The sequence below is a fragment of the Gossypium hirsutum genome, chromosome D12 (genome assembly GCF_007990345.1).
Source record: "Gossypium hirsutum isolate 1008001.06 chromosome D12, Gossypium_hirsutum_v2.1, whole genome shotgun sequence".
NCBI lineage: Eukaryota > Viridiplantae > Streptophyta > Magnoliopsida > Malvales > Malvaceae > Gossypium > Gossypium hirsutum.
In genome coordinates this window covers 47,220,979-47,365,157 of record NC_053448.1, presented here as the reverse complement: position 1 = coordinate 47,365,157, position 144,179 = coordinate 47,220,979, and the positions used below count along the sequence as shown (strand labels likewise).

The window sequence follows — 144,179 nt, the reverse complement described above, 5'->3', positions numbered from 1 at the left end:
TTTAATAAGCTCCTTTAACTCATAATTAGTTCTATCGTAAATTCAATTATTACTGAATTGAGTTAATGATCTATATCAATTAAATAATATGATACATTGATTTGAAATTTTTAGTAGTTGCTTCGGCAACGAATGTGACATCCTAATGTCTTGACTCAGTGACCGGGTCGGGTATGAGGGTGTTACATGCCCTTTTTTCAATAGAGGGGTAAATGCAATCCGACTCCTAGTATAAGGGTTTTCATGGTGTTTTTACCTAATTCTACTCATCTTTTAATTCCAGGTTACTTACATTTAAAAATTTTGAAAAAGCCAAATCACTTAACAACACAAGTGGATAGAACTTTTAATAAATAAATTTCTTGTCAAAAAAGAAAAAAATGAGCATTCATTTATTTATAATTTGTATGTATTTTTTATTGAAAAATAAACTTTAAATAATTTTTAAAAAATTTTAAGAAGTAAAACTAAATTGATAAAATGTGTACAGTTAAGGGCTAAATTTGTTGATTTTATAAGAATTAGGATTAAATTGATAGAATTTTAAACATTGAAGCACTAAATTTATTATTATACCAATAACAAGGCTACTATTAGTGATTTTACGGAGGAGAGTGACCAAAATATTAAATTTCGATAATATTAGTGACTAAAATAGAAATTTTTAAACCCATGTGACCAAAACAAAAACATGCTAATAGTTTAGTAACTATTTTTATAGTTTGCCTAAAAAATATTGCAATCATAACCCTAAATCTAATGTTTAAAATCTTAATTTGTTGTTTCCTTAATTACAGGTCTAGAGAAATATAATTTTGAGGTTTAATATTTATTCGTGAAAAGTTAATAAATTTATATGATTTTTTAGTTTAAAATTCAAAAAGTTATTATAATATTTTTTTTATCATTTTTATAGTTTATGTTCGGGATTCATAATTGACTCTTGTAATAATGTTGTTTCTATAGTTCAAATTTGTCTCTCTTTGAGAATATAATGTTCTTTACCATTCTACCAATAATTTATATATTTAATTTATTATTTATTATTTATTATTATTTTTAATTTTTTTAGAAGGATGTTATTTTTTTATGATTAATTTTTTTATACAATTTCTATGATTTTCTAATGATTTTTATTTTAAAAAATAAAAGATAGATATGTAGTTTCAATGGACACCATACGAGGATCCGGCAATCTGGGCAGTAATCCCGGAAGAGTTTCTGCAAAATCCGAACGCTTGGCACGTGAAAGTGGTGTTGATCAACTATGCAACCGTGGAGCCCCGCTAGACAGACAGAGTCCTACGACAGTTTGGATGTAGACAACCGATCCCTGCGGACCCTGAGGTGTTTGACGAGCACCACAAAATCGACCTTCGGCTATTAGGTACGGATTGGCCTAGATACTGGTCAGAGTACACGGAAATGTGGGAAAATCGACATGAATATCTACCTACTCGGGAACAAATCATCGTTCCCGAGTTAGTGTGCGTTCCAGAATACATGCCATGGTTTAGGATCCATAGGAAGCCGTATTTACTTACGCCAGAGGAGAGGCAGCGGCAAATACGTGTCGAAAGGGAACGGTGCGGGCCTCTAAATCCAAGGGGACAAGACTACGAGGGCAGCCCCTCAACGAGGCCCAGACATTCACCCGACTTATCATCACCGGCCATGCAATCCCACCTCTGCACCATTCGGCCCGGGCTCTCGAGGTGGATCCACATCGGAGTCATCTTCTAACCGACAATCATCTGCAGCGTACGACGTCCCCTCACCAGTTGATGTCGTAGGTAGTACGTCATCCCTTCTTCTGGGCATTTGATAACGTCCCCAATTGGATATAGATTGCCATCCACTAGAACTTGATGCAGTTCCCCAGCTCGTATTTCCAGCGTCAAACGTCGAGCCACCGACGTACATGTCCCATCCACCGACAGAGTGTCTTGGGGGGATGTGCATTCGACACCGCTACCGAACATGGGCTGTTTCGTATTTTGTAACACGCTAACTGAGTGTCGGCCAGGGGTCGTGTATACATCTTGAACACCGGACGGAAGTACATCAGTTGGCGACGTAAATTGTACATATAACTCAATATAAGTTGCTCCACTAGCAAGATGAGTCTACACCATTGCCTCCAAGCTACGAGCACCTTTTATGTCGAACGAGTCATATGTCACCGGATCAACAAAAGAACAAAATCGATACGTCATTGACAGAACTTTCATTGGCGTCGTTCCGAAGATTTTACGCCTAATTCTTTTACGGAGTTCTGTCAAATCTATGTTTTGGCTAAATGACAGTCGCACCGTATTCTCCGACAAAAAAACAACACCATTCTCGGTGTGGCAAACCTCACCATCGTAGTAAATAACAGCACTAATACGTTCACTCATTTTGAAACTCTAACTTTCTTAACCTCTCTAAAATGTTTCTGCTGTGAATTATGCATTCTAAGAACATTTTCTGCCTAATTTATAGCCTCAGCCCAAACTTGCTACTGTAGCAAAATCGCGTCCACGAGAGCGCGATTTGACACTATTTGCTCAGAAACGTCAAAAAATAATTATTTCCTACATGACCAACTGTAGCGAAATCGCGTCCACGAGGGTGCGATTTCACAATTTCTTCTCATATAGCATCTTGGTATCAGCGATTTTATACTATTTGCTCAGAAAACGTCAAAAAATAATTATTTCCTACATGACCAACTATAGCGAAATCGCGTCCACGAGGGCACGATTTCACAATTTCTTCTCAAATAGCATCCTGCTAGAGGTGATTTCCCACTATTTGACTAGAAACGTCAACTCGAAAAAAAAATTTCGGGACCCTTAACCCCTAAAAAGCCAAAAAAACCCAAACGTAAAATCAGGTCAAAATCGAGTCCACGGGATCGCGCTACGTGTCAGGACATCGCGGCCACGTCAGCGCGATCTACTGACGTGGCCGCGATGTCCTGACACGTACCCTGACATCGCGCTTACGTGGCCGCATTTCGCGGAAAATGGCCCATTCCGGTAAATAATTAAAAAGTCGGTCCATTTCGGTAAATTTGGAAAAAAAATCGGCTTTTTTTGGTAAAATAGCCGTTATTGATACATCAAACTTATTTTAATAGTTAATAGGGTTTAAAACGAAAATTATTAAAAGAAGGACTTCATTGAAATTTTTAAATAATGACAAGTGTTTAATTGTTTTTATTTTTAAAAAAACATTTTATACTTTAAGCCACAAATGAAATATAAGTCAATTAATTCCATTCGTCAAATCGTAGCGCGGAAGAAATTGTACAGTTGCTAGATTGCTGTCCTTCAAGGACAAGTGGTTGGATTTTATATTTGCAATTGTTAAGTATGACTTCTATTTCAGTCAAATTTGAGAAATAATCTTCTAGTTAAATTCCGTTTATTTGTTTCAATCAAATATTGATTAGTTTAGATTATTTTATTATTATTTGACATATGAACTTAGCCTATAAATAGGTTATTTTACAACCTTAGAAAATATATCCATTAGAGATTAGAACTCATAACACATTTGGAGAATTTTGTGTTTACGTTTTTTAGGGTTATTTGTTTTCGGATTTTCAAGGTTTAGTTTTTATCTCCATCTTTTATACTCTTCGTTTTTCGCCATTATAATAAAATTATTTTTGCCCGTGGTTTTTTATCCTCTTTGGAGAAGTTTTTCCAAGTTAAATTTGTGTGTTTAATTTCTCAATTTCTTCTGCTATATTTACTTGTTCCTTGCTTAATCGGGTCAATCTCTAACAACAATAAAAGAGGCTCTCGTTTTTATTTCTCCTTCTCGTGATGTTGCTCGCGTTTTTAGTTGGTAGGAGTGCCTATGAAGAAGGTTACTAATCGCATTAAGAAAATTATGAGGGGGATGACAAAGAGAGCACATTTATAAGCCTTTTATTGCTCAGAAATGCCATCTGTGTTTGCCTGAGGTCTCATGTTAATTTCTCAGCAAACAAATTACAGATGGTTCCGTACTATGAACTAAACATTACTTTATGGAGTTTGAAGCACAATTTCAATGGAAATCTAATGAACATGTCCCACTGGGAACAAAAAGAAAAAGGTAAAACAAACTGAGAGATTGTATTGAAGAACCCACAACTTATGCAGCTGCAGTGATGTACTGGATGGCCTCCTGGCATATACCCGTCATTGTAGCTTCAGGACCATAAACCTGTGAGACAAGCATCCAAACAAAAATAAATATATATCAGCATTTTTTTTTTTAAAATTCTGAATAGTTTTTACCTTTTCTTTTTCCTGCTTTTATTGACAGTAGTAAGATTTAAAGTAATTATCATTTACATATCGAGGTTTATAAGTAGCTGTATGCGGTATGGATACCTCAATTGGGATGCCAATTTCCTCTCCAAGTGCCCGCATTTTTGCAAGCCCCTTCTGGTAATTGGGACCTCCTCTCCTCACATATATGTGCATGTTGGCTGCTTTGAGTTTTGATTCCTGTATAATTTATACAGCATATCCGGTTACTCTTAAATATATCGAGGACGGTGAGTAAAAGCAAACACAAAGATAGTTGAGCTTACCTTCTCCTTCAAGGCTCGAATTATGCCATTAAACGTGGCACCCACATCAGTAAAGTTGGCTATTCCTCCACCAATTACAAGGGCTCTTTCACGACCATCAGGTTCAGCAGTGGCACACTGTAGAGGAACATTGAGATTATTTACAGAACCATTTATAACACTTTCACTGAGCACTGAAAATGAACCATAAGCGAGCTGATACACCTACCAGCTCATAATTCTGATTAGTTTACAGCAATTTTTGCATCCAAAATTATTCAGACTCGGGTTTGAGTGTTACATGGGCGTGATTAGAATTGTTTTCAAAGTTTTTTCATGTATTCAAAAGACCCTTTGGAGTTCATATCATAATCTCATATTCAAGTGTTGGACACAAGTACTTCAAAAAAATAAAGAGTAAAAGCATCATAGAACCGATTAATGTTTCATAGCATCTCCAACAAAAGTTAGTGACAGCATTAGCTAGTAAAGTACAATAATAGAAATATGAATGAAGTGCCAAGATACTTACATCAATTACGACTCTGGCATACTGCAACACTTCCCCCTCGTTGGGTGCTCCACTGTATTCAGCGTAGTTTCCAAGCTCAGAAGCGAATCCGAGATCTCCAACCTGATGAGGCATAAATTATATGAGTAAATTACAAGCATTGCCAGTAATTCAAAATCACCAGGCTTTAGTCCTATCCTGAAAACTCTGAATACAGAAAGAAGAGAACCAACCGTATCGGCATAGATGACACTTGCACCTCCTCCAGCAACCATTGTCCAAATACGTCCCTTAGGGTTCAACACTGTAAATTTCAAAGATGCACTTGTCTGCAATATTTAAATTTAAAAGTTAATACCATACTTGCGGATGAAGCTAATAAATGAACAACAATGTACATTTCACTACTTCATCAGAGAAGAATTCCTCGATTGTAAATAGTATATAGTAAAACAATCAGATATAGGTGTCATATCTTCCATATATGGCAAGCTGACTTATAAAAACGTTGTCGTATCTGCCATATCAGATACAGGTCAAGTTTCTTCTGCAGCTAGGTTATTAGCAAGTAAAAGATTTTGCCATCTATTGCATTTAGTATACCTTCTCATCTAGCCCATGAATATAGCTTTCAGTTGCACTCATTACTCTTCCAAATGGCATTGGAAATTCAATATTACCCCACCTACAGAGAAATGAAATTGCATTAGTAGGATGTTTTCTCTGATCCATGTTACATTGAATCGAAAAAAAGAAGATTATTGATAAAAGGGAACATGTACTTCTTGAAGTTCTTGAAAGAAGCAGTGTCATCAAGCTCGCCTCTCATATCCAAAGGATAAGGCTTTCCGTTAACCAATGTGAAAGGGTTCATCTCAAGGAAAGTGAAGTCAAGATCTAACATTTTGGCATTTTGAAACGTGAAAGAGTTAATGGTAAGATCCAAATGTTGATATGAATACCACTAGATTCAAAACCGATATATGGCATACCTTGAAATAGAGTAAAGATCACTTTGATGAACTGCTCAATTTCCCCTTTTACCTATAATTAAAGAACATACAATTTTTCAAAGATTCAGAGCGGATTTTACAGCATGCATATATATATATATATAAATTTTCTGATGTATTTGGTAAATCCATCTAGAGTTGTCTGTTGGACAAGGAAGGAATGTGCTCAAGTTATGAAATGGAAAATCTTACACTGGAAATTAATGACCTAAAATACTTGTGAAACTACGATCAAGATGCAGGAAGAGCACACAAAAGCAATTAAGTAATAGGAAAAATTACCTCCAAGGGAAGGGTTGCAACAAGTGGAGCCATAGTTTCTGAGGTGAAAGATGATTCAGTTGGGATAAAAATGGTTTTTACCTGTATTAAGGTAACTCTGTAAGAATACAAGAAATAAAGATCAAGTGATGAAGAATTCTAGTTTAGGTTACAGTACCTTGTCCCAGTTCTCTTCAATTTCAATTCCTCCACACTCTGAAAAGCTAATGCTACAACCAAGACGCTCGGAGACGATGTTAAGGTAGTACTCTTCATTGTGAGGGATGAAAGGTTCAACAATGAATGTTGTAACAGGTCCTCTACATCCACTCATTTCCACCTGCAAGTCATGGAGAGGTGAACACAAAGTCGAACCTTAAACCTTACGATGTCAAATGAAAGGGTAGGTGAAAACAAATTTAGTGAACCTCTTTGCCGAGGCGCTCTTTAACAAATGCAGTAACTTGAGCGAAATCAAGATTCAAGCCAACCAAACCACTCTTCCCACGCTTTCCAAACAACATATCAGGCTTGACAACCAGTTTCTGCGACAAAAGCCATGGCTCCTTCTCTACTAGCTCATTGAAATCAGTTGACTCCGTCACCTAAACTCAGCAGCACAACCAAACAAACAATTTGAATTTCAACACTCGCAGTAATCATCAATTAATGGATCGAGGAAAGATAAACATCCTCCGAAAGTTATATTCAAAACTTCCTGATCTAGACAGACTGTTATTCTTCCCTCAAAAGAGAGGCAGACAGTTTGTTCATTTATTTTTAACTTTAGTTTTGAAATCAGTTGAAATTCGCTGAGCAAACAAAATAGTAGCAAAATAAAGCTGAAAATGGGAAATATTGAATGAGAAAAAGAGATGCAGAAGGAGAAAATGAACTGACTTGTGCAGATTTGATGGGCAAATCATAGGCGGAAAACCTTTTGAAGTGCTGCTTCAACAATCTCTTGGAATCGTACTCTCTGATCTTCTTGCGTGCCATTTCTTAGTTTCTTGTCTTGTTCTCTTCTCTGGAACCAATTGAGAGCTGAAACCTTTGTAACTCAGATCTAAACAAAGAGAATATATGGAATGAAAATGAGAGGAAAGAAGTACCGTTGAAAGACAGGCGGAGGTAGTTAGAGCTACTGCGTTGGAAACTCTGTTGTGTCACCTTAGTTCCGTTTGGTGAATTTATAGCTGATGAATAATTTTTTTTTTTTCCTTGTAGTTATTTATTTCTGTTAATTGCTGAAATCAAACATATGCCGCACCTAACCGCTCCATACCAAAATTTCGACAAATCTTAATTATTAATACCAAATTTTGTCATCATAAAACAAATGTTGTTTTTTTATTTTTGGTTGATGAGATTAATTCAGAGGATTATATCACAAATTAATTTATTACGTGTTTTTTCCTCTTTTCATATTTTAACTATTCAACTATTTTGAACATGCTTTGTGTTTTTTTCCTTCTTTATACTTGCATTTTATATCTCTTTTCTTATAACATCATCAAACGCATTGTACCATTTTTATTTTTATTTTTTTGCAATATTACTTTCTTTTAACAATAACTCTAAATCACATTTTATGAATATTAAGGTGATTAATTTTTAAACCGTGGTAGTGGCGGAGTTGAAAAATATTTTTGGGAGGCCAAAATTAAATTGTATATATATTTTTTACCATAGTAAAAATATAATTTCACTATTTTAATAGTCTATATCTTTATAACTTTTAAAGAATTAAATCAAATTTTTATCATTTTTAGAGACCAAAATATAATTTTATCATTACTAATTTAAAATTTTATAAATTATAAAATATCTAAATGAAAATTTTTTCGTTTTAGGAGGGGTCGGGCCCTTGCCAACACCCCGGCTCCACCTGGTTGTAAAATAATAAAATAATAAATTGAATTTAAGATTTCAATAAGAGTGGAAATAATATAATTTTAGTTTTTCATATTTATATAAATTATAAAAATTTGGGTCAAAATTAGCGGATGAACCACAAGAAAAAGAGAAATGAAAAAAACCTGGAATTTAATAATAAAGGAATTGCTTCATTTAAAAAACAGGGTTTTTGGTTGAATGCGTGAGTCATAAAACTAGTCTTTTCCATTTCAGTCCAAATGTTGGAACTTTAAGATGGAGCCATAAGAATTAAGTTTCAGCCTTTTCTGAGGGTGATGGCTAAAGGCTACCTATTGCAGTCCATGTTTTGGAATTTTGAAGATGAAAATTCAGTTTCCAATACTGCAATGCCTTTTTATTTCACTATCAATTTTTCATTACTAATATGATATTATTTTTTATATAATAATTTGAATTTCTTTTTAAATAAATATTTTTAAAATGGAAACAGTCTCTTCAAATTTTAAAATAATACTAAACTTTTTTCATATTTTCACCCAGAAAAAAAAAGACATTAAAAGTTATATCAAAAATTACTTTCTCTTTCAAATGCTTTTCATAATTTTTGGAAATTTCACATGCTTTTTCATTTTTTAAATTATTATAACTTTTTTAAAAAAATTTAGAATTTTTATTGAAAAATTGAAATAAAATTACAACTTTCATGTATTCTTTATATTTTTAAAAATATCTTTATTAAAAATCGGGAAAAATTAGAATTTTTTAAATTTTATTTATTTTTTATAAAAAAAACTAAAGAGTTTTTTCTTAATATATATATATTTGAATTTTTTTTATATTTGTTAAATTATTTATTGACATGATATATAAAAAACAAAGTAATATTGTAATTGTCCAATTTATTTCAAAGTATCTAAATGTGAAATTGAGTAAAATGTAAAAGTTGAAAATTAAATTTATTATTATACCTTATATATAAAATAAGGAAAGGATTGTTTTGTTTTAGAGAAATTAAAATGATTTTCACCTTTTGTTTTTAACAAACAAATAAAAGAATATAAGTGTTGACGTTTTCTTATACATACTTATCTACGTACGCATATAGCTGTTGACATTTGTTCTAAAAAAATTTCTATGCTCAACTGCTTGTCATTTTGTTTCACCACATTTTTTCTTTTGGCAGCACCAACACATGTACAAAAATAAATAAAAAACAATTAGTTTAGTTGTAACTTGGGAATCATGCAATTGAAGTTTGATACCTTAGAATGGTTGGTCAGTTGTCATGATTTGGACACCCCATTGCTTTGGTGAATCTACATTTGCTTGTAGGTAACGTGGGATCATCTCGAAAATATTTTAATATGAAAGGGATTCTTTTTATTTGTTTTTACCACTTTGGACCATCTAAGATTAATTTCTTTATTGTATTAAGTGTTTGCAATCATTCCAAATATATTGTGCTAATGTGTCATGATTTTTTTATTGATATTGAGGTTAAAATCTTTGTCATGTTAATGGAACTTATTCTTTATTGTCTTTCTTAAAATTCATTATCGACCTGAAATAAATTCATCATATACTTCAACTAAATTGTCATAAATTTAAAAATTATGCAGTAGAGACAAAACACACGTGACCAAAAATAAAGCAGGCAATTTAATTAATACAAGTAACGTTAAACTACTTCAATCAGTCAAATAAATTTAAAATTCTGATATTTTCTTTATCTCCGAATTATGATATTTTTATTAGAGAAATACAACTAAATAAATTCATAAAATTTACTAGTCATCTTATAAATTTATATGAAAGAAATTGTTTTGACAAAGACATCATGTTTTATTCCTTTACCCTTTGCATTTATTGCATTCCTTTTGTAGCATATACACACACCTTTCATTATTTAAAATATATATCCATTCATATTATTTTTTTTAAATTTTAACAGATTTATAAATAGTATAAATAAAAGGGTTAATGTTATAAGTGAAAAACATATATCATTAATAAATTAATGGGCATATTTGACATATACGTTGCAAACATACTAAATTTAGAGTTAATTTTTGGATATGTATTGCTTTATAGGATTTAACCCTACCTTTTTATTTGTAATTTTAAGATTAAGCGTACATTTACTTACGAGTAGTGTAAAAATTGTAATAACAGTAAAATTAAACATTTTAACGTAGACAATTGCCCATTTAAATTTGGTGAATTTGAGAGGACAACTAAGAGGGGTTTTGGAAAATTAAAATTAATAAACCCGTGAGAGAAGTCAACACTGACGGCACAAAAAATAAATTCCCCGACTTCACCGGAGCCAGCCATAAAATCAATATTAATAATAATTATGACTTAGAACTGAAATTTAGGCTTTCAGCTTAGGTACCACTACACTGCAGTGGTTAGGTACAAGTGCTTGTGTATCTCTGACACAAGTGTTTATTCCAAACAATTTAATTTTAATTAAAATTATGTATGAAATTGATTTACTAAAACATTTTTTTTTTTGGTAAAGGAATTAGTAATAGTAAGTAAATGTATAATCCTCAAACACAGAATTTTTTTTTTGATGAATTTAAAGTGTTGGTTTATACTAAATTGGATTATTTATTAGAGAAAATGTAGTCAAATTTGGGTCATGTAATGGATATGGTAGGCTGGTAGTGATTTATTTATTTTGGGGGAGTTCATGGGCAGACAGTATTGACCATTATATTTTCACCATCAAAAGTGGTGCCCCATTTTATTTGTACCATTCAACGGAGTATATAAATAATATAAATATATGCCCAAGTCGTTTTCTCTTCTTGTTCTACATAAGAGTATGTAGTTTTCAATTTTCTTAGTTGGTATTATGAACCTCTAAATGGCAGAGTCAATGTGCTACCATATTCATATTTGTACTACAAAAATTAATCATATATTATATATTGAAATAGGATGTTAGCTACTTTTAATTGACTGACTGCATATCAACTACATTTTCTTTTCTTTTTTTCAAAAGAAGTCCTACTTTGTATGTAAAAAAATAGATATAACCTCTAATTTAACTCAATTAAAGATGTCTATGGGTTAGGTCGAGGCCTGTTTTTAAAAAAAAAATTCAAGTTCAAGTCTGTTTTCAGATTTACTCGCCCAAAAGCCCACTCCTTATTAAAAAAATAATAAAATATTTTGTCTTTTAAAATTAAATTTTAATTTAAAAAATATTTTTTATTTAAATTGAATTCAAGCCAAGACGATCTGAGGTGCAAAAATTCTTATCCAAGCCTAGCCCTAGTTGAGTTAGGCCTACCGGGATAGGCAGGTTAGCCGACCCTTGGACAAGTCTAAACCGAACAAACCATCTAGTTTTATCTTGGCATAATATCAAATTTAGCCCTCAATGTTTATATATTTTGTCAATTTGACACTTAATTCATTTTTTGAACTAAGTTTGATCCTCAACCTTTTAAAAGAAGTTAAATTTGGCCATCAACCTTTCAAATTGAGTCGAATAGTTGTTTTTAATAGAAATACTAACTAAAATCTTAAATTTTTAAACATTGCAACTCACATGGCAATCCATATGTACTCCATGCTTTTTTTTAAAAAAAAAGTTATGAACTTCTTATAATTTCTTTTGAATTTGAATTTTTTTATAATCTTTAAATTATTTGTTGATGTAGCATATAAGACAAATAGCGTCATGTCAGCATGAAGTATACATGCACTGCCACATCGTTAAAAAATTAATGTTTTAGTCAACATTTCTGTTAAAAAAACAATTGGACTCTTTTGAAAGGATAATGACCAAATTTAGCTAAAAAAAGTAATCAAGGCTAAATTGATAAAAAAAAATGTAAACGTTGAGGACTAAGTTTGGCATAATGTGTTTTATCTTTTGTAATTAATTAGTCGTAAATAATTGTTAAGTAATATTCGACAGAGTTGGGAGGGAAGAAATAGATTAAACCTCCTCTTCACCATATTTATTGAAACGAAATCTTTAGGCTTTGAATGGTGTTGATATTGTGGACGTATGCAAGCCCGACTTTAAAGGCCGATTCTTATAAAGTAACTTATCTTGTGGATTGGATCAGATCAGATCAAGTAATCAGATCCTTTGGATTGTGAAGAACGGACCGAGATGCCATCGAAGAATAAATCTCCAATAATTAACTTTACATTTGTCTTTATTAGCATATTGTATTTTGTTATTTTATAATTGTTTAATAAGGATTGGATTGTAATTAAATTTTAGTATGTTAGCAAGTCTCAAAAACTCTTATATATTAGACTTGTAGGTTTATATGCTAAGTATTAAGAGCACTTAATTGTTCATTAATGAACATATTTTGTGAGTGCATTTGAGAGTCAGCAAGTTGTGTTTATAACCTAAGTTCTTGGGAAAAACTTAGTCGGTAAGTGATCTAGGTCTTTAGATACAAAAATGAGGTTGCTATGTTAAAAGTGTGATAAAACTTAAATCACTTGTTGTAATGGAGATTGCATATAGTGAATTTAATCACTAAGCTATACTCCCAAATATAGGGAAATCAAACTACGTAAATAATCTTGTGTGATTTCTTTACCCTGTATTTAGGTTTGTTCATCGCAATAGAAATTGAAGTGGCCAATGTAGCTAACCACTTTCATTCAACACTATTTTCTTAGCAATTAGCAGTTGTTTGATTCAACAAATGGTATCAAAACTTCCCACTCAATGGTACAATATTTCACAATATATATTTATATAAAAAACATGAAAAAGGAAAATATACTCATCAACAAGAATATGATTTCCAATCCTATAAACAACTTACAGAATTGTGGAAGTATAAGTTTACTAAAAGTTCTGATAAAAATGAAAGAGTTTAATATTTAAAGTTAAGAACAACTTTATGAAAAACATAAAGATTTATTTACTTTATTTAACTATCATTATATGTTAAACTATGACACTACAGGCAATAGTAGTTCTAGTAATTCTGATAATTCTATAGACCTAAAAGACCTAAAGGTTACAAGTTATAAATCTGATGAAGAAAATACTTCAACAGATGAAGACGAAAATATAAAAATACCAGAACCTATGAATACTGATCAAACAGATCCTTATGGAAAAAGAAAAATAGAGTCCGATCTTCAAAATGATGATTATTTGAAATCTTTTAATAAAAATTTTAAAAAATTTGAAAATCATATTCTCGTTAATGAGTATATTTTCTTTTTTCATGTTTTTTTTTAATGTTTTTTTATGATAATCAGCAAAATATCTTTCAACAAATGGTATCAAAACTTTCCATATCTGATTATCGTATTTACAACAAATGGTGTTCCCTAATGTTGTTAATTGCCAAATATGGGAAAAGATTCGACTACTCGTCCCCCTGTGTCAGAGAGCGGCAACTATGCTTATAGGAAGGCAAGGATGAAATTTTACATCAAAGCTACTAACGAAAAGGCATGGTGCTCTATTCTCACTAGATGAAAAGCACCTATGATTGAAACTGAAGCTGGAAGAACTTCCAAATCTAAGTTGAAATGTACCGTGATGAAAAATGTTCTCCTAATTCCAACTTTAAAGCATTTTATATTATTTTCTGTAGTGTTGATTAGCAAGATTTTAGGAGAATCTTGAAATGTACTACTAAGGAAGCATGAGACATACTACGAACAACCCATGAGGGAACTAACATAGTCAACTAGCTCATGATGGACCCTGGTTGATATATAAAATCGGGAAAGAAAATCCGAAAAGACAATGAACAGGGAAAGATAGAAATTGGTTTAAATTAGCAGATGAGAAAGAAATAGGGAAAAAAAAGTGACCAAGTTCTAAGGTTTGTTTTTTTAAGCACAGGGTAAAATTGTTATTTAATATTAAAATACATATTATAAATAAATAATCCCAATTAAGCTCACAAGCCACTCAAATCAGGTACTAAAATGCTCAAATGCGGTACTAAAGTAATCAAATTTGAAATTTTCTTTTTAAAGCTTGCGAATAAAATTCCACATTATTTTTCAAAGGCTTAGCTGGTAACCAGCCGACACAAGCAGAAGGAAAGGATATAATTAAATGGTGTCTTTTTCTTCATTCCCACTTCCCTCACTTAGCTTGTAAGCTACCAGAAGGTCATGTCATTATTATTGATTTTAAAATGCTCGATTAAGGTTTCCATTCATCCTACACTTACTAACACATCTGTAGCAATGCAACTAACAAAAGTTAGTCTTTGATCATACAATTATCCCAGCAAACAGCAAAGCATTCCAATCACTTTCAGCATTTCAAATCCCACTATTTTCGTACATACAGGGATCCATCATAGAGCTAAAGAAAACAAACTAGACTAGTACTATTTAAGTCCTTTCCTTCCCTTTTTCTGGATTCAAACCACGGCCCCACTTAAACAAAACTGAGAATTATTGACAGGCACTCACACAAACTGCAACAAACCCTTAGATTCTACATGTTTCCTCAACTGGTCTCCGACTTCTCCAATGCTACCACCAAAAAAAAAAAAACAAAGGCAGTAAGTAGAGAAGGCAATTCTAAACAAAGCCAGCACTAAGATGAACAGAATCATGAGATACAGAGGAAGTCCAAACAGAATGAAGGCAAGAAAGAAAGACAGCTTACTGTTGTAGTTCAGAAGCTTCTCAATGAGGTCAACATGAGTCATAAGCATTCTCCTACAGCAGTACCGAACCAATCCCAAAGCATCAAGAGCATCTCTGCATGTCAAACAATTTACATTTATAGCAATGATACATAAATTTAATTATGATTCGCATCAACTTGCAATTCAATATTATCAAATACGTTCTTGGTCTCTTAGATACATTTCCTTCAGCCTATAACACTAACAAAAATTGATAATTTTGCATTTGGAGGGGCCAGTTAAAGCATGCAAAACATGTTTTTAAAGCAGGAAACTCCATCAGCAGTCCCCTCTCTTAACTTTGGGAGGATAAAACTTACACTAACTCTTGATGTTTCAATGTTTACCTCTATACCTCAAATTTTCATGCGAGCATACCTTTTACTGATGTTCAATTCAGCAAATGGTACTTGTACAAAAAAAGTTTATGGGCATGATAAGTTCACCATATGATTGCAGAATAAATGACGTCAGATTTCAAATTGTTAAAAGCAATTAGGATCAATTTTTCATTTAGCTAAACTATCTCTTTCTTGACCAACATATCTCTCCAGTTCCAGAACTTTCAGCTTCTCTTAATGATCAAGTAATCTCATTTCCCGAGTATTTCCTGCTTAATTCATCTGGTTCTCCATTTCCCTATCATATCCTTGTTAGGGTTTTCCCTCAGAGTTGATTTTCCAAGATTATTAGCACCGCTTTTTTAAACCAAACTCTTGCTCCACAAAGTTCCTGATTTGGGTATTTAGGGATCACACAGGTCACTAGGACATCCAAATCAGCCAAAGAGAGAAAAGAAAACCTAGAGAGAGGCTCTCGGTTTAGCTCAAAGAAAACTCCCAGTGTATGAATCATGTGGGTAAGATAAGTAGCATTGAACTTGCGAATATGTGATGAGGGTTACTATTGGTTTGCTATTTTTTATAGACTAATTTGAAAAGACAAACAAGCAAGAGATTTTTGGACTACCTCACCAAAAAGGTTATAACGCAATGGACATATGGCTGGTTTCCATTCAACAGAATAAACATATTAATTGACAACATGCATCAAATTGTACAATGCTGAATGTTGGAGAGAAAAAGAAGAGATGTTTGACTATTTGTTTAGGCTTAAGCAGATGCATAGTAATCTTAAACACTTCAAGCACCCGAATTAAGCTTCCTAAAGATATCGATCAAGCGAGCATAATAACAAATTTAGACCCACGTAACAACAACATACAAAAGCCAAAGAGATCATGCCAAGAACTAATCAGGTCGCCCCTCTCCCCAAAGAAAATCACTAGAAACCAAGTTTCGTGCTATTTGCACAAGAGATTATTCATCAAATAAGTCGCTTAAAAAACTATTAAGATAAAGGCGGTGAGGTAGTGAGAAACCCTTCGGTATAATCGGCCTGGAGAAGATCAAGATAAGTGTCCCATTTGTTACCAATGACCTATAAAATACCCAAACCAAAATCGGAAGTTAAGAAGAAGGCCTAAATTTCAATTGAAAGGGAGAAAACCATAATAACAAAGAAAATTACCTTTCCGCAGGTGAAGCAGCGAACTGGGATTATCATGCTACTTCTTGGTCTCGCCTCGACTTCGAATTTTGCCTTACCTCTTTTTCTCTCTCACCAACCTTCCTTCTTATTCTCGCGCCCTAGAAACTTCTAACGGGGATTTTAACTTTGCCTTTAAGGTGGTGCCGTTTCACCAAATATCCCTGCCTCGAGCCGCCGTCGTTTTGTCCTGAAACTAGACCAGTTTCCTGGACTACGCTATCGATTTGGTCTGGTGAGCCCTATTTGCATGGCTTGGGTTTTATGAGTGATTGGAAATCCTATTAATAATTTAATTTAAATATGATTGTTTGTAATTTAATTTAATATTATTTATGTATAAATTATAAAAATTATATTCTAAGCATGATTAGGTATGAATATTTGGGAAGATTATAGTTAAAATTTTCTTATATTATAAAGTCTAAAAAACTATATTACAAAAATAATTTATGTATTTTAAAAAATTATGAAAATATATATTATTTAAATCATAAAATAATTCTAAAGTTATGGTCAAAAAGTTTATTATAAAAATTAATTTACATGTTATAAAAGTTTAATAATATATTTATTTATAAAAAAAAGTTATGGCCAAGTATGGAGATAACTTATTAATATGTCATAATATATATTCTAAAAATAATATATTTATTCATAAAATAATGCCATAGTCTTTTTTATCATAATTTATTTATAAAAAATAACTTTCTAAAATTATGAAAAAAAATTATATTATTTATAAGAAGTGTTACGAAAATTTTAGACAATTTATAAAACATTTTTACAAAGGTTATATATTATAAATTTTATATTATTTTTTACTTATTTTACGTATTATAAAAGGGATATAACTTAATATAAGCCTTTTTTGAAATTAGGTTTATTGAGGGGTGAGCTTTTGATCAAATGGAGTGAAAAAAATTTTAAGTTAGTCGAGTTGAAGAATCTTATTTTATTATCCTAACTCAATTTAAAATTTTTTCAAATATAGAGTGAAATGAAATTCGAGTCAAGTCGAACGAGTGAAATTGTTTGAGTTAAATTAAAAAATTAAACATGTCAAATTAAAATTTTGTTACAATATAACTATTTCTATGTTAGAGCACATAAATTTGAAAGCTTATATATTTAAAAAAAAATTCAAAGTAGAATAATAATAAAATAAGATACTTCAGTATGATAAACTTGAATCATTAATTAACTTATTTAGGTTCCAAAATTATTATTTTAGAATATTTTTACAATTTTAACTTTCTTTTATATATTCTTTAGAATTTTTTTAAAATTTTTATATATTTTATAACAATATAAATTTTGGAATTTTTGTAAATATTTTGAATTTTAATAATTTTTTTGAATTTCTTTTTGTAATTTTTGTTGAGAGAGAGACAAATTTGCTCATTTTTAAAACTAATAGGGACCAAAGGGTATTTACACCAATCTATTATTCGAATTGGAAACTTCAACTCGACTCAAACTTGAAACTCAAATTACTTATTCGAGTTGACTCGAATAAATCGATTCAATTAACTCAAAATTTGAAAAAAAATTCGATTTTTTCGAATTGAATTGAGTTTTACTCACCCTTAAGTTTATCTAGGTTTTTATAATTAAAGTTATAGACTATTTGGACTGGGAATTCAAATATTATAAGGTCGATGCTAATTATGCAAATAGAAAAATATATTCTTGTACCATATTGTGGGGTATGATACCATTTGAGAGAATGGTGTCAAGCACATGCACCATATGCAGCTCATGAACTCTTTAATTTGAGATATTTAAGGCTTCTAAATATGATTGAGAAGGCATTTACTGTTCTAAAAAATATTTTCCATATTAACAACATCATCTTAATATAGCATAAAAAGCAAAGGTTTTATTGTACTAGCATGTTGCATTTTCATAACATCAATCATAAGTGTAATTGAGATCATTCATACTTCGTAGAGCACATGGAAGAAGGAAATATTGATAATCTTAATTATGCATATTCAAATTCAAATGATGATAAACTCTATAAAGGACCAACAGATGATGATAAGAAGCATATGTTGAAATATTAAAGAGAGAATAATCCAATAAATATGCACTAGAATAACTAGATAAAATTGTACATGATGTTTATTTTTCTTGCTCTTTTTATTTGTAATTGTATATCAACTACTTTTTTTGACTAACATTGTAATACCCAATTTTAGCCCGGGCTCACATATGGAAACATAATCTTCGAGGATCTGTAATCTTAGATATGATATATGCAATCTTAGATATGATATGTAATCTTAGAAGATATGATTTTGTAATCTTAGAGATTTAATTTGTAGATACTCTTTAATCTCAGCCGTTGATGTAATTGATTTGTACCGTTGGATTTGGGGAGGCTCTACTATAAATAGAGGCCTCTCCCTTCATTGTAAAGGGAGAGGAAAAAGAGGGGGGAGGAATAAAAAAGAGAACGATTGGCATTTTTTTAAAAGTGGCTTACTATTTTTTTCTTTCGATTATTTTTTTACTTATTTACGATTTTAAAAAAGGGGAGAAGGTGATACCACTGCGAATTTTATTTAGCCCCTCCACCTTTTAATGTTTTTGTAATTAAGTTTTTATTATTATTTTAATTTACCCTTTTATTTATTTTAAATTCCAATTTAATCCTTTTGAACGGCGCCATTTTAGAGGAGAAGGGAAAATTGTCCTTCCAGCCCCTCTATGTAATTCTCGCGTTCAATTTAATCCTCCAGATTTTATTTATTTGCAAATTTACCCTATATTTTTACTTGCAATTCAATTTAGTCCCTTTTTCATATTTTCTTTAAAAATCAATATTTTTTTGGATAATGCAATTGTTTTTATCTTATCTTATAATTTTCATATGTAATTATTATTATTTTGTATATATATGTTTTTAAAAAAAGAGCATGTATTATGTTTTATTTTGAAATTATTATTTTTCGCATACTTGTATAAATAAATATATATACTTGTTTTATTTATTTAATTATTTTTGGTATTATTTATTTCAAACCTATATATACTTTTATGTATACTTGTATGCACTTTTTGTTATTTATTTTAATTATTTGCTTATCAATTTATGTTTGCATATTGTTTATTATTATCTTGCCCATTTATTTGATATTTTGTATGTCATAATTATTTATTTATTCATTTATTCATTTATTCATATTATTTCTATGCTATTGTAATATTTATTATTACCTTGTATATTTAATGTAACATCACATCACTTTTTTACTTGATTTCAAACTTTCCAAAATTAAGATAAATGCTTGTATTTAGGATTTTCAAGGAAATTGAGCCCTAACGTATTGGGTTCCGATTTTCTTCGTTAAATCTAACAATCGAGCAATTTCTCTTTAATCAAAAAAATAAGAATTCATTATTGGGAATTCAACACGTTGTGTCCTAACGTATTGGATGTGACGCATTGATTTCTCGAAATAAATTTTTTTCTAAAAAATAATAAAGGGAATATTCCGAGTTTGGGATTTTAAAGGAATTGTGCCCTAACGTATTGGGCCACGATTCCTTAAATCTTGGATAAATGGATATTCTTTTAATTTTTTTCATTATACGAGTATTCTGACCTAATTCATTTTGGAGGAAATTAAAATGTTGTGCCCTAACGCATTGGGTGGGGCATTTTTCTTCTCTGAAATGAGAAGTGTCTTAATACGTAAAGTTTTAAGTTTTTAAGGATTATATTTTTCAAATTTTCGACATTAAGACATTAATTAATTAAGGTACCAATTTTTGGGCGTTACGAGGGTGCTAATCATTCATCGTACGTATCCGAACCCGTTTTCTAAACTCATAGACCAAAGCTGTTTTTTAGGTGATCCAATCACACCCTAATAAAAGATTGGTGGCGACTCCCAATTTTCATTTTTTTTAAGTCGACAACCTAAAACTTTTATTTTTCAAAAAAATGGTTTCGACAAACATAATACATATGATTATTTGATTTTAATTTTTCTTACTTGCTTAGAAATTATTTTTATCATACTAATATTTTTTTATAGTAACTAATATTTTTAAAATATAAATTATATAACTGTGTAATAACAAATTATACTACCAAACATGATATAGGGAATTACAATGTAGTTACACTTTGTTAGCCAAATACATTTAGGAATTACAATACTTTGTAATCGCAAGAGAGTGTAATACTACCCTAATAATTACATTTTTATTTAATTACTTTGTGTTATCCAAAAAAACCTCTAGGCATAAATTTTATTTTGTTTTTTTGAAGAAATAAAATTTTGTTTATTTAATTTCATTTAAAATTTATATGGCGTCAAGTTAATTATAGTCAACTAAGGGGTTAAAATATTCTTTTAACCCTTTCACTTTTCGTACATTTGAAATTTAATTTCTCTACTTTTATTTATAGGAATTTAGTCTGTGAATTTAAATTTTTGAAATTTTGAAATTTAAAAAAATACTCATTTAATAGTCATGTAACCAAAAAATGACATTATAATGAAGTTTAATTTAATAGAAGAATTTAAATGGCGTTAACAATTGGACTTGTTTTATTAAATTCAAAAAGTAAAGAGACTAAATTCCTTAAAATAAAAGTAAAAGAACTAAATTCTAAATGTGCGGAAGATGTAGGGACTTAGAACATGTTTTAACTTAACTAAAAAGGTAAACTACACCTAATGTCACTAAACTATTTGTAAGTTTACATTTTGGTCACTCAACTTCAAAAAGTTACAAAATGTTCACTAAACTATTTGAAAGTCATTAGACTATTAAAAAGTAGAATTAATAAAAAAGTTGACTTAGAGGGAGAGGGACGAGGTGGATAAAGAGTTGAGTTGTTAAAGGATAGAGCTGGGGACGGGGGTGAAAGATGGGCTGAATGGGGTTTTTTTATTTTATTTTATTTAATATTAATATTAATATAAATTTTAAATTAATTATTATGTATTTTTGAAATTATTGATTTATTTATTATATGTTTCCTTGAATAATTTAGAATTAGGTTCAAATTGAGAATATTTATAAATTGAGAGTTAATTTTTTAAAATTATGACTAAACCGATATAATAGGTAAAAGTTGAGGGCTTACCAGTTGTGTTTTTAACAAGAGTAACCAAAATTACTGAACTATATAACGTGGGTGCTTCAATGGCTAACTTTTTATTTTGGGTGTTTTTTTTACCAGTTGTGTAACTTTTTATTTTTGGTGTTTTTTTTACATATTATATCGGTTCAATCATAGCATTGAGGATGAAAATAAAAATACTAAGTTTATTAAGGTTTGTACTCTTACAAAAAAATCGTTTTGTTTCAAATATATATGTAAATATACATAGAGATCTTTGTAGACATTATGTTTGCTATATTGTATGATAGTATTATATATAAAATATAATCAAGAAAGCGAATAAATAAATCTACCCAATGTTAAGGAGGACTGAATCATCCTTTTTGCTAATATTGAATACACATGGATTCAAGTAAGGTTTAAGCATCTGCGCTGGCGGAGATTATATGTTCTTGGGTCGCCACTCTCTCCTATTCCTTCTTCAATTACAAAGTCAGGGTCTTCTAGTTGCCCTACATCTTCTGGTAACTCTACATCAACCCATGAACGCCAATCCACATCACTATCCTCCATTTCCCATGACAATGCTTCCTTCCTTTGCATCGTATCAACTTTATCGATCAGTGTTAATAACATCTGATGGTTCAAATATTCATAATCCCTGCATGTTATTATGTTTTTAGTTTAACTCAGTCCTGCAAGCAAGCTTTCCTCAAATTTCAGTGTTATTAGGCATATACCTGTATGTGCATACGGCATATAGAAGCTGAATGCAAGCAATAAGCACATAGAGTGACCTGACCAGATTTACCATCCATGTTTTCTGTTCAATATCGTTTGCCGTGAAGCGAAGAACGGCGACTTCTATTGAGAATGTAGCACACAGTCCTGCAACCAAAAGGGAGTGAGTGTTACAACAAAATACTTGACATATTTAAGCCTTTTCATAGTTAAGTAAGCAAGGCAAAGTCCCTAGACATACCGATATATAACCTTATTCTTACAGGATATGTTTGCTTTGTGCTAGTGAACATGTAGATGACAAAGGTTGACATAGAGTAGACAATGAAAGCTTTAATTAGTCTTGATTCAAGCAGCATGGCATTGTGCAATGCGAATAGCTTGTCTACTGCAATGAACATCCTAGCTTGCTTTTATTCAAAAGCCTCCTATGGAAAAAAAAAACCGAACAGAATATTGTAAGTCCATGCAAGACCAATGCTTAGTTAAGGTTAAGGATATCAATAACAATGCCTAAACCTGAGCTGCCAATATTGACTTGGAATTTTCGACCAAATGATTATGGACTTGTTGAAGTTGTTCTTGTCTTTTGAGAAGCTCTTCTTGTTGTTTTCGGCCATATTCCGCTAACTGCTGCAGGGTATTCCTATGGCTCAGAAAAGAAAAAGAAAATTTATTGACTTTGATATAATGTTTTGATAATTGTGTTGGTTTTAATTTTACCTGCTCTCTTCCAGTGCTTCGGATTGAAATCTAGTAAGAAACCGAAGACCCTCGAGCGCGGTCGACTGTCCCTCTAGAAGTTGGTGCTGCTTATCTAGAGAGGCCCCTACCTTATTGCTAATGTCATCTGCTGTTATTTTCAGACTGTTCATGCTTGAAGACATTGTATTCCCAACTTTGGTAATCTCATTCTCTATTTCAATGGCTTCGTTTCTCAGGTTATCCACTTGATGTCCCAAATTCTTATAAGCACCATCAAGCATCGTTATCCCTTCTTTGAGTTGATCATTCATCATTGCCTGGCCATTCCGCAGCTCTCTTTGTGAATCCGCAATATCCGAAGCTTGCTTGTAAACCGTCTGCGAATGCTGAATTAAACTCTCCATATAACCTTCTAAACTGTGAGTTGTTTGATCCACATTATGAATTCGGATATCGATTGCATTCAAGGAATCACTGATCTGATTTGAATTCTGCAACACAACATTTGTTCTTTCTTCTATACAATCTAGTTTGTCTTGTGCATATTGGGCTGAATTTCTGAGTTCATTCACTAGTCTCTCTGTTTCATGCTTGAATGCCTGGTTCCTGAACATAAAGTCAGCATTTAAAAACATCAAAACAACAAATTGGGTTTTTTTTTGGGGGGGGGTCAATGAGGAGAATTAATTACTTAACTGTAACTGATAGCAGATGGAATTGGTCTCAAGCAAGAATTCAAGATAAACCTTGTGTTCCAAGTCGTTCAACTGTTTGAGACAATGAAGCATGGCGGATTTGGTGTCGCAAAAAGGGAAAGGGGACCTTCCAGAATCCTTTTGAAAGCAATCACTTAAATGCCAGGCAAACCTTGAACGTTTCTCATCTGTAGCAATGATGTCTTTGCACCCTGAAAGGAGATGTCCGTAGGCATTTCTCCAGCAAGAATTTGACCCAACCAGCCTGGTTTTAGCAATTTGGAGCAGCCTCATTCCCTTCTCGTCGTTTAAGCCATCCACCGAGAACTCAGCCAGTGAGGCACCATGGGGGCTTGCGTTGGGACTCTGAACTGCTTTGGAAGAAGACGAGAAAAAACCCCATGCTTGGCAACTTGTTGAAACTGATAGCAATACCAACAGGGACTGAACTATTTGATGATAACCCATTGAAGCCTTGATTGTTTCAAAACTGAAAACCTGCAAATTCTAAATTCAAACAAAGCAAAAACCCTGACTCACTCGTTTGTGTTTATATGCACTCACGACTGGTTCTGGACAAACCAGTCTTGGAGGCCAAGAAATCTAAATCCGAGTTGGCTTTATTATTATTAGTAGTATTATTAGTATTAGTATCATTAACCGGAGTTTATCAGGTAAAAGTAAACATCAAACTCAAAGATTTGTTTAATGGATTAAGGGAAAAGAAAAGAAGGATGTTGATGTTGATTGCCATTAATTACAACATCAAGCAATATTTTATAATATCCATAGAATGAAATAGAAAAGAAAAGAAAAGGAAAGGAAAACTCAGCCCAGAAAATCAGTTAGAAAAATACTTATATCTTTGAGAAAACGAATGGAAACAAAAGAGAAAACCAACCAACTGAATGTGAAACGATAGGTTCCCCCGCAAAAAGGGCTATTTTTTTTCTTTCTTTTCTTGTAAAGAGCTAATGTTTGATTAAATAATTGATAATTATGTGTAGTATTAGAGAAGCAGGAGCTTTTTGGAAGGTTATAACCAAATGGAGGTCTCCATTCAACAAAATCAACATATTACTTGGCAACATCAATACATTGTATTTTGATTAATGCATCAATAATATATACGACATCTATCTTAAACATTTTACACATAAAGTCATTAACTTCACCAAAGTTAATAAAAGTTTAATTGAAATTAAAAAAGATTTCATATTTGACTTTAAGAAAACATGTAGTTAAAAAAGTTAACTTAGCCGATTGAGTTTTATTTCGATTAGTATGGGTTTTGTTCTCAATACAAGAGAGGATGTAAGTTCGAGTGCGTTAAAACGCATTATCCTCCAATTTACAGGTTGGGGAAGGGCTATAGGTAGTTTAAAGTATTCTGCTAAAAAGAACATATATTATAAAAACATATAATGAGATTATTCAAAAAAAAACTTAAAAACATGGTTTTTAGAGTTTGTAAAAGAGAATAAATTTTAAGGTAAACTATCAAAATAGTCACTTTTGTTTGCCTCATGTTACATTTTTGTTACTTATGTTTGAAATGTTATGTTTTAGCCACTTATGTTATCATTTTGTTACGAAATGGTCATTCTACCGTTAAAATCTGTTACATTCCAAATGACAGTACGACATGACAATTAAAATGAGTTTTAAATGCCAACATGGATATCCGACTAGGATGAGAAAAGTGTTATATATATATTTATGAAAACATAATACAAAATTCTACCCTAAAACTCAAATTTCTCCAATTTAAAAAGAAAAAACAATTGGGTATTTTTTTGTTACCATCAGAGAAGAGAAGAGCAGAACGAATTAGAATAAGAAAAAGAAATGGACACACCAACCTCTATACCTACTTGCTATTATGGTTGCCTACAATACATAAATAAACAAAGATGAAATATACTCTTTTTGTCGGTCACATATACAAAAAAAACATAAAAAGATGAATCACCTTTTTGCAAAAAAAAACCCATAATATTTGAACCCAAAACCTAGATAAAGAACAAAAAAAACTAATTATTTATTGTAATCCATGCTTAGACCCTCCATTGAATTGATCTTTTGTTTTTCCATTTTGAATAAAAAAATCCAACTGATTGATGGAGTACTCAATTTGATTTCTACTGCTTCAATTTAACAAAGATGACTATGAAAATAGATGGTTTTTTAGTCAAAATGGAAACGAAAACTAAAAGAAAAAGGAGACCAAGTGTTCTTTTTTCCAGTTCAAGGATTAATCTGATGCATTGATTTTGATTATTTCGAGAAATCAAATTAACATTTCCCTTTAATTAATTTAGGAAAATCAATTAATTAAATTTATTTAATTAAAAATCAATTAATTTACTTGACTGGACATCCACATTGGCCTTTAAAATCCATTGTAACTATCACGTTAGACTGTCGTTTAGGAGGTAACAGATCTTAACGGCAACGTGACCATTTTGTAACAAAACGTTAACGTGGCTAAAATATAACATTTCAAACATAAATAACTAAAATATAACCTAAAGCAAACAAAATTGACTATTTGATAATTTACCCTAAATCTTAAGCCTTCAGAGTTTGTGAACTCTTATTAGTTGTCAAATGCAAAAATAATAATAATTAATTAGTTAAAATAAAATTATACATGAAAAAAATATGATATAAAAAACATATTCACTAAAGTTTATATATAAACCAAATGAAATTTTAGTTAAAGTAAGAAAGTTTAATGTTTAAAATTATAATATTTTAGGTTAAATCTCACTGGTATGAAAATAAATTTTTAAAAGATTAAAAAAATATAATTTTATAATTATTTTCAAGTGAATTGATGTTGTATTCAATCAAAAATTTTAAATAATAGTAGAGACAATATTTTTGAGGAATAGATATTTAATATTTTATTCAATTAAAACAAATAAAAACTAAGTATAGGTATATGTTATGATAATGCTTGCTTAACCTCTTTAGATATTTTAATTTACCATATTATTTTATGAAACTATTGTATAATATAAGAATTTAAATTAAATTGTTAGTTAATAAATTAAAATTTCAAAATATAAACTAAATAAAAATGTTAAATTTAGCCAATATTATAAAGGCTCATTGTTGGTATTTTAAATACCATGGTTTAAATTATATGGTTGTCATTTCATCCTCATTTGTAACATATAAAAAAAATACAATTCTATTTAATTACATACAGCCATAGTAATATTTTCAATTTGTGTTGTTGGCAAGTAATTCTACTATTAAATTTTAAAATTTATAAAAAAATTTCTGTCAAACTTATTTTAACCCACATAAAAAAAATTCTTTTTAAAAAGTGAAAGTATAATTATAATTTTCTTCAAAAAAAAAAGATAGATTAAAAAAATTGTATATCATGTCTTATCTTAATTTGAATGGAACAGTAATTAAAACTTTTAGTAGACATTTGTTTGACACAGGTTCAAATCATATTACTCCCATCTCCTATAGCAAATGTTGTATAAAAAATTGTATATCGTGATTGAAAATATTGATTACAAATATTTTTTAGGGTAAAGCAACTTTCATTAGAACTTAGAAAAAGATTACAAACTAAAGTGAGAAGGGACAAATCGTTTACCTCATACACTCGATCCTATGATCCTTTCTTCAAAGGTGTCCAAAGTAACATTAGTGTCAAAATGTTCAAAAGACTAAGGATTTTTTCCAAAACTACCTAATTGAATCGTGATCCATTCCTTATAAATCCTTGATTTTCAATGTTCTTTCCAAAACCAGATTCTTTCCTAATTGGCTTCCTTGTCTTCCTCTGCATCACCATCTATGAACCATAGTCCTCCATCGTTGCCCTGTATTCCACCGATGGTTTTTTAGGCAAGACTGCTATATTATCCTCCATTCCATATTTTCCTTTTTGATTTCGGGACAACCATCTTTCAAGTCACCATAATGTTCACACTTAAAACATATGGTAGGGAGAGATTCATACTCCATCCTCTAGATCTTATCCTCAATTCTAATTTTTGACTCTAGCGATTTACTCGGATGTTATAATTGACCTTGATAACATTACCAATCATCTTTCCAATTTCATTTAAAAGACTCTTCTTCAGATGGGTCATCTTCTCTCAATCTCACCTTGTTAGTCACACGACCACCAACGCCCCTTAGGCCCGAAAAACCGTTCTCCTTAGCAGGACCACCACCTCCGGTCGAAGCCATTTCTCCAAATAATTGAAATATTAATAGGGATAGAGGGAAGATCAATTTAATATACGAATACAGATATGGGCTAAGGCCCTCGGTTATCAATCCTGTACTACTTGTTTCGGCTTAGTTTAGAAAATAGAGTTGTTGATGATTGGGAATTGGGATTACGACCAAATCAATATGGGGGTGAATCAACTTAATAATTAATGTAGGGTTTGATGGAAATGGATAAGCCAATTAACTTTTGATTAATAAAATCCATAAATGAACTAATCAAACTTTAATATATATTAACTTTTCCTTGTTTTAAAATATATTTTAAATATAATTAATATGAAAAAGAAACGGATTTCAAAGGCGATATAGAAAAGGATATGAACCCTACTATCCATATCTAAAAATAAAATGAAAAAGAAAAAGGAGGAAAATGGCCAACCACCAAAAAGAATGGTAGGAAACTATTAAAATGGAAGACAGGGACAAACCCCAACCACCATCATCAGCTATCTGCTATCATCTTTGAACCTCTCAAACTCTTCACCTACCTTTGGCTTATTATACTTTTAGCTTAATAATCTAAACCATGGATTTTAAAGACATCGGCAACACACCACGAAAACCACAACCAAAAAGATAAAATGTAAGATTGGTGGGGTGGGGGAGACTTGGGAGACTGAACAAAGGATGCTTTTGCATACTCCATTTCATGAAAATGGTTTACTTTTCATACATTGTCTCTATTAGGAGAGGGGGGGGGGGATGCTGGATGTCTCTCACACACACACGTAAGGGTATAAATTTTTCATCTTTTTTCAAGAATTTGCTTCACAGTTTTAGGATAAGTACACTTGGACACCAGCAGTTTTCGTTTCCTGGCATACAGGGCAAACATTGATTGATAAATCACAGTCTTTACATAAGCAGAGGTGCCTACACGGCATCAACAAAATGGACACCTCCTTTGCGTTGCATGCTCTGCAAATAATGTGTTCCTTCATGCCCTTGGAAACACATTTTGCAGCCCCAAGATGAATACTGAGAAAGTTGTTCGGATCAATATAGGAGGTCGCATCATCAACTTCACTATCTCCAAAACCTTCTTTCCCGTGTTGAGCACCTTGTGAGATTACTTGCTGAAGGTTGCTCTTCAACACATTAACAACTGACTCGTTGTATTTTGCTCTATAATGCCAATTATGTGCTTCTGCAGTCACCTGCTTTATTCTCTCAACCAGTTCTCTATTCTTGTTATTCATAGTCTCTAGTTCCATATCTTTCTCCCTAAGCTTCTTGCTGATGCCTTTCTCAATAGCAGCAAGAAAAGAAGCCATGTGTCTCTGCTTCATGTCTCTTATTCCCTTTGTCAGATGCTCTTCCTATTTACAGAAAAAGATGAACAAAAATCATACCATCACATTTAAACCAATATCCAATTAGATACTTCGATTACTAAACCTTTTTTTATTAGAATAAGGTGAACAGAGTAATCTTACTAGGCATCTCAATGCTAAGCATAACAAACAACCATGAATGTATGAAATGTATTGACCATGAAATACTATGCCATTATCATGGCCTAGCTCCAAACAGAAGCTACATCTGAATGATTACAAATAGAAGAAAAATATATCAAACACCTTTGGGCCAGCCAATAGCAAATGCATCAACATAACTATGAGTTATTAGGTAATACTACGCTATGTATCACGAAACCTACTTAGAAGAAGAGCAGCCAATAGTAGGAGCTTTCTAAAAAAGAGAACATCTGCTTGTAGTCGAGCTATTTCTAATATTTAATTAAGAAACCCCTGATATTGAGAGAAAAGATTGAAAGGAGACATTTTATTTTTATTGGTGTACCACAATAATACCTGAATTTTGATGTACTGATCAAACTCTTCTTTCTGAAGATCAAGTTCACTTCTAATGTTGTCACCGAGTGACAAGATCATTGATGGTCCCTGTGTCATGCTTCCACTACCAGAAGTCACAGTTGAATTTCGCTCATCATCATCATATGATAGCCGTAAGCCAGTTGACACGGCATTAGGATTTGGAATGCCAGCTGAACAGTCAGCTTCCTCTTTACAGATGTTGTAATTCAAGGAAATTTGTAGCTTTTGCTGCCTTTGAATGTCTTCTGTTTCTCTGCCTCTTTTATTGGGTCGAATCATGGGAGCAAGATGTTCATTTCCAAAATAATTCACAGGATCAACATTGCACCCAGCTGGCACTGAAGTGTTAAACAATAACTATTAGTTACCACTGAAAATTTCAGGAAAAAGGGGATGGATTTGTGGGTTTGCCTGTCAAAAGAGGGCATTGAGAGAAATTTAAAAAAAAAAGATTAATTGCAAAATAAATGAAAAATAAAAAAAACTTACAGCTTCCAAATAACTGCAGTTGGTTTGATCCATTAGTCTGATTCTGATATTGAAGATGATTCTCATCCAGGAAAATGGGAAGCACAGAATTACTGTTGTTGCCTCCTAACATTTCCTATATAAAATCTAAATATTACTGTGATTTATATAGCTCTCTGAGGAGTACCCACAAATCAGAATTTGCCTGCCCAAGAAAAGGAAATTACAGTTTTAAGTTCCGAATTATCAAGAATGAATTATGGAAGTAGTAAATAGAGCACAACGAGTAGAGGATGCCATAATGCAATGTCCAATTAAACTCCGCATTTATGAAAGAAATATGATCCGATATGAATCATTAAATCTTTTATAATCAATCCTTCACTACTAATGCCTATTGAATCTACATTCAGGAAAGAAAAGAAAGTCATCACGCATTTGTCTTCCTTATATTAGGTTCTAAATAAATGCAATTCTAATTCCTATATTCTATCAAACGCTACAACGATCCTCACATGGTTAATGTCTTAATGACTCAAAAGTTCAAAAGTGCATGATTGATCCCAAACCCCATTCCTATCAAACACGGGGGCGGGGGGGAACCACTTTTGTAAACTTCTACTTCACCCTCATATTCTATTTAATCTTTAAACTAAGTACCAAAAGTAAATTCTACAGTGGAAAGGGTAAACAAAAAATCACGCAAACGCCCTGGTGAGGGTCTCAAAGATGAAGCTTCAAAAAGAATAGGACTGAGGTTATGGATATAGTTTCCAAGAAAAAAGCCGATAGCTTCACACACAAACAGAAAAGAGGGTTTCTTTGTTTACAAAGAAATTCCATGATATTCAAAATATTGATAGTCAAAGGGGTGAAACCTGGAGAAGGAAGCCTCTGAAAGGATTTAGGGGACGGAAAATAGCAAGGTAAAAAAAAACAAAACAAAACACCAGAGATGCGAATCCAGTTTTGAACTTGTTTAAACAATAATAATCTTAACAAAAACTGCGAGATTTAGATCTCTATGACCGATTCCGATGAATCTCCCTACATAACAAAATAAAAGAGAAAGGTATGGAAAATATTTTTTTAGGCAAAAAGGAAAACATCATCGAAGGCATGGAAAAACCCAAACAATCAAAAACAAGTTACCTGAAAGCAATATGGAATGAATTCCAACAAAAGAAACAGCCCAGATCCTGCAAATTTAAAAGCAAAACATAAAATAAATACCCAGAAAATAAAGGGGGGGGAACACAAAATATAGAAGGAAAAGAGGGAGTCGAAAAGAAAAAGATTGAAAGAAAACGTACCTGAAAATGTAACGTTTATGGGGAAGAAATCAAAGAGGGGAAGCGATCATTTAGGATCTGACGGAATTGGCCTCAAAGTTTGAAAGATTGATTATTACAAAAAAAAACAAAAGAAAGAAACGAACGGCTAGAGAAAGGGCAGAAGAAATAAATAAAACAGAGAAAGGGAAAGGGAAAGGGGAATTTGGAACGGAGAGTGGGAGTTGGAGAGCATAGAATTATTGAAAATGAATAAATAATAAGTAAATAATGGGTAGAAACGATGGAAAAGTGAACTGCTTTTGGTTTTGCTTCTGTTTTTCTAAGCAATAAATTCTGGAGTTACCCAGGAAAATAGTGGCAGTTTTTTAACCCTTTTTTATCTATTATTTGGTAAAATAAATGGGGATGAGATTTTTGAAAAATTGTCAAAATCATTTCACCATATTTGCGATGGTGAAGGGATGTCATTATGTGGTGGGTAACGTGGTTGAAGGGGAAATAGTTGGATCAGGAGTGAGGCTTTGTCCACATGATCCGTGTTGTTATACACAATATACTCCCACGTAATTCAATTTGGTCGGTTCCACCCTAATACAAAAACTCATCTCCAATCGCTTATTTAATAATTCAAATTATAAAATTGGTAACCATAATAACATTAATTTATAATCAAACTATAAAATTAAATTATTATAACACAATAAAATTACGAACTAATTTTAATTAAACTAAATCCCACATATGTGGACAATGTCTCTGGACATATATAGTTATATGCAACTCCCAGATGAAATTTTTCAAAATTTATATGATGATTGCTCTGGAACAATTTAATCTCACCTAGTCTAATTATGGTTTCATCCTTTTTAATGTACTAATAAAAAGGTTGAAGGGAAATTCCATTCATTAACTACAATGGAATGAATTTAGACTAGATACTCCATGTTAGACTTGTTCATGGGTCAAGGTGAAGGTCCGTCTGAAAAGTGGAAGGATTTCGGTAAAAATATAGACTCGAAAAATAAGCTTGAGCAAAAAATAATGCCCATTTAGAAAACAAGTCAAGCCTCGAGTAAGGTTTTTTTTTACCCTGAGCCCGACCCAGCTCAAATTTGTAAAAAAAAAATCGTTTTCTTGCTCTTTTATTTTTTTTACCATTTTGTTGTTATTTTCTTGTTGTTTTCTCACTATTTTGCTATCATTTCACTATTATGTTGCTACTATTTTATTGTTATTGTTTGGATATTGTATAACTCTTATTTTATTATTAATTTTGTTACTATTTTAAAGGCATTTGCTTTTTAACCTACACCTATCTTGGTGTTATTTAAGTATACATATTTTTTAAATTTTATTTTAATGTTTTTAGTATGTTTGATGTATTATATCTTTAAAAAAAATTCATATAAAAAGTAATATAAAAAATTTTAATATGGATGGACCGGACCTAAATTTTAGCATTTTTATTCGGACTGTTAGATAAAATTTTATACTCATTTTTCGAGTCAAACCTAACCAATAAATCTAAAATTTTAGTTGAGTCTAACCCAACCCATATACACAAGCTGAAGGTGAGCCATGCTCACTGTCTAAGCCTAAACAACTAATAAATCTATCTTCTACCTTATTGCCCAAACGAGCTGCATAGCTATCAAATGGCTCATGCCTCGTTCAACAAATAGCCCCAAAAAAACAAGTCGAAAGAAGAATTAAGTTTAGAAAAATACCTACATTTTCGAAATCATATATAATATTATAATATGCTTGCCTAAGTTGATTTTACCCATCAATTGAGTCTCAACTTAGTTATAAAATTATCAAAAGTTCATTTCCTTTTACAAAGCAATAAATATTATTTTTAGGATATTTATCTTTTACACAAACTTAACATATCATGGTTTTAAAAATCTCAACATTACCAACCAAAGCCACATTTTGTTTTGTATCAATTTTTATAAATTTGTTATAATAGATGTACCATAATCCAGTGCCTATATGTTAAGCGACTAAACTTGTGTTATCCATCAACTCATTTAGGAAATTATCAAATACCTAATTATTTTACAACAATAACAAATATATTGTTAGATGTGAAGTTAGAAATTTTATTTAAGAAAGCCAAAATAAAATTATAAAATTTTGGAGGTGTCAAGGTTAAATTTTTTTCATGAAAATGCTTAGATTTCATTGCTTATATTTTTAGAGGGGCGGAAATGAAAATTTTTCATTTATTTAAAAGTTAAAAAACTTAATTTGAGTAATTTACGTTTTAAGAGTGGCTAAAGGGAAAATTTTCCATTTAACTAAGGGGGTCGAGGCCCCTCCCTCTTCACCACTGAATATCGTGAGAATTTTTTTGTCTTTTCATATTTTAATATAAAATCTAAAAAAATAACACATTATGAAATTTAAATTTTGATATTTTAATTTTTACCATTTCAACTAAAATCTCATTTATTTTTTTATATAAACCTTTTATAAATATATTTGTTACACAAAAAAATTTACCCATCATGATTTAGTATTGAATCTAGTTTCATGAATCAAAGGCATCAACTCAATTAAATAGATTAAAAAAATTCAAATATTTAAGAAATTTAAGTTTTAATAAAAAAAAATCTAAAATAACCACCGCTTATTAAAAAGACATCCAATAAAAAAATTATTTATTTTGTTTGATTTTAATTTATCTTTAACTACGCGTGATTAGCTCCCTCTCAAATCTATTTCAATTAAAAGGAAAAAAGCCTAAGTTTCAATTAAGGACCCAAACGCACAAATATAATCTACTGCTTCTAATAATAAATTATATTGCACTTTTGAGCAAGAATGCAAGTTAAAATTTTGGAGACAACATTATTTGGAGGGGTAATTATAGATCCCCGTAAAGATTAGTTTTTATAGATCGTAAAACGGACATGGAGGATACCTTAATAGTACCGAAAAATATAATCTATTTTACCAACATAACGGTTAAACAATTAATGTAATAACATTGAATTTAAAAAAATATATTAAAATAAAACTTTGGTTTAAGCGGTAAGAAAAAGATTTTATAAATGCTAGTGTTATGGGTTAAAATCTCAACATTTGTAACTCTTTCAATTTGTTTCTATAAAAAGATAAAATTACCCTCGTAATAATATAATTTAATAAAAATATGCAATGTTATCTTCGTAAATTTTTTGATTAAGTTGGTGTCGAGTTGAGTTGTAACACTAACTCAATCACCCACTTAAATAATAGTATATATAAAACTAGATTGTATGCCCCACTATGCTATGGATTTAAATAATTAATTAATTTTTTTTATTTATACTAAATAGTTGTCAATTAAAATATTGTTTTATATTATTAATATTTTATGAAAATAAATGTAGAATTAAATTGAGATAAATTAGTAAAATATGAGATAAATTGAGATTAAAAATATGATGTGATATAATTAAAATATTATACACTATTCAGTGTGTGGATGAATTCCTTCATAATATAATTTAAAATTAAAATAATAAATTAAGTAATAAAATAGATTTATTTGTATAGAATTATTGTGATAGATCATATAAAATAGATTATTATGTCAAAAATTAGATATAGAGATAAAATCTCAAATTTGAACTTAGCATAGGGGTTAAAACTAAAATTTGACCATTTTTGTATAATTTTTCAAAAAAGTAATGTGATTAGAATTGAAATTGGATCACCTATATTATTTGTCGAAACCTTTGTTTTTTGAAATTGGCTTATTTTTTGAAATAAAAATGAGAGTCGCCACCAGTCCTTTTTATATAGGTGTGATTGGATCACCTCGTAATTTAATCATTTTAATAAAAGTTTAAATTTACTAAAACGATGATTTTTGGTCTACAAAATCCAGAAAATGGGTTTGGGAGTTAGTTACGCACGAGGAAAGATTAACACCCTTGTAACGCCCAAAAATGGTACCTAGTCGATTAATTGATGTCTTAGTGTCGAGAATTGAAAATTTGAAAAGAGTTTAAAACACGATCCCTTTTTGTATTAAGGCATTACCTAACTAAAGTAATTTTCGCAAAAAGGGCTTATTTCAAGTTAATCGAGAATAAAAGGGTCATGTCTAGTAAGTTAGGACACAATGCCTTAAATCTCTAAAAACGAGAACAACTGCCAAAACTTTGTTTTTTTTATTTTAAAGTAGATATTAGACTATCTCGGTTTTAGAAAGAAGCCATATTCCGTAAGTTAAGAACATGACTTTTTTAATTCCAAAATAATAAACATTACCTCGGTTTTGAACATTTTATACGTTATATAAAACGAAGATAACTCATTTTTTGTTATTATTATTTTTTTACAAAAAAAACGAATGAATATGTTGTGATATAATATATGAAATGATGATAGTAATGCAACTACAATAATAATTAGAATACCAATTTTATAATAATAATATCAATTTTATAATAATGGTACTAATCAGAGTAGTTATTATTGTATTAATAATATAAGTAAGTAAAATGATAATAACAAGGATAAAATAGAACAACATGTATAAATAATATAGTAGTTTGGTAAAATAAAATAAAATGGCTATATGGGTAGGATATTAGAATGATAAAATATAAATAAATTAAATAATGTAATCATAATAATAAAATAGATAAGATTATTTAAAATAAAAATAAACGGAAGCTGCATGATTAAAAAGACAAGGCATGAATGTGCTAAAAATAAAAGAAATACAAAAATGAAGTAATAATGACAATATGATAAAATTGTACAAAAATGAACTATACGAATTTTAAAATAAAGAGCAAGGCAACAATAAATAAATAAATAAGCAAATAAAAAATCATGAAAAGGCTGAAATTGCCATAATAAATAAGTAAATAAAAAAAGGAAAAAATAATGAAAAGTTGAAATTAAATAAATAAGTAAATAATAATGAAATAAAAAAATTTAATGAAGAGCTGAAATTAAATAAATAAGAAATTAAATTGAAATTTAAATAAAAATCAAATTATAAATCACAAACTAATAAAGGAAAAGGGAAAATAAGGACTAAATCGAATGTCCATTGAAATCTAAGGTCTGAATTAAAAGAACATAAATGACTAAGTTAAAACGCAATGCAAAGTTTTGAGGGCTTCGAAGAAATTAATCCAAAAATACACGCGTCCTTCCCCTAAGGGTCAACGGTCAAGGAATTTAAAATTAAGTGGTGCGGTCGAAAAAAAAGAAAAAGGAACTACAACCAAATTAAAAAAGAGGCCCAAAATTGAAAGGACCAGGGTCGCAAATAGACCCTTTCTGAAAAAACACGCGGATCCGGAGGCGAGTTGGGTCGGTAATCAGGTCATGCCATAAAACGGCGTCGTTTTGGGGTTTATGAATCCAGGCCAAAACGGTGCCGTTTTGATCTCTTATTTAAGTTAGAAAAAAGCCACAAAAATTCATTTCACCAATGTTTAAAGAAAAAAAGACACCCCTCTTTTCTTTGTTTTCTCTTTAGGCACTGCCCAGAATCCGGCCAAGGGGACCGTCGTGGCTCCGTCGCGGCCACTGGCTATCGACGACTTCGACCGCCGTCCCCGATGACCAGAAAAATAAAAAAAACTCCCTTTTTTTCTCGCCTTTTCGTGTAGAACTCCAATTTGGAGTTAAACTAAAAATCTAAAGCCAAAACCCCCCAAAGAAAAAAAAAAACCCTACGACTTCCGACGGCCGAATACCGAACACTAAATGAGTTTCTTTTCTTTTCTTTTCTTTTTATTTTTTATATATATAATAACATATTCAAAGACAAAAAAAATAAAAAATCACCTTTGAAGTTTTTTTGATTTTTTTGTATTTTGATTGCTTTTGCTTTTTTTCGATTTCTATTCTAGAAATAACCAACCCCTTACAATCTCTTTTTTGGCTTTTTATAGCCATTTTACAATTTTTTTTATCTTTCTGCTGTTTCAACTACTCCTTTGTGTGTTTGTTATTGTTTTTGCAATCTCGTCATTCATAGCTTCCTGCCATTTCAACTCTTTACAAGCATCATCGAAATTCACAGGATCACAATCTGCAAATAAAGCAAAAAGTGTTTGAGGATCTTCATCATCTTTAGATTGATTCTCACTGTCCACATAATCTTTCATCCACACCGGTTTTCTTCTGTTTCTTTTACCATGCCCATTCTATTGATCTGCTTCAACTATAGGTTGTTCTATTGTTGGTTCTGTGATCTCATCACTAAAATCAGCTGGAATTTGCCTCAACTACTGGTTGTCATTATTTTCTTTCCACGGCCAGAACACCTGCTCATTAAAAACTACATCACGACTGATAATAATTTTTTTGGTGGTGGGGTTATATAATTTGTAGGCTTTAGACGTATTGCTAATGCCAAGAAAAACACACTTCTCAGCCTTGCCATCAAGCTTTGTCCTCTTCTGATCTGACACATGAGAATAAGTAATACATCTGAACACCCTGAAATGATGCACATCCGGTTGTCGACCTGACCAAGCTTCTTCCTGCGTCATGTTTCAAACAGCATGTGTAGGGCTTCTATTTAAAACATGAACACTCCAACTCACCGCCTTCGGCAAAAAGGCTTTGGGAACATTAATTCTTCGTAAGAGACTTCGAACAATATTTAAGATTGTTCGATTCTTCCTTTCACTCACTTCATTTTGTTAAGGAGTATAAGCTGCAGTGAGTTGTCTATGGATCCCATTAGAGTCACAAAAGCTTACAAATTCTTGAGAAAGATATTCTCCTCCACAATCACTGCGAAAAGCTTTAATTAACATTCCAACTTTCTTTTCAACCAACGCTTTAAAGCTCTTAAAAGCTACAAAGGCTTCAGATTTTTCATGTAGAAAGTAAACCCAGCTCTTTTGACTGAAATCATTTGTGAATGTTATAAAATAACGCTTACCTCTATTTGAAGTTGGATTCAGTGGTCTGCAGATGTCAGAGTGAACCAGTTCAAGCTGTTTTGAGGCTCTTCAGGCTTTTTCTTTTGGAAAACTATCTCGAGGCATTTTTCCCACAACACAATCTTTACATACTCTTGAAGGAATATCAAATGTAGGGAGATCAGCAACCATATTTTTTTTGTTGTAGTGTTTGTAGTCCTCCAAAGTTCAAGTGCCCGAACCTGTAATGCCAAAGCCACGCCAAACTTGTTTCTTGTGTTAAAAAACAAGAATGGTCATGTTTAATATGTTGAATATGCAATGGAAAAAGCTTATTGGCCGTCATGGTGAATTTAGCAATTAACCCAAGATTAACATCTTGGATCTTGCACAATCCATCCTTGATAATCACCTCATAGCCCTTCTCTTGGAGTTGACCACGCTAAGTAAATTTGTTTTTAGATTTGGAACATAGAAAACATCAGAAATACTTTGGACAGATGATAACTTTGTTTGGATCTTTACCTTTCCTCGTCCTTGGACAGAAACGAGAGAGTTGTCACCAAACTTTACTGTTGTTCGAAATGTCTCATTGAGCTCAGAGAACTCTGATCGGTCTCCATACATATGATTGCTAAACCTGTATCAAGATACCATAAATTCTTTCGAGTCTCCTCATTCGAATCACACACCATTAATAGAGCAACTTCTTCGTCTTCCTCTTCATTAGTTGCTGCTGTAAAATTTACCTTTTCTCTGTCACGGTCTCTACCATTCCCTCTCCAATGGCCTCGACCTCGACCTCCGTTATTGTTTCCATTCAGGTTGGTATAGCATTCACTACGGTAATGACCATACCTATGGCATCGAAAACATTCAATCTGGGATTTGTCTATAGCTTTTGGCTTCCCATCAGGCATGCGACGATCTTAAACATTTCTCCTCTCATCGGCGCTTCTTCCCCTCCATTTGTTGTTACCATGCCCAGAATCTTTGAGTCGATAGTGCCTGCAGCGCTTGCTCCTTACTCTCCTGTAAAATAAATTTTGACTCATGAATCATTAATGAGTTATCTAACTCATCAATTGAAAGAGAATCGAGGTATTTTGATTCCTCAATTGAGCGGACAATAAAATTATATTTTGACAATAAGGATCGTAAATTTTTTTTAATAACAGCAACATCTCCAAGTTTTTCTCCATGAGTACGCTTCCTATTGATGATTGTCATTGTTTTGGAAAAATAATCTGAAATAGTCTCTCCTGGCTTCATGCGCAAATTCTCAAATTCCCCTCATAACGTTTGAAGCAGTGCACACTTTGCCCTTACATTGCCTTGATACTTCTTTTTCATTGAGTCCCAAATATGTTTTGCCCTTTCCTTATAAAGAATCGTTTCAAGGATTGAACGATCAATTGCTTGGAACAAATAATTTTTTGCCTTCAAATCTTTTAGCTTTTGTGCATCAATTTCCATCTTTTGTGGATCTGTCAAACTAGTTCCAGCTTCTAGCTCTTGAATTCCATCCTCAACGACAGACCAATATTCTTTTTATCTTAAGAAATTTTCTATCAACATGTTCCAATGAACATAATGACCATAAAAACGAGAAATAACAGGTTGAACAAATCTATCGGAATCACTCGGATGTTGCGACATCGTATCTGGAACACAACACAAAACATTCTAAATCTGACTCTGATACCATTGATGACAAACTTTAAAGGAATACTTAACACAAGAGAGGAAAATAATCAAAATCAATTCACCATTTACATCAACATTTACATGTTCACTAAATTAAATTTTGATAAAATTTATCAAGCTATATCATTATTGCATTGTGCTTTGTGTATTTTTTTGAGAATTCTTACTGTATTTTTGTTTGACATTTCAGATTAATTATAAAGTAACATCTTACACAAATAAATGATTAATATTGGGATGATATTATGATTTTTTATGGTAAGATAGAATAATAAGTGAAGCTGTAAACTTTCGAAAATACTATTGAATTTATGACAGAAGAAGTTGGAAATGATACTTTTATCAAAGTTCAAATTATTATCCATCAGTATATAATGGATATTTTGTTACTATCGATATGGAGGTACCTATACTGACAGATTAAAATTATCCATCAGTATAGATCTTGTGTATACCAACAATAGAAATAAAAAGGCTAGCCCAAAATTGACTCAATCCTAAAAGGCTAAAACCCATTTCCCATTTTTATCTTTTAACATCAGGTGAGTACATTTCAACCTTGAGAAAATGATTTTGCCATTTTACTATTGGATTATGTGTTGGAGTGAAATTTTACTCTTTCAAAGGGTCCTGCCTTACTGGTGTATTTATATATGCAATTATCCAACAAAGATGCATAGAAAATCTCAATTCTCTTTCCATGTTAAAATTAGATTCATTATAGCTTTTGGTACAATTTCAAATATTGTAATAACCCGTTTTTGAGTCTGATCGAAACAGTGGTTTTGGGACCACTTAACCGAGTAAAAATATTTATTATATTATTTTAATAAGTTTTACAGCATGATGGAATTATAGTATAAAAATTTCATTAAGAAATTTTACCGTTTAAATATTTAATTTGATAAAAAAAACTTAATCGCGTAAATTGTAAAAGTAGCATGCTATAAGTTAAGAGTAATTATTTGCTGATAAGTTGAATGAGAGGTCCTTATTATGTTATTGGACCAATGATAGTGGTGCCGGTCGTAAATGACCTTAAAACATGTGAATTATGCTTTTATTTCATTAAGGTTAATTTGGTAAAATGGTTATTAACATTGATTTAAAGTAAAAACAAAACAGAAAGTGGCAATCATTTTTCCTTCTACACGATTTTAAAGTTTAGAAAGCCAAAGTCATGGCTTTTACATTCGGCCAAGCTTAGATTTTCAATTAGGGTATAGTTTTTATTCCGTTTTTAATAATTTTTACGTTTTTGAGACCGTTGTTTTGTATTCTAGCTAGCCCGTACCTCAATTTCTGAAAATTTTGATGATTTTGAAATATGCCATTGTTGAATACTAGTATATTTTGAAGTATTATGCTAGATTATTGATGGGTATTGAAATATATACAAGTTTTATAAAGTAAATTTTGACAAAATGAGCTTTAGGGATTTAAAAAAAATAGAAATATTATGTTAGAAATGTGAAATAAATGAAAATATGGGCTGATTAGAAGATATATATTATTCGGCTAAGAATACGTATAAAGAAATTTCGTATATTTTGTGTTTTTGTGAATTAGGAACTAAAGTGTCAAAATGTGAAAATATGAAGGCTATTTTGTAAAAATGCCAAAATATATTTATATGGATTGAATTGATTGATTTGGTGAATAAATGAGTTAAGTTTGAATTTATATAGATCAAGATAAACAAATATCGGAACTTGATCGGGGGAAACAAAAGTTAGACGGGTAGACGAAAGTATTCGAGCAAATACGAGGTAAGTTCGTGTAGCTAGAATTGAATTATTAAATATTTTTAATTGTCCAAAAATGAATGTATGTAAGTTGAATGAATGATATACTTGAATTTTAAATTACCGGTATACTATTATATTACTGTTTACATGAATGCAAATGAAATGTTACAAATACTATATACGTTATATAGATTTGGCATGATAATAGGCATTGAATATGAAATTTTGAGTATTTAAATGTATGTTCTTAATAATATTAGATATATATATATACACATATGAATTGAGAAATTGAGTTATTGATTTTTCATTGCTTAATTGATGAAATTGGATAATACTGAGCCCGTTTGAACTTTAGAAAATTGTCGGATACGAGTGACTTGCACTAGGGTTACCGTTTGGTCGAGCTCCTGCATTTGTTGCGGACTCACCACAGCTCGTATGAGCTTACCGTTTCAGCTCTACAAAGCTTACCGTTTCAGCTCAATAGAGCTTACCGTTTATCAGCTCGGAATGAGCTTACCGATCATGGCTCGAAAGAGCGAAAATGACAATGAATTGACGAATTTCTGATAAATACACTTATAGTGTATCACCCGTGTATCTCTCGATGTTCTAATAGGTTCAACGGGCATAATTACTGTTACTGATTATATGAATAAGCTATGTAATTATATGGATGAATTACTGTTGATATGTATAAGTTACGGATAAATTTCTGTTATTACCGATGAATTGCAAGTTATACGAATAGGAAAGAATTGATATAAATGTTATATGATTTACATGATTTAAAAGTTACATGAAATACATGATTTACATGGATTGTTGTTTTATGAATATATGAATTATAGGGACGACATGATATATTTGGCTATATGACTAACTCTTGGATGGTGATGTGAATAGACTTTGTGGACAAATGAATTGATTTTAATTGTTTTAATGCTTAGATATTAAATTGGAAAATTTTAATTCTATATTATACAGCTTACTAAGCTTAGTGCTTACTTCATTCATTTTCTTATGTTCTATAGATTCGGAAGCTAGCTCAATTTTGGACAAGGTCGGAGATTGGCTATTACACTATCAAAACGATTTTTGGTACTTTTGGACCTCATGCAATTAATGTAAATATGGCATGTATAGTTAATTTTTGGTATGAATTTTTGGGTTTGATCAAGCTATGTGATATGGCTTGAGTTGAAAATGTTTAGTTTAGAATGGAAACATTATGTGTTATGTTCATTTTGGGTGCACTTTGATAAAGGGTATTTTGGTATAATTGAGTATATAAATGCATTGGTTGAAATTTGAAATTTGCAGGGAAGGTTCAATAGTTATAAATGGGTTATATTCAAATTAAAAAAAAAAAAGAAGAATGAAGTCAATTAGTAAGAATTTATATGAATTTATGATTATATATATTTGTTATTTATTTAAGAATTTTTTTTATAAATTATCCAAAATATACGATAATGCCTTGTAACCCGATTTCGGCGACGGTTTGAGGTTATAGGGTGTTACAAATATGCTTACTGGTGTAATCGAGTTTGAGCTCCCTGTTTCAATTGCTATCTGTCTTGCTTGATGTTGCTTATATCCCCTTGGCATCGTTTACATTATAGTCTGATGTTTTGTGAAGGGTTGCTTACTCCAAAGTTTGTCCTAAGGTTGAGGGGCGTGAAGGGATTAACACTGTATAATTCGAAGAACCATCTACAGGTAAATAGCCAAGGCCAATGTCATTAATGCTTTTAAGCTTCATGTTTACTTTTTGCTTTTCAACTATTTTTTAACATTTAGCTATGGTAATTTGACTAGGGCAGTAGCCATCGAAGCAAAATGCAGTAGATCTAAACAAATTAAATAGTGGTAAGTTTGTACTTCAACATCAAATTCTATTAATTTGCAATTATCATTTACTCTGCCAGTACAATTTTAATTACTTTTAAAAATGGGGATAAGTTGATTCTTGTGGTGATTGGTTGTAATTCCTTACCTAGGGAATTCATATATACAATTTAGCACTCATTCTTCAAGGACTATTATCACCAATTCTTTATCCAACGTGCTTTGGTGAAACCATTAAGTTTCTCAAGCCAGGGCCTAACTTCATGAAAAATCAAAGAGCTTCTTAGGCATCAAATTAAAGGTTTATATATATATAAGTAATATAGTAGAAAATACTAGAGTTATCATCTTCACAATGATTGATTTTAAAACATAAATTGCAAAATTAACAAATAACAATTTGGAAAGTAAATAAAAATCTGATTGGATTCAAATAAATATGCAAAGCAATTTAAAAGCAATACAATTATTGGCAGCGATGTTGCGACATTATGGCAATTTATTAATTTGGAATCGACAGTTTATAGGCTTCTCTTGAAGTCATTGTGTTCAATCCTTTATCTAATTTAACATATGTCTATATTAATTTAATGTCAAGAATACAATTGTCAGCACCACCCCTACAAGATTATGCATGGTAATAATGTATGTCTACATCATTACAAATTTAAAATCAAAGAAATTAAACATGCACCGTTCAAGTTTTATGTCCATTAATCACAACATTTTCAGAATTAACAACTAACTCAATAACTCATTAATGTTGATTAGGCAATAACAAGCATAAAACATAAATAACACTTGAATGAATAAACCTCATATTGCAACAAGCATACTTAGCAAAGTACTAATAATCTCATATTAGGGTTCCATAATTATTCTAGTTAACAAAAGTTGAGCCCATAATCATCAAATTAAAAACAATCAATCAAAACTCAACCATAGTTCAAAATAGCAAAAGAAAAGAAACAAAAGGCAAAGAGAAATGTGAAGAGATGATGAGCCGAATAAGGTGGTTCTCCTCCAGTCATCCTTCTCTCTTTCTTCGTCTTTGGATCTTCGTTTTCTCCGACTTGCTTTTTTCTGAAAATTGATGTTCTATTCTTTTTGCACCAGGCGGCTCCTCCCTTTTTTATTATTATTAAAGTGTGATATTTATATCCCCAAAAGATTGTGGCGCTATTCTATTTTTGTCCTCTTGAGAGTGTTTGAGCTTTTACATTTTTGCAGAGCCTATTCATTGTGATTTTTGGTCATTATCAGCACTTGATTACGAGATGGGTTAAACCCAAAAGTTGATGTGACATTATTTAAGTGTAAGCTTCCCAATCTGTTCTCGTCAAGCTCGATGTTTTGGTATTGCTACAGCATTGGGGCTTCAGATGTTGAAATTCAATATATTCTTTTCCCGAACAACAAACGTGACTACCACGACTCGAACCCAAGCCACACTTAAGGCGATAAACATCCTTAACCATCAGGTCATCACATGAAGTTTTTTTGTACATTAATTTAAATCCTTTGTATCAAACACTTGAGCGCTTGTAAATTGCAACCTTCGTAGATAAATAGATAACTAGATTTATCATCTTTGCAATCTTCGGTGTTGTATAATTGTTAGTTTTTTAGGGAAAATAACTTTGCAAATTTATTTTTCATGAGTAAACTTATTGTGTTTTATACAGGGAAACTAATTAATAGTTGCTTGATATACAAGGGGAATGGAGTATGGAGATGTCGTCAAGTTTAGTTGGCTTGAATTTGTGGTTGGATCTTAATTTTGTGAAATTTATTATATTTGAGACTTTATGATGCATAAGTTAATAAATTATGATACATTTTTTCCCCTCAGTGATTTTAATTATATATTTTCATTAGTATAAAAAGCATTTGTCTATGGATGCAATTCTCTACCGATGGCAAAATAAATAAATAAAAATGTCACAAATCTCTTTATCGACCAAAATTGTACAGAAATCTATCACTATGTAACAATGTACTAACTATTTATTCAACACTCGAAACCTATACCAATGATAAAACTAGACAATTACTATTTTAGTGGCGTTCACATCTCGATGTAAACCTTTAAATCTATTTTGGCAATCATATTTTTCGACGATAGATGAGTATATTGATGTTACATGTGGCAACGGTTATTTTTCGTCAAAATAACCTTTTGACCGTCGATATAGACCTTTCGAATTATAGGGACAAATCTTACATTTTTAGCCATCACTGAATGTTAGTTTATCTGTAGCGGCAATGAAGAAAAATCAAGAAAGAGGAGTGAAGTGATACAAGGTTGTTTAACAGATAACATGCTTTACTCGAAATAGTTAAAAGGTTGTTGAAATCTTTATTTGATGATGATGCGTTTTATTTGCTATGGCAGTTATATGGATTTAGTTGGTTGGTTGTTTGGATTATTGCATTATCAGGTTAGGTGTGTGGATTCATGTTATAGTGTTCACATGTATTTGCTTTGTTTTTTGGGTTCATCTCAATAATAAGAATAATGAAAACTTTGTATCATCTTTTATAGATTTTAGAGAAGAAAATCCGCAAGTCAAATAATTTTTATAATTAGTTACTAAGGATGAAACCCAAATAATGTTTTTCTTATTTTTTAGAATATTTTATATTAATTATTATCATTAATTTTATTTTTTTAAAGTGATTTGAATTCAAATCTTTTAAGTTAAAATTGAGTTTTAATTTGATATATATTATCATTGTTATATTATTTTCCACTTATAATATATAAATAATTTATTTAAAAAATATTTTTAAAGCTTAAAACTAATTGAAATTCAAATCTAAAATTAAACAATGATTTTATATGAGTTGTAAATCATGAATTTAAAATTTTTAAATTCAAATTCAAATTTAAGTTTCCAAACACTATATTAAATAATTTTCAAAATCAATGTTAATTGTAGTTCACCTTATATGAATCTTGAATTGGTCTGACGAGGACAAACGAATCTCGTATATTTAACATGGTCGATGCGTTGAAAAGTCGCTTTAAAAAATAGTGTACGTTACACAATGAAAGGTCAATCTTTTTCTTAAAATCGAGCCTTAAGATATTCATAGTAATAAACTTTTCCGAATTATTACGTGTGTTTTGTGCGAGAAAGTTAAGTTGTTTATTGGCTTTCTACCAAATGATTTTCTTTATTATCCTCGAACCACGATTTGTTTTGAGTGTGTGCTCAAACAATATAAATCGAATGCACAAAATGAAAAAGTTTAATTAACTTTTAGTGAGAAAGTTAATTTATTTCTACGAGAACCGAAAAATTTTGAGCTTTTTAGAAAATCAAATTTATTCTTATAAATAAAATATAATTAATTCTAACAAAGTACCGACACTCAATTTGTATATCAAAAGCTCATCCCATAGTTCCTATTTATAAGAAAAAAGGTACGACAATTTTACTTTAACAAAAGGTCACTAAATAATAATATTTTAATAAAAATACAGGTTCCCTACTTGGGAAATCCTAGGGGCGGCGACAACCTTTATTGGGATTAGGGTTTATCGCCCCTCATCATATGGGATAAGTTTTCGGGTCTGTCTTGTGTATTAGTACAATTTTATGTTTTATTCGTACTTTTAACCAATACTTATAATTTATCCAACCTGAAAATTATTTTTTATTTTCCAAAATATTAATTAATTAATTAAAATAATTAATTTATCCAATTAAATTATTTTCTCAACTCAATTCTAATTCGTTTAAAGTTATGACAACTTTACCATATTAGAATCTATAAGAAATATATTTAATTGTCCCCTTCAATAAAACTATGATGACTAATTAATTTAATTCTCACTTTGACCTTTAATTATTTAATTATAATCAATTAAATAATAATCCAAAAAATTAATTTAATTTCAAAGCCATCTTTTGTAAACCTGATCATGGACTGGGCTACCGACCAAGCCCGAAAGCTTGCTAGAAAATTCAGAAGATTTGAACAAAAATATAGATTCGAAAAATAGACTTAGACAAAAAATGAGACCCATTTTCTAAATAGATTGAGCTTTGAGTAAGTTTTTTTTAACTCGGCTTAGATATCATGCTACCCTTTCTTTTCTTTTCCTCCCTACTCCCCCAAGTTTTAAATTATAATCCCCAATAGTAACAACAATTAATTTCTTTTCTTTTCTTTCGTAAATCCCTAGCCATTGTCATTTCCCTGCCCTTTTAACCCCCTCCCACAACCGACCCCAACACCATCTGCCACTAACCCACCACTATCTTCATTCACCAGTCGGCAGTCACGATGTACAAACGTCAAAAGTAAGAATACTATAACTAAAGATCGAATTAAGGTGGTGTCCACAAGTATATAGATCAGATTGTAATATAGTTTTTGTACAATGTGTCATGCATATTTTAATTTTTAAAAACATAAAAAATAATTAAAAATAATTTTAAAAAAAATAATTCTTCAATAAAGTTATTTCAAAACTTAACCCACTCATATCAGCCTTACACTTGTCGGACTGACTAGATTGCCAAATTTTTTATAATGTTGTACATCGTTGAATGTAACTGACAATAGTTTTTTTCCTATTTCAGTGACTGCCGACAAATTGTAACATATTTTTATAATGTTGTACATTGTTGAAGTTTACTTAAATAATATGGAATCAATTATACCAGTTAAGTGTGATAAACCAATAAATTAACCTGTAAAATTTCAAACTTATAATGGATCTAATGATTTTAAATGTCACACTAAAACATAAAGTATATGAATAAAATTTATATATAATCCATAATGGTATGAATGATGAAAATACTTTTTATTGTTAATTATATTATTAAATTGACATTGTAATAATAATTTATTAATATTATTACGTGATAATAATAAAAATAATATTGATTAATTTGATCATATTTTTTAAAAGTTGCACTTTACAATTACCATAATATGTTATTCGGTATACCATCAATGGAAGTTTAAACTCTACAAGGTTAAGGGATTGACAAGTGTCCTATAAGGGTATAATAAAATATTAGATAAATAAATAATTTAAAAGAGAGAGACAAAAACAGTTTTTTTAAGACTATTCTATTTTTGTCAAATCGTATCATTTAAATATCAAATAAGAGAATTAATCTTAATATTAAATATGTAATATTGTAAATATAATTATATCATAAATGTGTAAAAATATATTGTTTTTGGGAGCATAAAACACATTGTTAAATCTTAAAAGAAATTGTGGGTCAACATGGAAAATTGGAAGAAAAAGAACATTATGGTGTCAACAAACATTGACATTAAAATCTCTCTGAATTAAGTTTGATGTCATTAATTAACTAATTAAATAAATGTCATAATCTTTTTTAAAGGTTATAATAAAAATTATATATGAAACTCATTCAGTGAATAGTTGTCTGATATACCACTTAATGAAGACAGGGAAGGGCGATGGATGAAAAATTGAAGGGAGTCAAAGATAAAGCTGTTTGACTGGCAGATTTAACCCATTTTTTGGCCCAAGAAAAAGAAAATTCAACTTGATGATTCAATTCAACGCCACCAGTGATGGCATAATAATCACGTTTGATTTTCACGAATGGAACGTATAATAATATTACGGATTTCATTATTCCACCAAATCCCTTGTTGCTTTTCTTTATATTCTCTTTCCAATGAGGTGCAGATGGGTTAGACGCAGGCCAGAAGAGATCCAAACCTCTTCCTTCTGTTTTTTCTCTTCCTCTTTTTCTGGGTTTTAAGCTCTAAATTACTAAAGGGAAAGAATGGATCATCTCGCCCATGTTTCTAACCAACCAAATTCTCAGCCCCAATCTCAAATTTCTCATTTGGCTCTCGACATTGGAGGTTCGTTTTCTATCCTTTGATCTTCCAATTTCCTTCTCCCCCCCCTGTTTTGAGCTAATTTGTCACACAATTTAGATTTTTTCGCATGTACTGTGTTGACTCCCGCTGTTATTATTGTTATTGTTATTATTTGGTTGTTGAATTGGGCTACTTTTTGTGCCTTCAAACCTACTTTGCTTCCTGTTTTATCTATTTTCTAGTTAGTGTGTTTTTTTTCCTCCTAATTCTTTGTTAGGATTTGTAGTTTTTTTTTTAGTTAACTGTCTGAAAGATGGCCTAACGGTTATTAAGAGAGTTTGAGCTTTGGGGTCCAATTTTTTTTATGTACTGAAAAGAAAGGACCGAAGCATTTATATTCATGTCTTTACTTCACACTCCATTTAGAGTATCCAGCAATTTACATTTCAGAGATAGTAGAACTTATTACAATCTTCTATGTTGGTTGACAGGTTCTTTGATCAAATTGGTGTATTTCTGTAGATATGATGATAGTTGTAGAGATGATGATGAGCTAAGGTCCCAAAATGAAAGCCTTGGTTCCAAAAGTGATAACAGCCGACCTGTTCTTGGAGGAAAGCTTCATTTCGCAAAGTTTGAAACTAGCAAGATAAATGATTGCTTGGAGTTCATTCACTCCATGAAACTTCACCTTGGTGGTACGTTTACTTTTGCTTCTCTTAACAATCATTCTTCCTTTAATATCATTAAAATTTGGCTGTTTTTGGGTTGCATTCTAGAAGTGTGTTTCCTAAATTCTAAGAGTTAGTATGATTGCCAGCGGCAGTAGTGCGTAATTAGCCACCTGGCAGTCCTGACCTGAATAACAGGGATTGTGAGATCTTATTTGAGTTTAGACGAGGACTCAGTTGCTTAGTTTAACTTTATATGCAAGCTCATTTAGCACAATGAAAGTCATTTCCAGTTTCACATATATTTGGTTGAGATTTGGCTTGTTCATGAGCGTACCCTAGCTATATTTCAGCCTGATGCACTGTTTAGATTAGTGATTGGATGTTCTTAGTTGGCTACTACTTGTAGTTTAACTACAATTTGGAGAAGATGGTTGTTGTTATCTTCATTCTTTAGATGCAGTTGTCCTTGAATATCATTAATTTTTGGCAGTCGTAAATTGATATTTGAGAAGTGTGTTTTTAACTTCTAAAACATAGTATGAATAACAGGGATTGCTAGACATTATTTGAGTTTAAATGAGGATTGATTGCTTAAATAAGTTATTAGTTAAGCTCATTTAGCGCTAAGGTTATTTTCACCTATATTTGTTAAACTTTGACTTGTCCATGAGCCTACCCTAGCTATATTTCAGCATCATTCACTGTTTAGAAAGTGCTAGGATGCCCTTACTCATCTACTACCTGTATTTACTACAGAATGGAAAAGATGTTGAATTGAATTCTCAACATCTACCCATATCTATGGTGTGCAATTTGATTTTTGCTTAAGGGCTCTGAAGCATAATGGCATGACTGACAATATATTACTCCAAAAATTTTTAAGGTGCTCCTGTTTGTTTTTTCTTGTATTCTGGCATTGAATATCGGAATCATATCTTCTTTTCTTATCCAGGGATATTCCTACTTGTACTAGGATGATGTTATTTGGGGTTAATACTCCCCTTATCTTTTTGTTTTTTGCCCTAATAAAATACTATCATGTCACTGGACATTGTTTTTTCTTCTGTGGTTAGTACTTAGGAAAAACATCTGGCCAGGTTAACCGCAGTTGCAGTTTTGTTGCAATTTCTTGAATATTCTTTTGAAGCTTATTTTATTCTGACGTTGCTTAAGCCTATTTTCTTATCAATGAATGTTAATTCAGGTTTCCATGACTGCACTGCCCCTTCCAGTGACAAGATCTTTATAAAGGTAAACTTTCTTGGTATTTCTCTGGTTTTGTGAGGAGTTCAACATTCCTAGATATTCTGCTTTATAATCTGATAGGAGCTACTCATTCTTAATAATTGATAAATTTTATTACTAATCATGTAACCTATGTTCTTTTCTTTTCTTTTTTCTCTTATTTTTGACTTTTTTCGAATGCTATAATTATTACTGCTTTGAGCACTTATTTCTCTCAACCTGCTTGTATCAGTCATATTTGGTAGGATGTTTTGCAGTAGAAAGATACCTTAAATGGCTAATATCTGTCTGCAGGCAACAGGCGGTGGTGCCTACAAATTTGCTGACCTTTTCAAAGAAAAGCTCAGTGTCAGTCTTGACAAGGAAGATGAAATGGAGTGCCTTGTGACTGGTGCAAATTTTTTGCTTAAGGTGGGTTTCTAATACTGCATAAATGTTGTGAGTCTGCACCAATTGGAGTCTTAAATCTTATAAAATCCTCTTATAATCTAAGTAGTCTTTTAATGTCTGACTATCATGAAGCCAATCCTTTCTGTTTTCCTGCCAAATATGTGTGCTAATGTTTTTCCCCATTTCGCTTTTTGGAAATTTATGCATGCTTGTTAAATATATTTTATTCATTTTGGCTGTCTGACATGATTATGATATTTTCAACAACACAGCATATCATATGATTTAAATGGAAAACTTAACGTTATGTCTCTTGCCTTTAGGTAGTCTACCATTATTCAGCAGTGTGTCTAACTGGTTAAATATTTACAATCTGATGCTATGGGCAGCTTAAGTGTGAGTGAGAGAATAGAAATTTATCAGCATTGCTATTTGATGGCAGGGTTATTTTATCGATGAGACTATTCTAGTTGGTTTTCTTATGATATTTGACTTGTTGTGGAGTCTTGGCTAGTTATAATGGAAGTGATTTTGAAGTTTTCTTCTTCTCAGGTTTAAATTTAGAGAACACACTCATCTTTGTTTTTGGAAATGCAAGAGTTTTGTTTGTATCTGGAAGTTTTTGCCTATTCTTTTACTCACAGTCATGTTATTCTCTGAAAGTTAGTGTGAACCTTCCTTCTTTTCCTTAAGGGTTGTGGAATATTTTTATCAAAAAAATGTCTGGCAGTAAAATACAGTTTTAATTTACATATTCATTGACATTGTTCTATAGCGGTTAGCACATAGCTTCTGGCTATTTATTTATTTATTATTGACATGCTCAATATCTATTTGCATATTGTTCTTTGATAGGCAGTCCACCAAGAAGCTTTTACATACTTGGATGGTCAGAAGGAATTTGCTCAGATAGACCCTAATGATTTATATCCTTATCTTCTTGTTAACATCGGGTCTGGTGTTAGCATGATAAAGGTATTCTAGTCATCTTCATTACTTTGGTAATATTTAAAGCTTTTAATATATATATTTATATAGTTGATTTTCAATCTTTTGGGTATATAGGTGGATGGAGATGGGAAGTTTGAGCGAGTTAGTGGAACTAGCCTTGGAGGTGGCACCTTTTGGGGTTTGGGAAGGCTTTTGACAAAGTGCAAGAAGTAATTATGTCCTCATTGACTGTAATCTTTAGTTTCCTTCCATACTGTGTTCTATTGTATGTAACCAATTAATTTACTGTCACAGTTTTGATGAGTTACTGGAGCTAAGTCATCAGGGAAATAATAGAGTTATAGATATGCTTGTTGGTGATATCTATGGTGGAACCGACTATGCAAAGGTATGGAGATGTCTTTGTTCTAACTTAGACTAGGAGAATTTCCATTCTCCATATCAATGCATGTTTATTGGAGTTTTCATATCAAATAGCCTCAGTTTCATTCAATACAATAAGAGTTCGTAAATTTTCATCTTTGACCTTTTGACATGTAATCATAAACTGCTTTACAATTGTTTTATAATGACAGATCGGTCTCTCAGCAACAACAATTGCTTCCAGCTTTGGCAAGGCCATTTCTGATAATAAAGAGCTGGTAGATTACAAACCTGAAGACATTTCCCGCTCCCTTCTTCGAATGATTTCAAATAATATTGGTCAGGTTAGTTTCTGTCATGGTTTTCTTGCATATGGTAAATCAAATGTTTATCCTAAACAGTGCTAACCTTGACGCTTGCCTACTAAAATAGAAAATTTGTATCATTACAAGGATTTTGGCCTTAATGTTGATAGATATTGCTTCTCATGCCTGGTTTAACCTTTCACAATCTTTCCAAGTTCATTTGGTGGATGAGAATTCCAGATTTCTGTTTTGCCTAATTGATTTTGTTGCAGAATTAATATTTCAGCTATTCTCAGTTAGTTAAGTAAGTTGATATTTCTCTTTTGGGTCTGGGTGAAGGTAGTCCTAATGGGTTTAGTCCATGAGATGGACCCACGAGAGTCTAGTTACTATTCCATTACCCTGAGAATTACTGTTTCCTTTTCAATTCTGCTTGACTTTTCGGGATGCTGAACCTCCAAATGCATCCGAGAAAGTTCCTGCTGGATCTGAGTGATCTCCTTCTGCATCCTAGTGGTTACTCCTTTGGCTATCTTGCCAGAATGTAGTTCTAATACCAATGATGCAGCTCACTTATAAATCTTTGGATTTTTAGGAAAAAGAGCCTTTGGAGAACAGAGAGGAGGAGAAGAAACAGAGAAGATCTAAGAGAGAGAGAGTTTGTCTAATGCTCTATGGCCTTTATTCATTACTGCTCTCCATATATACTCGAGATTCCCAGATCATGCAATCCTCAATACCTGATAGCTACTAACAGTAACCGTAACAGTACCAGTAATTCTCACTGTAATTGAGTGGTAACTAGACTAGACTCTCATGGGTCCATCACTTGGATTAAACCCATTAACACTACCTTCATCCAGGCCAAAGGAGAAATATAACTAAACTTCAAAATAACTAAAATAGTAATGCTGCTACAGATTATACGGTTACTCTGCTACTCCTTGGGTACCATTGTTTTGTTTAGGATTCAGTTATGTGTATAATTTTTTTTTTGCAAGGACTACCTTTTAGGTCGTCAGTACTTTGATTATACTTTTTCTTGGGTCAAAGAAAAAGAAACTTCGCTTTCGTGATTTCTCTCATGTTAGTATCTATAAGCATCATGCTTGTGGCTTTATAATTAATACTGATTGTTGTTCTGTTGGCTTCATTTTTATCTTTTTTTTGTCCAGATATCTTACTTGAATGCACTTCGGTTTGGCCTTAAGCGGATATTTTTTGCCGGTTTTTTCATTCGGGGTCATGCCTATACTATGGACACTATTTCCGTCGCTGTTAATTTCTGGTAACTATTGAAGTGTTAATTTTTCAGTTGCACTCCTCGTCATAAACCATTTATATATTTCCCTTTCATGAAACTCAAATGATAATTCTCAACACTTGAGGCTGATTGTCGAAAATGATTTCATTCTCTCAAGTTCAATTCCTCCTCACGGAATCTTCAATGAAAATTAAAATGTGAAAGCTTACCTTGTAGAGGTAATTATTACAATGATCAAATTGCAAACCTCTATTAACCAAAGGAGGAACAAAATTGCTTCCCCTGAAATCCTAACAATTATCCTGTGTCTGCAAGAAAAAAAATATTATCTTTAGTAATTTGTGATACAAAAGTGAAATAAGTTGACTACATCTTCTTTTTCAGTTGATACATAGTTCCATCTGTAGACATCAGGTCCTGTTACCTAGAAGCTGTGCATTCTAATAATTTTCCCTTTTACTAACATCGATCTTCCTTGATTTTTAATTAATATTCTTCCTTTCTTCTCTGAAATTTATGCTACAGGTCCAAAGGTGAGGCTGAAGCAATGTTTCTACGGCATGAAGGTTTTCTTGGGGCACTAGGTGCATTCATGAGCTATGAGAAGCAGTGTCTTGACGGCTTGACTGTCAATAAAATACCGCAAAGGTTCCCCATCAGTGTATCCTCTGCCGGCAATAAGATTTATTGCTCAATGAACGGTAAATCAAATGGCAACGAAAGTATTGAGTGTACTGTATACGGAACATAGAGATACAGCATACAAGACAGTGATTCTTGTGGAATATCTAGGTAACTGTACAAGAGAGAAACTCTCCATTCGGAGAACATGTATTACATTATAGATATATTGTAGGACCGGTCATTTCAACAGAAACCAATGTGAAGATACAATAAAAGAGTTGCAACTCACAATTAGACAAGATTGTCTTACATCTCCCTTCATTGTAGATTACATGTACCATATATGTATTGCTTTTTTACTTTCTTCTAATGAAATTATTCTCTTTAAACTGTTTTTTCTTCTGAATGTCTGATTTTTTTGGTTGAATTCAAGCATTCAATTTCAATTCTTGTTTGGTGAGACTCACATTTTGGTACATGATCTTTCAGGGGTCTGCTTTGCACTTTATTTGCTTGTGATCGAGTTCAGATGCTTTTTTTTTTAAACAAAGAAGTATCAAATGTCCTGACATTCGTGTCTGACGTATATTCAAACATCGATATAGTAGTATGACTTTTTAAATATATATAAAAGAATAAGAATAGATTTTTCATATCGGACAAATATCCTTATCCAAGTCATGCAAGATGATGATTCAAATGCTTTTGGAAGATTTCAAAAGTTCAAACTGAAACATCATAATAATGGACATTTTTCATATAAAATACTCACATGCTACAGTCAACCAACTATATATGAACTTAGAACTCATCAAATCGTAGACGATTCAGCAGTCAATAGCCTCTTACCACGCAGCTTCACATTTCTCCTATGAAGGTTCCATCTTTCTTTAATGTCATTAATCTGCTCAACTTGGTGCTGTTCATTGATTTCGTTGACGGAATTTTCAGCGTCAAAGCTGCCCTTTAGTCTAGCAGCTTCGGCGAGCAGATCATTGATCAGCATCTCAGTGGTCTTGCTGGTTATTCCCCTTAGATACCAAGAAATGGGTGGGGGAGGGACGATGGCTGGCTGAATCAGTTGGTCCAAGCTCACCTTCGACCCAATCCTTCCTTTACCCCCAGTACATGAACAATACTCTGCCCATGTTTTAGGTTTGAAAGGAAAGCAAGTTTCTTCATCAACGAAAAGAGGTTCTACTCTCCAGTGACCTTCAAATTTTTTCATGAATCCTGCATCTACTTGCTTGAACTTCATCTGTTAACAGTCATTTTTAGAATTACTGAGAGTAACTCGCTAGTAACCCATGCATGATCTTTTTGCACACAACATAAAGATTAAGCAAAATAAATTAAATGCTTCACTAAGTGGAGTGTCAAATCCTTCAAAGATTGAAATTGTTGAGTGTAACTCAGAACCACAAAAATAAAAGTCCCAACTCCTCACAGAGAAGGCTCACTCATGGATTTTAAAATCAAATAATCCTTACTGAGTTATCTTCTCCGTTTTGATCCACTAGAACATGAACTGAGATGGTCCCTGACCACCAAAGGAATCTCCACAAAGCTTTCTGCTCCACATCAACCACCTGTCTTTTACCTTCATCAACTAAAACCTTTCTAGATATCACTTCCTGAAGCATAAGATCAGTTTATTAAATAAAAGTCAGAAATTTCTGAAAAGGCTTGAAATGTTGAAGCTACAAATGACATTGAAGATGGAAAACATCAAATCTACTATCGCCTGTGAAAATGTACCACTCACCTTAATGTTTTTGAATACTCTCTTGTTATCAGGATCTGTTACAATATTATACACTGCATCAGGAGGCAATCCAACATCAACTTTTGCCTTAAGGTTGCAAAGAGAACCTTTTGGTACACTGACCTGCCAAGAATAACATTAGGTTCCTAGGACTTTGCAAAATGATAGATGCTTAGGGTAAAGTATCCATCAAAGCAATTAGGAATGTAAGATGACAGCAATCTTGTGCAAACATTGGATATATAATCAACCTTCAAAATTAGAATCCAGGAGTTTTCTTCAGTGTTGGCTATATGAAAGAAATCGTACTAACAAAGTGTACTCTAAAGTTACAAAACTAGAATCTATGATAGCTATGATACTCATACTCAGGTGTGAGTGTCGGATATGAGCATGTGTTAGGCACGGGAATGTTCAATTTTCTTTGTTTTTGGATGGTTGTATCCTCATATCCATGTCAAGAATTATGTCAAACACAAGTGCCAAACATGGGTTCTTTGACAAAAATGAAGAGTTGAAGCAACATAGCATGATATACATGATGTTTAAAAGAAAGGGGGAAACTAGAATAACTACTGAGAATGAAACCACAAATTTCCCCAAGGATTCTTTACCTTTATTTCTGAAGGTTGATTGACCCATATAGGATTTTCTCTCCAAGCTTGCAATTGTTTCTCCAGATCGATCCCCAATCCAGTAGATAAACTCTTCTCCTTCCCAAGAAAAGGGTTAACTGATTTTATTCCAACATTATCCTTAGCTAGTCTCTTGATTTGTGACTTTGACAAAAGAAAATGGAACTTTCCCTTCAAAATCCAACATAGAAAAACCTATCTATCAAACACGGTTTTTCAATTTCCATTGAATGAATTTTCCTCTACATAGGAGCCATGACAAACCTTGAGGCAATCTTGAAGTTGGTTTGGAAGCTGAACCAAAAAGGCAGAAAATGCTGGATCAAGAACCTTCGGTTTTCCATTTCTGTCACTCCTAGGAACATCAATGCTTACTTTTCTCCCTTCCATCTAACCTGTTAAAATCTGAAATTTAATACAAATGTTAATCCACAATAAACTAAAAGATGTGCTAATGCAATTGCTTTGTATAAGAATACTATATCAGCAAGTTTACAGATAGCAGAGAATGGAAAAGCTTATTAACCACCAAAACCTGTATAACTTTGAACAGATACAGGATGAATGATATAACATTAGAACTTAAGCTTATTCACCGAGGTTAAATGTAAATTTGTTATCCTACATACCAAAGATGAGATAAAAGACACCCTTAGTTAAACAAACTACCCACACTGAGCCACTCTCCAGAATTATCTATTGTATTTGTAACCCTCTGACTGTACAAAGAAACCGAAGGAAGACATCATATTCTTGTTATGTTTGGGATAAGTCAAGAACATTAAGCCACATCTCTAAAATTTCTACAGCAGCCCCGGATTTTATGGGATAGTACTCTTTTCAGTAAACCAAAATTTGTTAACATTTTTTTTGTATTTTCATCAGTTGATTAACTTAAAGCAAAAGTCTCTCGTAATCAGATTAAAGTAACGATCATTCCCACAAACCCTTGATATAATTAATCAAATTAACTCAGCACTAAAGTAACGGCAGAGGGGAATTATGCATAAATGAAGCAATTTGAGGCAATTTCTTAGCCGACTCTATCATGGTCTTGGGCAAAATTCAAGATTTGCATTCAACATGGGTGAAGTGGAATCAGTAGCCATCAAAATTGACAACGAAAAATAAATAAAGGACGAAAGCAGATTTCGCAATGAAAATAAAGACAAAGAATGGGAGTAACTTACAAGGTGGATGGGGTGACAAGAATGTTCATTCCAGTAGAGATTCTTCGTGGGAAAAGAGAGGAGATTGTGAATGGATTACTTTTATTTTCTTTTCCCAGTTTTTGGTTTAGAGTTGTAGAAGTTAGGTACAACACGTGAAGCACACATGGAGCACAAATCAGGAGGAAGCAATATGAGCTTCAGAGCTTCCCTTCTTCCTATAGCAGTTCTCAACTTGTACCTTCTATACTTGACTTCACCAAATTATAAAATAATCCTTTAATTTTTTTTATAACACATTTTACAATTAAGATACCATTTCATATTTGATTCTAAATATAAAATATTTAATAAATTTGACCTTTTATAAATTTAGTTCTCAAAATTTATCAAATTAGTTCTATTTCAATAATTTGATAAATTTTGTAAATTTGAGGGTTAAATTTATTGATTTTTTTAGAAGTTAAACTAAGATGACAAATTTTGTAAACATTGAGAGTTGAATTTGTTAAATATTTTTGGATTGAATGTGTAAATATTGGAGGATTAAATTTATTATTAGTCCAATAAAAAAGGCCCACATCATCTAACAATAAGTAACAGCTAAAAAAGTGATCATTTTGAAAAGTTCAGTGACTAAATCAGAAAAATTAATAATTCAGTGACACCCAAAAAGAATGAAGATTTTTTAACTAGTTTTTATGTTCTCTTCTGTAAGAGCAATTTTTAGACGTTTTAAATTTTTAGGAAATTTTATTAACTATCATTAATGTATATATTTTTATTGTTTAAAATGATTAAAAATTGAAAATTAGAAATCTACCCAGATTGATCTCCGGTTCAATATTTTCAATTGCACTCAGTGAAGTCCAAATCAAAAAAGAAAGTATAAGAGGTTGTCAAGAAGATGAATCCTATTTATTGGTTACATCCAACTTAATTTTCTGAATTAAATCTAAGATCATAGGCCTTGACGCCATCAAGTCCAAATATCCCAAAATGCTTCTCACACTCATCTCCACCTTTCCCATTCTCATCAAACAGATCAAACAAATAAACCTCAATTCCCACCCCAGGCCTCCTTGGTGTCCCTACATTTCCCACTACTCTCCTCACCACATTCTCGTTGTAAGCCAGTGCATTCTCCACGCTGGCTGCCTCCCCTCCGCCCTTTGGCCACCCTGTCTCCGACACGACCACCTCGACTTCTGCAAACCCTTCTTTCTCCATTGCATGAACCACTGCATCTAAGCTCGCTTCAAACAGATTGCCATACATCAACTGGCCGTCTTGAACCATGTCATTGCTTCTAAACAATGCGTAGTCCAACGTTACTTGATTCGACCTACTGCTTGTGTAGCTGAAGTATGGATACACGTTGACCATGAATGGTGATTTCGTCTCATGCAAGAAACTCAGTAAAGGGCGCAAGACAGCACGAAGGGAAGGATCAAAGGCTCCGAGCGAGGGAGGGTAGGATACAGAGAGCACGGATGCTGCTTGAGGGGAGGATAACTTGATTGTACCATCAAGGTTTAGCATTTTAAGTGCTTGGTAAAGGTTAACAATAGCGGGTACAATATAGGGAGAATAGAATGAGTCTTTAAGGAGTACCTCATTTCCAACCGCAATATATCGGATTTGGCTCGGAACAATATGCGCGAATATGTTGGTTTGGAGCCATTGGAGTGCAGAGGCTGGTGTGCCTGAGGCAAGTGAAGGGAGGGCTTCATTAGGGACACCGGTCATGAGATTGATCCCGGTGCCTGAAAATGACTGTAAAGTAAACGGATCAGGATCGAAGATTCGGACATTCGAAATGCCATTGGTTTTGAGAATGTTGATCACTTCCAAGGTTGGTGGGAGGTTGTTGGCAACACGGCCATAGCAGATTCCAAGTGTTGCAGCAACTGCAAGCAAATCCAAATTAAAAAAGAAAAGAAAACCCTTCAAGCACTGATTATAAAAATCTCCCATTCCTATATATTGACAATATCTAACAGCGCAAGGGATAAGAGATGTTGGCACCTGCTTCACATGGAAGAAGCAAGAGAAATGAAACTGGAAATAGAAGTTCCCGAATTGTGATTGTTATCACCATTGTTTTTCCAGGCTCAACGAATCCAATTTTTTCCAGGCAATGTTTGGTTAGTAGAATGAAGAAAAGAGATGAATCTTTGCTGAATATATAGTGTTACCGGTTAGAATGATTGCACACTTGGTGTAAATTAGGTTGAATTTTGGTTTGAAAGGCTTCATGTACTTGGCAATTTTCTATTATTAGGGTTTTTATTTCCCCTAAAATATCTGTATTCAACAAATAGTGATGTGATGGAACAGGATTTGACATACACAATACCACCAAGAACATAGCAGTGAAGGCCATGAGTGATGAAATTAGTTTGTTTATTGAAAAATGGTACTCATTTAGATTCCATGACTTACTATCCAGCTTTTCATTTATAGTTAGAATAACTACACCAATAAATTTTGCCATTTAAAATATTGGTTAGTTCAATTGAGAATGTAGGATCTTTCCCATTAGACAAGTCTTAGTCAAACTAGTTTAAATGGTATTTGTATTTCCTTTTTCCGAAGGGTTATTTTTAGTTAATGAAATTTAAGCTTCTAATCATCTAATTTTAGGGGAAAGATATTTGTCCTCTAGGAAATTAGATTTAAGCTTACTAATTTTTTTTAAACATTATCTCATACCTAAAACTACTTATAACCCCACCCCAATCCTTCAATAGGAGAATAATGTCTTTCAGCGTACTTGAACCCACGTTCTCCTACACTGACAACAATGTCGATACCAACCGAGCTAAAACTCAATCGACTAGCTTACTAAATTCTTTAATTTGCTTTTTTAGTGGCTTAAAATTTAAATTTGAAAATAATTTTCTCTCGTCTAAAAATACATTTTGTGACTCTATTTATGAAAAGAAAATAAATAAATTATCTCGGTCATAAAAAGATAAATTCTCCCCGCTTATTGGTCAATGTTTTTCTCCTCTCTATAAATCCAACTAAATGAAACGATTTATATTTCGAATGAAATGATGTTTATTGACCTAGCATCAAATCTAGTAGTAATTTCGGTCTATTTGCACACTTATAGAGCTTGTTTTCTAGCCGTTTTAATACTTATTATTACATTTTCGGTATTTAGTACTTAGTATTAAAAATAATTAAAAATAATTTTTTTAACTCATTTTGTAAGTGTGGTGACCTATTAGACCGACACGGGTCTTAGATAGTGCTAATGTGTTGACTTGAGTGTGCAGGTTGATTAATTATAGGCCCAATGGACGTAGGAGCAAGAGACGAGTGATGTATAAGCTTCTTGAGCCGTCAAAGCATGATACTGTAACAACCCGGTTTTGACTCTAATCGGACATAGTGGTTTCGGGACCACAAGTCCGAGTCAAAAAAATATTTTAATATTATTTTCTGTGTTTATTATGTGTGAATTTACTAGTGTAAAAATTTCGTGCTTTAATTTCGCCGTTTGAGTGTCCGATTAAATAAAAAGGATTAAATCGCGTAAAATAAAAATTTAATGGTTATTTTTAAAAAGGGGCTGAATAGTGGTTGTTCTTTTAATATGGAGGTTTAGTTTTGCAATTTAACCATTAAAAAGAATAGTGGGCGGCATTATGTGTATAATATATATAGTTTTTATATTAATTATAAATGTTATAATATATAGTATATTATAATATTATAATTAAACAAATAAAGACCACCATCATCTTTTATTTCCTTATCATCTATTCGAAACTAAGAAAAGAAAATAAAAGAAGAACAACCTAGCTATTCGGCCATCTTTGATGCTTGATTTAAGGTATGTTTGGTTTCGGTTTTTGATGATTTTTACGTTTTTGTGATCGTTGCTTCGTGTTATATCTAGCCCATGCTTTAATTTTAGAATTTGATAGTGATTTTGAGACATGCCATTTATGAATACTTGAGCTTGGTAATAGTTGATGATGAAATATGAAAGATATGTGATAGATTATAATGTGTGTTCTTGAATTTTTGATGAATTTAATTATTTTGGATTAATTTGTAAAAAATATTTAATTGAGGGACTAAAAGGTGAAATAAATGACATGCAAGGATCTATATGGGTCTATGAAATATTCGGCCCTAACATAATGTGGGCAAAATTTATGTATTTTGTGTTTTGTGCAAAAATGGACTAAATTGTAAAAAGTGTAAAATGTCAGGGGCAAAATAGTAATTTGTCCATTTATGTATTTTTGGAGTTAATTGAATATTTTGATGAATAAAAAGGTTAAATTTAAATGTGTTTAGATCAAGAAACGAGGAAAACGGAATTGGATCGGGGGAAAACGAAAGTAGTCGAGTAGTCGATCGTGTCCGTTGATATCCGAGGTAAGTCTAATAGCTATTTAATGTTATTAAATCGATATATAGGTATGTAAATGTATTGTATTTTGTTGAACTTAAATTTAAAGGCATATTGATTGAAATAAAATAAAGTATGAATGATATACATGTATTATTAATGTTTGAATATATATATAGGTTTATACTTATATAAACCTTTAAATTTAGTTGAAGTATAAACGATGTATAAGTATATACATGTATAAATTATTAGATTAATCAAAGATATGTACAAGGCATATGTATATATATATGTATAAGGTTTGAATGATTATATAAGTACATTTATATATAAACTCTTGGATTTGATTTGTGGTATATGTATGTTATAATTGTATATATATATAGATTCGAATGAGTATGCAGATATATGTGTTGTGTATTGAATTTAGATATGTCATATATATATGTATAAGTTTATGTTTTGAAATTGAGTATGAATTTATATATTTATATGGTAGATTCGAATATGTATAAATGTACATGTATAATTTCTTGAATTGAAATTAGGTTTGGAATTATATATGTATACATGAAGTCAAATGTGAACGTATATGCAAATGTACAAGTTTTGTATTGAATAAATGGTATGAAATTATTAGCTTAGATTATTTTAATATGTTTGAATGTTAAAGACACATAGTGTATTATAAGTTAAATCTTATGATATTAGTAGTAGAATCAAAAGTATGAGGTTATATATACAAATATGTTTTGGTTGAATTATTGAATTATCAAGTTAGATTTGGTGATGGAGATTTATATATCCATGTGTTTTAAAAATATAAGTAATGAATTTTGAGCTGAATCTCTATACATGGATTTTATATACTATATATATAGTTTGAAAATAAGATGTTTCAGACTTTACGTCTAGCATGCTTGATGCCGGTGAATTACTTCAGACTTTATGTCTAGCAGGCTTAGTGCCGGTGAAATGTATCAGACTTTATGTCTAGCAGGCTTTGTGCCGGTGAAATGTAACAGACTTTATATCTAGCAGGCTTTGTGCCGGTGGAATGTATCGGGCTTTGTGCCTAGCAGGCTTTATGCCGGTGTTTTATACAAGTCTATGTTATAAAAATCTTATGTGAGTAATAGTAAAAGCTAAATTATTCAGGTATGTGTTAGCCATTTGCTTAATTAGTGTTAAGGTAAGTTGATTGTTATAATTTGATAATAGTTTCAAATGAAATATATAGTATGAGTTTACCATTTGAATATAAGCATGTTTTGACATAATGATTTATTGAATATTTGGCTTTGCTAAAGATTTATGTGTATTTGGCCATATGGTTTGTTTATATGAAAATACAATGTGATTTTTTTTTATTTAAAGTGTTAGATGGTACGAAAATTAGGATATTTGGTTTATTTTATCTTAATGATGGAATAAGTATTATTATGCATTTATATATAAATGAATTTTAATTTTTTTTGCGTATAACTTACTAAGCTTTAATAGCTTAATGTGTGTTTGTATTTGTTTACTCTGTTTTATAGATTTTGGAGTCGCGTTACGAGCTCGGGGATCATCAGCATAGTCTATCACACTATCGACTGTCTTTGGTATTTTATAAATTTTGAAGTCGAACCTATGGCATGTATAGTCTAGTTTATATGTTTAATTTTGGGATGTGTGAATTTGAGCCATGCGAAAATGGCTTATTCATTTTGGTTAAGTTTGGTTTTATGGTTGTGATCTATTTGATATATATATGATGTTTAAGCTTATGCAAAAATTTCGGTTATTTATATGGTAGTGTGATGTGTTTAGCATATTTGTAAATAGTTTTATAAATTAGTATAGTTAAGCCTAATTTGAAAATAATATTTGTATTATATGTAGTATAGTTAGTAAATTGAAATGACATAAATGTTTGGATAATTGCTTGATTTATGATATTAAATTTTGATCGGTAATGCCTCGTAACTCTAATCCGTCGATGGACATGGGTCGGGGTGTTACAGATACGAACCAAGGAAGCCATAAATTGCTTGTCGTGTCGTGCCATAGACCTTGCATGGCGCGACATAGCCCCGACGTGGTGCCCAAGTACTTTAAGGCTATTTTCGTCTGCACAATCAACTTTATACGAAGGCCTAGGACGTGCTGAAGACCTAATTCAGGCGGCCATGTAATGACCCGATAATCAGGGATTTTGGAAAGTATATTCTTGGGACTCCGTTTTCGTAAATCAGACTCGTAAATATTTTTAATAAATATTTACGAAGTTATTTGTGTAGTTAATTAGGTTTCGGTTAAGTGAATTTACTTGAATTAAAAGTAATTAGGTATAAAGACTAAATCGCATTTGAGTTAAAAGTTGAATTATAGATTAAAAATTAATTAAAGGGCCAATGTAGTAATTATACCTATATATATGTATAGTGAACGGCATATGTTATAAATATATGTTATATATATTATGAATTATAAAATGAAATTTATAAGTATAATGGTTATAATAATTAAAAGTAAAAGTAAGTATATGTATTATAATAAATAATATGATAAATAAATATTAAGTATAATAAAAAAGTATAATAAAATGAAATAGAAAAGAAAGAAAGACATGCAAAAGAAAGAAAGAAAAAGGAGAAACTCACGCACGGCCTAGGTACTTTTAGGGTTCAAACTTCAATTGGTTAGTCAATTTGGTTCTTTTGCTTGTAACTTTTATATTTTTGAAATCCCGGTACATAGGGCTACTCGAATCATGTAGTAATTTTAAAATTTATTAAGATTTTAAATGTTATAAATGTTAAATAGTTTTAGTATTAGGGATTAAATTGATAGATTTTTAAACTAGAAATGGAAAAGGATTAAATTGTATAACAAATTGTAAATTTTGAGTAATATAGACTAAATTGTGAAAAATTCAAAATTTAGGGGTTTAATTGAAAATAGGGAGTTAAATTTAGTTTAAAGTGAAATTTGTATAAAAATATAGAATTAATTGTAAAGAATAAAAATTAGTCTCAATTTAAGGACTAAATTGGAATTTAAGAAAATATTGAGAAAAATTTGAAATGATCAATGTGAAATTGAATTGAGTTGTGTTGATGAATTTTAATTATTTTAATTTCGTAGCTAACGTCGTACCTGAATCCTCAACTAAAAGGGGGAAGGATAAAATTGACGTCGAATAGCTCAGAATTCACGGTTTGTATTTCTATAAATCTGAACCTAGTTGTCAATTGTTGTAATTCGATTTAATACATTTGTTAAGTGTGTGAGGTGAGTATTAGGCATTTAGATAGTTGATTGAAATGGATTGAATTTGTAACACCCCTTACCCGTATCCAACACCAGAATAGGGTACGAGGCATTACCAAAACACATACACTTGTAAATGTATTTAACCGAGTTATAAAATTTCATCTAAATTAAAACTTTCAAAATAATTAACATGCTTCTATAACTTTTCACAATATATCCTCAAAATATTATAATCATAATAATTAGGGCCTACGAGACCCGATACATACTCATGCAATTCAATGTTTCATTTCCATTTCATTCAATTCGCAACTTCTCATGCTCACAATTTAAATCAATTCACTAGCAATTTCCATTTAATTCACGTACAATTCAATGACATTAAGTTCAAAACTAATACGTATTTACCATTTAACTCAACGTTTATCGATTATACTATTCAATAACACATTTATGAAATTCTCAATTTTGCAATGAAAATATCACTTTAGCTTAAATAACAACATCATCCTGGTATAAATACACTACCACTTATCCATTTACTTTAATTCATTTGGGCCAATTTGTCACTTACCTTCCTTAATCAAATTAGGGAACGGTTACGGAAAATTGAGTACTTCACTTTGACTTTGCCATAGTATAACTATGGTCTTACGTATGATCACTTATCACTTGTCCCTGATCAGATAAGTGTAGCTAAGGCTACCATTTATCACTTTGTCACTTGATCAGATAAGTGTAGCACTTATCACTTTGTCACTTGATCAGATAAGTGTAGCTAAAGCTACCACTTATCACTTTATCTCTTGATCAGAAGTACTCAAATCCGGCATTCCGCTTAATTTGATCATTGGTTCGATTTTCGCATTTTTATTTTACTCTCATTTCAACACTAAATACATTTCATCATACATCATATAATTCATGAAATTAACATTTAACCATTAAATTTCAGCCATATGAACTTACTATTTCATTCTCTTTCCACACTTGTTTCTATGCACATCACACAAGATATAAGCATATCATTCAACCATAGTTGCAAGCTAGTGTATTTAAACATAACTCTTTTTGGAACTAACCACAAAATAAACCATTTCAATGCATAACTTATAAATTTAACGTGGCATAATCTAGCCACTACTTGGCCAAAGCCTAAGCATATACACCAAATATGTTAGCCAAATACACATATAGCATAAGCATTATAAGCATGAATGAGCACAACATTTATTCATGTATCAGGCTTACCAACATGTGTTAATTCATAAACCATTCATGACATTATTTCATGCCAAATCATATACCGAATATACCATACACACATACTATGAAACTTTATTTTCACACATGAGCTTAAACCATGACCAATAATGCACAAATATAAGCATCATTTCTATTTCATCGTTTATCAATTATAATCAAGCATATGACCAATTATACACAAATAATTCATATATTTCCCAATTTTCCTCCTCCTCCTCCTCTCTATTCCACATCCTTAATGTGTATAACACACTTAAACAACATTAGCTATAATTTCACTATTCACTCACATGTATATTCAAAGCTGTTTATCCGAGTCAGAGTCACTAAATTATTTTTATCCAGAGCTACAGAGCTCCAAATTAAGATCCGTTAATTTTTCCTGAAACTAGACTCACATACCTTCTTACCATAAAATTTTCAGAATTTTTAGTTTAGCCAAATAGTACAATTTATTCTTTAAAGTTTCCCCTGTTCCGCTGTCTGACAGTTCCAACCACTCTTCACTAAAAATGAATTATCTAATTTTAAAGAATTTGGATTATGTTTTAGTTTATTTCATTTGAAAATAGACTCATTAAGGATTCTAAGCATATGAATTATAACTCATAATTATTTTTATTCAATTTTTAATGATTTTCAAAAGTCAGAACAGGGGAACCCCAAATCATTCTGACATTGTCTCACAAAATTTATTATATCTCATGATTTACAATTCCATTGCTTACACCGTTTCTTCTATGAGAAACCAGGCTCAATAAGATTTAATTTCATATTTTATTCACCCTCTAATTCAATTCCCACAATTTTTGGTGATTTTTCAAAGTTATACTACTGTTGCTGTCCAAAACTGCTTTAGTGCAAAATGTTGATTTCCATTTTGCCCCAAATTTCATAGTTTATACAATTCGGTCCTTTCTCAATTAACCCCTAAATTAATCTAATTTTCTCAATTAATACTTTACCTAGACATTATAAGTTTTTTCACAACTATTGAAATTCAGAATTTTCACATATAACTCTATCTTCAAACTCTTTTACTATTAGGTCCCAAACATTCACTTTCTATTCAATTCTTTCAATAAAACCAGCATATGAACAATTTAAAGCTCTAATTCAATGCTAAATCATCATATACTTCCAGCACATGTTCATAGCAACTTTCAACTTCTTTCATAGAATCAAAAACTAATGAATTCAACAAGTGGGCCTAGTTGTAAAAGTCACAAAAACACCAAAATTTCAAGAAATAATCAAGAATTGAACTTACCTGCAGTAAAAATAGGAAGAACCAGCTTAAGGAAACTCTTCTATGGTGTTTTTGCTGATGAGAATGCAGAAAAATAAAGAGAAATCTAGATAATTCTACTTTGGTCCTAACTTTATTAAGTAAATTTTGCAACATTCCAATTTTGCCCTTAATTCTCCTTACTTTGTTGCTGATTTCATGCCTTTGCCGTCCAGCCCAAATAGACCTTGAGCCTATTTTCCTTTTAATCCCTCTTCCTTTTATCATTTAAGCTATTTAATCATTTCCCATAATTTTGCATTTGTTACAATTTAGTCCTTTTTGTTCAATTAATTATCGGAACTTTAAAATTTCTTAACGAAACTTTAATACTAACTTTTTAACACTCCATAAATATTTATAAAAATATTTATGGCTCGATTTAAAATCTCTGAGGTCTCGATACCCTGCTTTTTATTCTAATTATTTTAATATTTTTTTTCTAGTGCACTATTCACTATTTCAAAAATTTTCCTAACTTCACATTTAACTTATACTCACTAAATTAATAATATTTTCTACTCATTTGTCAAATTTAGTGGTCTCGAATCACCGTTCTGACACCTCTGAAAATTTTGGCCATTACATTTTTTTTCCTCGTCGGATTTATCGTCCAAAAACCACTGTTCCATCTAGACCCAAAATCGGACTGTTACAGAATTGATACATACATTATGAATGTATTGATTATTTGAATTCAAATGAATATATGTACAAATATGAGAATTGGGTATTGGTTGTATTTGAAATGTGAAATTAAACCCTATTAACTGTATCGGGCTGAGTCGGATATAGATAGCATGCCGTAGGATAGGAAGAGTTCAGGAATTTCTTCGACTTCGAGTCAATGAGGCACTGGGTGCCAATTTACTTTAGTTTAACCGATGAGACACTGGGTGTCAATTTATATAGCACTAGGCGCAGTTATTACTTCAGATTTACCCGATGAGGCACTGGGTGCCAAACTGGTGTGTTGGTTGGATCTATGTATCCGTTCGAGTTCAAGTTGTGTTAATAGGGGTAATTAAATAACAAATTCTGTAATCGATATTGAAATGACAAAATATGTGAATTGGAAATGGAAAAGTGAATTGATATATGAAAGGTGAAAAAGTTGTGATTATAAATGAGATATATGAGTAATGTACTCATTGATTGAATATAGTTGAATTATGAAATTGTTAAAATGAAATGTGGTTTGATAGGTGAAAAGCTATTTATATAGCAAGTATGAGAATTGGAACATTTGTTAAACAAATGAAATATAATAGCATGTGTAAGTGGAATATAGTATGAAATGATATGCTACTATGTATGAATTCAAAAGGTTGGCATATGATAGTTGTGATCTTAGTCATTAATATGTGTTTATATTTCAATTATGCATTTTGTACTCTTTTGTCTTTAAATATTCAGGTTATAGAATTATCACAGAGTTTTACTCAGCGTATGGTTTTAGTTTTCCTTGCGCAGGTTAGGTACTTCTCTTTTGATCGTCGATTCAGCATCCAGCAACGATCCCGAACTCAAATGTTGTGACGTTTATCTTTTGCATTGGCATGTACCTAGGATATCTAGATGATAGTTATTTTGTGGATGGATTGTAATTAAAGTTATAAGTGTAATGTTGGTTGGTATATATATATAAACATGTGTTTGTGTTTGAAGCCATAATATGGTATGTTGAATTGAACTAAGATAAGTTAGGTGTTTGTGAATCTTAGTTGATGTTTAGGTGGTTATGAACTAGGCTAAATGGAGTGATTTTGGTATATTTATAATTTGGATTTGAATGATGCATTGATGATATGTTTTGATGGTGTAAATGTGGTACCAATGAGGGTACATTGGTTAGACACCTAGGATGATTGTTTTGGCATGTTTTAAGTGTGTGTGATTGTGTTTTGAATAGGTTAAACGAATGAATTTTGAGTTACTTAATGTCCAAACAAGTAGGAAATGGTAAACTTGTTATTAAAGGCACATTTTTGGTCCATGCGGCTAGACACACGGGAGTGTGACTTGGCCGTGTGAGACACACGGCTAGCACACGGGCATGCGAGGCCATTTTGAAGGGTACACGACCTGGCACAAGGACGTGTGGCTTGGCCGTGTGACCCAAGTCAGTGAGTTACACGAGCACAGACACGGGCTGGGACATGGCCGTGTGTCCCTACTTTGAATGCCCACACGGCCAAACACACGGGCGTGTGACTTGGCCATGTAAACCCTGCAGTTAAATTTTTTTTAACTTTTTCCTAAAATTTTCAAATATTTTGATGATTTTAAACCCTCAAAGGCTTTAGTAAGGGACTCTGTGCATGTTAATGATAAGTTATATTATGATTTTTAAAATGTTTAGAAATGAATGATTTAGATTATGATTACTCGGTAATGCTCCGAAACCCTATTCTGACAACTGATACGGGTTAGGGGGTGTTACATGCCAACATTCATATGAATAAAACCTTAGGGGTTTGATGTAACGAAGTTGTCTTAGACGCATTCAAAACCCTAGTAATTTAGGAGTAGAATTAATATAATTTTCTCTCGCTTTTCATAAACAACTTTGTTTTTCCTTTTGGAATCGGTTTCGATCCAAGAGTTATTTTATAATATTGAAGTATTTCAGTTATTTCTTATTCGCAAGCATTGATATTTGATTATTCCAATTGAGAGATTCGTTACTCAGTGCTCCATTCAACATCAAAATCAGGATTATTCTAATATCTTTTCTGTTTCGATTCAATCGTGTTCTTTATATGTTTTATTCAATTGAGATTAAGATTATGAATAAAATGAGTGATTAAATCCCTTAGGGGAGATTAATGAGTGGGGATGTGGTTAATGGAGGATTTAGGGTTTCTCAAAGGGATTAGTTGGTATAGATTACGCGTTTCTTAACCCTAGGCTTAACAACTTAAGAAGTTATCATAGGTTAAACAAAACCGGGAGATAAGTTTCACTGAGTAAATCATAGTTTATCATGGTTGAGAAAGTGAGATCAAGAGATAAGCGAGTATCAACTAATCAATTACTCAGTTAGAGGTCAGAAGGTAATAATTGGTTTATTGATTGCTAATCCTCCTTAAACCCTAATCCGAAGTTAATTACAACCCTTGAAACGAGTTAATCTTCTTGATTTGTTTAATTTATCTAATTGTTTGTCTAGTTTACTGTTTCTTTATTTTTATTTATTTAATTTATCATATTCATCTATTTTATGATTTATCGTAATATAGGATTTAATTATTACTATTTAGACTTATTATTATAAAAAGGTTTTCATTAGATTTATTTCATCCTCTCTTAGGTACGATCCTCAAAATACTTGTATTCCATTCTACACACATGTTATATTACAATTTGACTCGTATACTCGTAAACATTGCTAATTTAATTTCTTATATTTTTTTAAGTGATATTCTTACTATAAACGATTATACGTTTATAGACAGCTACTTATAACAATTAAGCTACCGTTCTATGAAAAATATTAACCTACAATTAAACATGATCAAAGTAAAAAATCAAAATGCTCCCGTATGGAAAAAAATTAAATCAAAATCAAAACCTCTATACGAATAAATGAAAATGAAAATGAAATTGAAAATTAACATGTAAATAAATAAAATCAAAATTAATATACAATAAATTAACATTACTATAAAGTCAAAATCAAAATTGTGGTTGAATTAAAATTCAACCCAAAAAATCAAAATCAAGTTTAAGAATCATATTAAATATCAAAATCATTTAATCAATTTTAGTTTATCTATATTTTGAATTGGTCAATTTTAATATTTATATTTTCTGAATTTTGAAATTTTAATCCTAACCCAAATGGTAGTAGTTAAATCTATTTTTTTTTTAAATTTTGCTATGAATTTGTACTATATATAAAATTGTATATTTAGTCTAAGATCTCCAATAAAATCATTTAATCTCTCTTGAGGCAATTACGAGAGTAATGCCACTGGTAGTTACAACTACAACGGGCACTACACAAGCTACGCAACTTGCCTTATTTAGAATTGACAATATTTTGAGACAAAACATTTGGGCTATGATATTTGTTGATACTTTGGATATCTGTTGGCCCATCTTTGAAGATCAATAACTTGGATTGATAAATCTTTGCAGATTTAGTTGGATCAAGCAATCAGATCCCCTGTTTTAAGGAGATTAGATCGAATGACTTGAAAATCTTATCTTAGAGATCTGTGACTTATCTTAGACTTTATTAGGATATTCTTGATGCTGATCTTATTGCTACTTTGATAGTGTTTGAAATGTAATTGATCAAGTATATTAGTAAGTCGAAATCTCATATATTTCAGAAGATTTGTATATGTTTTGTACAAAGAGTCTAGCACTTATTTTGTTATTTAGGAACTTATTATTGTGAGTACATTTTGCAAGTAAACAAATGGGTCACTTGATTTATAAACTAAGTTTCCATGGGGAAAACTTAGTGGAAAGAGATCTAGATGTTAAATGCAAAAGTGAGGATTTGGAAATAAAATAACTTAATGAATTTAACAACTATTATTTGGTAAGGACCAAAATTTCAGAATTCTTTAAGTACATGATGAAAAGAATCTAGACGTATCTCAAATTGCACTACTTCAAAAAAAAAGCTTATAATTTGTTAGGTAATATAAAATTGAACTGTGGGAACACCCATGACTGGTTTAGCGCTTATAATTTGTTAGGTAATATATATATATTTCATTTTTGACAATTGAAGCATTGGAATCGAATCAAATAATTATTTCCTTTTTTTCTTTCAATTTATTTTCTTCACTATTATCCAGTACCAAGAGAATTGGAATTACTATCGTAAAAGTTAATAGATACACTTATTTAAATTTTATTTATGAAAAGTAAATTTTATTTATAAGGTTACACAAGATTTGTTTTCTTTGTGTTAATTATGTTAATAAAATCTGGTTGTTAATACAATCAGATTGTTTTCCTTATTTCTAGGCAAATACTTGATGCACATCAAAGATTTAATGGTTGAAAATTATGGATTTATTTTTTTTAGATTTTTTCTCTATTTTTTAGTGCTTATTTTTAGTTTTTTTGTTATGTAAAAGCCTTTATAAATAGGCTTTTGGATTATGAATCAGTGTACTCATCATCTTAGTTTTCCCTTTTCCTTATTATCTTCATCTTGTTGTTATCTTCATCTTAGTATTTTTAGTGAGAGGAAAAAGTTCCTATGGCTTCTGAAAATTTTGCCTCAGGGCAACTAGTTCTATTGTATTTCTCAAATTCAGGCATCTTAAACATGTGAGGGAGTACTAAGTCTGGAACCAAGCTCAGATCTTTCGCATCGATTCCATGGTGACTATCGGCGCTTTCCAGGGCTTTGAATTTTTCCTCCAACCATTTACACCTATCTTCCCACTGTTTTGGCAATTCTGCATTCGCCTTTCCTTCCTCAGCTGCTTCATCAAAATCCGGTACGGCAAGATTAACTGGATTATCACCAGGGTTAGGACCTGATCCGGCCAAAAAGTTCATCGGTAATGAAACATCGGTTTGAAACCTCTATGGCCCAATGGAAATAGAGGATCTGCGCGAAGGTACCTCGGTCTGAGTCTGCGCATGTAGAGGTGTAAAGCCTAGAGGATAGATAGGTCTATCTTTGTCTTCTTCTTCATCATTTATCATAGGGCATTTCCCCTTATTTATTCCTTTTAGTAATTGTGTCAGCTCAGTCATCATGTCCTTTTGAGACTCCCGCATCCTTTCTGTCATGTCCTGTTGATTTTTTTCCAATTGCTCCATTTGTTTCTGTAGCTGATCTGGCATTTCTTTTTGCATTTGCTCCAATTTCTCTAATCTTTGATCCATTTCTTTGGCTTTGCGATGAGTACCGTAAGGATGTTTGGTTGATTGGTTTTCCAGATTAGTTGAAACAAATTTACTCGATTAGACCCTTTCAATGGACTTTAATGCATGTAATGCGAATGCATGAAATGAATGCGTAAAGAGACGTTGATTCTAATTTAATTACATTTAGAAAACTTTTCTAGAAGATAAATTTCTTTACGTAAAACGGATACGTGCACAGCCCCACCCTCATATTCCAAGAAACAACATCGATCTTCTTCTTCATGCGCATGTTTGAGATAATCTCGCCAATTTCTAATAGATGCCACTACTAGCTCCCTTTCTTGGTCTTGGTCGCGATCCATCACCTGCCCATCTTCATGAAGCTCGTCAGCTTCTTTAAGGGAGTTGGAATGTCCAAAGGCTCTTAGACAATCACCTGGAATCCTTAGGCTACGAAGCAAGGTCACGAACTCTTCCATGTGTTTTTCAGAATATATTAAGGTAGCCGTATTGTTTTCCACTTTATCAAGGAATCCGTATTCCATGACAAGCTTTCTAATTTAGTAATTGGACTTGAATCAATATCTCTTTCCTTAGATGCAAATGCAATGCAATCACAATCAAAACACAACAAAGGGGATTAGTACAAAACAGAAGTAAACAAGGAAAGCAGAAGTACCTACTCGGATGACTACTAGGGGTTTGGAGTGGCTCTACCTAGGTTAAGTTCCTAAGTCCACTATATGAGGTTTGGTTCTAAAGTCGAGGTACCCAAACCAGCAGATTCCTTGAACTTCACCCATTATAGGCTCATACAGACCGAGTTCGGTTCAGGGGAATACATTTCCCTATAGCTGCACGGAGATGAAAATCTCACGAAGACATAGGTACGAATGTATTCTGAAAGTGATCCACTATACTGCACGGAGGTGAAAACCTCACGAAGGAGTAGCTTCTCACTCCCACTTAAAAGGGGAAGACTAATAGTCTTCATGCAATATGATGACAAAATATAAAATTCAATTTACAATAATCATGTAAACAAATACAAAGAGAAGATCGTAGTTTTTTCAAATCAAAATTTTAATTTTCGACAACAAGACAAAAACAATCAATTTTACGGCCTGACTCTCTTGGTGTCCCCAGTGGAGTCGCCAAGCTGTTGAAACCATTTTTTATTTGAAAAAACGGGGATCGACTTTGAAAATAAAATGGGAGTCACCACCGATCCTTTATTGAGGTGTGATCGGTACACCTTAAAATGATTTTGGCCTACGAGATTTGAGAAAATAGGTTCGGGAGTCGGTTACGCACGAGGAAGGGTTAGCACCCTCGTAATGCCCAAAATTGGTACCGAATCGATTGTTTAATGTCTCAATGTCGAAATTTTGAAAAGATTTTAAAATATGATCCATTGAAAAAAAATTTTGAGTAAAATGAATTGGACGATGAGACTCACTTATTTCGAAGACATAAATTGTCACACTCAATAAGTTAGAGTGTAACATTTTAAATCCGCGAAATTAAGCTTATTTTTTGACTTTTAAAACCTATGTATTTGAGAAGGATATCTGATCATTTGGGTCGAATGAAGAAATCAAAACCCAATAAGTTAGGGTTCGAATTCACCAAATTCCTAAATGTCGAATATTGCCTTTATTTTAAAATCGGGATAACAGAATGTCACGTCCAATAATTTAGGACCCGACATTTTGAAATCCTAAATGCTTAATTTTAAAAATTGATTGTTTTTTTTTAGATTGAACACTTGATCATCTGAATTCATTTAGAAGAATCGAAGCCTAGTAAGTTAAGGCACCATTCTTTCGAGAATTTATGAAAATTATGAAATAGAATGATTTGTTGTGCTTTAAAAATGATACAATTCTTACAAATGAAACATGATTGAATAACAATGTATGACGTAAAAGATAATATATAATCCAAACACAAACCAAAAAAAAATGAACAAATAATAAATTAATACTAACAAACATAGCAACAATAATTTTAATTATACGTTATGTTAATATCAATATCAACATTCGAAAGTTATTAATCTAAAAGAAGATAAAATGTAACTAATTTGAAAAGAGAAAAGAAATGAGAGAAAAGAAATTTGAAATAATATTTAATGAACATAAAGTATTTTTAAAATAAAAATTTGAAAGAATTTTTTTGGGTTATTTTCTAAAAAATTTGTACTAATAAAAGAGTTTAAAAACAATACTAGGCCGAATATCAAGATAGTGTTAAAAATAATAGATCAAGATAAGAATTTATTTGTTTTAAAAAACATTTTTTAAGACGAATTTAAATATGATAAAACAATTTTAAAATGATACAATAATTAGAATAAAACATAAAAAATAGAGTTAAAAATAAAATTCCAAAAAAAACGAAATTAAATAAATATGTAGAGCAAGTTCCAACTAATAGTGTATAATAACTTTGAGAGTATTAATAATAAATTAAAATGATAATCAAATAAGTTTTAAAACTATAGAACCAATGGATTTAAAACATTATTAAAAGTTAAATATCAAAAAAATATGTTAAATTTTATAATAAATGAAAGTGAAACTGATTCTAAAATTTTTTAAAAGAAACTTGTCGAATTTGGAAAAGAATATTAGATTTGTATTAAGTTGAAATCTATTTTAGAATTGAGGGACCAATCAGACAATTAAACGTAAACATTAAAGTAATCACAATCCAAGACAAAAACGGTACCGTTCGGGTTTGGATCTAAATGAATACAGAGTTAAATGTGCGATACAAATTACAAATAAATAAAAGAAATCAAATTGCGATTCTATTAAACATGAAGGGACCTGCCGAATAAATAAACCAACGACCCATGAAGCGTGGATCCTTCCCGGACCGGGTCACCGTTGGAACGGGTATTCAGAACGGTGCCGTTTCGGAGTCATTGGATTGACTCTAAACGACGGCGTTTTAATGACCCTTCTTTTAAACTAAAATAAACCCTAAATAAGCTAGCACCCACATTAAAAGCAAGCCTAAACTAAAAAACTCTGCACCGCTCCAGGTAACGTGGGTATTTGAGCAGTCGTCAACCTCAGCCCATACTCCGATGGCGACGGAGAGAGTCGGGGTCGCGCCACCAGGTACGTTTCCCTCTCTTTTTCTTTTATTTGCTTCGCGTATGTATGTGCGGTAAATAGTAAGACAGAAGTAGAAAGATGAACAATCGGAAAAGAAAAAGAACCCAATCGAAAAAGGAAAAAAGAAAACCTTTTCCTCTTTGTATTGATTTCGTGTTTGATACAATATTCCTCTCCTCTTTTTTTTTGTTTACAATGCATATTTGGCTTTTATATAGCCAGAAAAATGAAAAATACAAAAGAAATCCCTCTCTTTTTGTTGTTACCATCTGTTTTTTGTTATTGGCCCATTTCTTTGCTGTTGTTTGTGTGACTGTTGCAGGTACGGCCGTACGGAGGAGCGTGGTGTGGAGACGCGCGTGTGGGAGGCTACTGTTGCGGCGCTGGAAGCTCTCCATTACCGCTAGAGTTTCTGGTTGTGTCGGGCCGTATGAATGTTGGGCTAGGTGTAGTTGGGCTAGGCTAGTGTTTGGGTAGTTTAGGTTAAAACGGGTTGGGCCATACGAGTTTGTTGTTGGTATTTGGGATTTGTAATACCGGACATTTAAAAATGGACTGCTATTTGTTTTTCTTTTCTTTTTTATTTGGTTTTACAAAATGGGCCGGGCAAATTGGCCTATTACACATTTAATGCATTTATTAGCTTCAAAGCACTTGTTGAGAATGAAATTGAGAAAACCATTGAAGCTCTTCACACTGACCGTGGTGGAGAATATTGCTCCAAGGAATTTGAAGCATTTTGTAAAAGTCATGGCATTTGAAAAAAGCTTACCATTGCATATACCCCCAACAAAATGGCGTATTAGAGAGGAAAAATAGAACCATACTGAATATGGTTAGGAGCATGCTTGCTAGTAGAAGGGTCCCAAAATAGTTTTAGTTAGAGGCAGTAAATTAGAGAATCCACGTTTTGGATAGAAGCCCTTTTGTTCAAAACATGACACCTGAAGAAGCTTGTGGAAGGAGACTAGGGGTAGATCACTTCTGAATTTTTAGTTGCATAACTTTTGAACATGTTCCAGGTGCTAAGAGAAAGAAGCTTGATGACAAGTGAGAGAAGTGTGTCTTTCTAGGTGTAAGTGAAAACATTTAAAACATGTAAATTGTTTAATCCTTTAACGGAGAAAATTGTGATTAACATGGATGTAATTTTTGATGAGGAGAACACTTGGAATTGGAATGACCAGCAACCTTCTCAAACCTTTGTTGACACTGAAATTGAATTTGAAAGGTAGCAGCCTTTAGATCAGTAGACTCAAACAACATTTTAGCTTGAGAGTTCACCAAACGATGCTTCAACAACCACTGAGATCTAATTGTATTCGACAAAGACCAGCTTGGATGAGAGATTTTGAGGTAACTGTCATTGGTCAAACTGAAGATCTAATCATCCACTTTACCTTATTTGCAGATTGTGATCCAACAACATTTGAAAATTCTGTAAAGGAGTCGAAATGGCGAAAAGCAATGGATGAGAAGATGAAACTATAGAAAGGAATGATATAAGGGAGTTGACTGAGCTTCTAGAAGGGCACAAAACAATTGGTGTCAAATGAGTATATAAGACAAAGTTGAAGGAGAATGGAGAAGTTGACAAGTATAAGGCGCACTTAGTGGCCAAAGGTTATAAGCAAGAGTTTAGGGTGGATTAAAAAGAAGTTTTTGGTCTTGTTGTAAGGCATGATACAATCAAATTGGTGATTTCACTTGCAGCCCAATACTCTTAGCCTATCTTTCAGTTAGATGTAAAGTCGGCATTTTTACAAGGTGAGCTTCAAGAGTAAGTATTTATTGAACAACCTACTGGTTTTGTTAAACATGAAAGTGAAAATAAGGTTTATAAACTAAAAAAGGCTTTATATGGATTGAAACAAGCCCACGTGACTGGCATAGTCGAATTGAGGCTTATTTCTTTAAAGTTGGTTTTACCAAGTGTCCTTATGAGTCTACTCTTTTTATTAAAACTGGCGATGAAAAGAAAATGCTTATTGTGAGTTTATATGTCGATGATCTTATTTTCACTGGAAACTGTAGTTCCATGTTTAATGAATTCAAGAAGTCTATGATGATTGAGTTTGAAATGTCAAATCTTGGTATGATGCATTATTTTCTTGGCATAGAAGTAGTGCAATCAGCTGATGGAATATTTATTTCTCAAAGGGAATATGTTCAAGATATTTTGAACAGGTTTGATATAAAGGATTGCAATCCAACAAGCACCCTCATTGAGTTTGGTTTGAAATTGAGAAAAGAGGGAAAGAAAGTGAACAACGCTCTTTATAAGCAGATCGTTGGCAGCTTAATGTACTTGACTGGTACAAGACCTAACATAATGTATTCTGTGAGTTTAATTAGTAGGTTTATGGAGAATCCTACAGAGATACATTTATTGGATATCAAGATAATCCTTTGTTACTTGCAAGGAACCAAGGATTTTGGGTTGTTTTATAGAAAAGGTGAAATTTCGGATTTATTTGGGTTCACTGACAGTGACTTTGTAGGAGATTTGGATGATAGAAAAAACACTTCAAGTTATGTTTTCATGATGGGAACCGGAGCTGTTTCATGGTCATCCAAGAAACAATCTATTGTTACTTTGTCAATGACTGAAGCTAAATTTGTTGCTGCAACAACCTGTGCTTGTCAAGCTATTTGGCTGAGGAAAATCTTGAAGAAGCTAAAATTCAAGAGAATGGGAGCTACAACAATTTTCTGTGACAACAATTTAGCTATCAAACTCTCAAAAAATCCAGTATTACACGGTAGAAGCAAGCATATTGATGTAAAGTACTATTTTTTGAGAGATCTTAACAATGATTGGGTAATTGATCTCAAGTAGTGCAAGAGCGAAGATAAACTAGCTGACATATTTACCAAACCTCTCAAATTGTTTTCCTTCCAAAATTTGAGGAGGTTAATGAGAGTTTGCACTTTGGAAGATCCTATTTGAAGAATGGCACCAGTAAACTGAAGTTTAAGGAGTTTTTCAGTTTAAAGGAGGGATTGTTAATAAAATCTAGTTGTTAATAAAATCGGATTGTTTTCCTTATTTCTAGGCAAATAGTTTATGCATATCAAGGATTTAGTGGTTGAAAATTATGGATTTATTTTCTTTAGATTTTTTCTCTAGTTGTTAGTGCCTATTTTTAGTTTTCTTATTATGTAAAAGTCTATATAAATAGGCTCTTGGATTATGAATCAGTGTACTCATCATCTTAGTTTTTCCCTTTCCTTATTATCTTCATCTTGCTGTTATCTCTTTCAGTAAGTTAACAAATTACAGAAGAGTGACTAGGAGGGGAGAACATTTTTTTTATTTTTCATTAAAAATAAATGTTTTTTATTTTTAAAAATATTTTTATATATTTGAATTTTAAAACTTTTTTATTATTTGTATCTTTATAAAAAAAATTCAATCTTATGTATATTTTTTATATATATTTATATATTTTAAATTTTTATACAAATTTTAAAATCTTTAAATTTAAAAAAAATTATTTTTTATAATTTTATATAAAATTAAAGCTAAATTTACTATTATATCAATTAGAGAGGTGCCGATGTTAGTTATTTTATAATTAGGTTACTCATCAATGCAATTCTAGCTACACTTTACCATACCCAAAATTGATCATAGATTTATATATTTTAAATATTTTTAAAAAAATTAACTTTTAAAAAGAATTTTGATTTTTTATAACTTTTTATAGAGAATTAGAGCTAAATTTACTGTTATATCAATTAGAAAAGTGTCACTGTTAATTACTTTATAATTACGTTACCCATCAATGCAATTCTAGCTACGCTTTGCGATGTTCAAAATTGATCACACATTTAAGATTTATTTATTTATATATTTTAAATTTCTATGCAAAATTTTTTTAAATAAAATGACTGGGTATTTTATTAAAGATAGAATAAAACAAACTAAAGGCCTAAATCAATAGGCCCAAAATTAAATACATCAAAAATCGAAACAGCAAAACCCAGCCTCACTAAATAGAAGTGAAAACCTCCTAACTAGCTAGTTGCTTACTAACTTAATGGACAACAGAAAACATTGAATGAAAATAAAAGAAATCAATTATACCTACCCTAGTCAATTCAAAAACGGTTGGATACTATAAAATCTGTCGAATAGTCATTTCCAAAGACCTATCCGTTCTGTCGATAGCTGTTCCCAAGAGATAAAACTTTATTTTGCTATCTGCTTTGAGTGCTTTTCTTTCATCCGCTCCTTCAATCTGGATTCTTTGACCAGTTTTCTTCCGAGGCAAAGGCATAACAATTCAGTTCTTCTCCCATCAGATAAGTTGTTTCTTCTCTATCAAGAGCATTCTTTGCTAGTCTATGTGTATGCGAGTTCTCTGATTTACAAATGTGCTGAAAAATAAGTTCTTGAAAACAAGATTTCTTATTCTGAATGTCTCTGATTAAAGCTCCGATCACTGATTTGTCTGTTGAGGTCGTCTAACATTTTTTTATTATTGTTTTAGAGTCCCCCATGAGTTTAACTGATTGAGTTCTTGGTGAAATCCCTAACTTTGTACCCTCTAAACATGCGTATGCTTCTGCTGCGAAAGGTCAGGGGACATTGCTATGAATAATCGTCTTTAACACCAGTAAATTTCCCCTCAGGTCCCATCCCACCAGGCCTGTAACTGATTTGAAGGTTCTTCTGTCGAACACTGCATCAAAATGGATCATTGTTCTCGATATGTCCTCCTGTATTCTCTAACTTCTGTTCATTTTTCCATTTTTCTTCAAAACTTTTGTTCCTTCATATTCTACCATATGCCTCTGAACGTTTTGTGCTAAAACCCTTCCTGTTGTATTTTTCCCCTCATGTATGAGTTGATTTTTGGAGAACTATATCTGCCATAAAGCATAACAGAAGAGTCGACATTGGTCGTTGCTGTTTCTATTAAAAACCAAGGTTAGCCACTCCTATATATTTTGATTTATGTTGTTCATAACCCATTATAAGTTTAACGATTTCCAAACTTCTGTTGTTATAGGGCATTCTCGGAAGACATGAAGGCTTTCTTCTGCCCAGAAGCAGCAACGAGGGCATCTATCATTTGAAGTGACTTTCCTGTACCTGAGATTAGCAAGATTAGGGATATAATCCCAGAAAATCTGCCAAATAGTAATTGCAATTTTTGAGGGCAGCTGTAGGCTCCATAATTTCTTGTAAAATTCTTTTATTTTGGTCTGTAATAAGTAATTAATAGGATTCAAATTAGCATCTTGTAATAGTTTATAGGCACTGCGTACTGAAAACTCGCCAGATAATTCTTCTTTCCAAACTTGAGTATCCTCGTGCTCAGTCTCTGCAAAAGGGATCTGTAGAAGTTTTTGAGCAGTTTTCTCTTCGAAGGTACTATTTATCAAATTCGGCCTCCATTTCTTGTTTGTATTAACGATAAGATCCGAAACTAACTGTAATTCCCCACTATTTATTCTGTTTTTTCGTCAATTTTATCAATTCCCTGTATCCAGCTGTCTTCCTAGATAGAAATGTTGTCTCCTCTGCCCACTCTCTAACACATTCCTTTTTGAAGAAGTCTCTTTGCTGCCCAGATACTCTTCCAGGTAAGTGAAGGTAAATTTCCCAACTCTGCCTTTAGGAAGCTTGAATGTGGAAAATATTTTGCTTTTAAAACTCTTGCTAATAAAGAATTTGGATAATTTATGAGACGCCAACCTTGTTTAGCTAATAACGCAATATTAAATTGACCAAGATTTCGAAAACCTAAGCCGTCATTTTCTTTTAAAGAACAAAGGTTTTTCCAAGTGCATCAATGAATTCCCCTTTTACCTTTTCCCTTCTGCCACCAGAATCTTGCTACAATGCTTTCCATTTCATCACATAGAACTCTAGGTAATAAAAAAACAAGCCATCGTATAAGTTGGTATAGCCTGAAGAATGGCCTTTATAAATATTTATTTTTCCTCCACGCGATAAATACCTGTTACTCCAATTGTCAATACATTTTTTAAATCAGTCCTTTAAATTTTGGAAAGATTCATTTTTCCTCCGACCTACCATATTAGGCAACCCTACGTATCGCTCTAGTTCATTCGAATTACGTACCCCCAACAGATTGACAACTTGTCTCTTATCCTCTTTCACTGTGTTCTTGCTAAAAAATACTATTGATTTGTGAAAGTTAACACATCGACCCGAGCAAGATTTGCATTCACGTAGGATGTCCTTGAAAAGATTAGCATCAATACTTGTTGCCTCCCCAAACAATATGCAATCGTTAGCAAATAAAATATGGGATATCTGTGGACCATTTCTATTAACCCTAACTCCTTTTAAAAGGCCTCCTTTCATTGCTAGCCTTAATAGACTTGATAAGCCCTCACCACATAAAAGGAATAAGAACGGACTTAGTGGATCACCTTGTCTAAGTCCTCTAACTGGTAAAAATTTAACCTCGCAATGCCCATTAATGATTATCGAATAAGAAACAGTGGTAACACATTTCATAATGTCATTTACCTAGCTTTGATCAAACCCCATCCTTGTCATTATCTCCTTTATAAAACTCCATTCAACCCTATCGTATGCTTTTTTCATATCAAGTTTAATGGCCATATACTCTTTTTTCCCCAATCTCTTTTGCTTTAACTTATGGAGTACTTCATATGCTAGTAGCACATTATCTGATATTAATCAACCATGCACAAAGGCACTTTATGCCTCATCAATACATTTACCAATAACTTTTCGAAATCTATTTGCTATTGCCTTTGCTATAATTTTATAAAGTATATTGCATACACTAATCGACTGAAACTGCATCGTATTAGAAAGGCTATTAACTTTTAGGATAAGTACTATATTTGTAGAGTTTATTGGACTAACCTATATATCTCCGTTTAGAATTCATAAGCAAAATGAGGTGACTTCTTCTCCAAAAATCTGTCAGCATTCCTAATAAAATAATGCTGGAAATCCATCTTTCCCTATGCCTTCGTTGGTCCCATGTCAAAGACTGCTTCTGTGTTTTCATCTTTAGTGTATGTTGCTGTAAGTTTTTGGTTGTCTTTCTCATTGACACACCGCTAGATCCCTGATAGTATGTCTCCATAGTTCCCCTTCCCTCATGCCAAAAAAAGATTCTGAAAATAAGACGTCGCAACACCTTCTATTTCCTGCAAGGTCACCATCTCTATTGTTTCTTCATTTTCTAGCTTGTGAATGAGATTCTTCCTCAGCCTTTGTGATGCTTGACTGTGAAAAAGTGCTGTATTTTTATCCCCAAACTTCAGCCAATTTGTTTTGGCCCTTTGTTCTTAGTAACATTCATCTTTTTCGATCTCAAAATTCAAATTAATTTTTGTATCAATCAACTCAGCTAAATTCTTATCTTCTCTTTCAGCTTTAGCCAACTCCACAAGTTTTTCCATAAGGATCCGTTTAGTCTTTTTCCTATTTATTTGAATTTGCCCAGCCCACTTCTTCAATCCTTTTTTTCCAATTTTCCAGCTTCTGTAATAGCTCCCTTGAAGGTTGCTCCCACAAACTCTTGACTTCATTAATGAAAGACTCTTCCAATGACCACCAAGCTTCAAATTTAAAATTATTGTTCCCCAATTGTTCTTCATACCTCCCAGTATTAATAAGAAGAGGACAATGATTTGAAAACAAATGAACTAGATGTTGAACTTTCACCTCTGGAAACAAAGTAATCCAGTCTGTGTTAGCGACACCTCTGTCTAGTCGTTCTTGTATGTTCGTCTTAGGTAGACTTCCTCTCTCCCAAGTGAACCAACTACCCTCGAAGCCCACGTCGTTCAGTTAACATTCCTCTAACGTTCTTTGAAAAATTTCCATCCTTCTTTCATCTCTAGGTAGCCCTCTTTTTTTTTTTTAAATCCATACATAATTTCATTGAATTCTCCATAAACCAACTAAGGAATTTCCACATTAGTAGCTAAGCTTTTCAAAACATCCCATGAATCATTCTTATCCTGTGCGTACAAGGATCCATAGAATCTTGTGAATATTCAATTTACTCTTTTTTCCTTATCTTCAACTGTCACATCAATGAATCTTTTAAAAAAACTACGAAGCATTATATCAACATCAGTCTTCCATGCTAAACACAAGCCTCCTCTTGTACCTTCTGAGTCGACTTCAATACCATTTGCATAACCACATCTCCTACGAGCTTTTTCCATCTGTTTTCTACTAAGTTTTGTCTCCACAAATAAGACTATTTGGGGATTATTTATCTTCATCAAATGCCGAAGTCTTCTACCCGTCCGTTTTCTCCCCAAACCACGGACGTTCTAACATTGATTTTCATTGCGCCCGATCAGTTTGCCTCTTGGCATCTGCCGACGATAAAAGATTAAGTCCTTTCATTTCCCCCTGTTTCACTTTTTCCCCTCCTCCCTTATTAAGGTTTCATCTTCCAAGTCATGCTCCATGGCCATTTGCATCTGTTTGGACCATAATTTATCCTTCTATTGTTCTACAAATGACACCCCCTTCTAAGTTAAAGCCCAATATTGGATCTATGGTTTTCCCCTTCTTCCTTTCATATCCTCATTCCTTGAACTAAGCCCTACAAACCTATTCTCCATCCAGCTTCCTTCCGACTTTTCTTCCCCCTCTTCTCGTAACCAAATACTATTCATTGATAGAGCTCTTCGAGATGGTGCTCGCAATGATAAATCCCAACCCATTTCAACAATATCCTCCCAACCATCATTTTTGTCTCACAAAAAGAGTCATTATGCCTCAAACATCCACAGTAAAAACAGAAAAGTGATAGACGTTCATACTTAAATTTAACATACGAGCGTATCCCACAACACATAACCTGCTTCTTTCTTTTTAAAGACTTCCTAACGTCAATCTGCACCCTTACCCTCATGTAATTACGATTTTCCTTCCCCAAATTTGAACCATCATACTCCAAGAAAGCTCCAATAAAACTGTCCAATTGTATTGCTAGATTTTTAGAAAATAAACCTACTGGAATGTCGTGAATTTGTACCCAGAAAGGGATAAAAAGTAATTGTACTTTTAATGGATCCTCACCCTTTTCCAGTTTGCAAAGTATTAATAAATGATTATTGAAAGTCCATGGTGTACCTTTCAAAACTCTCTCCATATCTATACTATGAAAAAACTAAAAAAGATACCTTTTTTTTCCCCTAGATCTAGAATTTGAACCCCACAGACAGGATGCCACAAGTTTGCCATAGTGTTTTTCATAGCCGAATAATGAATTATACTTGCTGTTAGGAAGCATCCCACAAGCTAAAAATCCCCCAATTTCTATACAAATTTTAGAATCTTTAAATTTTAAAAAGAATTTTGATTTTTTATATATATATAGAATCAAAGTTAAATTTACTATTATACCAATTAGAAAAGTGCTGATCTTAGTTACTTTAAAAAAGTAATCTCAAAAATATTAATGAGCAAATAATTAGACGTGATTAAAACGGAAATTTATGCATAATTAAGTGACCGTTGATCTAATTTATCTTTTCAATTATATAATTTTTATGTAATTTCATAAGTTTGAATTAAGATAAATATGATTGAAAATATATATGCAAGAATAGTTGAAAATAAGTTGAATATGAGGAGTCGGCGAAATTAATGGGTTTTGAGGGATACAATTTTCGTCTACGTCTTTATCAATGGGATGAGTTGATCCATATTTTTAGAGTTACATCCGTTATAAGTTTTGGTGATCAATTTTAGCCATATTTCGGCGATCGGCAAAGTGTAGGTAGATGAGTTTGGAAAGGCCACTCAAAATCATTACTTTTTCCCTTTCCAAAGACCTTACTTGTGCATTAATTAAAGAACAGCATGAAAATCTTTTAGCTTGTCTCCTTAATAAAGAAAGCTCCTCATTCAAAATTACTAAACCTTTTTATATACATAACCTCTTGTTACAGGCAAAATTGTTCTTACTTGTTTCAACAGTTCACTGTAAAGCCTCCCTCCCTTTGTCTGCACTCAAAGAACAAGGAGCTGCACATTTATGCATCCAAGCCCTTTAAAACACCTACTAAAAACTCACATTTTTCACTCCCATCCCATCTTTGCAATTTCGAACCACACCCATGTCCACTCAACCGCAACAGCCCGTTGTCGTTTTACCAAATACGGTGCCAGGGCAAGCGCCGCCATCCCATAATCACTCGGATGGATCGTTTGGAACAGTTTTTATAGTGCTTGCAGTGATCATTGTTATATCAGCTATAGCTTGCTTTCTTGGAAGGCTGTGTAACCGGGGCAAGAATCAAACGAAACCCTCAGACCATAACCATAATTTCGGTCCTAAAGAAAGGGACGTGGAGTTGGGGTTCGATGGGAGGGTTCCGGCTGCCAAACCAGGTGAGCATGATGGTGACCCCAGCAAAGGGTTCAAAATGCCTGGCAATGGAGATCATAGAGATCCAACAGAAATTAGAATGCCTGGAAATGGAGATCCAACAGGAATTGGAATGCCTGGAAATGGAGCTCCTACAGGAATTAGAATCCCTGGAAATAGAGATCCAACAAGAATTAGAATACCTGGAAATCAGGGTCCCACTGAGTTCAGAATGGCCGGACTTAAGCCTGGGGATGATGGAGCGCTGAAGCCTGATGCATGATACTAGCATCGCATGGAATAAGTTCCAGGCTCGTTGCAGTTCATAAAATCTCCATCTTTCTTTCTTTCTTTTTTTCCTATAAGTTATGTAGTTTCTTAGTTTTATTATCTTGTGTACATGTATTTGTTTACTTATATTCATCGTATAATATAGTAAAGGCAAATAAGATTGCAATTTTCAATCAAGAAATTATTATTTATGAATAACAATTAACGTCATGATCAAACAAAATATTGTTTTACATCACAGTATTTGTAGCTTTTATGAAGGATTTCACTTTTGAAAATAGAGGTTTCATTAATATCAGAATTTATTTTTTATTTAGGGAAGGTATTAGTTTCGCAATTTTTTATAGATTATTATTTTAATAATCTAATAATTAAATTTGTCAATATATTTGTATTTGTTATGCATGTAAAATTTTTGAATTGATCTAATATCTCTATCATATTGATATAAAATATCAGTTATATATTAATATATATTTAACGGTTGAAAGTTTTTTTATGTAAAACGAATAATTAGAATATTTTAATTTATGCCAAATTTGACATGCATGATCTACCTAAAATGAAGCATGAAATATGACGTTTGGATTGTTAAAATGTTAATTTTATAAAAGAGTTATGGAAGGATGTAAAATGACTTAAATTTTACACGGATATAAGTAGATTCCTCCCTTTTTTTTTGAGAAAATGATTATCTAATCACTATTATGTAGACCTGATCATGGGTCGGGTCACCCACACAAGCCCGAAGGTTCACCCGAAAAGTGGGAGGGTTTGGGCAAAAATATAAGCCCGAAAATGAGCTTGGACAAAAAATAAGGTCGGTTCCAAATTTGCCTAATTTTTCCTCTACTGCTATTTATTGTTATTTTGATATTATTTGCTATTATATTGTTACTATTTTATTGTTATTATTTAGATATTGTATTTGCTTGCTAATTTGTAACTATTAATTTTAATACTATTTTAAGAGGCATTTGCTTGCTAATTTGTAACTATGTTAATGTTATTTAAGTAACTTTGCTTAATGTATTTTCAATTTGCTGGACAATATATTGTTTAGTGTATTTGGTATATTATATTTTTTAAATTTATTTTAATACGAGTGGAACTAAACTCAAGTTTAACATTTTTTATCTGAATCGGACTTGGATAAAATTTTAAACTACTTTTCAGATTAGGCCAAACCTGAACCTACAAAATGGGCTTAGAACTTTGCATTGACTTGGCCCGAACCCTCATAAAGTCTACTATTATGTAATGGCCCTTTGCTTCCTTCTTTAATAAAAAAAATATTGTCATGCAAAAATTTCTTTATGAATAAATTTTAAATCATGTGTAGATTATATCTAGATTTATTGTAATATAAATTTGGATATATTTAAATTATAAATTCAATTATGATTTGTAATGCATGCTTTTAATTATAGTTATTGGTTATTTGTGCTTTATAAATGTAATTGTAACGTTCTTTAAAAAATATATTGGTTATGTCATGCTTGAATATTTTCTTTTTATTTTTTCTTTTGTTTGACATGTAAAATATTTATTTATATAAATTTTTTGATTGAATTCTTTTACGAATTATTTAGCACCGATTTAATTAAAAATTTAAAAAAAAAACTTTTTTAAAATAATAAATATTGTTATAATGGAGTTTATATCTTTATTCTATATAATATCTTTGAAACCTTAACAAGCTTTTTTGAACTAAATCTTAAAAAAAAAGTGTATTGATTTCTGAAATAAATATCCCGGCACAAAAAAAAAAACACTTCCACTAAAGTAAAGTCAACAATAATTTTGTTGATACAAAATTTTGGTGAGGTTGGTGGCAATTCACTTGGTGCATCAAGAATTGCAAGCGGAAGTGTTGAAGGACGAGGGGTTATGAGGAGCTCTCATGGAGCTTCATTGAGATAGAAGGAGAGAGCCTCTTTTTCATGTCCTTGAGAGTGTATATAAAGGGGTATTTGGTAAGACTCAAGTAATGATACCCTATTAATAGTGTAGGGTTGCTATAGAATCATGTAACTGTGATGAAAATATATAAATTTGTGTAACAATTAGTCGTATGGGACATTAAAAGCGAAATGTAATGATTAAAGTATGGATGCACAAAACTATAAAAATAAAGTATAAATGCACATGAGGTTCCTAATATTCTTTTCCAAAAAAATTAAATGCACCTAAAGAGGCTTCATTTGTGAAAGTTTAAGTGGCCAAGAAGGCGAGGTATGCCTGGAAAAGCTATACCATATTTAGTGCACAATAAGCCTTAAGTGCTCTTGGAAGCAAAGTCTTTTTAATGAAGTGTAGATGCTAAGTATAAAAGAAGTTCAAGTGTTCCATGATGGTTAAGTATAGCGATGTTTGCCTTGAAGGAAAAGTTTTTGATAAATCAAGTTCGACTTGAAGGCAAAACATAAGTAAATATCATGTTTGCCTTAAAAGGCAAAGCTAAAGTAAATATCACACTCACCTTGAAGATAGAATGAAACTCACTTTGAAGGCAAAACTACAATGAATATTTGAATCACGCTCACCTTGAAGGCGGAGTAGAATTCGTCTTGAAGGCAAAAATAAAGTAAATATTCATATCTAAAAGGTGTTAGTAACTTTGGCAAAACATATATCAACATAAGAAAATATATATTGTTCAAGGTGGGAATTACTTATACTTCTTTGCCAAGACTTGTGCCAACTAAGCATTGAAACTTGGTGAAGCATTATTATTTTGTCAAGGCATATTCATGCAATATTTATCCCAATGAGGTATGTTGTACGACATTTATTGTAACACCCTAAACTCGTATCCGTAGCAAGATTAGGGTCACGAGGCATTACTGAACATAAGTACAAATCAGAATAATCACTTATTACAATTCATGTATAAAATTTTATCAACTTCTTTATCAAAGTTCTCAAGCTCAAATAACATATCACTAATCATACATAAATGTCAAGTAATTACATATATATATCACATATCCCATTAAATAAATCATGAATCATTCACGAACCAAGTAGCCATAATTCACTCAATTACATAAACCAAATTCGCATTACAAACCATGCTCTGAAATTCAACCAAGTCATTACCATTTACTTATTTAAATATTGTGATACCAACCAAATGTAATACCCCAAACCCGTATCCGTCGCCAGATTAGGGTCACGAGACATTACTGAACATAAGTACAGATCAGAACAATCACTTATTACAATTCATGTATAAAATTTTATCAACTTCTTTATCAAAGTTCTCAAGCTCAAATAACATCTCATTAATTATACATAAATGTCAAGTCATTACATATATATATATCACATATCCCATTAAATAAATCATGAATCATTCATGAACCAAGTAGACATAATTCACTCAATTACATAAACCAAATTCGCATTACAAACCATGCTCTGAAACTCAACCAAGTCATTACCATTTACTTATTCAAATATTCGTACCAACTAATATATATCCATATCTTGTTTCTTATGCTTCATAAATTCAATGTTCAAAGCATATGTCCATCTATTCATGGCATTTGAATACCTAAAATATAATCAAATATATTTTATTCCATATAACAATCACATATTTCATCTCATCCTTTTGTATACATCTAATTCAATGGCTAATTATTAAACGTACCATTTCATAAACCTAAGTGCGTTAGCAAATCAAGTCAAACCAGTCCATATTATACGACCTATTAATTCTCCAAATATAGGTCATTATCAAATATCACTAGATGGTCAAATATAGTTTTAATACATTACAATTTCATGCACAATATGCTACAGTAACAATAGCTATTCCTAAACTCAATTGCCGAATCAAGTATACCAAATTTATAAGCTTTATACATTTGTATATTATACCAATTCGACCATTTCCCACAGCTTAATTTCCATTAACAAAATAGATAATAACTAGCATTATCACATTACCAAAATATACCTCTTTTCACATTAAAAAAAAATGCGCATATTACATATAAATTTGAACCATTTTCGAACACTAATAAATAGACATATCATGCCTAGTTCGCATGCTAAAATCATGTCTAGACATCACTCTTTTCAAGCATCCAATGAGTCATTTAAAAACTGAACCTAAATGACCAACCATTCAAACATAAAACATGTGTATACTTTGCCATCACCAACCGTACCTAAACAACCAATATACAAGCCATCAATTATACCAAACTTAGTTTATAAAAACGCATGCATTTTAGCAAAACACAACCATCAACTAACTCATTATTCAAAATGAATTATATAATCAAATATCACACATATATACACCATGAAACATACTTCCATAATAATCTTGAGATATGACCGAATACACACATGCATTAACATCATATAACCAACATTAGCATCATGATCAAACCATTTTCGCATGGCTATACACATACAATTTTCAAACCAAATATATCAAAACTAGCCTATACATGCCACATAACCAAAACTCAAAGCATTTATTTACCGAAGCGAAAACTGGATAGTGTGATGTGGTCTCCCATGACTTTCAATCCGAGCAAGTCTCTGAAACTTTATAAACATAGGGAAAATACACAAAGTAAGCTTTGAAAGCTTAGTAAGCCATAAGAAAATAATTTATCACAGTAACATATATAATTCAATTCGAATAGACTGAATTTCGTTAATCTCATACACATATACAACCACTTTTCTCATATAATCCATATTGTCACATTACACAACTTTACTTACCTTATTTATCAATGAACATATAAACCATGCTTTAAAATTCAACCATTTCAATCTCATTTATCAATTCAAAATTCAAATTAACTACCATACATCAAAGTCATATCACACATGCGTCATAATTCCACTATTCAAACCATACATACTCCTCATTCAAATATATCACATTCGGTCATACAAAACACATAACTAACAATTCAAAACATGCTTATTTAACTCTTTCACATATACATAACATATTTAATAATTTAACCTTATCAATAACATTTATCTAATCATCTTTCAACCCAAACTAGCAACCTCAAAACCATGTTTCATGTTTCATAAATCCCATGTTTGAAACATAGGACCACAATTTCATGGTATTCAAACTCTTGAATATAATTAAGCTTATTTCATTCCAATTTCATATAACGAGCATATGTATCACAATGTTCATTTATATACATGCATTTCATTCATTGTCATGTATTTCATATATCGTCATTTGAAACATACTCACCTTTCATTCTTGCATATCATATACACTTCGTACGTACCTGAATCGGATATACTTTCACATAGTTATTCATTTCTCGATATTGCCCATTGAACCGTTCGAAATCAATAAGGATACTCGGATAGCTCAGAAGCTCTTACAATGCCAACATCCAAGACGTGGTCTTACACGTAATCAAATATTGATGCCACTATCCCAGACAGGGTCTTACACAAAATCGTATATGATGCCGATGTCCTACACATGGTCTTACATGTAAATCTCAAATCGACACCAACATCCCAGACATGGTCTTACAAGATAAATTATATCGGAATCCTATATCATGACATATGTATCCTATACTATTCCTATGGTTAGTACAGGGCTTTCGGACATCATAATTCGATCGATTCAAGCTCGTAACTAGCTTTCCAATGCTTAATTCATTTCGGCATATACAAATATACTTATTATAATTTAATTCAACACATATAACACACATAATTTCGAATTTAACAACATTTATTTACTTATGAACTTACCTCGTACGGACACGAACGAACTAGACGGCTATTCAAAATTTTTTTATTTTTCCTCGATCCAAATCCAATTTCTTCTTTTCTTGATCTATTTCAATACAAATTTGACTCGCTTAATCATATATTTATTCAAATTTATTCAAAAACACATAAATGGGTAAATTGCATTTTAGCCCCTAACATTTCACATTTCTCAATTTAGTCCATATTTCAAAACAACACAAAATATTCAAAATTTCAACATACTCTAGGTCGGCCGAATTTACCTTAGGTCCCTAGCAGCCCAATTCTATCGTTTATTTCACATTTTAGTCACATAATTTTAATATTTCCCAATTTAGTCCAAAATTGACATTTTTATCAAAAATTCATTAACAAAACTTACATATCTAACAACAATGATTTATTTTCCATCATTAACTATCAAAATACTCATGCATTCAACAATGGCAACATTCAAATACTTTAACAATTTTGAAATCGGAGATACGAGCTAGCTAGATTAAGCTGCAACTATCTCAAAAACGTAGGGCAATGAGAGCTTTGCCGAATGTTAAAGCCAACAATGGCTTTCTTCTCATTGAATTCTCGGTGAAGATGAATAGTGGAAGATGACAATGCATTTTTTTTATTTAATTTAACATATAATTGCCTTTTTACTTATTTAACCTTTAATAACATTAATAAATACACCAAATGCCACTTCACTATCATCCACTAACTCATAAATGGGCTATTTTCCACATAAGGACCTTCACTTTTAAGTTCTATAGTTATTTAACACCTTTAACTAATAGAACTCAATTTTTACGCTTTTACGCTTTACACAATTTAGTCCTTTTATCAAAATTAAGCATTTAAACGGTAAAATTTTTATACAAAATTTTCACACATATAAATTAACATGCTGTAGACACCAAAAAGAATATTAAAATATTTTTTGACTCGAATTTGTGGTCCCGAAACTACTATTTCGTCTAGGGTCTAAACCTAGACGTTACATTTATACTTATGAAGTTTATTGAAAATGTCGATAATTTTATAATATAACGTATATTTATATTTTTATCAAGGTGTGTTTGGAAAGGTTAAATGATATTCGTTAACAAGGTACGAGCACGATATTTATTCCTACAAGATTTAAAATAAGTGTCGGTAAATCTTATATACAATAATACGATTTTTTTACATATGAAAACAAAACACTTGAACTTGATGAATTTTAAAAGCAAACACGGTAATGTATCAACTAAATCTTGAGGCATCTTTAGCCAAATATTAAAATGTGAGCATACCGTTTGCAATCACTAAAAATTGGCACACAATATGCATAGTACATAACATTTTCTAGCCTTACAAACCACGTATTTTTGTGCATATATTCCATAACCACTAACACTATACGCAAATCTCTTAAAAATTTATGATCTTCGTTAATATTTCTCACCTTTGCCAACATTGGTTCCTTCTCCAAAGTTCACAACCTTACCAAAATTCATTTTACCAAATTGGATATTTTTCATGTTTTGCTATGTGTATATATAATCATTCATGACCAAATCTTCAATAATATGGGCAACACTCCTTTACTCGACCTAATCGTCAGGTCCGAGTAACAAGATGTCATATTTGTTGTCAGAGCAACTACCGTCAAATACACTGTAAATAAATCAATTAACATTCAACCATGTCATAAACATATTCACATTATGACACACAAGTAAATCCAAGCTTAATTGAGCTTACGAAAGCTCTTTTGTAGACCCTAGCATGAAAAATGACCAAATTGCAAACTTTTCAAAATTTTAGATTAGGCATTGATTCTTCTGAAATGGTACAGATACCTCTTTTGAACTTTAAAGTAAGAAAAATCATTCATGTATCATTGGTATTGATACCTATAATATGGTATTGATACTTCTTCTATAAAGTATTGATACTAATTTTAGTACCGATACTAATTTGCGGTTATGTTTCTTTTTGTAAAACTAATAAATGTTTAGAGTGCCGATACCTTTGTAAAGTATTAGTACCATGAATAGAGTATCGATACTTTAGCCAAGTATCAATACTATTTTGACAATCTGTTTGTTGAAAAACGATTTGAAAAATGCTAGGTACCGATACCTATACCATGGTATCGATACCATAGTGCCAAATATGTAAAAAAAAATTCCATTTTGGTCCCTTATCATTCTTAAATCACAATTGACTCAAATAGTGCCTTTTGGCACATTTAGAACATGTACAAAATATGCCAAAACACACACCAACATCTTACCATATCATCACCATTCAACCAATTCAAGATATCATATATTGAACTTAAAAACATATCAATTTAGTTTATTGAAATAAACTTCATCTATTATACCTCAATTTGGCACCATATATCAATTTAACCTATTGAATCACAATCAATTCAAACATATAGCTTACATTCAATGTCATCACTTTAACCTTGTCAATTCATTCTCAACTATGCCATTTCTAATGTCATATATATAGCTTAGCATATCACCAAAATATACACACATAAATAAAAACATTAGCCTGCCCAAAATCAAACATTAGCTAGGATTCAACCAAAGGTATCAATACCAAAACATACTCTATCCATTTGTTCAAGCATACATCATATCAAAAGCCACCTACATGTCTCATATGATCATCAATACACACATCAACCTTTATATCAAGAGATACCAATTCAACTAGCTAATATCATTATGCAAATCACACACATATATATAATATGTTCCAAACCAACATTTACAAGACATCATGTGCATGCCACATAACTGAACTTTTAAATAATCAAAAGACTATCGAACCGATATCAAGATAGTGTGAGCTTTGAGGCGATCTGATCAACACGTTCTGCAAGTTGGCAATCTATAAGGAAAGGAAAACAACAGGGTAAGCATTACAAATACTTTGTAAGTTCACAGGTATTTAAACAACAACTTACCTCAATTACAACTGAATTCGATAAGTCACTAGATTTATAAGTTTGCCTAAACACAACAATCACATATCAACAAGGTGAGTATCAACATATATCGCATCATATAGTAATTCAAGCTATGACATTCCCAATCATTTATAATCAACATTTATTTAATTCAATATCAATTTCATATCATTTTCCATCTATTATCAACAATAAATCCAATTTCAATATAATTCCATTCACTATATTGTTTCATTATTTGAATTTCAAATCAAAATCATTAATTCGTCAAATTTCCATATCGGCCCTTCGGGCTCGTATAATAAGTTTGCATGATCTTTCATATGATGTTGATATTCATAAATCACAATATGTATGTGTATCACCAAATCACATTATCAATTCAATTTGTACATAATTTATCTCATTTACATTTTATACCCCTGTTAACCTGACTCAGACTCAGACTCGGATTCGAACGGATACATGGATCCAACCAACACAACAATTTGGCACCCAGTGCCTTATTGGACAATACCGAAGTAAATAGTTTGTGCCCAATGCTCATCAATGTGTTTGACACTTAGTGCCTCACCGGTATAACCAAAGTAAAAGTTGTGCCCAACACTCGTCGACACATAGTCAATGTAACTCGTACTTTAACTATCCTATGACATGCCAACTATATCTGACTCTGCTCAAACAATTAATAGAGTAACAATTACTCCATTCTGAGTTTAACCCAATTCCACATTTCACCATTTTTTTCATCAATCAAATATATATATAGAGAGAGAGAGAGAGCGTGAATCAACCCAATTCAAAATCAATTTTGCATTTTCATCAAGATTCAATATTTTTAATCCTATTCAATTTAGTTCTCTATCTCAATAATTGATCATATTCACACCAATACAATTTGATCAGTAATAATCAACTATTAATTCATCAAATGTCTCAAATTACAATTCATCATTTTCAATTCATCATTTCTTTATGATTTAGTCAATATCTCACCTTTTGCACCAAATTGCAAACAATTTAAATTACTATTAATCATACACAAATTCATAATTCAAGTATATAACAATATAAATTCAATCATACCATATGAACTTACTAGGAAAAACGACCGATCAATTCTTTAAGGACTAATCAATAATTTTGTCTTTTTCCCTTATTAGTTTCGATTTGGGCCAATTCCCAATCTATACAATTATTCAATTTAATTTATCAATTCTAAACATCTTATATCATCATATTATAAGAATATGTTAGTTAAATTTCATTTTCCGAATGGCTCTTAAAGTTTTTCATTTTATTAAATTTAGTCCCTAAAATCAAAATTACAATATCTTTCAAATTTGAGCTTCGATTTCAAAACTGATCTCAATTTCATCCTTCAATTACCCTCTATTATCTATAAGTATAGAAATTTTACTTCAATTTTAAAATTTATGCACTTTAGTTCCTATGTTCAAAAACTAGCAATTAAACTTTACAAACTAGTCCTTTTTTTTCATTTCTAAGCTTAAAATTTAACAATTTAATACCAATTTCATCAATGGAAGCTTTTGAAAACTTTAAGAGTTTTACAAATAGGTATACGGGCTAGCTACATCAAGCTCCCAAGACCTCAAAAATATAAATATTACAAGAAAACGACTTAGAAATGCTTACTATGCAAGGGACTAAATTTGAAACTCCAAACCATTAATTTCTCTTCAAAGTTTTGGCCATGGTAAGAAAGAGATGAAAAAGAAGATGAAAATATATCATCTATCTTGTATTTACCTAATGTACATATTATACTATTATAATTTAAAATTTTAAGATTATTTTAATTAAACCACAACCAAACCATCCACTAGAAACATAAATGGTTTATTTTTCATTTTATGCCTTGGTTTAATTACTATATAAGTCCTTAAGCATTTGGTCCAATTATAACTCTATAATTGTGGAGTTTTACAATTTAGTCCTTATACCGAAATTAACTATCAATTCACCAAAATTACTGGACCAAACTTTAATTAGACTTTCTACTAACCTCGTAAATATTATGAACTTGATCATCGAAAATGGGGTTTCAAAACCACCGTTTCTGACACCTCTAACTTTAGGTCATTACAATATGTATGTAAATCCAAGCTCTATCAATTTTCAATAGTCCATGACCTTATGCCTCACAAACATACATTGGATATACCCTCTATCAATCACTAAAACTTGACACGTCTAACATTGAACACACACAAGCTTCGCCAAAATTATTACCTTAGCCAAATTTCTACCTAGGCCATAATATACCTATTAATTAATTAAATATGCCAACTATTAGGAAAAATCCAATTCGAAAATGGTTTTCTTGCACAGCGAAAAATGAAAATTTTGAAAATCGACCCGGTTTGAGTTATTTATAGCAATAAAGCTTAGACCGAATTCATACTTGTGTTTTTAGATAGACAGATCCTTGTTGTTCTCGACTTTCTACCAAACAATCTTCTCCTCTGTTCTCATACCACGAATTGCTTTAAGTGTAGGCTCAAACAAATTGAATCAAACACATAAACTAGAAATAGTTTTTTTTTGTGAAAATGAAAATATTCTTCTCAAATAAAAACCGACAGAATTGTTATTCCGAAAAAATATATTTAATAGCTGAGAATAAATTCTCTTTATTTTTCAGCAGAGTAATAATATCTTAAAGTGTTGTGTAAATAGCCCTACCAGTGCCATCTATTTATAAGGAGAGAATGTAGAATCCTTATTGAATTGTAGAAGTTTATTTCAACTAGAAAAATAAAATCCTAGTTTAACTAGGATGTAGGGGGCAACACTAGGGTTTGCCGTCCCACCTTATAACATGAGGGGCTTTTGGGCTTCTTCCATATTGGGTCCAATTACAAGTACTTCTCAGACTATTAACCCAGTATTTTTATAATTTGATCCAACCCAATATTTTTTTTTCTATTTCTCAAAAATAAACTTCAATATATTTCCAATTAAATAATTTTATCAACTCAATTCTAATTTCGTTAAAATCGTGACGACTTTATCGTAAAAGAATCTATGAGAAAATATATTTAATATTTTTGCATTCAACGGTTCATTATAACCAAATGATTTATTTCCATTTTCGAACTTCATTTAATTCAAAAAACAGACTTTTAACCCAGTATTTTTATAATTTGATCCAACCCAATATTTTTTTTTCTATTTCTCAAAAATAAACTTCAATATATTTCCAATTAAATAATTTTATCAACTCAATTCTAATTTCGTTAAAATCGTGACAACTTTACCGTAAAAGAATCTATGAGAAAATATATTTAATATTTTTGCATTCAACGGTTCATTATAACTAGGGGTGTGCATAATTCGGGTAAAACCGAAAAAATTCGGTTAACCGACTGAATTCGGTTAATCGGTCGGTTAACCGAATTTTTTCGGTCGGGGGTCGGTTAATTTTTTTATGATTTTTCGGTTAATGGTTAATTCGGTTCGAAACCGGTCGGTTAACCGAAAATTTTCGGTTAACTGAAAAAATTAATAAATAAAATTATCCAACCCAACCCAAACTCAATTACCCAACCCAATAAAACTAAAACTAAAGTTTACCCAATTACCCAATCCAATAAAACTAAAACTAAAAGACAACCCAATTTACTAAAGTCTAAAACCCAATTTACTTTAATAATTTATAATTTTTTTAAATTTTAAAAATAAAAAATAAAAAAATTCGGGTAATTCGGGTATTTTTCGATAATTCGGTTAATTCGGTTAATTCGGGTAATTTTTAACCAAAAATAAAAAATACATAATTTTCGGTTAACCGACCTTATTAACCGAAAAAATTTCGGTTCGGTTAATTTTTTTTTAAAAAAATCGGTTAGGTTAACGGTTAAAATTTTTTGAAGGTCGGTTAATTCGGTTATAGTAATTTCGAGTCGGTTAACCAAATGAACACCCCTAATTATAACCCAATGATTTATTTCCATTTTCGAACTTCATTTAATTCGAAAAACATAAATTCATTTTTTTCAGGTCATTTTTCTTTTTCTTTTTCATTTTGGAGAAAACCACATTCATTTTCAAATGATTTCATTTCTCCATATTCATTTTCATTTTGGAGAAAACCATAACCATTTTCAAATATTTCCTATTTTTCCATTTCACCATTTCTATTCATTTATGTTCATTTGATTCAACATGCAATTACTTTTTTTGTTTCAATAAGCGAGCGGAGAGACCGATTGGACATATGTAATTGAGGCTCAAATGATGTATAATTAAGTTTCAGATTTTCGCCTATTAATTATAAATTCATTAAGCCATGAAGTCATTCCACTATAGTTGATGGATATCGATTCCACCAATATAAACCTACGCCTTAATTTGCAAATTATGCAATATAGGGAGTAGGGTCGATCCCTTAGAGATTGGTTTACTGTAAATTGTTTCTCTCTTGACCAGATTTATGTCGGGGCAGCTGTCGTGCCGAAGAAATTCAGGGGGATAAAATTTGATGACCTGAAATAAACAGAAAAATAACGTAAAAAGTAAAAGTTGAAAACAGGATAATAAAAATAGTGAAATAAATATGAAGAAAAATTAATTAGAATAAGCTCAGCTTTAGGTACGAATTTTCCTCGTCTTTGAACCGATCCTCGAAATTGGATGAACTCCTCTTTTCCAATAAGCTAGTTATAGCTACCAAGGACGCCTCGGACACCAACTCTTCCTTTTGTAAATTAGTTATGGAACGTCCAATAACTAACCTTTACCGATCGAACAACCACGAAACGTTCGTGATTTAGAACTCCGGCAGCTTTGCATTCTAGAAGAGCCTAGCTCGAACCAATGCCCTCAATCGCGTGGGACATTTAAATCTGGTTACTACTTCCCTTACGGAACCAAACAGCAATCTCCACTTAGCACGCCAATGTGTTCACAGAAAACCGATTAGAAACGTTCCTTTCGGAATTCCAACTGTACGTCCAATCACACTAAATCAAACGACGTCTTTTTTGACTTAGTGTTGATCTGACTTTGTGAGTTGACAAAATCATACTCTTAATCTGGAGAAGTAATAAGTACTGAAATTTAGGAGTTAAATGGCTCGGGTTCGTAACTCACGGATTTTGACGAGGCTAATTTCGGTCTAAAGCTGAAAATGGGTTTAGTTGGCTAAGGTTTGGGGCATGTTGGTATTGGAATAATTAAATAAGATTGAATAAATGAAAAAAATGAAAGTGAGTGGTGAAGGTGACGCAATGTTGGAAATTAATTGCTGACAAAAAAAAAAGAAAGAAAAGATTGAATTGCAAGAGATAAAAGCTTAATTTAAAAACGAAATGATTAAAAACTTGATGGAAAATTTTATGAAAAGACTTGATGAAAAACTTTAAAAAAGAACTTGCTGCAAAACTTGATAAAAAACTTGGTAATTAAAAACTTGTTAAAAGAACTAGATGAAAAATACTTGAAGAAAGAAAAACACTTAATGAAAGACTTAATTGAAAGCTTGATTTATGAATTGATGATTAAAATGAACAATGTAGCCTCTATTTATACTAGTGGCCTTGCTAAATTAAGAGCCAACTAGTATAGAAAATCAAGGAAAATATTCCATAATATAAAAATATCCCAAAATAATCTCCCACTAAGTCAACAATTTCAGCTAATTAATCTTGGAAAAATTCTTTTTTGGCCCTCCTTCTTTGCTTCTTTCTTCAATCTAGCCCAATTGTTTCCTTTTTCTTCTTTTTAGCCCCAAATTGTATTCCTGCACAAAATTCAATATAAACATGGGAAAATTAGTGGTGCACTCTCATAAATTAACCAATTTAATTACATAAAATATGTAACTTTAGCATTTAATCAATAGTATCGTGACTAAGCTCTCCTCAATGACATACCATTACGAAATTAACTCGATCGGTGCTTATCCAATGACCTTGTCATAAGTGTGTTACCCTCATAGACTATCCTTAATCTCTTTGGGATAATATCAGTTCTCCTAATATGATCCTATTTTATCTCATGGTAATCATTACATCTTACTTCATGAAAGGTCAATTACTATCAAATAGTAATCAAGTCATCCATCAGAAAGACAAACGACCTGTGACCATGTTTACTTTTCATCAACCATGTAATTCTAATGAGAGGATATCATTTACCCATGTCTTGGGCTATGAATTTCACTATTGTGAATGGCGCTACATATTATAGAAGCCGTACACCTAACACACGATATTTTGATTCCTTATCTATTCGAACTCATGGTTTTACTTACATTAAAGTGTATGAGTCACGCATACATAGTCTGTCATCCACTTAGGATTTAGGTATGTCACACTATGAATGTCACAAGTGAATAAATCCATAAACTAATTTAGGATATATTCTTTTTGGGTCAGTCTGATGTACTATCAGTCCAGTCAGTTACATCTATGTCTTTATCTTTTGGGAGCCATCCACTCCGATGCCCAAGACAAAGCATCTCTCAAATTAGACTTAATAGTCGACATATTAGTTTTTCAATCGGTATGCTCATTTTCGATTAGACTAAAGACATGTTTAGGTTCGTCTACTAATATAAGTTGTATTTTTGTATTACGATTCGATCACGTAATACCGCTTAGTATTAGTTAAACATCAGATAACCAATGAGCAGCACTTGCTTCTATTTTGTTTTGTGTGCAAAAATTATATGAGGACAATTATACAAAGTATTAATATAATTCATGATTAACTTTATTAACCAATCTATTCGAAAATTTACAAGTGTATTTAATGAAAATACTACACTTAGGCACCAAATCCAAAACCAACATTAAAGGCCTTTAAGAAACTCAAAATGGCAGTTTTATGAAACCAAAAATGGAAGAAGTTGCAAAAAAAAAAAGTTTCATGCTAATTAATCAAGTAGATATATTATATATCAAACAATAGAATCATTCCAGAAAAGTAAAAGGAAAAAGATACATTCCTTAACGTTGTGTCCTACCCAAAATAAAAATATGCCAATTGTCTTTAAAAAGAATATATGCTACTTTCTTTGCGTTATAAATCATAAAGTAATATTATTTTCTTGTATGATGAGAAATATGCCTACTTTAGAATCCATTCTAAGAAATATAAATTAGTTATATAAAATATTATCTTAATCTAAAAACTCTACCACATATGTGTAAAAACTATGTATTTATTATCTTAAAATTCAAATTCAAATTTGAAAAGCTATTTGTACTTTTTAACTACCAATATTTTCTTCTTGTATATATATGAGAGGGATACGTAAGGGTGTATAACACTATAACTACTTTAAAGTTATATCGATGTAAGTGAATCTCTTCCTTATATATATATATGATTAGTTAAAAGTTTTTTTTTTTTGTTTTATGCAAATAAGGTTTCCCAAGTAAAAATTATTTAATTATTAATTTAAATATGATGAGTTAGTTATAAATGAGTTAGAATTGAAAAAACTTATTTTTATACTTGAAAAAGTTGGTTCCTTGTGTGTTCCTCCATCTCTAGGTAAGCAAAATGCAGGATGGGATTGTTAGGTAATGTTTTGCACTCTGTTACATAGTATATTTAAATATTAATATTATAAAAAGTTCATATAGTAATATATCTTCTACTATTTCAAAGAAGATTATAAACTTTTAACCATTAACTTTCAAACACTAATTATTTTTTTTATAATTAAGGTATGGGATAAATTTGTTTAGAATTAAAGTCCAACTTTTATCATTAGTTCAAAAAGTTATTGGCGTCCTTTAAAGGCTAATTCTAGTAAAATACAATATAGTAGGAAGAAATAATAATAATGATAGTTTATATTTAATTAACCCACAGGTTTATATATTATTATAGACACCAATAAATTAATAAATAATTATTTGAAAGCTATTAAATATCTTTCAATAAATGGCATTTTATCAATGATAATAATAAAGATTGAAACTGAAGTGTCTATTAATACCTACATATATATATATATATTAATTAGAAATCAAATGTTAACGTTTCTTCCCATATTATCTTTTATCCTTTAATCTTATCTTTGTTTGAGATATGGAGATCAAACTTGCCAGTCATGAGCATTCAATGGGCTATCATTGTCTCGATGATGAGACAGATGATAGATGGTGCAGGGAGACCATCTGTGGTGCAGCCTATGCATGTGTAAGGTGCGAACTCTGGTTGCATGAATTGTGCGCCAAAGCTATACAATATCTGCCTCGAGAGATTACACATCCTCTCCACTCACACTACCATCTTATTTTAAATTGGTCTGGATCCGGTTCTTTCGGATCATTTACCTGTGATCTATGTTTGAAGATTTCTTCGGGCACCTATTACAGTTGTTGTCGGTGCTCCTTCGAGCTCGATTTAGTTTGCGCTTTTGCAAGCAGTGATGATCATGTAGCTAGGAAGAAGAGGCAGAGATCCAATGCAGATAGGGAGAAACTGATAATGCAGCATTACTGCCACATCCATCCGCTGATCCTCTACAAGTATAGCAATGAGGGAGAACATGATTACAATTGTCGTTGGTGTGACAAGCCATTGACGGGCATTTTCTACGGTTGTAAAAGTTGTGGCTTCTTCCTTCATGAATTTTGCAGTGATAAGATACCCAAAACATTGAACCATCCTTTCCATCCATCACACCCTCTTCGCTTGGATTTCGTTGACGCAACTTGCAATGCTTGTACACAACAGATTAAATTGAGTAATAAAGACTTCTCCACCGCTGCCTATGGTTGCCAAATTTGCAATTTCAACCTTGATTTTGGGTGTGCAAAACTACTACCTACCCTTAACCATGAGGGCCACAACCATTGTCTCACTTATGTTGGTCCCACTTTCAGGGATCCAACTAGAAAATATCATTTCCAATGCAGCTCCTGCCGTGAGCTGTGTTTAGACACCTTTTATCGTTGTGTGCAGTGTGATCTCAATCTCCACCTTAAATGTGCTCCAGTTCCACCTTTAGCTAAACATAGATATCATAGACATCCACTCCTCCTTAATCAACCAATTAGAGAAGATGAGATTGGAGAGTATTACTGTGATATTTGTGAGAAAGAACGAGATCCAACACATGAAGTTTATTATTGCCAAAAATGCACATATATTGCTCATATTGAATGTGTGCTCAATGAGGTCGCACCCTTTCTTTAGTTTGCTTTACTTTTATATATTACTTTATTCCTCGTTTTCTAATAACGGAATGTTTGCTGTACATTAGGAGGAAACATCAACAAAACAGGACTCATCATCGGAGCTGAAGGAAATGGAGCAGACTGATGAAACGATTCTGGTTGTTAGTGTTGAATATTGGCAATATCCCACATTAGGAAAAGATAGAAATGGAGGGGGTTTGGTTTGTTATATATAGAACCCCTCCCCCTTTGGTTGTATCATCCCAAAATCTTCTCCTTTGTAATATTTCTAGAAGAAATATTGATTTGGTAGTGTCCGAGGACGTAAGCTAAATTGGCCGAACCTCGTTAAATCTCTGGTATTTTATTTCTTATTTGTTTGCTTATATTTAATAGCTTTATGTTGGTTATATTTATTTAGTTATTATTGCTATAAATATCTAAGTGAGTTCTGTCTAGTTGTTGGGTTTTAAGCGGGACCATTTGTGACCCCTCCAATTTAACTGGGAATTTTCTTAGTATAATTGTTGGCATAATAATTATCTAAATATTTCTGATAATATTGTTATTAATATTATCATCGCTTCCGCAACAATTGGTATCAGAGCCAAGGTTTTGTAGTATGCTCTGTGTTTGCAGCTTAGTCTGATCTTACACATCAGAAACATTTCCGAAAGCTTGTGGGTATTCAGCATTTGGTGGCTATTAAATAGAAGCTATGGCAAAAATGACAGAAGAAAAACCATCCACAGCAACAACTTCCACCTCGTACATCTTGTCGAGGGTTGGAACTACAAATACGAGATTTGCAGTGGAAATTTTTGATGGAACAGGTCATTTCGGCATGTGGCAAAGCGAGCTTCTAGATGCCCTCTTTCAACAAGGTCTAGATATTGCCATTGAGGAAGAAAAACCAGAAGGGGTTGATGATAAAGAATGGAAGACCATCAACCGATTGGCATGTGGTACAATTCGATCATGTCTTTCCAGAGAGCAGAAGTATACATTCAGTAAAGAGACTTCTGCAAGTAAATTGTGGAAAGCATTGGAGGAGAAATTTCTGAAGAAGAACAGTCAAAATAAGTTACATATGAAGAAAAGACTGTTTCGTTTCAGTTATGTTCCTGGTACCACGATGAACGAGCACGTTACCAATTTTAATCAGCTGGTGGCTGATTTGTTGAATTTGGATGTGACTTTTGAAGACGAAGACTTGGCGTTAATGTTGTTGGGATCGCTTCCTGAGGAGTTTGAGTACCTTGAAACTACTCTACTTCATGGAAAATCGGAAGTAACTTTCAATGAAGTAACTGCTGCATTGTATAGCTATGAACTACGCCGAAAGGATAAGTTGAAAGGTTCAGGTGAAGCAGCAGTGGAAGCATTGGTAACAAGAGGTCGTCAGCAAAGTCAGTCTAAGGGGAAGAGAAGAAAGTCCAAAGGTCGAGCTGTTGCCAAAGATGAATGTTCTTTTTGCAAAGAAAAAGGACATTGGAAGAAAGATTGTCCAAAATTGAAGAAAAAAGGGAAGACTCCGCAAGATGCAAATGTTGCAGAATGCAATAGTGAAGCAGAGTCAGACTTTTCTCTTAGTATGACATCTTCAACATTATATGCAGATGAGTGGATCATGGATTCTGGTTATTCCTATCATATGTGTCCCATTCGGGAATGGTTCTTTGAATTTCAAAAACTAGATGAAGGGGTTGTTTACATGGGTAATGATAACACATGTAAAATAGCCGGGATAGGTTCAATTAAACTGAGGAGTCATGATGGATCTACTAGAATTTTGCGGGATGTACGATATGTCCCAAAGTTGAAGAAGAATCTCATCTCTTTGGGGTCGTTAGAATCTAAAGGCCTAGTTGTGACAATACGAGATGGAGTTCTTAAAGCAACTTCAGGAGCATTGGTGATGTTGAAAGGCATAAGAAAGAACAATCTGTATTACTACCAAGGTAGTACAGTGGTCGGGACAACAGCAGCAGCAATTACGAGTACCAAGAAGGACGCTGAGGCAACACAGCTGTGGCATATGCGTTTGGGCCATGCTGGTGAAAAATCCTTGCAAACTCTAGCCAAGCAAGGATTATTGAAAGGTACAAAGACTTGCAAACTTGAATTTTGCGAGCATTGTGTTCTGGGAAAACAACGAAGGGTGAAATTTGGCACTGGGATTCACAATACTAAAGGTATTCTGGATTATGTGCATTTTGATGTATGGGGACCGTTCAAGACTCCATCACTTGGAGGAAGACGTTATTTTGTCACCTTTATTGATGATTTTTCCAGACGAGTTTGGGTGTTTCCTATGAAGAACAAAGATGAGGTGCTTGAAGTTTTCCTTAAGTGGAAAACTAAAGTTGAAAATCAGACAGGAAGGAAGATTAAGGTTCTCTGACCATACAACGGTGGAGAATATAAAAGCGATCCTTTCCTGAAGATATGCCAAGATTGTGGCATAGTAAGGCACTTCACCGTAGGTGGAACACCGCAACAGAATGGGGTGGCAGAGCGTATGAATCGAACGCTTGTGGAGAAAGTTCGATGTATGTTATCTAATGCTGGATTAGATAGAAAGTTTTGGACTGAGGCTGTGACGTACGCTCAACATCTCATCAATCATTTGCCATCATCTGCTATAAATGGCAAGACTCCTTTGGAGAAATGGTATGGAAAACCTGCTACTGATTATGACACCTTGCGCATTTTTGGTTCTATTGCATATTATCATGTGAAAGAATCAAAGTTAGATCCAAGAGCAAAGAAGGCTCTATTCATGGGCTTCAATGCTGGTGTTAAGGGATATCGTTTGTGGTGTCTAGAGGCAAAGAAGACGATAATCAGTAGGGATGTTACCTTTCATGAATCTGCCATGTTGAATAAGGTAAATCCAGAAGGAGTGAGTAGTACTTCGCAGCAGGTGGAGTGTACTCCGCAGCAGGTGGAGTTTGAGCAGAGTGTGGTAATTCCAGCAAAAGGTACCACTAGTGATTCTTCATTGGCAGATGCAGAGTCAGATGAGGAAGAGGTTTCTACCCAAGAACCTCAACAGCAATCAGAGCCAATTGCAGTCAGAAGGCAGAGACGAGAAATTCAGAAACCTGCTCGTTTCACTGACATGGTAGCTTATGCACTTCCAGTTGTTGATAATATTCCATCCACTTACACCTAAGCCATTCAGAGTTTAGAGAATAATAGATGGTTAGGTGCAATGGAAGAGGAAATGCAATCTCTAGAGAAAAACAAGACGTGGAAGCTGGCACAACTACCAAAAGGGAAGAAGGCGATTGGTTGCAAATTTGAAGACACTATTGAAGTTTGTGTTATGAGAAGATGTTCGAAGATGTGGAATATCGCCAAGGTGGAGATTTGTTGAATATTGGCAATATCCCACATTAGGAAAAGATAGAAATGGAGGGGGTTTGGTTTGTTATATATAGAACCCCTCCCCCTTTGGTTGTATCATCCCAAAATCTTCTCCTTTGTAATATTTCTAGAAGAAATATTGATTTGGTAGTGTCCGAGGACGTAAGCTAAATTGGCCGAACCTCGTTAAATCTCTGGTATTTTATTTCTTATTTGTTTGCTTATATTTAATAGCTTTATGTTGGTTATATTTATTTAGTTATTATTGCTATAAATATCTAAGTGAGTTCTGTCTAGTTGTTGGGTTTTAAGCGGGACCATTTGTGACCCCTCCAATTTAACTGGGAATTTTCTTAGTATAATTGTTGGCATAATAATTATCTAAATATTTCTGATAATATTGTTATTAATATTATCGTCGCTTCCGCAACAGTTAGTAAACAAAGGAATTATATAAATTGTCTTTACATATATTTAACATGATGAATTAACAGGTTTGTTGGTTGTTTATTTACAAGTACAGGTCCGACCAGTCCTCCATGAACATCCATTGAAATTTTGCGAGGTAACTGAAAACTTGGGAGAAAGGGTTTGCAATGCTTGTCGTTTAGAACTTAGTGGTCCAGGCTACATCTGTCAAGGATGCCAATATATCCTATATGAAAACTGTGGTAAATTACCCGATGAGATACAACACCCTCTTCATCCTCAACATCATCTCAACCTCTACGCTAGATATACATCGCTGGACGAAAATATATGTGATAAGTGTCAAGAATTTTCTTTCGGCTTCATTTATCTTTGCGAGCAGTGTGATTTCAAGCTCGATCTGAAATGCGCAACTCGAGCACCCTCTGAAAGTGGGCGCACAACATTGAAAGAGTCGGAGAGGGAAACTGAGCTATTCCATTTCACTGACAAGCACAAGCTACTGTTTTGCAATTTTACTGACTCTGTAGTTGAAAGCCGATGCAATATTTGTCAACTGCAAATCTTTGGTCCAGCATACCATTGCAGGAAATGTGGTTGGGTTCTTCATGAATCTTGTCTTAGGTTACCACAAGAAATGCAAGCACCTATTCATTCCCAACACACTTTGACTCTAAGCTACACGAGATATGGAGGGTGCCATGCATGTTCACTAAAGCTGTTACCATCTGGCTATTTTAAGAGTTATAACTATGGTTGTAAAGATTGTGGCGTCAACTACCATATTGCATGTGCAATTTCCCTAACACGGCCTCTGAAACTTGACTCTCACATGCACCCTCTTTATTATTTTGGGACGGACTTTGATCGATTCTTTGCCATGTACCGTGACTTCATTGATCACTATGCTGCCCTATTTTGTAGTCACTGTTGTCAAATTTGCAGTGGGCAATCTTTCTATCGTTGTCTTGAGTGTTTCGTCAATTTCCACATAGAATGTCTATCCTTACCTCAAATTATCAAATCCAAATGCCACATCCATCCTTTAACTCTTAAAGATTCGTATATCGAAGACGATTCAGAGGAGCATTACTGTGATGCATGTGAAGAAAAAAGACACCCAAGCCATCATGTTTACTATTGTGAAGAATGCCCAGGAATGTTTGTTGCTCATATAGATTGTGCACTTTCTAAGGTAAGTTTTTTATATATAAATTTTGTTTTGATGAGGTTAAAAGAATTTTATTATTGCTAAGCGATTGAAATCAAGATGATATTACTAAACTTGTGGAAGGAAAGGTTGATAAAGAGGATATTAGCATGTATCAAACTAAAGGAGTTGTTATCATTCTTGGTTCCTAGGGAGATCATATGAAGAAAATTAAGGAGGAGCTTGACTAGGGGAATTTAACTTTGCATATCTTCTCCTTCATAAAGTATTTCATAATACATTGGCCTTCGTTGTTTTAATTGATAGTAATTATTAATCATATATATAGACTACTATAGGTTTGAAAATAAATGTCCAAAATCATTTTGGGCCGAATATGTACCCTACATCATTTTAGACACTTTTTTACATTTTTATTTTGGTGGTTGACACACTTAGTAATTCTAGTTTGCGTCAAATAAACACTTATGATTGATAATGATAAAACCATCTTCCATTTAGCTAATCTAAGAACTGAGGTGTTTCAACTGTACTTGAAACATAATTGAATTTCAGTTTAATTTAATTTATAATTCTTTTAATTTTTATGATATAAAAATAATTGTTTGACATTTAAAATATTTTGAAAGTTTTCATAAAATATTTTTTGGAAGTTATTGATTTTTTTTATTTGAAATTTTATGTTTTTAAAGAAATATTTATGAAAAAACTTGAAAATTTTGTCAAATAATATTCAAAAATTAAAAGACAAAATTCATTTTCTAAAAAATAATTCTAAAATTCTAAAAAAAATTAATATGAAGAAATCAAGAATCAAATCCAACCAAATTATGATAAACAATTAAAAATTCCAGAAAATGTAAAATAGGTGTGTATATTTGTTTAAAGTTATGCTTTTTTTTCCTTTCATTTTTTAGCAATAGATGGAAAGAAAAAGTAATTTTCTTTTCAATTTTTCATTTTTCCTATCAATCATTTTCAATCTTTCTATTTTCTTACTCTTTTAATTTTCTATCTTTCCAAATTTTCTTTCCACCCTATCAAACAAAGTCTAATTCTAGCTAAAATTCTATCACACTCATTTGAAAATCATGTATTTAGAATACATATGTTTAAAAATAACATACAATAAATAAAATTAATAATAACACATAAGTAATACATACAAAATTAAAATGAAAATTTTAGTTTAAATATGCAGGAATATAATTTATTTCAAATATGTAAAGGTAGCTTAGTAATTTTTGCAACCAACTTGATGTCCGGTTGACTTGAGATACCAACTCAATCAAGGGTTCAAATAATAGTATAGATGCTAACAATGTGGGTGAAAATCATGGTTATTTGAACCGGACTGAGCCAAGTGATCAAACTAATTGGACCTAGAACCGATCAGGGTACTGGTCTGGAGAAAGGCTTTGGACCAATTGAGTCGGGAATCGATACAGACTGGTTCAACCAACTAAAAAGCTTATAGAACTGCCAGTTCAATCGATCTTTAATATTTTTATTTTTATAATTTTTAATTGTTTATTTAATTGAATCATCTAAATCAATCAAACTAACAAACCAATGGCCTAACCGGCTAGACTATCGATCCGATTTTAAAAAGCTTGGTGAAAACTATTAAAATGAACAAAAATAATAGAAATGAAGCTTTGGTTGTAGTGCTAACGTTGAGGTATTGTGCATGTTAATGGCATAGGTTTGAAGCTTATCATTTTCTATTTTTTATTAGTTTTATTTAAAATATAAAAAGATGGAAGTACCCATATAAAAATATAACTTGTTTCAAATCTGTAAGACTAATTTGGTAATTTTTACAATTGAGTTAGTGTCTGGTTGACTTGTTACACTAATTCAATTAGGAGTTTAAATAATAGCATGTATAGATATACAAATAATATAAGTGAAATAATCTGTACAATAAAGTTGAAATCTATCAAAATTTCAAAATAAAGCTCTAGTTGAAGAGATTAAAAAAACTATAGATGTTGATTACATGGATTTAAATCTTAATATATGTTATTTTATTGGTTTTTAAATAAGTAAAAGACATAAGTATCCTTATAATAGTATAACTTGTTTAAAATATGTAAGGTTATTTGAGTAATTTTCTTAATTGAGTTGGTATCGAATTATCTCGTGACATCAATTCAGACACATACACATTTAAATAATAATATAAAAGTATATGAAAAATGGAACGTCGGTAATGACAATGTATCGCAAAGAAAAAGAGAGAAAAATAAAGAACACTCGGATTTTACGTGAAAACCCTTTTGAGAAAAAAATCACTAGCAAGGAAAATAATTCACTATGTCGAATTCGAATGATTACAAGAGGAGTAAACTATGTCTATTTATAGGCTTGTAAAACCATATTCTAGCAGTAGTGTAGTAAGATTGAAACACATTATTCTAATCAATATCAAATTGATGGAGCTCAATAAAGTTTAAAAAACATTATTCTAAAATAAAATAAAAGAAGTGTAGTTCTATATGGATTTTACTTTTACTTTATTTTATCAATATATTTTATTTAAATAATGATTCGGGTTACTTAATTCTAACAGTATAGATATGCAAACAATGCACTGAAACAATTTATGTAAAATATATAAAAATATTAGAATAAATTTTATTTAAAATGATAAATAATAAATAATAAATAATAAATATTAGAATATAAATACTAATAGCAAATGCAGTCGATATCGAATTGGTAAAATATTTTTTTAGTAATCTTGGCCTTGTCTAGTGTCCGTGTAATGCTGTCTGTTTTCTTCTTACTGATGAAGAAAAAAATATAATGGATATCGAAGTGGTAAAAGACCATCCAAATCTGTAATTGATGTCGATTTCGATTTCATCTTGCACAATATCCTCCCCTTGCTCCTTATTAAGAACAGGGTAATAAAATTGTAGTAGTAATGGAAATGGGATAAAGCGACTGCAGGTACAGGTAGCTGTCACACACACACCATTAGAATGGTAGTTTCAAAGACTCAGGGTTCAAGTCAAGTAGGCTGCCCAAAATAGTTAAAACTGCCTCTGCCAGCTTTTGTACCCGATTAAGATTATCCTTTTTTTCCATCTCTCACTCAGTACCAATTCAAAGCAATAACAACAGTTGGTTACCCTCGTCTTGTACGACAATTCCCTCCAGCTTTTTTCTTGTGGTTATATTATTTATATATATTGCAAGTAAAAAGACTATGGAAATCAAATTTTGGGGTTTGTTGTTGAAAGGAGAGAGACGATGAGAGGTTTTGAGAGAGCAGTGGAATGGCTTAGATCATTTGTTTATAGCAATGCTTGGGATTTCTGCGTTGTTTGGAAATTGGGTGATGATCCGTCTAGGTACTTTCAACCTCCCCTTTTTATTTGGAGCAGATGGATTTGAAATCTAATGAAGCTTTCTTGCTTGTTTGTAGGTTTATTGAATGGAAGGACTGTTGCTGTAGCGGTGGTATAAATGTTAAAGTAGAACAAGATAAACTTCAGCTTCAGGGTCCTCCTCTATGCAGGGATGCTCAGTTCCAGCATTCCATAAGATCAAAGGCTTGTGAAGCCCTCTCCCATTTTCCTTTTTCCGTGTCTCTCTATGCTGGGTACACTTTGATTCTTCTCAAAAACTCTCGTCTTTTCAGTTCTGGACACACATGATAGCCACGGCACAATCATTCTGATTTTTTTTTTTTACAGTGAAAACAGGATTCATGGAGAGGTGGCTATTTCAAGTCAACCAAAGTGGCTTAACCATGCCAATATCTCCACTTCCCTTTCCTCAGAAGTGAGGATCTCTTTTTCAGTCTCAAATTCTTTTTGTCACCCAGAAATTTTCAAGTTCATGCTTTTGGCTATGATTTTGTTTGCTTAAAAATCCCCCTTTGATGCTTTAGTTTAATCAACTAATTTCTGCGGTGTATGTACACAAATGTGTTTATACAAGACAGTCACATTCATGGTGTATCTTATCATCTAAAAGTGTTACATCACCTGGTTTTCTATTTTGAAATGGTCCATGTTATTTTGACAGGAGACAATGGGAACCCAAGTTCTGATCCCAGTTTTTGGCGGTCTCATCGAGCTCTTTGCTTCAAAGAATGTAAGGTTCCTTTGACTTACTCAGTTTCCATTATTTTGCAATGCGATTTGTGTCTTCCAAGCTTATAAACATGTAAATTTGCCCTTTTGATCAGATACCAAAAGATCAAAACATCATAGAGTTAATAAGAACTGAATGCAATGCACTTTTAAAAGCAGAAACTACAACAGCAGAAAGCTATAGAAAAGCAAATCTTCACAAATGGTATCTCAACACATTGCAAGAAAAAGACTTGCCATTTTCCATGAGCTTGTCAACCGTGAATCCCAGAATACAATTCATTCCCTCTATTGGACATCCCCCCTTTTCTTCAGCTTCTGCCTATATTTCTCAAGATGAGCAATTGAAACAGCCAATTGGCACATATTATGGAACAAAAAGACTAGGATGCAGCCAAAATGTGTGTGCGCAACAAACAGAAATAGGGATTGTTTTGGATTGTAAAGTTAATTCTGTAAATGACAAAATGAGAACTGCCAAGCAGCCAGAAAAAGTGAATTACCATTCTAAGAATCTTATCACAGAGAGGAATAGAAGGAAGAAGATAAAAGATGGGCTGTTCAAGTTACGAGCTTTAGTCCCCAAGATATCCAAGGTTGGTTCACAATTTCCGTAACTTATAATACCCAACTTAATTCTTCTTATTTCATATCTCTAATGCTTTTGTTGTTCAATATTGTAGATGGATATAACTGCTATTCTTACAGATGCAATGGAATATATAGGAAATTTACAGGAGGAGGAAAAGAAACTCCGGAATGAGCTCAAGGAAACCGAGGAAGGGGACTGTGGAAAGAGCAATGCAGAACTGAAGTCTACGAAGTTAGACTGGCTACAGAGGAAAAACATGTCTACCATTGAAGAAAACCATATTCTCAGTGGCATATCTGAAATGGCAAAAATTGAGGTAGATGGTTGTGTTGCCCATCGGAGCAATCATCAATGAAACTCTCGACTAATGTGCTGGATCATTTCTCAGGTACATGTAGAGGTGAACCAAATAACCAAAAGAGAGTTTTGGATTAAGCTGTGTTATAAGCACAAGAGAAGTGGGTTTGCAAAGTTGATGGAGGGTATGGATTCTTTGGGACTTGGGGTGATTGATGCTAATATCACAACATTTAATGGAAACGTGCTCAACATTTTCAAAGTCGAGGTAAGACTCACTGAATGGTTGATGTCAATGGAACAATATGAATTCAGTTAGCAGGGCGAAACCAGAAAATTCATCTAGGGATCGAAATTAAATTGTAATTTTTACTATAGTCAAAATGCAATTTTTAAAAGATTAAATCAAAATTTTATCATTTTAGGGGGATTAAAGTGCAAATTTACCTTTATTAATTTAAAATTTTAAAAATTTTAAAGAGCGGAAAATTTTAGGGGCTGGCAGGCCCTAGGTTCGTCCCTGTCAGTTAGTCCATTTAGCTTTGCAAGATACCAAAAAACAGTAACTGCAAAGATTGCAGACCAGAAATTACTAATAACTTTGTTTATCTGTTGCCATTTTCTTCATAAGCTTATATTGTCTGTTCCACTTGTGCAAGGCAAACAGGGATTTCGAGTCCAGGCAATTGAGAGACTTGTTGACCCACCTAACAAACTAGATAAACAACGTTATACAGTGTAGAAAATGTACAAAGAAAATGGATAGTTCAGCTTCTTACGTATAGCTGCTCCAACAGTCATGTCTCGGAACTTTGGGCTGTAAAATTTTAGTGGGTTTGATGCTGCTTCTTACTTATAGCTCTGGTTTTTACCAAATTCTATATAAAATTGCTAACTCTATGATTGCAATGAAGTTTTTGTTTTCATGTTGGTTCTCTTTCTTCGCCTATGTCGGCTATTTCTTCTTTCCCTTCGCTGATAATTGTGTTCGACATACACAAGCCTAATTAGCCTAGTAAAAACAATGGCAGGTCAAAAGTATTCAACAATATCATAATAGTTGTACTTGTTAAACCTTACAACATGGGTGAAAAAAATTCTAACAAATATATTTATAAAAAATATATAAAAAAATTAAATAAGATTTTGGTTAAAATAGTAAAATTAATATGTTGAAAATCATAATTATATAATACTGATAATAAAAGAAAATATATATATATGAGTTGCCAATCATAATGGAATAAATATCAAATTTATATAAGAAACTTTAGTCCAACGGGATAAATGTCAAAATTTTATGTATACATCATAATAGGTCAATCATTGGTTGGTTTTAAAAAAAAATAAAATTAGGTGTCGTTATTGTCATTGGTGGCACCGGATTAAGTTTGATTATATAAAATGTCTAGAGACTTGATAAGCATCATTAAAGTATGATTATATAAAATGTTCAGGGATCTGATAAAGCAATTACTCTTTTTAGATTGGATGAAAGGAGGGATCACTCTCCCAATTAAATTAAATGTACGAAACTCCAAGGAAATATATATAAAGATGCAAAAGATCATTTAAAATTTTATAAAATTCAATTTAAATAGAAATGATGTGGCTTTAAAATATACCCAAACTTTTATTAAATCAAATCACCTAAAATTGTGTTAGAATGTTGAGGCTTAATTTTTTTCCTTAAAAATATCAATTCTAGTTTATTAGGTCGAAAGAAATTTTTCTTTTTTTAAAGTTAGAATGCTGTTTTAAAAGAAATTTATATCATCATTTTAATCAGTTGTTAAATATTTGAATTAATTAATATCGTTATAAAATCAGAAAATCAAATTAAAATATAAAACCTAAATCCCAAATGTCAGAAAATCAAATTAAAATATAAAACCTAAATCCCAAATGTGAGCATAGAAGAGGGATGTAAACTGAAATTTTACATTTTTCTGATAATGACTAAAAAATAAAAATGTTAGCAACACGAGTCATTGAAAGAAACCTTTATGTATTGAGGTACTTTCGGTAGAAGGTAAGGGTAAATATGTAAATTCGTAATAAAAAGATATGATTAATCCGAAACGTTGCCAGGGATACTTGAGCGACACGACCATAGACGGTTTTATACTGCGGCACGAAAGCTGTGTATATTTCTTTATTAACAATTTTTTAAAAAAAGCTACAAGGGGCGGTCTATAAATAAATAGCTGCACCTTTATTTCGTCTTTGATTTTTACTTTGTTGCTCCTTGCAATCTTTTTCATACCTTTTCCTGAAACAATGAATCAAATTGGTGCAGAAAATCAAACCTCCATAACTATTGATGATGCTATGTCAGAAAGTAACGAGCTTGATTCATGTTACAATTGTTTCCAGCATTTTGTTACAAATGGTTTCTCTAAAATAGATGAATCAAGCTTTGAAGGTGATATAATCAAAACAAGCTTTTTCTCTAGTTTATCGCGAAATCCGCAGATCTCCTATAGGACGAAAATCGTGGCAATCCATAAGAATTCCAACACTAGTCAGTGTTGGAAAATTCGAGCACACAGTTTTGGTGTTTACGCAAAGGCGGTGGCTGATACGCGTGGTGGAGATGCCAATATCAAGTACGCTTGGTACGGTGCTTCCAAAAACGAGATTTGCGAGACTGTGATGCATGGATTTAGTTGGCGTAGACATAGCATCTCCGTGTCTCCTGCAAAGCATGGTTTAGACAGGTTAGCTTTTTAGTTGAATTGTTGGATGAAGTTTTGGGAGCTTTCTATTGAAATAATGAAAATTGATTCATGTGTTGCAGTGTATTGTGTTCAGGAGTGGATGGAAGTGGCGTGAGGCATTTGTTGCTATGCCGAGTTATATTAGGAAAGCAAGAAGTGGTGAGGGAAGATTCTAGTGATCAGTTCCATCCGAGTTCAATGGATTTCGATTCTGCCGTAGATGATATTTCATCTCCTACCAGATATATCATTTGGAATACGCACTTGAATTATAATATCCTCCCCTGTTACATTCTCAGTTTCGAAGCTCCTCCTTACTTAAGTGGTGAGCAGCTTAATTTTAATTGTCATGTGCGACTCTTAATTTGTTAAGATGCATGCAAATTTTTTTTCATGTGCTACTGTTAATTTCTTTGTTTTGGCACCAAAGGGTTAACAGAACCAAAAACCATCAAGCCTAAAACGTGGATAACCTTTGGCACATTGATCTCTATACTTTCGCCCTTTCTAGATCATTCACAAAGGGCTTCCCTTGAAGAGCAGTATACAAATTATCTGGTAAGACTAATGATTTTTCATCCGAATTCAAAATTCCCATATGTGATGTGCAACTTGAGTTGTAATCATTTATTGTGGCAGGAAAAAAAGATTACAAGGCCGCAAATGATACAAAGAGTGAGAGCAATAGCTGGAAACCAGTTGTTATCTGCTGTTGTGAAACTGTACACAAACAAGGTGCAATTTTGGACTTAATGGGTTTTTTTTGTTCTTATTTGCTGCTGCTCCGTTTTGCTCTTCTGTATACGGTACTTTTGCCTTCAACAACTTGGGCTGCAAGATTTGAGCTATATATTTGGGTAGTTGACTTTATATATTTGATAATAATATAGCATGAAAAAGATTGTTTTAAAACATCACCTCAACGTGTGTTATTTTTGCTGTAAAAGCAAACCATTGATGTCAGGGTGGTCCATCAAAGTCTTATCGACAATTTCCATTTCTTTGTTTGTTTAGTGTAAAAAATGGGGTTTACTTCTTTGCTAAGGACATGAGTTGATTAAGTTTAAACTTCTAACATAAATGGCCGCTCAGGTTTCTTCTTGAGCATAATTTTCCATTTTGTTTAACAGATGTAGCTTCCTGATTTTAAATTTATAATTTTTACTGTAGTACATCTTTAGTCAATACTAAATACTTATTTAAGTTTTTTAAAAATGCATCTTTTATCCTTTTTTTCTAGATCAATTAATATGCAGGAAATTCAAGTTAGCAGCAGCAACAGGGGTGATGCAGCAGGCAGCGAGATTAATGATGCAGCCCGATTGTTGGGAACAATTTATAGTTCGATGATGCAGCCAGCTTAATTATCAAGTTCGAATGATGCAAGCATGATTGCTCGGAACAATTTAATATTTATGATTATGATGGTAATTTTTTCTATTCTGTAAAAGAAATGGTAAATGTAACATCAATTAGAAGTCAAAGTTCATTAAGTTGTGAAATAACTTTGGGAGCCTTTCTCGAGACATCAGCAATAGCTGTGTTGAACTTGTCCATTGAGTACAATACAATACCAATTTGAATTTGAATTTTACTTATAAGAGGCAGCAAATAAATTAGCAATGCTCAAAGAAACCCTATGAATGAACTGACATTTTCATCATCAGTTGAGTGCTACATCTTACAATGGTAAAAGTAGGACAAGGCGTGGGATGAAACTTAACCGGAAGATTTGCATCCACGTCGATGGCTTCCATTCTCATCACCACTAGATGGTCGGCAACTTGGATTTAATACTAGGACTATTACTTCATCATCAAGAGTTATTTTTCTTTAAAATTCTCACCTAATATAATTATTTATTTATTAGATAAACGTAATGACCAAGTAATCTTTAACGCTGTAAGTGACAATCAGGTTGGCAGCTGCATAATGGATTTCACAACCATGGTATACATCCAGACTTTTCTAGGAAACTTTTGCATCAACAACTCTGCTTTGCTGCTATCACAGATAAATTTCGCCAATATACCATACCCCACCAAAATAGTTAAAACCCGAATAAGTGAATATACCTTTTCTTTTTACTGATATTATTTTAAATGTATTGATATTTAGACAAAAATTCATATTATATGTATTAATTGAAAAACATTTACAAGTATCAAATGATCGAGAATAAATAAATTTTAAATATAAAATATGAATCAATAAACTTTATTGATATAATCCATATTTCAACAAAAACAAAAATAAATAAGAAAAAGAATTGTCTCATAAATGAAACAACAATATCATATCATAAATTGTTCTAGTAAGTTGTTTTACTTGATTATATACTAGCTAGTACATAGCTAAATGGGATAAAACAAACTTACAAGATTGATAAAATTGAATGTTGATGCATGGCTGGGTAAGAGGAGTGGTATTATGAGTTGAGGAGGGCAGTTTTTTTGGCTGCTTGAGCTGAAGCACGGCAAGACTTGGGAATACCGATGGTCCGACCCCGGAAGCATTTGTCCTTCTTTATGTGGTGAAATGTTTGGTCGAGGCATATTTGGCTATGTTTGACATAGACACTGATTCTTAGGTCTGATCGGGTTTCTTGCAGGTACTGATTTACCTATGCCTTGCTTGAAGATATCTACAATTTTGTGTGTTAGTTTTACTGGAAAAAAATCATAGAATAGAGTTTATTTAACTAAAAGTTAGCAAATTCAACCGCGTGGTCGTTTAATTTGACTTTGACCGTAGGAAACACCCGGTAGGCGTAGCCTCGTAGGCAGCAATCCCTTTAATCAAAATGATGCTGTCCTAAGAAGTCGCAAATCATCCCATCATCATCAACTCAAAACCCAATCGAAGGAACTACAATAATAAATATAGTCTGCGCCACCGAACACCGTACCATTTTCTCCAAGACAAAACGGTCTACGGCCCTTGGAGTCCGTACGAATTGACCGACGAATGCGTGTAGTGAGTCTTTGGTTTTCGATTGGTGGTTCAAGTAAATGTCAGTCATCGTTTTTCTTTATTTACCATGATTACGGATCCGTAGTACAAGCCAATCGCCGAGCTTAGTAGAAACTTAGGACGGCATGGTAAATTTTTAATTTAATTTTTTATAATTTATAAAATTTTAAATTAATAACGATAAAATTATATTTTGACCTTTTAAAAATAATAAAAATTTAATTTAAGCTTTTAAAAGTTATCAACTTAAATGTTTCTCGACCAAAAACAAAAAGGAATATTGATGTTTCTAAAACAAAAATGCTAATGTTAGTATCTCTTTTCTTTTTCCTTTCCTTTTTTCTTATCAGCTTCAACTTTTTTATCTTCTTTTTTAATTGGAATTCAATTTGACAGATTTGAACGCTTTTTGTAATTTGTATAAAATCTTGCTTTTCTTAACAGAAAGAAGAAGACATGGGAAGTCAGCCATACGAGTAAGAGGAGGCAATTGTTGCTTTATCCAAGCTAATTTCCAGTTATTTAACCCTACTGAACCTCTCTTTCCGTTCTGTGAGTTACGGTACTTTCACCGAAAATTGTCATCATTGTTTTCTTCTGTTATTACAACGTTGTCTGAAAGTGGGGCCCAGGTTTTGGACCGTTGCCACCCAACAATAACGGTTTTTTTAACTATGGGCGTCCTTGGTTTCAGTGAGAAAACTGATCTAGCAAAAATCAAACAGATAACAACCGAGTTGGAGACAACTGTCGATCCTACTCAGTCCGACCTGGACAGAAGGATCGAAACTGGTTTCTGTCACTTCAAGAAAGAGAAATATCAATATATCTGCTACGGCTACCATGTATAATCTTATTTATGACATAATTGTAAAAAAAAAACCCTCAATGTCTATGGGTTTTAGGGTTTGAGCCCTTAACCTTTTTTTTTTGGATTGACACCCTCAATGTTATGATTTTTCTAGAAATCAGCCCAATTTTAATGAGAAACATGAGTTAACTGTCAGTCAACCACAGGTAGATGACATGTCAAAGATGTTTGACCAATTTCAAATATGTCTACCCCTTCTCTCATTTCTTTCTTTCTTTTCCTCTACTCTCGTAGTCTACCCATCTCCAACTCCAAGAAGCCCTCTTCGCTTCCCTTTCTCTCCACACGTCCCAACCCCTACCGCACCGCCGCCTTCCCTCTGCTCCTCATCGTCTCAACCCCCACTACCACTCCCTTCCCTCTCACTCCTCACTGTCAATCTCACCATAAACGTCCCAAAACCTTTTCCATCTCTATTTCCATCTTAATCCTCCTCCTCATCATCATCATCATCAATGTTCAGTCCATCTCTCTTAACCCTCATCTAGTTCGCCACAACCAAGCCGAAGGCTTAAACAAATACGATGATTGATTGCGACTGTTACATCTGCAATCGGATTTCACAATCACGATCCCAAAACCTCTAGCATCGTCATTGTTGTCAAAGTCTGTAGAACCACTGCCAAAGTCTTTAGGAAGATGTTTAAGGAGAGGAGGGAGCGAGGAGTCATCTTCATTTTCTTCGTCGCCATCCTTGTAAATCATTGTGGCATAAAGGTCCGATATTTTAAGTAATTATGCCTATTTACAAAAGACAATTTCATCAAACACCCAAAATTCTATGAACCCAAAAAAAATAAAGGAAAAGCAAAATGAGGACCTCACTGTTATGACCTATTTTTTAGTATAGCTTGCTCTTCTACAATCCAATCCATGGAAATACCAAAATCAAATCAAACTCAGTCAGCATAAATTCACTAATCAATCTCCCTTAGCTCTTCCAAAATGTAACTGAAACCTCCAACAAAGAGAAAACAATGCTCAACAAAGCCTCAAAGCCTCCTCTCTAGAGGTGAGCAAAACTCGATTTGACTTGAAAAAATCGAAAAAAATTCGAATTTCGAGTTAAACGAATCAAGTTATTAGAGTTAATCGAGTTATTCGAATCAACTCAATTTTTTTTTTCAAATTTCGAGTTCGAATTGAGTTGATTTTTCGAATTCGAATAACTCGAATAATTCGAATAATTCAAATATCAAACTATAATATTTTACATTTTTACCTCAAACTCCCAAACCTTTTTACTTTTCCCTCAAAACTTTTACTCCTTCCCACTTTCCCCCCAAAACTTTTACTCCCTTCCCCTCCCAACCCCCCAATCTACCCAAAATCCATTTCCCACCAAAATTTTACTCTCCCATTTACTTTTTCTCAAAATTTTACTCCCCAAAACCCTCAAAACCTTTTATTTTCCCCTTAAATTTTTACTCCCTCCCACTTTTCCCCTAAAACTTTTATTCCCTTCTCATCCCACCTCTCATCCACCCCAAACTCTCTCCCCTCCACTTTTTTTTAATGTTTTCCCTCCAAAATTTTACTCCCCGTATTTACTTTCCCCCAAACTTTTATTCCCCAAAACTTTTTATTTTCCCCCTAAACTTTTACTTCTCACCCTTTACTCTCAAATAAAAAATCAAAATTATCCAAAAAAGAATCACTAAACATAAATAGTAATAATTTTATTTATATCTACTATTTATATTATTAAATTAAATTTCACATTTTATATTATTTATATTATTAAATTTTTTAGTCATATTGAATATTTATATTAAAATTGAATTATTAATTATACCATAAAATATTCGTGTTAAAATTTTATATTGGTATCAATTTCACATTTTATTTTTAAAATAACTTTTATTAAAAAAATCATATTTTTACATTTAATATATTTTTTAATTCCAAAATACATAGTGACAAGAATTTGAAGATAATTGAAACAACTAAGCAAGCAAAGAAGCTAACCAGTATATAAAAAATTAATAAATAAATTATGAGGTGATGAAAGTTAATAAAAAATTTGATTAAGGTGGACAAATTTTATTACGATGGGTGAAAGTGGTTACAAGGATCCAAAATTATTTTTTAAAATTTAACTCGAACAAATATATTCGATTCGATTCGATTCGAATTCCACCTCACTCGACTCGATTCGAGAAAACTTCAAATAAAGTTAGGATGATAAAATGATATTCGAAAACTCGATTAACTCAAAATTTTTCGATTCGATCGAATGCTCACCCCTACTCCTCTCTATCGTTTTGCCTTCTCAAGAGAACCCAAAATGAAAACAAAAGAAAATCGACTTAAATACCTAGATCTAGTAAAAAAAAAAGAGAGGAAGAAAAGGATTAGAAATTAATGACTCTATTCTCTCTCAAACACTATAATAAATAAGCCAATATGAAAATTTGATCGATCGATGGTTGGACACAACAGTGACAACGATTAGAAGGGAAGAGAGAAAGAGGAGAAGAACAAAGATGGAAACAAAATGAAAAAAAGAAAAGAAAAGAAGAATTTTGTTAAACAATTTTATTTTTATAAATGATGTCATCTATGACCTCGTGCTTATGTGGCATTAGGGGGTGAGTGTTCGACCGAATCGAATTGAATGAAAAAATTTTGAGTTACTCAAGTTGACGAATATTATTTTATCATCCTAACTTGATTGGAAATTTTCTCGAATCAAGTCAAGTGAGAAAGAATTCGATTCGAATCGAATCGAATATATTTGTTTTAAATTTAAAAAAAATAATTTTAGGTCTTTGTAACCACTGTCACTCGTCGTAATCAAATTTGTTATTAACTTTTATCTCTTCATAATTTATTTATTAATCTTTTATATAAGGGTTAGCTTTTTTGCTTGCTTAGTTGCTTCAATTATGTTTTGATTTTTGTCACAATATATTTTAAAATTAAAAAATATATTAAATATAAAAAATGTGATTTTTTTTTAATAAATCAAATGCATTTCAGTAATTTGTTCATGTGATTGTACTGTGTATGTGATGAATTATCAGTAACTAATAAGGTGATAAGTAAGAAGTTGGAAAAACTTTTTTTTTTTTTTTTTGGCTTTAGCTCCACATTCTTTGAGGTATGTTTAATGGGGGAATAAAGCAGGGGAACAAGTTCTGTAAATTTGAACTTTCATCTTAATTTAGGATTCTGGAATATACCAATATAAATGTGGATTTCCTTACCATTCTGGTACATGTAAGGTCTTATGCTTGAGTTCATACTTAATATGATTTTCTTACTTTTGAACAGATTGAAGACACTAAAGAAAGTTTATACATAATATGATTGTCTTACTTATGCTTGAGTTTGCAGTGATTTCATAGAAGAGATATGCACCTGCAAAAACCAAGGTGAAGACAGAGCTGAGTTTCTGGGAGCAGTGTACCAATTGTGAAAAGGTGGTTCATGGGTGTACATATCTATTATAACATCTTTTTGCACTCTAACACATTACTATAAGATTGATATATTAATATGGTTTGGAACAAATTGATGCAGGAGGCTGTGAAAGAATCTCTGGGGAACCTATTCACATATCCATTTGTGAGAGAGGCAGTGTTGAAGAAAAGCCTTTAGTTGAAGGGTGCACATTATGATTTTGTTAATGGAAACTTTGATCTTTGGAATCTCGACTTCAATCTTACACCCACTCTAGCTCTATGAGTACTTTTGCACTTTCCCCATACCTTCTCTTGCAATGCTGCTTTGTATATTTCTTCATCAATACCATTCCCAGGGAATAAACCGACCTGATTTTGGTCCACTTTGTGTTTAATATCATCTGAGAAAAAAAAAACTGAAACATGAATGTTCTGTTTTGATGCACAAAAGAAAAAGCCGACTTTTGCGTTTAGCCCCCCCCCTCTTTCTTTTTTTTTTTTTGTTGACAAAAATCTCGTAAGAACTTACTTTTAAAAAAATATATGGGGTTTAAGCTTATTTCGCAGTGTTTTTCTCAAATTGTAGCTGCTATTGTTGAAGAGTAAATGTGGAAAGAAGGTTGGCAGCAACTTGAGAAACGGAAATGATTGCAAATTAAATGATGGGTTTTGAATGTTTAAGAGATGATATGAACCAACTGAATTAACTCAAAGTTTATATTTCCATGATTCTTCAAAAATTATTACCAAACAACATATGTGAATGGAAGTAGTATGCAATAGGATAGAATTCAGAAATGAGGTTCTTTTCTTTTATTTTCTATTGCAAAAAAAAAAAAAAAATTAAACATCCTTGCTTTCATTGAGAGTCGAACTCAAGACCTCCCGCTTACTAAACGGGTGCTCTAACCAACTGAGCTATGAAAGCCACGTTGAGGTTTAAAGCTATTTTTCAATTATATATAAATAAGTATAAAGTAAAAAACGGAAGAGAAATAGCAGAAATAGAGGATAAGTGAAAATCTGAACTTCCCTGAGTCTGCTGCTGCTACTGTGTACCTCATATCATCAAACTTGGAAACTTCCACACCTCCATATACCCAACCCTGCATTTCATTACTAACTTTGGTGGTGCTCCTCCCTGTGAATACTGCTGCTACGTTTCTCTCTGTTTTCCACACAAAAAACAAGCATGAAGAAAAGGTTACACAAAATGAAGTGAAGAGTCCGATGTAGTCAGTTGAAATGTGGCTTCCCCTAACTTATGAATTATCCCACCCCAAAACCTCACTGCATTAACTTATTCTTTTGTTACGGGAATCATTCAATCTAAGTTCAAAGATAATATGTACTCGAAAATTTGAACAAATAAAATAATTTTAAATTTGATTGTGTATAACTTTTATTAAATAATTAATAAAAAATTATAACATAAATCATTAATTTACTTTAATTTATAACCCTGAACCGCGATTGTTTTTCTTTAAAGCTTCCAATAATTCATTAACCAAAGGATACATACTTAAAAGGCACATAAAGCCAAACAAGTACGACACTAAGCACAAGACCAAACAAGCTAAGCCTAAGGGGAACAAACCTTAGACACCACCACACAACGAGTCGCTGAGGTACCCAGTTCTAGCAAGTCTGTCGACAAGGAGGAACCCAGGTTGTCGTCAACATAACGAAGCTCGTCAAGGGAAAACTCACCAACTGAGCTTTCATTCCAAGCCTTCGAGTGGACGTCAACAACCGAACAGCGAGGGTCTAGTGCAACTTGATTGACATTGCCATGTGTGATCCTTCGAGGACAAACATCAACTATGATCCACCTTTCGCTGGGGTCTTATTAAAATGTTCAAAACATAAGCCAATTATATTAGAACCGATCCATTGGCGGGGAAAAAACAAGTCACCATCTTCCCCCGTCAACGAAGAGTCAAAACAAAAGGGGAGGTGGCAACTTGAGTTATTTTGCCCAAGAGAAAGGCGAAAAGAAAAGACCAACAACCATAGTCAGAGATGTGAGTGGCACCGGCCCGATGGTCGGGTAGGCGCCTATGGAAAAACTAAAACAGTAAAAGACAGGCAGAAGAAAGGATTTTGTTGAGAGCATTTAAGAGAGACTTTTTTATTTCAATTAAGTAAGTAATATAATCTTGTGCCACGGACAGTGATTGTTGTAATTGTAATAGAGCATGCAGGATCTGTCGTAATTTGATATATTAAATTAGGTTCTCTAGAACACTTCATGAGTTTGTTCTCAAGTAATTTACAAGTCTTTTCAATGTTTTTTTTGTTGATTTTTAGTTTCTAGTGTTGATTAAATGCTAAAATTACATATTTTATGTAATTAAATTGGTTAATTTATGAGAGTGCACCATTAATGTATCCATGTTTATATTGAATTTTGTGCAGGGGTGCAATTTGGGACTAAATAGAAGAAAAAAGAAACAATTGGGCTAGATTGAAGAAAGGAGCAAAGAAGGCGGGCCAAAGCAGAATTTTTCCAAGATTAATTAGCTGAAATTTTATGTTGACTTAGTGGGAGATTATGTAGGGATTTTTATATCATGGAATATTTTATTTCCTTGATTTTCTATGGTTAGTGGCTCTTAATTTGGCAAAGCCACTAGTATAAATAGGGGCTACCATGTTCATTCATGAATCAAGTCTTGAATCAAGTCATTAATCAAGTTTTTAATTACCAATTTTTTTTTATTAAGTATCCATTTCAGCTTTAGGCCGGTGTTAACTTCGTCAAGATCCGTGAGTTACGAACCCGAGCAATTTGACTCCTAAATTCCAGTACTTGTTATTTCTTCGGATTAAGAGTATGACTTCGTCAACTCACAAAGTCAAATCAACATTAAGTCAAAAAAGACACCGTTTGAGTTAGAGTGGTTAGACGTACAGTTGGAATTCCGAAAGGATCGATTGTCTAATCGGTTTTCTGTGAACACATTGGTGTGCCAAGTGGGGATTGTTGTTTGGTTCCGTCAAGGGAAGTAGTAATCAGATTTAAATGTCCCACGCGGTTGAGGGCATTGGTTCGAGCTAGGCTCTTCTAGAACGCAAAGCTGCCGGAGTTCTAAATCATGAACGTTTCGTTGGTTGTTCGATCGGTAAGGGTTAGTTATTGGACGTTCCATAACTAATTTACACAAGAAAGAGTTGGTGTCCGAGGCGTCCTTGGTAGCTATAACTAGCTTATTGGAAAAGAGGAGTTCATCTAATTTCGAGGATCGGTTCAAAGACGAGAAAAACCCGTGCCTAAAGCTGAGCTTAGTTTAATTCATTTTTCTTCAGATTTATTTAACTGCTTTTTATTATTTTATTTTCAGCTTTTACTTTTTACACATTTTATTTATTTATTTCAGGTTTTAAATTTTATCTCCCCGAACTTCTTGGGCACGACAACTGCCCCGACATAAATCTGGACAATAGAGCAACAATTTGCAGTAAACTCAGTCTCTGAGGAATCGACCCTACTCCCTATACTGCTTAAATTGCAAATTAGGCGTAGGTTTATATTGGTGGATTCGACACCCATCAAGTGTTTATGGTGGTTTTTCTTACGTTTTGATCCTTTTAATACTCAAATTGGCAAAACTATGACATTAGGAATCTAATGGTTTATTTGAGCTTGTGTACAAAATGACTATGGCCAAATCCTAAAGAAAATATCAACTGCTTTGGGTGTCACGACACTGATACATGTATGTCGCGACACTAACCCTCCGTCACCTCAGAGGAGCAAAAATTCAACGAAAAACCAACTTAGAGTAGGTTGTCAAGATATTCTAACACCAGGTGTGCTATGTCACAACACCAAACCCTGATGTCTCGATTCCAAGCCTTCGAGGTTGCAACTCCACTACTGATGGTTGAAGTGAAGGAGTCAAGGTTGCAATTGAGGGTGTAACGACACCAACTAAGCTATGTCGTGACATCAAGAACCCTCAAGACAAGATTGTGCTTACTACCGAGGATGTTTTGACACCAAAGCTTAGGTGTTGTGTCACTAAAGCTTAATGAGATGAAAAAAACTGTAAGGGCAATTTTGTGTCTAACACCAACTCAAGTCAACTCATGCATTCCAAGGGAATTTTTTTCAAATAATAGGGTTGTAAACTTGAATGTATTAAAGGCACACTTGATGCCAAACATAAAAAAGCCTTTTTGATCATCTTTTTAGTTCTCTCTTTTATTCCTTTCACCATCTTTTAGGTTTTCAGTTTTTCTTAACTTAGTTAGTTAGTAGCTGGTAATTCTTCATTTTTACTATAGCTTTCACTTCCTTTCAATTAGATACGAAACTTTCTTTTGTTATTTTGATTTCTTTTTAAAGTATCCTATAGATTTTATCTTTGAGAACTTTCAAAAGTGTAAAAATCTCAACTTTGATTGTGCTTTCATTACCATTAGTGTTGCTATCATCTCCAACAAAGACTCTCTCAAGAGTCATTAAGATTTTTTCAACCTTGCCTTTTTATTTTTTCTTTGATGAATCATTTAAGCATGAACTTAACTGATATTTATATGTTGATGATGGATAGTTACTAAATCTTTTGGTGGTTGGTTGATTGAAATGTTGCATGATGAGTTTTTGGGTCAATGACTAAATCGAATGGACTTCAAAACCTAGAACTAAAGTCTCTAGGTAAATATTTAGATAAGTGAGACCGATATGAGAACTTATTGCGAAACAATTTGATTGTTCTAATTTAGTTTAGCGAGATCGAGAGATAAACCAGATTAAATTGTCTAATTGGGTAAAATGGTGATCGGAAGGTAAAATTGATCTAATTAGAAGTTTATGGATATCAACCGACCACTTTAGCCCATTGATTTGATATTTGTGCACTTTTGACTATTATGCAATCTAGTCCCTTTAGATGTAGTTTAGTGTAGTTAGCATTTGGATGATTTGTCATAATATGACACTTAGTTGCTTGCATTATCGTGGTTAATCACCTTATCACCCAATATTTTTTGGGTTCGATCCTTGGAATACTTGAAGTGTTCCGTTGTAATACTTACAAATATTACAATTGGCCTGTCACATTTTTAGTTAAGCCACCTTAATTCTTGATGTTTTGTGTTGATTCTTTGCTCGACATTCATATGTCGTGATATAGCCAATGCACTTAGATTTTAGGCATATGACATTTGTAGACCTCAAACTATACCTAAAAAAATCATTTTAACTCTCTTTTACAATAACAACAATCTCTTCCCTCATCAGTTCAAATAATGTGTAACAGCCCGTTTTCGGTAAAACTTGAACAGTGGTTTTGGGACCACAAATCTGATTTTGGAAGAAAAAATTATTTTTATATTATTTTATGGTCTATAGCATGATCGTAATGTCGTATAAAAATTTCATAAAGAAATTTTACCGATTACATGTTTAATTTGATAAAGGACCAAATTTGCAAAAGTTGAGTTCTAATAGCTAAAAGGATTAAATAGCTATGAAATTCAAAATTTGAGGTCCTTATATGGCAAATAGACCATTAAAAATGCTTAGTGGTTAAGGATGATGATCCATCCATGGAAAATAAAATAAAGAAAAGGATGAAATTGGAAAGTGAAATAATAAAAGATGATAAATGATAAAAATAAATAAAAAAATATCATCATTTATATCATCTTTCCCAAATTAAAAGCATGGAAACCCTAGCCATGGAAACCTAAGCTCAAGCCAACTTATTTTGCTTGATTAGGTAAGTATTCTTGCTCGTTTTTAATAATTTTTATATTTCTGAGATCATAATAGCTTAATTTAGCTATCTCGAGGGTTAATTTGCAAAGTTATCAAGGTACTAGGGTTTTTTCATGGATGAACATAGATGAATTATGAAGTTTTATGGTAGAAAATGAAAGGTTGTTGATAGATAAACAACTTTTGTAAAGGGAATTTTGATGAAATTATTATTTAGAAACTAAATTGAAAAGATGTAAAATTCATGGAAAAATTCCGAATTTTATGAAATACATGGGCTGTAAATTTTACATGTAAAAATCAGCTAGGCTTGGAATAAGGATTAAATTGCATGAATTTCATTTTTTGAGCCTAGGGACGAAATTGTCATTAATTAAAAGTTTAAGGGCAAAATGATAATTTTTCCTAATATGTGAATTGAATTGAAATGAACATGAATTAATGTTAAATTCATTCATATAGATTTGGATAGACCAAATTCATAGTTAGAACGAAGAAAAGAGAAAATATCATATTAGTAGATTTTACGTACACAAACATTTATCGAGGTAAGTTCGTGTAACTAAATTATGTATATTTATATGCTTGAATTAAATGTTGTGTATGTAAATTGTATAAATGCCAAATATATGAAATTGGTTACATATCTAACAAAACCTGATAAATATTAAATCCCGTTTGAATAATGAAATTCGATGGATACAGGATTTCCCAATTGGTTGTGGTCCTGCATGTGTTGCGGATACACCATAGCTCCTACGAGCATCCCATTATAAGCCCTCTCGAGCTTCCCGTTATACGGTTCATGCGAGCATCTTGATCGGTAGTAATCTTGCGTGTGTTGCTGACTACCGCAGCTCTTTGTGAGCGATCCTGTTATATGATTAGTTGTGATCTTGTATATATTGTAGACACAAATGCAGCTCTTTGTGAGCGTCCTGATATGGCTTGCTTCAACCTCCCGATATATAGCTATCCGGAGCTCCTGATTAAAGGCTCTTCGTGAGCTTCCTGATTAAAAGTTCTTTGTGAACTTTTGATTATGGCTTTTATAAGCTTCCTATTATATAGTCCGGATAAGCTTCCTGATAGACTCTTTGTGAGCTTTCTGTTATATGGCTTGAGAGAGGATTTCCCGATTATAGAGGTGTTCATTCGGTTAACCGACTCGAAATAACATTAACCGAATTCACCAACCTTTCAAAATTTCTAACCATTAACCGAACCGAAATTTTTTCAAAAAAATTAACCGAACCGAAATTTTTTTGGTTAATTCGGTCTGTTAACCGAATTAACCGAAAACTATATGTTTTTTTTATTTTTGGTTAAAAATTAACTGAATTAACCGACTTACCCGAATTACCCGAATTAATCGAATTGAATCACTACATAATTAAATTATTTTTAGACTTTTAGACTTTAGATTTAGTTTTAGTTTTAGAATTTTATTTTTATTTATTGAATTATTTGTAATTTTTATGATTGGGTTGGGTTGGGTTGAATACTTGGGTTTGGATTGGGTTTAGGTGAATAGTGGGCCTATTTATATATTATAATTTTATTTATTAATTTTTCGGTTAAACCGAAAAAATTTGGTTAATCGACCGGTTTCGAACTGAATTAACCGTTAATTGAAAAATCAAAAAATAATTAACCGACCCCTGACGAAAAAATTTGGTTAACCGACCGATTAACCGAATTCGGTCGGTTAACCAATTTTTTTGGTTTTACATGAATTTTGCACACCCCTACCCGATTATTTGCTTTAAAGAGCATTACTGAATCTGAATTGACGGATTTCTAATTTGTACACTTCGAGTGTACTACCTGTGTATCCATCAATGTTTTCAATAATTCAATGGACAAAATCCTAACATGAGAAAATATGAACATGAAATGAATTAATGCACGCATCTGCATGAAATACATGAAAATGATGATACATGATAAATGGAAATACGAGATGATAATATATGAACATGGAATTTGTTTGATGAATATGTTCATCCATGATTATAGATTTGTACACCTTAAGTATATTACCCGTGTGACACCAACATTTCAAATGATTTAATAGACAAAGTTTCAACATGAAATAATCTAAACTCGAGACGAATTATTATGAAAATGTACTTGAAATATAAGGATATGATTTGTATATGTTATATGAATACATGATGTGGAAAGTATATGTACATGGAAATCTAATTATTGTTGAGTCCATACATGTTTCTTGATATTTATATGAAATATATGACTAATTAATAAGGGTGATGAGGATGTGTGTTAGGGTTCGTGATCAAGTTGATTGAATATGCCTTGTATGTTTATATTGAATTTAAATAAGTGGTAAGTTAATTACCATGTTATACGAACTTACTAAGCATTTCATACTTACTCTGTTTTATTTTCCCCTGTTCTATAGTAATTCGGAGGCTCGTTGGATTGGAAGCTTGGCAGAGATCACTCACACTATCTATCAGCCCATTTCGGTATATATATGGTAAATCAATTATGGTTATAATGGCATGTATTGGTTAATTGGCCAATATCGGCATATAAATGCTTTAAGTGTAACTAGCTATTGGAATGGCTTGTGATGGATACGTTTGGTATGTGTTTGAAATGATTGATTGATAGAAATTATATTGGCATATTGATGATTGAATTAAGTTAGCATATTTGATAAGACATGCATATATGTGAATTTGGTAATTTAAATAAGTGTGTATACTTGATTATATGAGGTATTATATCATGTATAGGAGTTGATTTTGAGTTGGGTTAAATAACCTATAATAGCTTGTGAGTGTGTTAAAGTGTTGGTGTAGGAGGATGACAAAATGGGGTGAGAAATATGGCTTGGAAAATAGTGATGCGGTCGTTGAAAGCACCAAAAATATCCTACCCTAATAAATAATGAAAAAGAATAGTAAAAGGGAAGTAAGGTCAAATCCTCAGGGACTGGACTTGCACAATATCATGTTCCATGAAATGCCAGGCAGAATCTTGCAAAAGAAAACCTGCGTTCCTGAAAAAAATAAAATAAAAAAATAACAGAATTAAAGGTTTGGATCTGGAAACAAAAAATAAAAATAAAAATAGAATTAAGAATATTGAATCGAAAATTTGAGAAATTAAAAATAGAGTTGAGAGAAAGGAAATTCTTATGGGAGATTCCAACCTCCAGTTGTCTCGTTCCGCCTTGGGTTCAATCCTCGACTTTTAGATGATCCTTCCCAAACCGAATAAGCCAGTTATAGTGGAAGAGGACGCCTACGACCACCAGCTCCAAGGATTTAGACTTACGATTTAGTGGAACCTGACTCTAGCCAACAATCGCTTCTGTGGGATCGTCTTATGCTAGATCAACGCTTCTCAATGGCGAATCCCACGCCATTTTGTCTCTTAGGCTCGCCAACCTCTAACGCAGTAAGCTAACGAACCGACTGTGGAACCTTCCCAAAACATACAAAGCGATCGCCTTTGCATACGTTGAAAAGCTTACTTCTTAAGGGACATGGACGGAAGCGTCAGCCTCGTAATGCGGAGAAACGATGAATACTCGTTGAGAAGGCTAAGTACGAATTCTAAGCCTCATGAACCCTTTTGGGGATTTTCGACAACCTTTGGCTAGATGGGTTTCGTGGCTCATGGTTGTGGCGGACAAGAAAATCAATATAATAAAAATAGAGATTTTATTGAAAGGAAATATAAGAAGAACAAAAGCCTAGGGGAGAGAGTGTTTACAGAAAAATATGGATCTCTTTTGAGTCACTTCACCCCCTATTTATAGTGCTAGGGGAGATAGTCTAATCCTACTTAAATTCCCAAAAGATAAATACATTTAATTGAAGATAAATAAAGATAAATAAAATAAAATCCTAAAATTAAATAATCCTTAATAATTATCTTAATATTAATTATCCTAATATAATTAAAATAGAGTTTGATAGAATAAAATCTCTTCTTTTTGCATTTCAACCCTTGTATCATTCATGCTTGCACTTTTGGCACTAACTTTTCCTTGTGTCGCACATTAGTCCATTTTATCTCTAAATTCACGCTTTTGGCCCTTAATTTTGCTTTTGCCTCAAATTTAGTCCCTATGAGATAAAAGATCATAAATAGCTCAAATTAGCAGGATCATACTCAGAATAAATACATAATTAATACATAAAAATACGTTATCTTAGAGTGTTATCAAATAGCCTATTTTCATCTACACGGGCATGTGTCTTAGCCATGTGTGACACACGGCCTAGCACATAGGCGTGTGACCTGACCGTGTGTCCCCTACATCTTTAAAATTTCAAAACAGAATGCCCAGGTATTTACACATGACATAGTACACGGGCGTGTGGCTTGGCCGTGTAACCCAAGTTAGAGAGTTACATGGCCTGAGACACGAGCGTGTCCCTTGGCCATATAAACCACACGGGCGTGTGACCCTTACACCTAGGAAAAATTTTGAGATTTTGCAAAAAATTCTCTGAGTACCCAGTTTAGTCCAGACTCGTTTCTAATGCATGTTTTGGACCTCGAGGGTTCATATAAGGGACATTATGTTTGATTTTTGACATGAATACTATATATAATGAAATATCTATTTACTTGGTTTGTATATTCCGGTAATACTTCGTAACCCTTTTCTAGCGACGGATAAGGGTTAGGGGTGTTGTAACAGCCCAATTTTCAGTGGTATCGAAAACAATGATTTTGGATCACTAAATCCGACAAGTAAGCTTGAAAATTTAATAAATTAATAATTATGGGTCAAGTGTGAATTTAGAAGAATTTTTAAATTAGTGAATTTTTTGATTTAAAAAGAATTTAATAGGTAAATCGGATCTAAAATGAGGTATCGAGACCTCGAATCCATAAGATGACCCATAAATATTTTTATAAATATTTAAGGAGTGCCGTTGAGTTAGTATTAAAGCTTCATCAGAAAATTTTAACGTTTTGACCGTCAATTAATTTAAAAGGACTAAATTGAAAAGATGCAAAACTTGCTAAAGTGATTAAATAGCCTAAAAATTAAATAAGGAATGACTAAAATATAAAATGGACCAATTTAAGTGGCTGAGGTGGCATACTGTTAAAAAAAATCAAAGATTTTTATGTATTTAAGGACAAAATTAGAATTATAATAAAGTTTATGTGGCCAAAATTTATTTTAAGGATTTCAAGACCATTTCTTCTTAAAATTTCGGTGGAAAACAGCCATGGAAGAGGGTTGAGAGCTGGTATTTAATATTTTAGCTTCAAGTAAGTTCAATTCTTGTTTTTCCCTTGAAATTTTTATATTTTTGGACTTTTACAATTAGGTCCAACTTAGTATTCTATTAGTTTTTGATTTTGCTGAAAGTTTTGGAAGATACCATTTATAAGTTCATATGATTTTTGTTATTTTGTGATGAAATTGAGATGTTAATGGATGTTTAAAGGTGTTTTATTAAAGAATTTTTGATGAAAACATGTTTTAGGAATTAAATTGAAACGTATTGAATTTGTGGAAAATTTCTGAAATTTTAAGAAATCCATGGGCTGTTATTGATATGTATGAGAATTATTAGGCTTGGATCAAGGCTTAAATTGAAATAATTTCATTTTCCAAGCCTAGGGATGAAATCGTCATGTATTAAAAGTTTAGGGTCAATATGGTAATCAATATATTGCACTAAAATAGTTTTGGGCAGCAGCAGTGTTCTAACTTTGAAAAATCACCAAAAATTGTGGGAATCGAATTAGAAGATGAGTAAAATATGAAATTAAAACTTATTGAGTCTAGTTTCTCAAAGAAGAAATGGTGTAAGCAATGGAATTGTAAATCATGAGATATAATAAATTTTGTGAGACAGAGTCAGAATAATTTCGGAATCCCCTTTTCTGATTTTGTAAAATCATTAAAAATTGTACAAAAATAATTATGAGTTATAGTTTATATGTTTAAAATCCTGAAAGAGTATATTTTCAAGAGAAACAAACGAGAACATCATCCGAACTCTGTACAATGAGATAATTAATTTTTAGTGAAGAGAGGTCGGAACTGTCAAATAGTGAAACAGGGGAGACTTTAAAGAATAAATTGTACTTATTGGCTAAGCCAAAAATTCTGAAAATTTTATGGTAAAAAGATATATGAGATTTGGGAAAATTAACGGATCTTAATTTGGAGCTTCGTAAATCGAGATATAAATAATTTAGTGACTCTGACTCGGATAGAGAGCTTTGAATTTATATATAAGTAAATCATGAAAATATAGTTAATGTTATTTAAGCGTGTTATATACATTAAGGATGTGAAAATATATGAATGACTTGTGTATGAATTGGTCAAATGCCCGATTATAATCGATAAACATTGAATTAGAAATGATATAATGTTTTATTTCAAATAGTTATTATGAAATTATGATCATCGTTATGTTACAAAATTTAATTGTAAGTTCATATGGCTAAAATTTAATGATTAAATGTTAATTTCATGAATTATATAATGTATGATGGGATATAAATTGTTGATGAATTGAGAATAAAATAACAATGCGAAAACTGAATAAATGATCAAATTGAGTGGAATGTCAGATTTGAGTACTTTTGATCAGTGACGAGTGACAAGTGATATATGATTTCCGTGTAAGACCATATCTGGGATATGGCATCGGTGTGACATGTGTTTTTGTGTAAGACCATAGCTGGGCTAAGGCTTTGGTGTATGATATGTAACGATGTGCAAGACCATAGTTATACTATGGCAATGTGGAAACAAAGTACTCAATTTCGTAAGACGTTCTCTAATTTGTCAAATTGTGGTAAGTGTTAAGCAAATTTTATGTGATAAAATATATTGAACAGTGAAATTGAGCTCAATTATGTGATCTCATCATTCAAAGATTGTGTTTGATAGGTTATGTTAATAAATTATGTGTATGTGAATTTAAGTGATAGAAATTAAACAGCTAATGATATTGGGCTCATTTACATGAATCTGTCATTTGAAATTGTGATTGACAGAAAGAAAATGTAAATAGAAAGCACGAACTAAATGTTCATGAGATAAATAATGGCTCAATCTGATAGTAAATGATGTTATCTAATGAAAGTTAAATTGAATTGTAAATGACTTGAATTATCCGAAAATGTTCTATAATCACTGGTAATTCTTCGAAACCTTATTTCGGTGATGGATACGGGTAAGGGGTGTTACATGTGTTACATAATGGCATTGTTAGACTCCACTTGTTTCTTCCCTCTTGAAATCCATGATCAGTTTGCTTCAAAAACCATTAAAATCCATGAAAATAAAATCAACTATTGAACTACTCAATCCTTGATCTCTTTTTTTTTCGGTCGCCCAATCATAACTTGTAATAGCCCAATTTTAGGCCTAGTCAGAACAGTAGTTTTGGGACCACAAATTTGACGAGAAAAAATTTATTTTTTATTATATTTTTATGGTCTACAATTTCACGGAATGATTTCGTAAAAATTTCGACGTTTGGGCACTCAATTTAGCCAAAAGGACTAAATTGTAAAAATGCAAAAGTTGAGTTCTACATGTTAGAAGTGTCCAATTGTTATGAAATTTTAAATTGGAGGTCCTTAAATGGTAATTATACCATTGGTTAACTTTTTGGACAAAAATGGACAAGAGATAAGTGAAATAGGATATTTTTAAGTTGGGGGCATTTTGGTCATTTAATAATTAAAAGAATTAAAAAGACCAAAAAAGCCAAAAATTTGTCTATCTTCTCCATGATGAACGAAAATAGCAAGGGAGAAGCCATGGTTAGGGTTTTCAAGCTTTCAAGCTCCATAGTAAGTGATTCCAAGCCCCGTTTTTAATGTTCTTTACGTTTTTGAAGTCTCGGAAGTTTAATTTAGCTTATTCCAGCAATAATTTAACCTAGGGTTTATATTTGGAAAAATACCCATAGGTGAAATGTGTTTATTTTGATATTTTATGGTAGAATATGAAGCTTGAAATTGTGTTAAACACTTTTTGCTAAGTGATTTTCAGTGAAAACAAGTGAAATGGCATAATCGGTAAAAATTATTATTGTTCATAAGTGCATGTTAGAGCAAGAATTTGATGTTTCCATAGAATGGAAAAATGTTTAGTATGTCATAAAACATAATAATAAGAGATGAAGTTTAATTTCCGAGCTTTGGGGCAAAAGTGTAAATATGCAAAAGTTTAGGGCAAAATTGTAATTTTTCCAAAGTTCGAGTCAAGGACTGTTTTGATGAATGTGAGTGTTAAATAAGTCAAATGTGTTATTATAGATCAAGAAAGAAGTGGAATCGACCTTGATAGGAGAAAAGAAAAGATTAAAGACTAAATTGCTAAATTTCTATATTGTTGCACCAAAGTAAGTTATGTGTAAATAATAGTAATATATTTTTATAAATTGTGAATTATATTTGATATGTGAATTAATATTGAATGTGGAAGGAAAATTGTTCATGAATTATTCAAGTGATAAAGTGTTTAAAATAAAGTGTTAAGTGTAAATTCCCGATTGAACTTAGAAATAGAAGTGGATACAAGTGACATGTCACTAGAGACCAGTGTTACAGTGAGTCCCGGGTGCTGGGTGATCTAGCATGTGTTGCAGACACCTGACAGCTTGTGTGAGCAGGCCCATGGACATTTCCAGTGTTATTGATCAGTGGTAGCTTCGGCTACATTTCAGTGGTAGCTACGACTACATATCAGTGGTAGCTTCGGCTACATTTCAGTGGTAGCTACAGCTATGTATCAGTGGTAGCTTCGGCTACATATCAGTGTGGCACTTATGTGCTAATTCTCTACGTATCCGTGTATATTCCGAGTGTTCAACGGGAAATTGACTAAGTGAAAATACATGAGATCATGTAACGATTGAGTGTAATTTAATGATGAATATATATGTGGAATTGAATTGAATAATGATCGAAAGTGAAAAAGTGAAATTATGAAATAGTAGAATTAGCAACAAAATAGTTTTGGACAGAAACAGTTGTGTGACTTTGAAAAATCACAAAAAATGGTGGAAATCGAATTAGAGAGTGAATAAGATATTAAATGAAAGATTAATGAGTCTATTTTTACATAAAAGAAACAGATCAAGCAAAAGACATATATTTTGAGATATTTTAAGTTTAGTGAGACAGGGTTAGAATGAGTTTAGAATCCCCTGTTCTGAATTTAGAAAATTGTTAAACATTGTACAAAAATAATTACAGGCTAAACTTTATATGTTTAGAACTCTGAATGAGTCTATTTTCAAGTGAAATAAACGTAAGTACCATCCGAATTCTGCACAGTGAGATAATTAATTTTTAGTGAAGAGAGGTCAGAATTGTCGAGCAGTGAAACAGGGGAAACTTTAAAGAATAAAATGTACTTATTGGATAAGCCAAAAATTATGAAAATTTTATGGTAAGAATATATGTGAATATAGTTTTAGGGAAAATTAACGGATCTTAATTTGGAGTTCTGTAGATTCAGATAAAAATGATTTAGTGACTCTGACTCAAATAGACAGTTTTGAATTTAAATATAAGTAAATAGTGAAATTATGTATAATGCTATTTGAGCATGTTATATACATAAATGATATGGGATGGAGAGGAGGTGAAGGACAATAAAGTATATGAATGAATTGTATATAATTGGTTATATGCCTGATTACAATCGATAAACGTTGAAATAGGAGTGATGTTTACATTGGTGCATTACTGGTCATGGTAAGCTCATGAGAGAAAATAAAGTTTTATAGCATATGTGTGTGGTATATTTGGCATGAAGTGATGTCATGAGTGACTCATGAATTAACTCATGTTGGTAAGTTGATGCATAATTATAGTATTCAAATATATACATATTTGTAATATTTTGCTATATGATTCGGAAAAAGGGTAATAAACAGCACAATGAAAATCCGGCCATGGTGCTAGTTTATGTTAAAGGAGTGTTTTATGGCATATCTTAAGTAATGGAATGTTATAAATTTTGAGGTTAATTTGCTAGTCAAATAAATGACAAATGAATTGATTGCATATTCGTAATTTTGACATATGCTTGGTATATGAAACGTAATAATATATGCTTGAATAAACTTTAAGTATTCGAATGACATGGATTTGATGGTGATAAGAATCGAACATTGGATTCATGAAGTGCATGTGATGTATTATTGTTGTGTGATAGCTTGGTTCGAAAAATTGATTAGGTAAATGGTAAGTGAAAGAATTTATGGATTTAGAAGAAAATTTGGAATGAACATGAAATTTAGCTCAATTAAATGATTTCATCAATTAAACATTGTGTATATCAGGATGTGTTAGTGAATTACATATTTGTAAATTAAAATTCGAAGTTCGGTAAGTGATATATGAAATTAACATGAAAAGATTTATGATTGTTATTAATATTGATTCTGACATAAAGTGGATTCTTCAATATTGGATTGATTTAACGGATATAATGAGCATATGAATGGGTATGTATTGGGCTTCGTATACCCTAATTAACGACTCGAAGATAATAATTTGAAAGTTTTTAATTTGGATGAAATTTTATAACTCGGTTTCATATGTCTATAAGTGTATTTATTCTAGTAATACCTCGTATCCTATTCTAGCATTGAATACGGGTAAGAGGTGTTACAATGTGACATCACCAGATTCGGCCTTAATGTTTAGGCCGGGTTTGGAGTGTTACATAGCTAGCTTCTAATATGTGTTTCCTCTTGTTGAGGTCTCTCCTTTCACTATTTGAATTGTCGAACAAGCACTAGGTGACCCTCCAATACCTAAGTTTAGGTTTTGAGGTATGGGTTTCCCTTATATTTGTCAAAGTGCATTCACTCCACAATAGTAGTAAATCGGATCACCTTCACAGTCATAACTCACTATTCTATGGCATGTATACATTTCCTCAACTAAAAGATTAGTCTACTAATTTTTGCATAATATGTAATTTACCATACATAGTGTGTATATCTTATTTGACATACTTTATATACAAATTAATGTAGAAACTAGAAACACCAAAGTTGTTGAATCTCTTAGAACTCTCAATAACATCGTACTTTTTCATTCCACATTCTATAAAAAAAATTCAAAATTATTTTGACTTTAGTACTTATTCAATTTAGCCAAACCCCCAAAAATTACGTAAAATTATAATACAATAAAAAAAAGCTAAAAATATTACATTTATATTTATTCTAATTATCATATATCATAGTAAACTTACATGATAATGGACTTTTTCTCCAATTTGCTACCTAAAACTTACAAGAATGATAAACATTATTCCAAATTGCCATGTCATGCCAATATATATTGCCACATCAAACTTTTCAAACGGAGGTAACGACAAAAATAAGACCGAATTTTTAAATTTTCAAAAGTTCAAGTATTAAATTTTAGCAAATTGGAGTAAAGATACTAATTCCTCAAGCTTTGCATAGTGCAAATGTGAAAAACAAAATTTGACTAATTACATATGATATTTAAATAAATGGCTTAATTTATGAATTAGCTCTTGAAGTATACTCGTTTTCTTATTTTAATGCTTAAATATTTTTTAGGTTTAATTTAAAGTATATTTTTATTATGATTTTAGTTTTAAAACGTAACTAAAGTTAAAAATATATCCAGCCAATAAAGAATGCCAAACAATAATTTTTATATTTTCATAAGATAATGTTACTTAAATTATTTTTAATTAAAATACTTTTATTAAATTAAATTAATAAAAGTATTTTTTTTATTCTCTTTCTTTCTCTCTCTCCAACTTCATCTTCTGACTTCTCCCCAACACAAAAATCTTCTTTTTCCATTA

The 144,179-nt window shown here is 32.0% G+C and overlaps 10 protein-coding genes, 1 long non-coding RNA gene, 1 other non-coding gene and 1 pseudogene across 18 annotated transcripts; 6 read left to right on the top strand and 7 right to left on the bottom strand.

Annotated features, from left to right (window-relative positions):
- Positions 1–3,895: 3,895 nt before the first annotated feature.
- Positions 3,896–7,819, bottom strand: LOC121224166 (ATP-citrate synthase alpha chain protein 1). 2 transcript variants are annotated; one of them, XM_041106921.1, is made up of 13 exons: positions 7,453–7,819; positions 7,241–7,367; positions 6,769–6,945; positions 6,519–6,680; positions 6,362–6,442; positions 6,059–6,110; positions 5,849–5,963; positions 5,670–5,751; positions 5,300–5,395; positions 5,088–5,189; positions 4,577–4,693; positions 4,374–4,490; positions 3,896–4,203 (listed from the first exon to the last, which is right to left on the bottom strand). In XM_041106921.1, exons 2-13 carry the CDS (start codon positions 7,337–7,339, stop codon positions 4,132–4,134), a joined length of 1,272 nt encoding a protein of 423 aa, XP_040962855.1. In that variant the 5' UTR covers positions 7,340–7,367; positions 7,453–7,819; the 3' UTR covers positions 3,896–4,131. The 2 variants fall into 2 exon arrangements, with proteins under 2 accessions (XP_040962855.1, XP_040962854.1); XM_041106920.1 differs by having other exon boundaries at positions 7,241–7,384; positions 7,453–7,563.
- A 6,613-nt stretch (positions 7,820–14,432) lies between these two features.
- On the bottom strand, positions 14,433–16,694 carry LOC107946230 (DNA-directed RNA polymerases I, II, and III subunit RPABC5). Its single transcript, XM_041106919.1, has 4 exons — positions 16,408–16,694; positions 16,259–16,317; positions 14,856–14,950; positions 14,433–14,719 (listed from the first exon to the last, which is right to left on the bottom strand). Exons 1-4 carry the CDS (start codon positions 16,441–16,443, stop codon positions 14,694–14,696), a joined length of 216 nt encoding a protein of 71 aa, XP_040962853.1. The 5' UTR covers positions 16,444–16,694; the 3' UTR covers positions 14,433–14,693.
- Positions 16,695–21,790: 5,096 nt separating this feature from the next.
- Positions 21,791–24,337, bottom strand: LOC107943575 (protein GAMETE EXPRESSED 1-like; annotated as a pseudogene).
- A 4,204-nt stretch (positions 24,338–28,541) lies between these two features.
- LOC121203044 (E3 ubiquitin-protein ligase BOI) lies at positions 28,542–32,035 on the bottom strand. Its single transcript, XM_041106918.1, has 5 exons — positions 31,544–32,035; positions 31,383–31,429; positions 30,252–30,435; positions 29,739–30,100; positions 28,542–29,243 (listed from the first exon to the last, which is right to left on the bottom strand). Exons 3-5 carry the CDS (start codon positions 30,361–30,363, stop codon positions 28,701–28,703), a joined length of 1,017 nt encoding a protein of 338 aa, XP_040962852.1. The 5' UTR covers positions 30,364–30,435; positions 31,383–31,429; positions 31,544–32,035; the 3' UTR covers positions 28,542–28,700.
- A 9,223-nt stretch (positions 32,036–41,258) lies between these two features.
- LOC121224165 (uncharacterized) lies at positions 41,259–43,798 on the top strand. 2 transcript variants are annotated; one of them, XR_005921718.1, is made up of 5 exons: positions 41,259–41,345; positions 41,814–41,894; positions 42,911–42,977; positions 43,519–43,598; positions 43,703–43,798. It is a non-coding gene; the product is annotated as an uncharacterized lncRNA (long non-coding RNA). The 2 variants fall into 2 exon arrangements; XR_005921719.1 differs by having other exon boundaries at positions 43,698–43,798.
- A 5,350-nt stretch (positions 43,799–49,148) lies between these two features.
- LOC121224163 (pantothenate kinase 1) lies at positions 49,149–55,764 on the top strand. Of its 2 annotated transcripts, none has more exons than XM_041106915.1 (10): positions 49,149–49,601; positions 50,051–50,257; positions 51,438–51,484; positions 51,773–51,889; positions 52,724–52,843; positions 52,934–53,028; positions 53,114–53,207; positions 53,395–53,526; positions 54,663–54,775; positions 55,277–55,764. In XM_041106915.1, the coding sequence occupies exons 1-10, from the start codon at positions 49,520–49,522 to the stop codon at positions 55,500–55,502; spliced, it is 1,233 nt and encodes a 410-aa protein (XP_040962849.1). In that variant the 5' UTR covers positions 49,149–49,519; the 3' UTR covers positions 55,503–55,764. The 2 variants fall into 2 exon arrangements, with proteins under 2 accessions (XP_040962849.1, XP_040962850.1); XM_041106916.1 differs by having other exon boundaries at positions 49,454–49,601; positions 50,082–50,257.
- A 235-nt stretch (positions 55,765–55,999) lies between these two features.
- Positions 56,000–59,232, bottom strand: LOC107946227 (uncharacterized). Its single transcript, XM_016880463.2, has 6 exons — positions 58,966–59,232; positions 58,040–58,180; positions 57,755–57,946; positions 57,141–57,263; positions 56,866–57,009; positions 56,000–56,633 (listed from the first exon to the last, which is right to left on the bottom strand). The coding sequence occupies exons 2-6, from the start codon at positions 58,163–58,165 to the stop codon at positions 56,187–56,189; spliced, it is 1,032 nt and encodes a 343-aa protein (XP_016735952.1). The 5' UTR covers positions 58,166–58,180; positions 58,966–59,232; the 3' UTR covers positions 56,000–56,186.
- Positions 59,233–59,778: 546 nt separating this feature from the next.
- Positions 59,779–61,130, bottom strand: LOC121224164 (glucan endo-1,3-beta-glucosidase). The gene is made up of 2 exons (XM_041106917.1): positions 60,973–61,130; positions 59,779–60,854 (listed from the first exon to the last, which is right to left on the bottom strand). Exons 1-2 carry the CDS (start codon positions 61,043–61,045, stop codon positions 59,881–59,883), a joined length of 1,047 nt encoding a protein of 348 aa, XP_040962851.1. The 5' UTR covers positions 61,046–61,130; the 3' UTR covers positions 59,779–59,880.
- Positions 61,131–82,183: 21,053 nt separating this feature from the next.
- Positions 82,184–88,938, top strand: LOC107946225 (S-antigen protein). 2 transcript variants are annotated; one of them, XM_016880460.2, is made up of 4 exons: positions 82,184–83,048; positions 83,131–83,492; positions 83,615–83,707; positions 88,052–88,938. In XM_016880460.2, the coding sequence occupies exon 4, from the start codon at positions 88,220–88,222 to the stop codon at positions 88,751–88,753; it is 534 nt and encodes a 177-aa protein (XP_016735949.1). In that variant the 5' UTR covers positions 82,184–83,048; positions 83,131–83,492; positions 83,615–83,707; positions 88,052–88,219; the 3' UTR covers positions 88,754–88,938. The 2 variants fall into 2 exon arrangements, with proteins under 2 accessions (XP_016735949.1, XP_016735950.1); XM_016880461.2 differs by having other exon boundaries at positions 82,220–83,048; positions 83,615–83,717.
- Positions 88,939–105,574: 16,636 nt separating this feature from the next.
- Positions 105,575–112,000, top strand: LOC107943559 (uncharacterized). Its single transcript, XM_016877321.2, has 3 exons — positions 105,575–106,669; positions 106,755–106,826; positions 110,519–112,000. Exons 1-3 carry the CDS (start codon positions 105,575–105,577, stop codon positions 111,722–111,724), a joined length of 2,373 nt encoding a protein of 790 aa, XP_016732810.2. The 3' UTR covers positions 111,725–112,000.
- A 2,633-nt stretch (positions 112,001–114,633) lies between these two features.
- Positions 114,634–117,564, top strand: LOC121224162 (transcription factor bHLH90). 2 transcript variants are annotated; one of them, XM_041106913.1, is made up of 8 exons: positions 114,634–115,002; positions 115,077–115,253; positions 115,348–115,435; positions 115,682–115,750; positions 115,845–116,345; positions 116,433–116,657; positions 116,730–116,906; positions 117,306–117,564. In XM_041106913.1, the coding sequence occupies exons 1-8, from the start codon at positions 114,902–114,904 to the stop codon at positions 117,378–117,380; spliced, it is 1,413 nt and encodes a 470-aa protein (XP_040962847.1). In that variant the 5' UTR covers positions 114,634–114,901; the 3' UTR covers positions 117,381–117,564. The 2 variants fall into 2 exon arrangements, with proteins under 2 accessions (XP_040962847.1, XP_040962848.1); XM_041106914.1 differs by having other exon boundaries at positions 114,637–115,002; positions 117,298–117,564.
- A 1,257-nt stretch (positions 117,565–118,821) lies between these two features.
- Positions 118,822–120,951, top strand: LOC107946223 (probable inactive poly [ADP-ribose] polymerase SRO2). 2 transcript variants are annotated; one of them, XM_041106912.1, is made up of 5 exons: positions 118,822–119,358; positions 119,439–119,683; positions 119,789–119,916; positions 119,998–120,093; positions 120,615–120,951. In XM_041106912.1, the coding sequence occupies exons 1-5, from the start codon at positions 118,919–118,921 to the stop codon at positions 120,720–120,722; spliced, it is 1,017 nt and encodes a 338-aa protein (XP_040962846.1). In that variant the 5' UTR covers positions 118,822–118,918; the 3' UTR covers positions 120,723–120,951. The 2 variants fall into 2 exon arrangements, with proteins under 2 accessions (XP_040962846.1, XP_016735946.1); XM_016880457.2 differs by having other exon boundaries at positions 118,824–119,358; positions 120,599–120,949.
- A 6,512-nt stretch (positions 120,952–127,463) lies between these two features.
- Positions 127,464–127,537, bottom strand: TRNAT-AGU (transfer RNA threonine (anticodon AGU)). Its single transcript has one exon. It is a non-coding gene; the product is annotated as a tRNA-Thr (tRNA).
- Positions 127,538–144,179: the final 16,642 nt, after the last annotated feature.

Bases quoted from the DNA above. Each gene is read 5' to 3' on its own strand.
- LOC107946223 (XM_041106912.1), top strand. From the start codon at position 118,919: ATGAATCAAATTGGTGCAGAAAATCAAACCTCCATAACTATTGATGAT. The intron at 119,684-119,788 runs GTGAGCAGCTTA...TTGGCACCAAAG, and splicing joins AGCTCCTCCTTACTTAAGTG to GGTTAACAGAACCAAAAACC. The intron at 120,094-120,614 runs GTGCAATTTTGG...ATTAATATGCAG, and splicing joins TGAAACTGTACACAAACAAG to GAAATTCAAGTTAGCAGCAG.
- LOC107946227 (XM_016880463.2), bottom strand. From the start codon at position 58,165: ATGGAAGGGAGAAAAGTAAGCATTGATGTTCCTAGGAGTGACAGAAAT. The intron at 57,947-58,039 runs GTTTGTCATGGC...TGGATTTTGAAG, and splicing joins AACTTCAAGATTGCCTCAAG to GGAAAGTTCCATTTTCTTTT. The intron at 57,010-57,140 runs GTGAGTGGTACA...CTTATGCTTCAG, and splicing joins GAGTATTCAAAAACATTAAG to GAAGTGATATCTAGAAAGGT.
- LOC107943559 (XM_016877321.2), top strand. From the start codon at position 105,575: ATGGAGATCAAACTTGCCAGTCATGAGCATTCAATGGGCTATCATTGT. The intron at 106,670-106,754 runs GTCGCACCCTTT...GCTGTACATTAG, and splicing joins TTGAATGTGTGCTCAATGAG to GAGGAAACATCAACAAAACA. The intron at 106,827-110,518 runs GTTGTTAGTGTT...ACATATATTTAA, and splicing joins AGACTGATGAAACGATTCTG to CATGATGAATTAACAGGTTT.
- LOC121224163 (XM_041106915.1), top strand. From the start codon at position 49,520: ATGGATCATCTCGCCCATGTTTCTAACCAACCAAATTCTCAGCCCCAA. The intron at 49,602-50,050 runs GTTCGTTTTCTA...GTTGGTTGACAG, and splicing joins TTTGGCTCTCGACATTGGAG to GTTCTTTGATCAAATTGGTG. The intron at 52,844-52,933 runs GTATTCTAGTCA...TTGGGTATATAG, and splicing joins CTGGTGTTAGCATGATAAAG to GTGGATGGAGATGGGAAGTT.
- LOC121224164 (XM_041106917.1), bottom strand. From the start codon at position 61,045: ATGGTGATAACAATCACAATTCGGGAACTTCTATTTCCAGTTTCATTT. The intron at 60,855-60,972 runs GTGCCAACATCT...ATTTGCTTGCAG, and splicing joins GCTTCTTCCATGTGAAGCAG to TTGCTGCAACACTTGGAATC.
- LOC121224162 (XM_041106913.1), top strand. From the start codon at position 114,902: ATGAGAGGTTTTGAGAGAGCAGTGGAATGGCTTAGATCATTTGTTTAT. The intron at 115,003-115,076 runs GTACTTTCAACC...GCTTGTTTGTAG, and splicing joins TTGGGTGATGATCCGTCTAG to GTTTATTGAATGGAAGGACT. The intron at 115,254-115,347 runs GTACACTTTGAT...TTTTTTTTACAG, and splicing joins TCCGTGTCTCTCTATGCTGG to TGAAAACAGGATTCATGGAG.
- LOC107946225 (XM_016880460.2), top strand. From the start codon at position 88,220: ATGTCCACTCAACCGCAACAGCCCGTTGTCGTTTTACCAAATACGGTG.
- LOC121203044 (XM_041106918.1), bottom strand. From the start codon at position 30,363: ATGTTAGGAGGCAACAACAGTAATTCTGTGCTTCCCATTTTCCTGGAT. The intron at 30,101-30,251 runs GTAAGTTTTTTT...TTAACACTTCAG, and splicing joins ACTGCAGTTATTTGGAAGCT to TGCCAGCTGGGTGCAATGTT. The intron at 29,244-29,738 runs GTATTATTGTGG...TTCTGTAAATAG, and splicing joins ATCAGTACATCAAAATTCAG to GAAGAGCATCTGACAAAGGG.
- LOC121224166 (XM_041106921.1), bottom strand. From the start codon at position 7,339: ATGGCACGCAAGAAGATCAGAGAGTACGATTCCAAGAGATTGTTGAAG. The intron at 4,491-4,576 runs GTAAGCTCAACT...TAAATTATACAG, and splicing joins TTCGAGCCTTGAAGGAGAAG to GAATCAAAACTCAAAGCAGC. The intron at 4,204-4,373 runs GTATCCATACCG...CTTGTCTCACAG, and splicing joins AAATTGGCATCCCAATTGAG to GTTTATGGTCCTGAAGCTAC.
- LOC107946230 (XM_041106919.1), bottom strand. From the start codon at position 16,443: ATGATAATCCCAGTTCGCTGCTTCACCTGCGGAAAG. The intron at 14,951-16,258 runs GTTTCTCACTAC...TTTGACATGCAG, and splicing joins CAGGCCGATTATACCGAAGG to AGATGCTCTTGATGCTTTGG. The intron at 14,720-14,855 runs GTAAGCTGTCTT...TTTTGGTGGTAG, and splicing joins GAAGCTTCTGAACTACAACA to CATTGGAGAAGTCGGAGACC.